The sequence below is a fragment of the Melanostigma gelatinosum genome (assembly GCF_949748355.1).
Source record: "Melanostigma gelatinosum genome assembly, chromosome: 21".
NCBI lineage: Eukaryota > Metazoa > Chordata > Actinopteri > Perciformes > Zoarcidae > Melanostigma > Melanostigma gelatinosum.
Window position 1 is genome coordinate 16,582,706 of NC_136654.1, and position 141,249 is coordinate 16,723,954.

Sequence of the window (141,249 nt, forward strand, 5' to 3'; positions counted from 1 at the left end):
TAAATTAAAATTACATTTTTTTTAAATATTTAATATTATTACACCATCAGACCGGCATTACACTTTTCCTCTCGTGCACCCCCTAGAGGCAGCTGTGGTTGCTGTGGTTGCGCGAGAGTGGGGGCTGCTCTCAGGGGATATTCACTGACAGTCTCCTCTGTTTTTGCTTTGGGGGGCGGGCCATGGGACCGAAGGTAATGGTGGGGGGGAGTAGCTCTAGTCCCTGCCAGAAGGGGGGTGACTTTTCCGTGTAGTTTGCCCTCCACCTCATATGTTGACCGCTCCACCGGTGCTCCTTGGTTGCTGGACTCTCTGCCGCCGCCCATAATTGAGGTTAGAGTCTGTACTAGTTCTTCTGCCTCAGTTCGCACGACAGAGAGCTGCTCCAATGTAGTTGGTCCGCTTGAGTCTCTTCGTGATGGCTGTCTTTCAGCTGCAGGATTATGGTACAGGTTGTTTGTCACATAGGTATCTTCTGAGTGCATGGGGCGAGGTGATGTGTCAGCGAGTTTGTCGCGAAGTCGCTGAATGTACTCCTGATTGAAATCTCGCTGCCCCTTGTCGTCTCCTTCCTCCTCGTTGTACCACTGGCCTCCCGCTGCTCCTTGAAGATCCTCTTTGTGTTCCCCACTGGGGACTCCTGTCACAGCTCTTTCCAACATCTCCATCCTCTTCATCATGCCTTTCATTGCTCGCTCTGTTGGGGTGGAGCTCGTCTCGATGGTGTACCCATCATCTAGTGCCATCTTGAATGCTCCTGTGAGCATTCCTCCTTTCACTGTTCTCACTGGTGCTTGTATAAACTGATTGTTGGAGGAGTATGGGGGAGTAACTGGAGGGAGTGCTGGATACAGGCCAGTTGAGGGCGGGGGAGGGGCCGAGGCCAGAGATGCCTGGCCCGGTTCCTGTGCAGTCTTTTCCAGACCTACCGGGGCTTGTGTGGTAGGGGTGGTGTCGAGGGGGGTGATGTCGAAGGGGGTGATGTCGAGTAACTGATGGGGCCTGGTTTGTTCTTTTCCGGTCAGCATGTCCACCTGTATCCGATCTGTCATGGCCAATTCTAATGCTATCATCGCCACTCGATGTTCCTCTTCTCTGTCTTTGCGGGCTTGCTTCAGGGGGTTAACGAACACACGTCATTTGGTTTGACTATTCTCTGCTGTCTGTGCGTAGGCCACTCGTTTTGTCGAATCTTTGGCAAAGAATCGGAGGTTGTTGGCTGATGGAGGCAGTGGACTAGCCGCCTTCCACCATCCCTCCTCTGTCCATCGTTTCATGCAGTTATCCCAATGAATCTTGTCTCTTTTCCATGCAGTCTTGCCTCCTGTCTCTGTTACTGCTTTTTTCAGTTTTGCACGCAGTGCTTCTGAGTAGCCACCAGATGGAGCCACAGCTCCAGCCATGTCCTCTTGTGTTCTTCTTTTCTTTTCTTTTTTCTTCAGTTCAAGTTTTTTTTTTTTTTTTTCAATCAATCTTTTTTCAATTCCAATCCTTTTTTCCAGTTCCAATCCTTTTTTCCAGTTCCAATCCAAAATGTTTTGGATGCTGTACTCCCGAATGTCCAACAGAGGGAGCCAAAGCTCCTGTGAAATGTTCTTGTGCAGTTCCTCGAGTGCCAACAGAGGGAGCCAAAGCTCCTGTCAAATGTTCTTGTGCCCTCTGTCCTAGTTGTTATCTCTCCCTGCCTTGGCAGCAGCTGTCTTCCTTATCTAAGATGTTCACTCCCTTGCCTCTGTGCCTTTGCCTGCTTCGCTCCTAAATTTGTTCATGGTCCCTAAGGAACAAAATTCCCAATAAATCTGTAATCGTCCTAACTCTACCAGTAAAACTGACACGTATATTAACCCTCAGCTTCCCTCAGTCTATCCTAGTGTTTTGTGTTTCTGTGTTTGCGTGCAAAGTTTGTGTCTCATGCGTGTGTTCTGCTCCACTGACCGTCAATCTGTGAAAAGCACACGAACCTGTGCAACACTTCAACTCCAAATCTCAGCTGTCTCTCACACATGTACGCTTCACGCAATCCATACCAGATTGAAACCATACACTGCCGTCACTGAAATACGCACAAATCACATATAGATCTGTTCTTATAGCGTTTTCACGAGCACGGTCCCCGAAGGAAATGGATACCTCCCTGAGGCATTACTCAACACTCAATCGACCATACACAGCCGTGATTCCACAAATAATCGCACACAGACCTCGTCAGGAAAGATCTATTGATCTTTTTGTTTACAGTGTACGCCTTGTGCGAACACGGTCCCTAAGGAAATGGCGAATTCTTGTGCATTCTCTGAATTCTGACCTGTGTCTCCCTGAGACATTACCCAGCACTCAATCGACCACACACAGCCGTGATCCCACAAATAATCGCACACAGACCTCGTCAGGAAAGATCTATTGATCTTTTTGTTTACAGTGTACGCCTTGTGCGAGCACGGTTCCGAAGAAAGTGGCGATATCTTGTGCTATAATTGAATCGATGTCTCCCTGAGATCATCTATGCTGGATGCAAACCCATACACTGCCACTTCTGCAATACTGGTACACAAACCTCATCAATTGCCTCATCAATTTGACCTCATCAATTTATTTTTCTCAATTAAAATTCTCTGGATGGATCTTCGTTTTACAGTGTACAACATGCATGAACGTGGTCCCTTTAGGAAATGGCGTTTTGCAGTCTCCAGACACACTACTTTCACATCAGCGTATTTCAACAACAATTTCTATATACTTGATCCAAACCTCAGTTTGCAACTTCGCATAAATCAACAGTGTGGCCTGGAATTCAGTCTTTCAGACCGTCATTGGTCAGCGAACCGAAGCTTTCGCCACGGCTGTGTAACCTCCGAACAGTTATCAAGACTTACACGGTGAACACGATGCCAGTTTATAGAACTTACAATCCTTAATTTCTGTTAGATCCACTCACACACATGTACATTCTATGCTAAAAAAACCCCACTGCTGTCATAACAATCCTGTCACAATGCTCAGCAATTTATCTTTTAAAAATTTAGTCAATGCAATTCATTACTCACACCCGGTACTCCTGATCAATTCAATTTGGTTTTTTGTCCTACATACAATTCTGCAGATTTCATTTAAATAGGCTCTGCTTACCTTTTGATTCAGCGCTGTTTGATCAGTTTCCCGAGGTGATAAGAATCACTCCGGCAGGCCGCCGGAATCCCCAGCCTCTCGTGAAAACACCTGTTGTTTTGTCTGTGGACAGAAGAAAAAGTCTGTCACGAGATGTATCTCCTACTGATCGTTAAAGCCAAACTCTGCTACCATGTTGAGAATAAATCTCATGTTGAGGAGAAAACTCAGGTGAACAGACTTAGGTCGAGGCGTTTAGCTCAATTCAAGCAATAAGGTTTATTTGTGACAGAAGTATTATGTCCAGCAGTTAAACGTGCACGGACCTAGAAAGTTCACTCTGTAGGAGCGAATGAAAAGCTAAAAGGCGCTTAGACAGAGTGCGCATGCGTTCATATATTAGGTCCTCCTTTTGGAGCCTATTGGTCAAAGCAAAGTAGGAGGTGGATCTGTTTTTAGCATTCAGATGACCTGATGGAGCTCTGGGCATCTCCGCCCACACTGGCTCACGTCCGGGATCCGCCTTCTCTGGAACGTCAGTGTGTGTGAGATGTTGATTCAGCAGCATATTGTTATGTTCGGCCAACTAGATAAGCTAGGCGCTAGATATGCAAGGGCGCCTCTTTCTATCTCTAAGATGGAGCAGGCAGTTGAGACTGGTTCTCTGTAAGACTATGTGACATTTAACTGGGGCAAAAGCTATCCTTCAGAGTTCTAGTATTTTCCACTTTGTTCAGGCGAGTGCGAGAGTGCCCCACCTGGCGTTTTTGACCTTCGTGTACTAGAACTCACATATCCGCGTATAAACTGTGTTTAACATTGAATGAATGTATATTTTTATTTACACTGCTTGTGATTTCAGTTTGTACTGTACTTATTTTTTCTAACATTTGGACATTTATCAAGCATTGGGTAAGTTGTATTTACAACGAGTTAAGGTAAAAAGTCGGGATCTTATTTCTTAAACTGTTATCTGGTTAAGTATAGCTCATTATTTTACCACTGAAGTGTGTATCAGTACATTTCCAGGTACAGTACTATACATTAATTCACTTCAACCTGTGTCTTGCTAATACTTGTATTATTCATTATCTATTGCTCTTTTGTCAAATTTCCACATCAGATGGAGCACTTTCTCAGGACTAACCAGACAAGTAGATGAGGAAATGGTTTGGTCCGGAGAAGTAGAAGAAAACTTGACAAAATATCTGATTCCACAAAAACAAACGGGACAGAGGTAAAAAGTGATCAAACGAGACGCACTACACCTGGCGCTGTGCCCGAGACTCCCATGCCCGTCCTCTCCCGAAAATCCTTCAAGAAGGTTCCTCGGTGGGATTTTGATGATATTTACAACCAGGATGCTCCACCCAGGCAGACAGTAAGCATGTTCGGACAAGAAAGGACAGAAACATAGCAAATGTATTATCTTTGTTGCTACTGGGGTAATCCGCACAGTTATGTGTTCAGTTGTGTGTATTTGGCGTGAGCTGTATGGGTTTTGTGTTTGCTTTTCACTTAAAGTTTCAGAGCAATCAATGTCATTTTTAAATGTGTCGATCTGTTGGATTTGTTCCGCTTTTTTTCCTGATGTTTCCTCTGTAACAGCTTCATTAGATCAATGGTTTTAGACACATTGAAAAGGTGTTTTTTTCTATTTAATTTTACTTTATTTCATAGTTTAATATTTGATCTTACATTCTCAGACATGTGCCGAGTCTCTGCGAAACTCTGAGGATGAAGGCTTCAAGAAGGCTTTCCTCCCCAACGTCCGCATGTTTATGCACAGAACCAACATGAGCGAGTGGAACCGGCTTTCACATTTTAACAATCCTTTTGGTTTTATGGAGTTCAAACATGATGGTAGGTGTTAATATGTGTCACCAGATATTTGCTAAAATGTGCAAAAACTGTTGCGGGACTCACTGCCCTACGACCTATCATAACCTGAACCATTTGAGGTCATTGCAGATATCGCATAAAAATGGATTAAAAAATTGCTAAATTTGAATTTAGCAGAGAGTTCCCTCTGCATGACCAACAGTTTTAAATTAGATATTTTATAGGTGCAATGTGTAGGATTTGGGAGGCATCTAGTGGTGCGGTTGTGAGGTTGTAGAATGCAGCCAACTGGAAATTCTTCCGCGTGCCAAGCGTGTTGGACAATTAGGACAGAGGAGGAGATTCAGAGGAGGAGATTCAGGTTAAAACTGGTTCTTCCAGTTCATCACTATGAGCCAGACCTTTCAGTTCATGACACTGCACTTCTATGGTCACATGGCATTGTGTAACATTGGATCACCTGATACTGTGAAGTTTACATTTACCTGAGATCCTGAAAAGTTACTTTTGCACTCTGCCTCCCTTCTATTGTGCAATTGTGTAATTGTCTTCAGGGTGCAGCGTGAGCAGCTGGCCGCCATCTTCCAGCTGCTGAAAGACAACCAGGAAACGTTTGGGGAGGTGTCTGATGGAGAAATGGAGGAGCAGCTCAGACTCTACTCTATCTGAGACTCATCTTTGTGTTTTGGGATCCACCCGTGACGGCGCTCCTGTAACTTACTGAAAGACTACTCAAGCGCACAGAATGCTTGAATGCTTATTCACAGTATTCAAAACAAGATGCACAGTCCACCCAACTACTGCTCACACATTTCAATATGATGTACTTTGTTTGAATTGTGTTGTGTCTTTGCTGTTTCAATCCACCTGTCTCACATAACACATGAAGACAAAACCCAAAGCAGCTGGATCTCTTGCAGCATAGAGCAGGATTTCTAGCTACCCATATGCAAATAAAGGAGATAAAGGACTATTGTTTCTCATAGTTTTGTATCGTAATACAATAAATTAAATATCTTAATTTATTACACAACTTCTTTTTTTTTATGTTGTAATTAAATAACACTTACCTGGAATCCTGAAAAGTTACTTTTTCACTCTCCTTCTATTGTGCAATGTACCGTTGGGAAGGTGTGTGCATGATTGTGATTTCATGACAGACGTGCTGTCGTCCCAACCCCTTTATCTTTAGGCACATGATGCAATAAAGATAACTTGTTACCTGTCTAGAAATATCAGTGGAGAAAGCAAACACTCGTCAGTATTTAACCAAACATTAGTTCTCAGCTTTAGGGATGGCAATCCAAACCTTCAGGGTTTTTTTATTGCTGCTTGTGATTTCAGTTTGTACTGTACTTATTTTTCTAACATTTGGACATTTATCAAGCATTGGGTAAGTTGTATTTACGAGTTAAGGTAAAAAGTCGGGATCTTATTTCTTAAACTGTTATCTGGTTAAGTATAGCTCATTATTTTACCACTGAAGTGTGTATCAGTACATTTCCAGGTACAGTACTATACATTAATTCACTTCAACCTGTGTCTTGCTAATACTTGTATTATTCATTATCTATTGCTCTTTTGTCAAATTTCCACATCAGATGGAGCACTTTCTCAGGACTAACCAGACAAGTAGATGAGGAAATGGTTTGGTCCGGAGAAGTAGAAGAAAACTTGACAAAAATAGCTGATTCCACAAAAACAAACGGGACAGAGGTAAAAAGTGATCAAACGAGACGCACTACACCTGGCGCTGTGCCTGAGACTCCCATGCCCGTCCTCTCCCGAAAATCCTTCAAGAAGGTTCCTCGGTGGGATTTTGATGATATTTACAACCAGGATGCTCCACCCAGGCAGACAGTAAGCATGTTCGGACAAGAAAGGACAGAAACATAGCAAATGTATTATCTTTGTTGCTACTGGGGTAATCCGCACAGTTATGTGTTCAGTTGTGTGTATTTGGCGTGAGCTGTATGGGTTTTGTGTTTGCTTTTCACTTAAAGTTTCAGAGCAATCAACGTCATTTTTAAATGTGTCGATCTGTTGGATTTGTTCCGCTTTTTTTCCTGATGTTTCCTCTGTAACAGCTTCATTAGATCAATGGTTTTAGACACATTGAAAAGGAGTTTTTTTCTATTTAATTTTACTTTATTTCATAGTTTAATATTTGATCTTACATTCTCAGACATGTGCCGAGTCTCTGCGAAACTCTGAGGATGAAGGCTTCAAGAAGGCTTTCCTCCCCAACGTCCGCATGTTTATGCACAGAACCAACATGAGCGAGTGGAACCGGCTTTCACATTTTAACAATCCTTTTGGTTTTATGGAGTTCAAACATGATGGTAGGTGTTAATATGTGTCACCAGATATTTGCTAAAATGTGCAAAAACTGTTGCGGGACTCACTGCCCTACGACCTATCATAACCGGAACCATTTGAGGACATTGCAGATATCGCATAAAAATGGGTTTAAAAAATTGCTAAATTTGAATTTAGCAGAGAGTTCCCTCTGCATGACCAACAGTTTTAAATTAGATATTTTATAGGTGCAATGTGTAGGATTTGGGAGGCATCTAGTGGTGCGGTTGTGAGGTTGTAGAATGCAGCCAACTGGAAATTCTTCCGCGTGCCAAGCGTGTTGGACAATTAGGACAGAGGAGGAGATTCAGAGGAGGAGATTCAGGTTAAAACTGGTTCTTCCAGTTCATCACTATGAGCCAGACCTTTCACATTGTCATCAAAGACATTGTGACTGTAAAAAGCTATTGAAGAAACCACATCAACCCATCAGCAATATGCTTTTACGTTTTGCTTGCAGAAAATGTTGTGAACTATTTTGCATCTTAAAATGCATTTAATATGTTTTTTTGGGGGGGGGTATTTTTGCAGAAGTGATGCCTGCAGTGAATTTGATCCCAAAGCCAAACGAGCCACTACTCCCTCCAAAGACAGGCAGTGACAAGTGTCTGCGCTGTGCTGTGGTGGGCACTGGAGGAATCCTATATGGCTCTAAAATGGGGAAAGAGATTGATGCCCACGATTACGTTTTTCGGTAAGAAACCCTTTGATTTGTTCTGTTAGGCACCAATTAAGATAAGATTTAAAGCAATCTGATAGGTAAATAAATAAGGATAAATATCATAAAACCCTGTGACATCAGGAGCACACATGTTTTTCCAGTGGCGGCCGTGCATTTTATACCTGGGCCTTCACTGATGTCTTACCACCTAATAACCTCATGATGGCGCCACAGCTACGGTTATTTGTTTCTAGGGGTGTAACATCACGTATTTGTTTTAAACCGTTCGGTACAAGGCTTACAACCCGAACAATAATACTGGTGCATTTGGAAAATGCAGAAGCTTAAATTGTGGTAAATATAACGTTTTCGGTGGACACCGGTCTGTCTGTTTGTTTACTTTCCGGGTCAGCGTCTGACCCCGGAAGCAAAACAACGCGCACAAACTCACGCTACATTCTCCCCGCAGCGTTTCACTGTTCCCTACTGATTCAAACAGGGCTAAGCAATCGCCACACAATCCCCATTTCTCCAGACCATCATTCTTATTTGTGAAAGAAAACAGCCCAAACTGATTCAATTATCCGGATCCTAACCCCACGCAGGACGGGATGCTTCGTAATTAACGGACAATACATATGGTCAAAATCTATGTAATTAACACAATGACAAGAGCGAACTCACAAGAACCGTCACACATATTCACAACAAAGCATGACAAAACAACCCAGCAACGCTCACATTAAAGAGCAATGGCCATTCAAATAGTATTGACATCAGGGAACAATATATAATATACATATCTGATATATATAAACGACACGATAGTCAAAATTAACACACTGCAGAGATACAGAAAACAAAAGCAGTTTCACTTACCAAATGCTGTTCTATTTAAATACAAAGTCCAGCCTCCTCTTTCTTTACAAAGAGGTCAATAACTCGGCTGTGCAGTACATCCGTGCGTTTCAGTTCCAGCAAGAGGTCCTTTTCAGAATTGCGGCAGTGTATGGTTGATTGCGTGCAGCGTAATGTCTCAGGGAGACATCGATTATTGTTTCAATGTATGTTTTAAATCTCCTTTACTTTTGCCTTTATGCTTTTCATGGTTTCATGTGAAGCACTTTGAATTACCTTGTTGTTGAAATGTGCTATACAAATAAACTTGCCTTGCCTTCAGTATTTCCCTATTCTTCTTAACTTTTTCAATGTGGAGCTCCGTTTCCCTGCGAACTTGTTCGTTGATCTGGAGATCCACTCGGGTCCTTCCAAACGTTTTTAAGAGCACCGTAGCTTGCAAGTGTCCCGCCGTACTTTGGTGTCGTGTAGCGGCTTTGCTCAGGCAGCTTAATGTCCTTCTTGAGAAAGGCGTTCCAAGTAACTCCGCCACTAAATCAGCTTCTCGTCCTTCCGCCATTTGATGTTAAAAAAACAAAGCTAAGTAAAAAAAACTAAACATGCCATCATTTCTTCCATATCGTTCCACTTGAACTCTGACTGCTAACAAGCTCAGTTCTGCTAGCAAGCACAAGTTTCACTTTAGTCACGTGCTCGCCCACTGACCAATCACAGCACACTCTGCAGCGCGTGCACCTGGACATGAGCGGTACGTAATGCTGACGTCATTATAGGCCGCTAGCCGACGCTGACACGTCAAAGAATACGCCCAACATGTCAAACTAAAGATCTGATTGGTTGAACACTATGACAATCAACAATATCGTCCCCATGTACTTTAATCTGCACTGGCCGCAGAGCCGAGTCTGCAGGCATCTGGCATAGACACACAGAGGTGAGATCTGAGAGCAACTGAGAGCAACTGAGGAAGACAGTAGCCGTGCAATGAGAAAATAAGATAATGGGGAAAATATTTTTATAAATTATAATACATGTAGTGCATTTAAGAAAAATTATTAAATTATAAAATAAATTATTATTATTACTGTTTTTTAAAATATAAATAGCTTTGTGATTCTGTTTAGGCCAGCAGAGAAGGCCTTGCAGGCCCTGACGGCCCGCTACTGCTTGATGCATATGCACATTTAATGTGAATTGGTTTGATTCACGAACAGTGTACATGTATTCTTTTGACTTTATTGACAAAGTAGTGCAACACAGCGGTAGGTAGGTACATACCGTTGACTAACAGTGACACACCCCAGGGTTCAGTACCCAAGCCTGAAAAACAGTGGCACACCCCAGGTATCGGTACCTAACCCTGAACAACTGGCATACCATCGACCACTTTTCGATCTCGGCGTCACTCCCTCAGACACTGAATTAAAAGAGCATTAAGAGTGAAACGCTGACTTGAAATAGTATCAAGAACAGTGTAATAGAACTGCATCACAGTCTAGCTTGTCAACAAGTCTTATACACATGAATAGTTCATTTGAGCTGCATGAACTCACACATGAATGAAAACAATAAAGAGAAAGAACACCTTGGCTGTGCTCAGAAGGACGAACTGAAGCTGTTGTGTCCAAAGTCACGTTCAGGAGCAGTCGGTCACGTCTTGTCACTCAAAAATGACTTGTAGGCAATGAACAGTTTGAATAATAGTAAATATTCTATTGTCATTACAGATACATTAACCTGCAGTACGATGTAGATGGATCGTGATTCATTGAACTTGTACAGAGAAGCGTATTTCCACCACTTCACAGGAAATACTGTATTATGCTGATATATTACAGTAGTCTGCTGTTATGGTTAATTGACGACATTGACTGTTAATTTACATACGAGGGATGAACATTTAACTGTATGTTACCGTGATTATGAAATACTGTAAGATATCGTTGAAAATCCACCCTAAATTTACAGCAATTCATTACATTGATAACATTGAATGATTGTAAATATTAACGTTATTTTTGATATTTATGAAGTAATTCAGGCATTGAAAAGGGTCAAATATAAAGCGTAAGCTTGAATATTTTCTCGATTTAGTTTTAAGTGTTCAAACTTTAATAAAGAAGTATCACGCTCATCAACGGGCAGTCGTTGCTTCGTCTCAGACTCTATGTGAATATCATTCTGTTCAGACACGTCGAGCATATTATTGGAATTGTCATCTGTCCAAGTTCATGACACTGCACTTCTATGGTCACATGGCATTGTGTAACATTGGATCACCTGATACTGTGAAGTTTACATTTACCTGAGATCCTGAAAAGTTACTTTTGCACTCTGCCTCCCTTCTATTGTGCAATTGTGTAAATGCTCCGCTGTCTTCACCAGCCAGTCTCTCGCTGTCCTTTGATGCTGAGCAGGTGACGTACAGCTGCTGGATATCTTAGGAAAGAGGAGGAGATTCAGGTTAAAACTGGTTCTTCCAGTTCATCACTATGAGCCAGACCTTTCACATTGTCGTTAAAGACATTGTGACTGTAAAAAGCTATTAAAGAAACCACATCAACCCATTAGCAATATGCTTTTAAGTTTTGCTTGCAGAAAATGTTGTGAACTATTTTGCATCTTCAAATGCATTTAATATGTTTTTTTTTGGGGGGGGGGGGGGGTATTTTTGCAAGTGTCTGCGCTGTGCTGTGGTGGGCACTGGAGGAATCCTAAATGGCTCTAAAATGGGGAAAGAGATTGATGCCCACGATTACGTTTTTCTGAAAGAAACCCTTTGATTTGTTCTGTTTGGCACCAATTAAGATAAGATTTAAAGCAATCTGAGTCCTCAATAAGGATGAATATCATAAACCCCTGTGACATCAGGAGCACACATGTTTTTTCTACACCAAGTCAATATTTAGTTATGGTGTGGATCTCCTTGTATGCCGTGTAAGTCCATGTGCGCAGAGTTGTTGCTGTTGGCACTTATATTTATTTTTCCACATATTGTGCTGTTGCTTGAGTGAACGCAGTGCACAGACTGTAAAAGTGTTGAACCATTCTACCACTAGATGGCAGTATACGTATATATTTAAACCAAAGATGTAGTCATATTTACCTGTGCCTTTATTAATTATCTAGGTTATTGATAAAGATGTATTTAATGCTGATTATTTCATCTGATATTTAGGTCAGAATCCATAAATACAGACTTTAACTGGACAACAGCTGCTGGTAAAAACAACAAGGTCAGCAATACCTGTAATCAGTTGTCCGTGTTAAATGAACCTGGTAGATCGTAATGAAGACTGTTGTTGTTTGTGAGCTTCCGGGAACTGGTCACGTGATAGGCGCGTGACGAATCAGAGAAGGCAAGGCAAGTTTATTTGTATAGCACATTTCAACAACAAGGTAATTCAAAGTGATTCACATAACCATTAAAAGCATCAAAACATAAGGCAAAAGAAAAGGAGATTTAAAAACAATTAAGAACATTCATTAACACATTAAAAAACAGTGCAAGAAATAAAATACAGTAGTAAAATGCAGAAATGCAGGAAATTGATTAATATATGAATTGAATGTGGTTCAATTAAAGGCAGCAGCAAACAGAAAAGTCTTCAATCTTGATTTAAAGGAGCTGAGGGTCTCAGCAGACCTGCAGCTTTCTGGGACTTTGTTCCAGATATGTGGAGCAGAAAAACTGAACGCTGCTTCTCCATGTTTAGTTCTGACTCTGGGAACAGAAAGTAGACCGGTCCCAGACGACCTGAGGGGTCGGGATGGTTCATAAGGCAGCAGCAGATCAGAGATGTATTTTGGCCCTAAACCATTCAGTGCTTTGTAAACCAACAGCAGGATTTTAAAGTCAATTCTTTGTTGGACAGGAAGCCAGTGCAAAGACCTCAGAACTGGAGTGATGTGGTCCACCCTCCTGGTCTTAGTGAGGACTCGAGCTGCAGCGTTCTGAATCAGCTGCAGCTTTCTGACGGACTTTTTACAGAGACCTGTAAACACACCGTTACAGTAGTCCAGTCTACTAAAGATAAATGCGTGGACAAGTTTTTCCAAATCCTGTTGAGACATAAGTCCTCTAATCCTTGATATATTCTTCAGGTGATAGTAGGCTGATTTTGTTGGCTGATTCTGAGAAGAACATTTCATGACTGCTAATGCCGTGTTCACACCAAATGCGGCGCGAATTATTCGCGCGAGTAGATTACATATAAAGTCTATGCACAGACGCGATGAGACTGGAGTGACGCGAATTTGCGATGGCGCGGCGTGTTTGGCGCGGGCAAATTTGGGCAAAGTTGCGCGAATTCGCGTCAAACGGCAAAAACGCCCGAAACGCGTGAGTTGAAATTTTTCAACTTGTTTCTCCTGTCATCACTGACGTCCTGCCGTTGTTGACTCAGAAAACAAATCCTGTAGCCGTCTGTGTTCACCCAGAGCTCAACGGTACCTCATATCAGTAGAGACCGGACCAAACTATGTGAATAAATGTGTGTGTGTAAACCATATGGTACAAACAATGAAAAAGACGCTGCCGTATTTACGTTGATATTACGTTATGTTGAGTGTTGATGGAGCTGCTACAATGTTAGCAGAGCCTAGCACCGATCAATCCGAGCTCCATGGAGAAAACAAGTATTGTAAAAGTTATTTGCTTGTCGTCTTGCGGAGAGAACTAACTAAACATGAATTCAGACTTTTTACAAATCGGCATCATTATGTAGTTATTTCTGAGTCCCTTTTTGTCGGTTTATTGTAGTTAAATCACAGCCAAATCAGTTTATTTTGTGTTCATACAGCTGTAGTAAACAGTCAATTTTTGTGTTTGTGCGACAGGATGAACGGTGCAGCCATCAAAGGTTATGAGGAAGACGTGGGAAACAGGACATCGGTGTACGTTCACACCGCCCATTCTATCACTACGTCGCTGTATTTGTGGCGGAACTTCGGATACACATCTGCCCCTAAAGATGAGGTACTCAAACTCAAATTGAATATATGATATTGTATTGCTTCATATCCTACACATGCGCACTCATCTGTCATCCTCGTCCTTTTGGCAGGGTATAAAATATGTACTGATTCCTCAAGGGATGAGGGATTTCATTTGGATGGAGAGTCTTTTCAAAGGAGAAAGGGTCACTGCTGAGCAATATAAAAACATGAGGTGAATATCAACTCTTTCTGTTTTATTAGTCGAGGGTAACATGCACGCACAAACACAAAAACACATCCAGGGCTGGAACGTTTTTGATTGGACCTGGATCATCTATCAAGATGTCGTGGTACACAAATGACATGATCTTAATCGATCATGTCAAGCACACACTAATTCAAATTTCGTAGAAGATTCCCCAGTGTAGTTAAATCAAACTATTAACCAGTTTAATCATGCAGACATAGTAATGCGTATGGCTGGAAATTTAAAAATAATCTCACTAATTTCACTTGATACTGAGAAGAAGAAAAGAAAATCGGAACTTTTCATTTTTAAGTACTTAATTCACGCATTAAAAAATCAACTTTATGTGGTTATTTCATAGACCATGTATTTATTGAATTTCTGAAAAACATCAGCAAAATCAGGATACCTCCTCCTTGTTGATGCACCCATCAATGGAAGACTCGCATCTGAGGACATCTGAAGGCGACAGGAACAATGTCCAATGTCGCAATGTCCACATGCTCATGGAAACAGTCTAATATCTGATGCAAATGAACATTTTTCTTTTTTTTTTGTAATTTCACTCACAATTACTAAATTAGTGGAGGAAGGCAAGCAGGTATCATTAAGTACATTTTCTGGAGGTTACAGGTCATGTCAAACATACACTATGCTCCTTTGTGGCTCAAGCAGAAATTCAAAAATCTGGTAATTCAATCCTGCCATTCAAGAAGCAAAACTCATACACTGTAGTTCGAGAAACACTAAACCAGGGGTGTCCAAACTTTTTTCAAAGAGGGCCAGATTTGATAATGTGAAAATGTCACAGCAAATAGCTGTCATTGAAATAACTTCGGGGGGCGACCGTGGCTTACTGGGTAGAGAGGGTTGTCTGCCAAACGAAAGGTCACCGGTAAAAGGCTTGTCGTGTTTCGCAATTACCATGGCCACTTCGTAGCTTACTTTGATAATGTTTTCATGTGAAAAGGACCGCTGCTGTGTGACCAAGTTGTCTTGGAGTTGCTTCACTTTTCTAGCACGTTCGCTCTCTGACAGCTTGTTGTAGCATCAACATGTTTGGTCTCGTAGTGTCTCTTTACATTATATGCAACAGTCTCATGACAAATTAGGCAGACACAGTTGTTTTGGTTTTCGGTGAAACAAATATTGCGATCTCCACCTCTCCTGGAAGCGGCGGCCCTCGTTATCCACTTTCCTTTTTTTACTTGCCGTAGCCATGACAGTTCAAGGGTCAGAGCCAATTTCAACAGCCAGGCAGTTACAGGGTGGTGCTGCCACCATGAGGTAAAAAGAGGAATTGCATGTTGAATTTGTATGATTTATTCATTCCGTTTTGACTGTGCTGGTAGGCCATAAATTATTTATTTTAAGACAGAAGGCATATAAAATCTGACCTCGGGCCGTGATTGGCCGGACTTTGGACATGCCTGTACTAAACCCACATTGTCTTCTTGCAGCACTAAAAGTTAATCATCTGTTTTTTTTATGATACATGAAATAGTTTCCTGGCCATTCTCTACACTCTTAGGGAGTAGCATGTCATATGGAGTATGGAAAGTGCAACTGCAATATATATGTGAAAATTAAAATGATTTGTGTTGAGCTCTTGACTTTGTATTTCAACCCTGCAGGCCAAGGACCTACTATTCCGGACAGTACAATGAGACCCGCTTCTATGTTCTGCACCAGGATTTCCTCAGATACGTTCGAAACAGGTCACCCTCCTCTCACAATCCTACCCAAAACCTTTTACTTTACATGACACATTCATGGTCTATTTAGAGGCTGTAGTTTGTTTTGGTGTTTTTTTAATGTTTATTTAACACTTTTCATTGTCCACAGGTTCTTATATTCTCCTCATCTGAATTCTTCATACTGGTCGATGGTCAAACCAACCGCTGGGGCATTCACTGTCTTCCTGGCTCTGCAAACCTGTGACACTGTAAGTTAATATTACTGAAGCCACATGTCGTCCATACTGTAGATAACCACACCTCTAACATGAACTATGCATCCAAAAATGTACAGACATTAACTCTGAATATGTGTAGTTTATCACTTGATTAAGCTAATCATCGGCTGACTGTAGCCTCCAATTTTTCGGACAGACTCATTCATCTAACTTTCCACAAGAAATTGAATGAGCATATTTCTCAAAATGTCAAACTTTTCTTGAATCCAACCTTTTTTGCTGTGAATGATTCTCAACCGTCTCTGTTCTGTTCTTGACGTTGGCAGGTGAGTGCATATGGATTCATGACTGAGGACTTCAAGAAATACTCCAACTACTACGTTGAGAGGCTTCATAAAACCAATGTCATTTTCTACACCAACCACGACTATATCATGGAGAAGAATCTGTGGAAAAGACTACACGACAGCAAAATAATAAAGCTATATCAAACAACATTGCCAGAAACAGGATCGCCAAGTGTTACACCGAAGCACTGAGAATGCACCGGCTTCGAATGATGTCAGCCGACTGAGTGGGCGCTATCAGCAGAAACGACAGTCAACTCAGTATGGTTGAAAGTTGGTTTGACTCGGGGAGGCCAGAAGTGCCAATGGAAGTTTTGTGTGTGTGTTTACAAAGCGCTCAGGTAGAGCGCTGGGCTTTGAAGTGAATTTTTACATAATGGACAAACTGATTTCCGGGTCCTTCACGTTGTTACCATGGGTCCCAGAAGCATTTTTTCCCACAGACTTTTTAAAATATTCATATTGTTTAACCAAACCCTGCGAGACAATATATGAGAGTTTTGTTTTCCGATGGTGTTTCTTAGATATCCTAATATTCATTCGGCCCTCATACAACTCAAATGGAAGGAGTCCCTGTCTGGCCTTTATTTTCACAACAACCGATTGACTTCACACTTTAACGGTTTTGAACGGCACTCGTCGATGTGAATGGGTTGGGCAAAATACAAGTAGGGTCTCTCAAGGCGCAGTTTAACAGCACCACAAACTATTGTCTCCAATGTCAACAGAAAGTTTTAGCAATATCTGGTAGAACAGTTTTCAGAAAACAAAACTGGGCATCATAACCTACCTGCAGGACTTATCGTAGGGCTTTATAACAGTTATTAAGTTTCAGCTAATTTGAGCAGTTAGCTTGTTTTAAGTGAAGTAGCTTCTCAGTTGTTGAGTCATCATTTATAATAAGGTTCATTTTCGTAATTGTATTCAGTGTAAGAAACAAAAGTTCCTACAACAATGTCTCTCTACAACGTCAAATAGTTTGACACACATGCAACGCTGATTACCGTGTGTGGTATTTGTTATAAATGTACATTGGTGCAAAGAGGTGATAAGAAGCTGTACAGGGAGGGGCTTAGGACACAGGGGAATGTAGGTGAATGAAACAGGAAGAAACGGAAGACACAAACAGCAGTTTAGCCAATAAAATAAGGGTATTCTGATCCGTTCCCTGACTCCAGTGAGATGTACCCACACCGTGACACATGGGGAGAGACGAGGAACGACATCACAGAGCAGAGCTCTGATAATGTTAGATGTGAAAGTCAAGTATTTGTATTAACCACTAGAGGGCAGCAGTGTTACATAATTTAATGACTCATGAACATTACACGATTTAACCACTAGAGGGCAGCAGTGTTACATAATTTAATGAATTATAAACATTACACGATTTAACCACTAGAGGGCAGCAGTGTTAAATCATTTAATGAATCATAAACATTACACAATTTAACCACCAGAGAGCAGCAGTGTTACATAATTTAATGAATCATGAACATTACATGATTTAACCACTAGACGGCAGCTGTTACATCATTGAATGAATCATGAACATTACATGATTAATAATTGAATGAATCATAAACATTACACGATTGAACCACTAGAGGGCAGCAGTGTTAAATAATTTAATGAATCATAAAACATTACACGATTTAACCACTAGAGGGCAGCAGTGTTACATAATTGAATGAGTCATAAACATTACACGATTTAACCACTAGAGGGCAGCAGTGTTACATCATTGAATGAATCATAAAACATTACACGATTTAACCACTAGAGGGCAGCTGTGTTACTTCATTGAATGAATCATAAACATTACACGATTTAACCACTAGAGGGCAGCAGTGCTACATAATTTAATGAAACATAAAGCCCTGCCCATCTGTCAAATTTTAAAACTCAATGTGGCCCCCGAGCCAAAAAGTTTGCCCACCCCTGCTGTAGAGGCTGATGAAATACAAATTATGTTTATCGAGTTGTTAAATACAATAATTAAAAATGTGTTAAAGTCAATTTGCAGATCTCACTTAGACTTTTCAGCAAAACTCTCAACACATTCTCAGTCTCAAAACACATTCTGCACTCTAATGCACATGTCATCCATACTGGTAAACACAAGTGGCAACAATCAAATACAAATAGAGAACACATGTCATTGATTAAACACAATCACTCTAAATTGATTTCACTTGTATGAAATGATGTGACACAACCAATATAAGCCAGTTTAGAGAGCAAACAGGTGGTTGAAGGTGGGAAGGAGAAAGTCTGAGAATGGATAGAAGAAACAATGTGAGAGGACATTGCGCTTTCTATTTGTTACAGTAACAGTACTGACTGCTCAATAGATTTTGACTGGTTGCAGGTTCATATCAACAAAGAACAAGAATTACAGTATCACAGAGACCAAGGACACGTTTGTGAGATGCAGGGTATAGTACTGTAAAAATAGGGGTACAAGGAGGAGGAACAACAAAAGAAATTGCAAAGAGCAAAGCACAGTAGTCATTTCTGATCAATTTTGAGCTACTGTAATAGAACATGTTTTCGTTCATATGAAATGTGTTTTGAGATTAAAAATCTACTTCTCCCTGAGAACTATGTTTTGAACAATGTGTTTTCTATTTATTGGTGTATTGTTTACTGACTGCTTGATCGTGAATATTATTTTGATCACTTTGTTTATGATTTGAGAGCAGTGTTTGATTTTGAGCACAGGTAAACCTGTTTTGAGGCGAAAGTTTCATTTTGCAAGAGGATTCAGAGGTTTTGTAAATAGTGCTTGAAGATGAGGTTTTGTGTTTACAGTTTTGAGAGAATGGGTGACCGTTTCAAGAAATGTGTCTTAGCAATCGAGAAAAACAAACATTTTGAATTAGCAAAAACAGTTTAAAGCCAACAACTCCCCCGACTTGCAACACATTTGACTTTTTTTTAACTGTTGTCTCTTGTTTGATTTTTCTAGGCGATAAAGAACCTTATAAGTACAGATTTTTTTGGTTGTGCAAAAAGGATTCAAAGAAGTTCAACAGGTTTTGTGTGTTCTGTTACCACAGGGAGTCGTTGTTCTGCATGAAATCTGCAAGCTGTGGGAAGTCGTTTCACAGTACCTTTGTGCTTTATAAATGATCTGATGTGTGTGATTATTTTTAATACAAACAGTACGAAGAAGATTGCAAACCATTGCATGTGTTATGTATTTTTAATGCTTAGAATTCAAACAAAACGAGAAAGAAAACTGAAAATCAAACGAAAATGGCATGCTCCACTCCCAGCATGCCTTGCGTCACAATTTGAAAAATAGGGAAACAAATGTTACGTTTAAAGTGACACAGCTAATCACGTACAAAGTAGCAGCACAGTCAACAAACACTGCACTGAATGTGTGTATTATTTTGTTATTTTTATTTCATGATGTTTATGGTGCACCAGTGGTGAAACACGTGTCCCCACTAAACTGGTTCGCCTCTCTAACTACGGAAAACCAGATCACTCTTGGTTCTATTCAGATCGCATAAATCTTTCGCCTTTTACTAAAGATTTCCGTGGAGAGGACCAACAAGAGTATAACTCAATTTTTTGATGCCCTGCTTCTGCGGGGCTTCCTAACTGGTATAAGAATAAACGAGATATAAAAACTACAACGCCTGGAATCCTTCGTTCAGTGGTTTTAAATTGGGCTTCAACTGTGTGTGTCAGTGACTGTAGGTACGATCTTAGTTGCTGGTGATTTATTTTAGGCTTGATATTTTATATCAAGTCGGACAGTTTTCAGCCGCCCACAAAGAATAAACAGGAAGTCACAGAAACAGTTACTTACGGTTAGATCCGCTTTGTAGGCTACTTGTAGTTTGCAGACTTCGTTCGAGATTTATTCATGTTTAGTCATGTTTGTAAATTATATGAATGTGGAAATGTATCTGTATTGTAAACTATACTTTGTTCTTTTTATGTCTGTTAAACACGTTGCTGCTCGTTTTGATATGTGTTGTACATATAAGCGTTATTATTATTATTAACCACACAAGACATGTTTTTAGATTAAACCTTCGTCGCACAACATGACACTAATAGTCAACAACCCAGTGTTAAATATTACAAATACACACACAATTAGGATTTTCTACAAAACGTGTTTTTGTTGTCAAAACAAAGAGCCAATCAGCTCTTTGATCCGGAGACAGAGGGGCGTTTCCCATCATGCATTGGGGTCACGCAGTCGGTGGAGAGCAACTGCGGACGCCTGGCTCTAAAAACTGCACCAGTGGTGAAATACGTGTCCCCACTAAGGTGGTGCGCCTCTCTAACTCCGGGACAGCAGATCACTCTTGGTTCTCTTCAGATCGCATAAATCTTTCGCCTTTTACTAAAGATTTCCGTGGAGCGGACCAACAGGAGTATAACTCAATTTTTTGATGCCCTGCTTCTGCGGGGCTTCCTAACTGGTACAAAAATAAGCGAAAAGTGATATGTTGTTGTCATGATACTTTCCGATAAAAGCTTCAACACATAAAGACGTTCGTCAATTGTCCTCTTTTTTGGGCTGTAACTTTGTGTGTCACGTCTGTAAATAAGATCTCATTTGCTGGTGATTTGTTTTAGGCTCGTCTCGCCTGGAAAGTATACGAGAGCAGGCGACAGCAGCAGGAGGCGTTGACAAAAAACTGAGGTCAATTCGGACCGTTTTCAGCCGCCCACAAAGAATAAACAGGAAGTCACAGAAACAGTGACTTCCTGTTAGATCCGCAACATAAATTGTATTTATCAACATTTCCCTTGTGTAGTATTTCAAAAATGCATTACATTCACATGACAACTCTGTGTGATGTCATGCAACAGGAGGTGATCCTTGATCAAAGATGAAAGAGCTCGACTCAGAGAAGTTGAACGTCGTCACATGGAATGACTCCCTCATGTTTAAACGCTGTTCTTGTGTTGAGATTGAGAGGCTAGACACCCACGGTGCAACGAGTTTGTTTTTGAAATCCCAAAAGTTGTCACACAACTTGACTGTTCTTTATCTCTTAAACACATGTAATCCCGTTTGCAAATTCCATCAAAATACATTTTTGTTCTTAAATTACCAGAGTTTTGACATCGTTAAACCCTAAACAACATATATATTTTACTAAAGATTTCCGTGGAGAGGACCAACAAGAGTATAACTCAATTTTTTTTGATGCCCTGCTTCTGCGGGGCTTCCTAACTGGTTCAAAATAAATCTCAACGGGAATCATTGAAAACACGATAACGTGCTGTTAGTTCTTACTAGTAACAGTCAGACGCTACAATTTATGACTTCATTATTCATGTTACTGTACTTCCTGCAGCTCAACAGCATTTTTTCAGTTTCCTGGTTATCAACTATTACACATAATCAAAGATAAAACCAACTTAAGTGTGTATTTAGTTGGATGTCTTTACTTAATAGGCAGTATAGACCATTTACTCCCTCATTCCTCATCAAAAGATCCTGACTGTGTGTGTGTGCGTGCGTGTATGTGTGTGCGTGTGTGTGTGCGCGTGTGTGTGTGTGTGTGTGTGAGCGAGAGAGAGGGAGAAGGGGGCGGGTCCTTCCGAAACTTACGATAAGATTCATTTATAAAAATAGGAACATGTAAAACTGCTGAAAATAATCAACTTAACAGTGTAGTTGTGCCTTTGATTGTAAATTGATGTATTCATGTTTTAGATCAACTCAAATAACAAACAGAAGTCAAATATTTGACTTCTTCATTTACCGGAATCCCATCATGCATTGCGCCAGAGCAATGGCTCGCTAACCAACGTTAAATAAACGTGTGTTTTTTTCTTCTATTACATAATAATCCCGTCTTGTTGTCATTTCTCATCGTGTCTTTGTTTGTACGTCATGTAAATTGAGTTGTTGTGTACGTGACATTAACAGCAAACCATGACTGAGGAAGGTTTTGCCGCGATAGTGTTCGGTCTCAGTGACGGTCTGGAGGCAGATCACTCTTGGTTCTCTTCAGATCGCATAAATCTTTCGCCTTTTACTAAAGATTTCCGTGGAGAGGACCAATAAGAGTATAACTCAATTTTTTGATGCCCTGCGCAAGTGGGGCTTTTCTTTACATGTTCAAATAAAAAAAATGATGTGAAAGCATTAGAGAGCCACCTGCACGTGACATGGTGTAACATTTAGCGTATAATGTAGTTAAAACTAGCTACATTTCTTAATACCGACATGTAAATGCTTCAATAATAGTAATTAAAAAACATAATCTATATTAAATATTCTTCATGAGTACTTTTGATCATTTAAGTATATTTGTACTTCTGTACTTCAGTAAAACTCTGAGTTCAGGATGTGTACTTGTAGTTTAGAGTATTTCTACATTGTAGTATTTAAACCTTTATTTCGATAAAGGTAGTGATGAGTGTAAGTACATGTTTTGTGGTTCTTGTTCGTTACTGAAGTATTTCCATTTTTATTCATTTGTATTTTCCATATTTTTCTGTTGACTGACTATATTCTTCTCCAATTGTAAAATACATACTTTTATTTTAGATACTTGTGGAAGCAGTACTCAGATATTTTACTCTAGTAAAAGTAGCAATACTCGAGGATAAAAATACTCTGTTACAAGTCAACATCAAAATATACTTAACGCACGAGAAGTAGAAGTTATTATTCTGCAGGGTATGAATTCACCCACGAGGATCATTACAGTTTTATCTCATCCTTTGATAATAGATTGTAATTTATTTGTTGATTTATTCTTTGTATTTTTAATCTGAATTTAATAAGCGACCAACGTTTTCAAATAACTGAAGTGGAGTAAAAAGTACATTTGTAAAGTGTTTAAATACTTCTTTCAGCACCACTAGAATGAAATGTCATATTGTTTGTTTTGACTGTTTAAATGATAATTCGGAATTTCATTTTGTGTCCATTAAAGTGTAATACCACCTTCAGTCTCTAAAGGAAACATTAGTACACATATCAAATTTCCTGCAATACATATGCAGATACATGCATGCATGCATGCATGCAGTCAGTCAGTCAGTCAGTCAGTCAGTCAGTCAGTCAGTCAGTCAGTCAGTCAGTCAGTCGGACGGACGGCATTGCCCCAGAGCACCACTATGAGCGGACAGCCCGTTAATAAATGCAGTAAGCCTTTAAGTATGATTTCCTGCCCTTCCTCCCCGGTTCGTCCCACAGCTCCTCCCAGTTAAAACGTGACACACATCAGTTGTGTGACAGGTCACGTGACGGTAGCATTGATCCGGAAGGAGGGAGGGAGGAGGAATGAGGAGGAGGAGGAGGAGGAGGAGGAGGAGGAGGAGGAGGAGGAGGAGGAGGAGGAGGAGGAGGAGGAGGAGGGAGGGCGGAGGTGGGGGTGGCTGATGTTGCCGAGAAACTGCGTCAAGTCAGCCAGAGACAGACTGATTCATACCGGAAGCTCGGTGGTTCACCTTCAGAATAAAGCTCAAATATTGTAGCTTTTACGCAATCCCTGCTTATACATGTGATCCTTTTTGTATTTAGACATTAATAAGACACTATTTTCCTATAAATACAACACAAAAGCAAACGACCACAGAGTATTATCATCCAAATCTGCTGTTTTTAGCCTCTTTTACCTCCTTACTTTTGATGCCATGTGACATTTATGGTTCACTCCCAATGTCATCGGTCTCATCAACCTTGTTTTTAGCAAAAAGCTCTGGTTAACCGGCTGCTCAGCCTCAAACAGACAATCAAAGTTAGCAACTAGCTGGTGGAGAAAGTGGAACATCAAGCAACGAAAAGAAAAAGCGAAAATTAGAGTGATTATTGGTGACTTAGATGCATCAGGAACATGTTTATATCACAATACTGGGTGTGTGGCTAACATGTTAGCATAGGGCAATATTGTGTCTGGCGGGAGGTGGAGAGCTCAGCGCCCTGCAGCAGCGGCTCCTCCAACACCACGCTGCGGGAGAACCAGAACCTGCTGCAGTCAAATTACAGGTTATCTAAATTATTCTGGTGCTTGGAAACACAAAATGAAAGTTCCTTGTTTTAGCTTCAAGTTATATTTAAAATTAGAATCACCTCTCAGTAGGCCTACAACTCACGATAACTACAGCCTCTAAAATGACCATGACATTCAACATTGCCCCTCTAAAACAAACATTATTGGGAAACACTGCAGTCACACATGGGGTCCTTAGACCACCATGCCACTGTGAAGCCTGGTTAAGTTTTATTCTGAATGAAACAATGCATTGTTTGGTGTGGTTGAGATGTTCAAATATACATTTATTTTGCTGTTCTGGTGGATTGGCTTCATCTCCAGGTGACGTGGAGCTTTTTCTTCCTACATAATGTGTTAAGCTACTAATGGAGCATGTAAAGAAAATGCAGTGGAGGGAAAAGCCTCACAGCTGGAGAGGGTCCATAAAAGGCCCACAAGTAATTATATGAAATTACAAAAGCCTAAAATGACTAGCTGTTACCCCTGTGCCTACTTCTAAGGCTGGTGCATTTATTTAATTACTTGTTTGTACATTAAAATTCAACAACTACTAATATATGTTCACAAAGACACTAACATACATGTATACAGACATGTACATGCATTTACATGAAAGGTAAACGTTATAAAGCAATGAACGTACTGTGAAATTCATAGCTTACCGTTTTAAAATGTGCATATTAGGGTGCATTACACCCCATTTTGCTTCGAGGTGTGGACTAGAGATAAAACCCTGTCCATTAATAATCTGTCTAATAGAGATTAATGAACCACTCGCCATGTCCTGATTGAAGTCCAGCCTCCCAATTGACCACAATCCTTGAAAATATTTAAAAAACAGACTTCTCAACCTGGGATTGTTCACATAAACCAGTCGGATGCTTTCCTATCAGTTAAAATATTAAATTGAAGTAGAATGATGTGGCTTTATTCTATTAAATATAAAGTCCTTTCTCTCTTTCTCTCTTTCTGACATACCCTCATTACCATATGTTGATGGTCTCATCGTACCCCTTTTATAAATAAGGTTGGTATTGTTCGATGATTTTTCACTGCAGAGAAAACAGCTCTGTGGATATATATATTCATATATATATATATATATCTATAGATATATATATATATATATATCTACAGATATATATATATATATTCATCTATATATATATATATATATATATATATATATATATATCTATAGATCTATATATATATAGATCTATATATATATATCTATATATATATGTATATTTGCAGCGTCGCTGTCCTGTGAGAACCACGTATCTCTAAAAAAAATCTCAGAAAAAAAGCCCTGGTTTCAGCTTCGTGGTGATGCATTTATCAGCTGATGAGGAGGCTTTTATAGTTTATTCAGCTTAAGAAGTAGGAGATTTTTCGCAACACACAAAGGAACTTCCTTCTTCAGTTAGTCACAAACATTCAAAATCATCAAATTTGCAGATTCATGGTTCTTACTGGACAGGAGGGGGATAAAAATATGTAATCTGAAAAGTAGACAAATGTAGCGGAGTAGAGGTGTAAAGTTGCATAAAATGAAAACACTCCTAGCCTATTACCATTATTTGTAGTGTAGTAGTAGTCCCTCTGATTTAAGTAGCCTACAGTACCTGAGTAAATCCGTACTTACATCACCCCTGAAAACGATGTATTCAAACTATAAAATACATGTATAAAATATAGATGAAATGTATAATTGTATCTGATATATGAATGATTAATTGGCTTAACTCAGTTTGACCTCAGGTTTTGCTCGCAACCCCGAGGTTTTATTTTGAAAAACGTCACCGGAAGTGGTCCGTTCCACCGGTAGTCTTGACGCTGGTTCGAGACCAGTCCAGCTCGGCTGCATTCCTCCTCTCTCTAAAGCCTGACCGATAGAGACAGAGAAAGAAAAGAGGGGGGAGAGAGAAAACACCGATTATTATTCTCTACCGTGTTGGATTTTAAAGAACCAGTCGACTCACACCGGACAAGGCCACGAACGAATACCCTCGTCAATCCTGCTCCGGTTGGACCTACAAAAACGAGCCAGAAAAAGGCGTTTTTTTCCCTTTAATAACGACGGGACTTTATCGTTAACGTGCATGTGTAGCTCAGCTATCGAAAAGCAGCTTCTTCACGGCGGATATCTCCTTTTTTTCTTTTTTTTTAAAAAATGAGGATTTGCAAGATGGCTGATGACAGCTACCCCTAACAAGGACAGAAAAGCGACGTCCCCTTTAAGATTAGGAGGGTATTATTTATTTTTTTGGTTGTATTTCTAATTAGTTAAAAACATAAAAAAATATGGCTGCTTCACATAAATAATGACCGTCCTCTCCGGTTGATCTCGTGTTTATCTGTACCTGTGCTGTGGAAGAAAATGGTGAGGTGACGGCTGAAGGTAATTTACACCATTTAATCCAGATAAGGAAGTAGAATAAATATGTTGTTGTCTAAAGGCTGAGGTGCGTAAAGGTGTAGGCCAAAGAGGACACGAGCTGGATACATTGTAACAATAACCTGTGCGCGAGGAGATATTTGATAGATGTGCCTCTGCAACAGAAGCCAACATTCCTGCGGATCCTAAAAACCCTTTGTTTTGTGTCGCCACTATTAAAACGATTAATTATGCAGTAAACAGGCTCCAAACGATGGCTCCGGTATGATGCTTTATTTTATGTTTAATCAGATTATAAAGCCTTTTGTTGTCGACAGAAACCTGGTAGGGGAAGAAAAGGAAAAAAAGCCGAGAGGCCTTGTGTACAGATATGCGAGCGGAGCTCCACATAGCAGGCGGTATTCATCCGATAGAAATTTCGCTTCTATGTTAGATTAAAGGGTTAAACAGTCGTTAAACAGCATTTCGTGTCTACTGCCAAAGCGTCGCTGCTTGTATGTATAATTAAACCGCAGGTGGAGGCTCCTCGGATACTTATTTATGATTCAGCGGACAAAAGCATCGCGCTGCGCCGAGATTATTGACGGAATCAAGCGTCCTTGAGGTCCAGATAAATACAGATTCAGGGTTGTTGTTTTTAAAAGACTGTCTTTGTGTGAATAGTAATCAGGGGTGTGGACTGGACTGAAGCGGTCCCGTTTCTCGTGGTTTGTTGGTCTGAACCGGTCCTCATAGTCAATCATAATCCGACATTGGAGTGAAGGAAGCTCTCAAGGTAAAAGGGCCTGAGCAGGCAGCAGCAGCAAGAGAAAATAGAAGAAAAAGGATCAGGTGTCTTTTCATGTGCTACACAGAGATTGATTCGCCTCGTGATCATAGAAGTTATTATGTAGATGTTTAAGTTAGCTGTGCCTTGCTTGCTGAACCTGTAGCTGACAGGCTTTTAGCTTCCTGTAGGCCTATAAACACACATAAGGCCCTGTGCGCATGTGTGTGTGTGTGTGTGTGTGTGTGTGTGTGTGTATGTGTGTGTGATTTTTAGAGGAAAGGAAAGCACCGTTTACTGTAATCTGTATAACGTCAGATCCTGCTGTGTGTGTTGAAATCTCTGAGGTGTTGTCATCCTTTCCCTGAAGCCTTCTCTGGTCAATTTTCTGGATATTTGCCTTCATGCTGCAGCAATAAGCAATACTGGTCACCTGTCAGGGAGTCTCGTTTGATTTGGTCACAAAGGGTTGAAATATACAGACTTGATCGTTCAGGACGGCATCGAGGGGCGTTTTTTGCTTTTTTAAAATCTTTTCCCCCTCAAGGCTCGTTTTGAGAGTCTGCTTTCCTTCGAGGACAGAGAGGCCTCGAGGTCTGGTAGAAGCGGGGGAACCGTTAGTGTATGCCTGCCCGCACCATGATGGCCTCTGACATGGCTGAGACGTGGAGGAACTGTTTCGAGGAGGAGCTCATCTGCCCCATCTGCCTGCACGTGTTCTCAGATCCCATCCAGCTGCCCTGCAAGCACAACTTCTGCCGGGGCTGCATCAGCGAGGCCTGGGCCAAAGAGTCCCTGCTGGCCCGCTGCCCCGAGTGCAACCACGCGTACGCGCAGAAGCCCAGCCTGGAGAAGAACCACAAGCTGTCCAACATAGTGGAGAAGTACAACGCCCTGAGCGTGGAGAAGCCAGCCGCGCCGGCGCTGCAGTGCATCCTGTGCCGCCGAGGCCCGCCGCTGCCCGCCGTGAAGGTCTGCCTGCGCTGCAACGCCCCGTGCTGCCAGTCCCACGTCCAGACGCACCTGCAGCAGCCGTGCTCGGCCCTCGGGCACCTGTTGGTGGAGGCGGAGGCGGTGAAGGCCTGGACCTGCCTGCAGCACGACGAGTACAGGCTGTACCACTGCGAGGCCGAGCAGACGGCGGTGTGCCAGTACTGCTGCTTCGCCCGCTGCCACCCGAGCCACGGCCACGCGGTCACGGACGTGGAGCTGCGACGCAACGACATCAGAGTAAGAATCGTGTATCCTACACGTACACTAAACACATGCATGTTCACTTCAGGGTGTAGTCACACTATGACATCGTGACAGAAACTAAACGTACGGCCCGTGGTTTGACTTCATCTCTCTTTATGGAAGCGGCTGCCAGAGAAGAAAAGATGAAACGATTGGCCGCTGAATTGATTATTCGATAGATCAAAAATAAACCGATCTGTAATATTCTAAGAAAAAAACTGCAAAGATTCAACGGTTCCAGCTTCTAAGCTTCTCTGATAGTAAGCTAAATATCTTCTGTCGGTAAAAACATTTAAAGACCTCGCACTGCACTCTGGGAAACTCTGATGTACATTAGACTAATCCATTAATCGAGAAGGTAATCGATTAGTGTTTTTGCACCCTGCTCTCTGGCGGAAGATAACCGTCAGTTGTTGCCCTGCTTGCAAAAATTTGTCAATTCATCGGTGATCAATACGTGTTGGCTAAGTGCCCACTCAAGTACCAAAAGGGAGCCTCACACAAGCCAGTGAGGTCATTTTTTTTATCCAAGCAAATCCCACCAGAACAAAGGGAATATTATACTATTTTTATATTTAGCCAAATAAAAAACAACTAGGGGGGATTCTAGGAACCATCGCTCATGTTTTGCTTAAATCAATTCCCTCCATCAGAAGCAGAAATACCCATTTTTAAATAATGTTGCGTTTTAAATATATATGTGTGTGTGTGTATGTATGTATGTATGTATGTATGTATGTATGTATGTATGTATGTATGTATGTATGTATATATGTGTATATATGTGTATATATATATGTATATATATATGTATATATATATGTATGTATGTATATGTATGTATGTATATATATGTGTATATATGTATGTATGTGTATGTATGTATGTATGTATGTGTATGTATGTATGTATGTATATATATGTGTATATATGTATATATGTATATATGTATATATGTATATATGTATATATGTATGTATATATATATATTTTTTTTTAGCGCTTGTGTGAGAGCCTTGTGCATTTTTCCGTTGTGATCCACTCCGGCCTACGTTCTCATCTGTTGGAATGACAAACAATGCAGTCGAGGGTGGAACAATGAGGGGCCCTCAGAGGGCCTTATCTCCCCAGCACAGGTGCATCCTAGCTCAGGGATCGCCAGTTGTGAGGGAGGGGAAGGGGGATTAAAGTGATTCGTCGCCTGATTCTGCAGTCTCCTTTATTAACCTCTTCCCTTCCTGGGGGTTTGGTGCTGGCTGTCGTAGATTTTCGGGCAGAGGTGGGATTGGTTTTCCTCCCCCCTGTCTCCCCCTTCTCCCTTTTTTGAAGGTGGTGTGTGTGTGACTTAGTCAGATGGAGAGCCACGAGGCCTCACTGCTCACTGACTCATTTTGTTCACCCAACACCCTTATTTAGGTGTCAACTGTGTCATGCTAGGGTGTATTTCCTGCTGGTAATGCTATGACTCAGCTGTATGTGTAGTTAATCGGTTGCCTGAGGCACAGGAGGCTGGGACCTGTTCTGAATATAAAAACTGTTCAGAAAGCCGTCACACAGACATCTTTTTTTCCTACGTCCTCTTCAATCAGGACGGTAGGAACAGCACAGGTGAACTTGATAACGTTAACGATGCTTCAGTGTCGCAGTTAGCCAGCATCCACGATACCATGACCTCCCTTAAGTGGAGAGCAGCCATCTTTAATGTTTATTAAATACAAAGGCCCGCTGTGAGAAGATGCTGATATTAAACGGGTGTCATGTTTCCCGTGTTAACCATCCTGTAGTGTGTTCGCATGCCAGGGACAGCAGTGCCTTTAGAGCTAGCATGCTCACAATGACAAAGCTATTATGCTTCTTAGCATGCTAATTAGCACTAAAAGCACAGCAGCTGATGGGAATGGGATTAGTTTTTGCCGGTATTTTGTCATAAATTAAAAGAATGGCTTCAGCTCACAATTATTTCCTTTGTCTTAATCATCTTAATCTGATTAAATTGCCTCTAATACCAGAAAATTGTGAAAAATGCCCATTTTGATTTCCCACGGTCCAAGATGATGTCTTCAAATGTCTTGTTTTGTCCCACCAACAGACCAAAACTACAAAGATACTCTTACTATCGTATAGGACGAAGACAATTCGATTGGGCCTCCACTAAAATCAATGCAATTAAAGAGCAACAAATACTATATACTCTTTAATGAGTGGCTATTGTTCAGGCCTAAAATAAACATTGAGTTTAGCCATGTTAAACTCATGGTAGTGACTACTGTAACATCGTCCATGTTCAATGCAATATCAAGAAATGCAGAGTGGACACACACCACCCTACAGCGACTGCCCCCCCCTCCCCCCTCCCTTCTTTGCTCTTCAGATTCATCAGCCCCCCCAAACTAAATTCACCTCTCACACCACCCACCAGCCACTCCAGGCGAGTACCGACCTTCCCTCTGGCCCTGCTCTGATGGAAAAGACGCTGTGGTGAAATGACAGCTAAAGAGCATCCTCCCCTCTTTATTACTAAAGCTGGACAAATAAAGGCAAAGAATAGATGGGAATATTATGTACAAGTATGTGGGGAAAAAAAGCTGTATACAAGAATAAAATATATTGTATAAATATATCTAAAAAGCACCAATGACCAACAATAAAATTAAAATAAAGCGTCTTTTTACATCAATGTTTTTATACATCAAAGACTGCATTATAATAATGGGAGCAGTGGCGGTTGGGGATTATTTGTAAGAGGGTTATTTGTAAGCAAAAATGTCAAACATTTGCTGGTTTCAGCTTCTTAAATGTGAATATTTGCTGCTTTTGTTTATCTTATATGATAGTAAATTTAAAAAAAATAACCCCAGGGAAATTACATGGGGCTACTTTTCAAAAACAAATTTTCTACAGACTAAAAGCTAAGAATTAAACTAATCGATTCAACCGGGAATGAACCGCAGATTAATTGATAATAAACATTTTACTTTGTTTTGTGACTAAATACCTGCAAATCTTCTGACAATCTGCCTCGGCTAATTTTTAATTAGCAATCCTTAGCACGCTAACATGCTACACTAAGATGGTGACCATTAGCATTGTGAGCACGTTAGCATTGTGAGCACGTTAGCATTGTGAGCACGTTAGCATGCTGACATCAACATGAAGTACAGTCTCACAAAGACCGAACACTCTACTCTTTGTTTGAATCTAGATCGTGTTGGCGGTGCCACATCATTTAGCTCTGGACCGTCTTATCGTCTCACTTCTCGATCATTAAATGTTGATTGAGGATTATTCATATCTCTCATTAAATATTCATAACATGAAGGATTAGAAAATCTGTGTCAACGACATTGCTGCTCTCAGACTCGCTGTAGGGAGCGACGTAGAGAATCGGCGCTCTCATACGGAGCCGTTAATTACGTTTTTTAAATTTATTTTGACCTCAAGCTGAGCCGGATAGGCATCTTCAGTTTTAGCCTGTGCTCCTAGAAGTAAACGAGTGTCGTTGCCACAACACCGCCACAGCTTCCACCGCGTGAATGCAACTTTTAAACAAGTAGTGGGAGGAGAGCGGCTGGAGCCTTTTCTGCCTCAGTATGTCCATTTATCTGTCCAGCTCCCCCAACATTAGCCCTCCGCTCTCTCTAATGCAAACACAAAATAGCTGTTGGTTGCCATGTCAGCAGCCCCCCGCAGGGATTGTGTGTTGGGTTGGGGACTAAATTAGCCGGCTCCCGAATTCTAATATCTCAGGCATGGGGAGGGGATGCTAGCTGAGGTCACAACCTCCTGAAAGCTGAAGACTCTCTTTCTTTCTCACCTCACAGCAAAGCCTGTTGAGACAGCAGGAGCGCGTTGAGGAGCGAGTGCAGGAGATCGAAGAGCAGCTCTGCAAACTGGACTCTGACAAGTGTGTGGTGGAGGTGAGTTTTTTGTTTTTGTTTTTACACCCTGAATCTTTGGCCGTCAACGCAACTACACACATTTCCCGACACATCGTTGCATGATACAAAAGGGACATTTGAGTGGATTGATGTTTGTGTGTGTTTGTGTTTTTCTCTACAGGACCGGGTGTGTGAGCTGAAAGAGGAGGTGCGTCTGCAGTACCAGCGGATGCACCAGCTCCTGGAGGAGGATCTAGGTCGGACTCTGGAGGCTCTGGACCGGGCTCAGGCTCGGTTCTGCCAGGAGAACGCGGCCCAGGTTTTGGCTCTGGGCGAGCAGCGCCACGAGGCCCAGAAGCTGCTGAGCTCCATCCACACGGCCTTCAGTAAGGCGGAGGAGCTGAGCTTCATGAAGAACACCAAGCCGGTTAAAATCCTCACAGACAGGTGAGAGCAAAGTTTTCCTTTTTTGCCTGTGGGTCCAAGCTGACGTCTTATCTTGAATCTTGCGTGACTCTTGGCATTTTTTGCAGGTCTCAGGCATGTGTGGGCAGCAGTATACCTCCTTACAAAGTGGGGAATCTAAACTCTAAACTATTCCTATCTGAAATCTCAAAAAGAGAGAAGAGCTTGAAGAGAACGCTGGAAGGTAGGATCTAAAAAAAAACATTGGGTTTTAATCCAGGACATGAATGTGTTTTTATTTAAATGACCACTTTCCTCCTCTTATTTCACACCTCTTCTCCTCTTCAGTTCCCCTCACCCCTCCCTCGACCTTCCTGCAGTCCGTTCCTGCGTATCCCAGCGGTCAGAGCTCCGGAGCAGAGAAACGGAAACATTCCACTGCCTTCCCAGAGGGAAACGGGAGCGTCGGGAAGACCGCCACTCCGGGTTTCAAGGACTCCGCTTCCTCATCTTCCTCCTCGTCGTTAGCCAAACAGCCCTACCTGGGCTCCGGCTCCGCCTCTGGAGAAGGTCAGTCTACCAATCAGCAGCCTCTCGGGCCCTGCGGCCCGCCTCACATCAGCGAGGGCGGCGGGACGGGAAGCGGAAGCGGCTCTCTGACCAACCACCATTCAGGCTCCGTGTTCGCCTCCTCGCACTTTCCTCCCGGAGGCAGCGGCTCCTCGCACTCCTCCCAGCAGGCCGTGCTCCCGCAATATGGCGGCCGTAAGATCCTGGTGTGTACGATGGATAACTGCTACTGCTCCGGAGTGCCCTCGGTGTCGGGCCACCGCGGCCATCCCCCGTACCCACGCTCTGGCTCTTTCCCCTGGGTCAGCACCCAAGACTACCCCCCTCCTCCCGGCCTGGCCTCTGGAGGTCCGTCCATGCAGGGCCTGGCAGTGAGGGACTGGATAGACGCCTCGCAGACACACAGACATGCAGATTTTTACGGGCTGTATGGGCAGCCCTCTACAAAGCACTATGTCACCAGTTAACAAAGTAGACACACGCACACACTTGGATATAGAGACAGGCACCAAAATAGCACACCGTTACCGTCTTATTAACCGGAAAAGAAACCGTTATACTCTACACACAGTAAAATATTAAGATTTGTACACACACACACACACACTGATCTAGAACATGTACACACATTCGGGGGCAGGGTTGATCTCTTATGTGTTTTTATTTTCTTCTTTATTTTCAGTCGGTGTTTCATGTAGTATATTATACGTAAAAATGCCAAACCAACACGTTCACTCTGGCACAACCCAGCTCAGCGTTTTACACATAAACAAGAGAAGCCTAAGAGGAGAGATTGTGACATGCATCTTTTCTTTTTTATTTATAGAGCAGAAGATGGATAGAAAATTTACTTTTATTAGAAAACGCCTCTTCGTGGCTGCTCACTGACGCTAACGGGAAAAGAGATAAAAACGTGCAGTGTTGAGCTTTCCAGTTTAGCGCCTTGTGTTTCTCTTATATAATCACCCCTCTAGTTGTACTGAGATCAATTGCCTTATGTTATTATTAGCGTCTTATTTTTTGTTCTGCCCAGCTCTCATTGTTTAGTAGATCCTCTTTAAAGAGGGACTGCGCGGTCCCTTCGTGTCTCTCGTTTCCATCATCATGGCACCTCTTCCCTTCTTTGCTGAGTTCAGGGATGGACCGTACGGCTTGAACACAAAACGCTCTTCCATGGAACTCCCACACTGCACTTGTGGACGCCTTGTTATGCCTGGACTACAGATGCTGACCCGCAGAGGGACACTGGAGCTGCATCTGAAGGGCCGGTTGACCCTGGCCCAAAGAGTTTTGAGGATTTGGCCCTTATTCCTAGCACTCCCTTCCTGCTATCAGGCTTCCCACAGGACAGAAAATCTTCTTCTGACAAAGACTGTTTCCATATAGTAATTACTCTGACTTTGTGTTATTTGGTGCATCTGTAGGTTTCATGCTTGTCTAGAGAGACTCTTTGATTTTAGAGGAAAAGGCAAGACTGGACAGACCAAACCAATCAAGCATCTGGAGGATCTGATGATGCTGTAATTGTACTTCCTGCAGGGCAAAGATGTCACTTCCTCTTAATAAGCACACGAGCTCTTGGCTTCCTGTTTGCAGCTGAAATCATGCAAGGAAGAGTTTTTCTTTTTTTTTTCTTTCTTTTTTTTTTAAAGCACTCAAAAGAAGAACAATGGGGGGGGGGTAAAATGTATGCAGTTTTAAAAATGAGTGTCTGGAAGAAAAGAAGGGTGGGAGGAATTTTTTTTTTCATCTACTTTTTCTAAAAGAAGACTGGACTGCGAGATGTAAGCAATTGTCGTCATCCTAAAAAGGAGTCGTTACAACCGTCAACTGAAAGAAAAAACGACAACATAAAATATCTTTTTTTGTAAATATTTTGTGAAATGGAAACATTACAGACGTGATTTGGAGAAGGGTTCCAAATAAACAAACAAATTTAAACTGGTCTCTGTTGTCAACTCTGTATGTGCATTTTCTTTCATCTTCATTTAAAGAACAAGGGCGGTGATATTCAACATTTTGGTATTGTGCATTTTGCCACGAGCTCCAGCAGCAGGTTCAACTTTTGACAATAGAAACACTGCTGCGTGTTTGGTAGAGGAGAAGTTATTATCCTCGTGTTCTTTCATATTTTGAGTAATGATAATAAAAATAGCTTTATTTATATTGCACCTTTTTTTTTATTTTTTTTTATTTTTTTTATTATAATTTACAAAGTCAATAAAACAGAAAGCTTAACAGTGAGAAACTAAGGTAAGAGATAAACCCTGATAGAACAATACAATAGATAAAACAATAAAAACCAATTGATACGATGAAAATAAATTAAGAAATAAGAACTAATTTAGTAAAATAAAACATCAATAAAATAAAGCAGTAACGTGACCTCACATAAAAGCCAGTCTGTAAAAAATGGGGTTTAAGTGTCCTCCTGTGGATGTGTGTTTTTAAAGTTAAATAAATACACTAATACTGCAGACAGGCAGATTATTTGCATGTTTAAGAAAGGTCAACAGAGGATGGGCGGTTGTTTGAGTGGGCGGACATCGGTTTTATTTTTTAAAAGTCATGAAGAGTAAGCAGATGACTGTGTAGAGATGACTGTATGAAACCAACAGTGAGCACGAAACAAACGCTTAGATTCTGTGTTTGCACAAATGTGAGAAATATTAAATAAGGCTGGTGGTATTTCCATTTTTCTTATTTTCAACAAGTATTTTCTTAATAACAGAATCCTGTGTATCATAGAGCTTCATTCATGTCCAACAACAGCTGTGTGATGCTGTATTAATCCATGTAGTGATAGCACTATACAAACTTAAATCAAACATACTTACAATAAAGGTTCTCTACTCGACATCCATTAATATCCAGCTGCAGTCTGCAGACGACTGTTTGCCGTGTAAAGATAAAGTGGCGTAATGTTTACCTGAGCAGAGGAGGAAGTAGCTCTCCCTCTGTGCTTTGTTGCCGAGTGCACTGTTAGCACTGTTAGCACCGTTAGCTGCGAGCCGCCACCGCCGTGTTGAAAGCCCAAAATGTCGCAAAGCACCTTCAAAACAATAAACTTTAGTTGACACGTTTGTTTGGTTTCCAAGTCAGATACATGTTAAAAAAGTCACAAGTTTTTGAGTCGTAATTACAAATTTGATGACGACATGAACGCTGTAGACTCTAATACGACACGAATGCAGCATTAAGGTATGGTCACAACATTTTCACACTACAAGAATGACCCGAACTCTGCTGCAAAAAAAGAGCGTGGTTTCATAATTTGATGCCGGGTATTTAAAATATATATTTATCAGAGCATCAGACTGTAAACACTTGTGATAGTCTATAGTGTGGTAGTTTAAAAGACTACCGGTAGTAATCTCTTTTAAATCACTTCTTAAACAAACTTGAAACATTTCTTGTGTGTGCCTGGTACAGACAGAGCTCATGAGTATGTGTGTGGGTGGAGGCCTGCAGAGAGGCAACAGGATGAACAGAACAAGTTTTGAGATGAGTAGTTGTTTGTTAAACTCAGCCTGATTAAGATGTTGCATAATGCTCCCGCCTACCCTTCCGCCTCACTCCCCCTCAGACAGCAAAGACGGTCCACTTGTGTTTATGTGTTTTGAGTGAACAGGAAATGAAAATACAAAAATATGTCTTTTACTAGAGAAAAGTTAATGTATATGGATGAAGACTTTAGGGAATTACTCTTAATCGCTTTCTTACTGAGAGTTAAATGTGGAGATTGATACCAGTCTCATGTCTGTCCGGTAAATATGAAGCTACAGCTAGCAGCTGGTTAGCTTAGCTTAGCATAGAGACTGGTAACAAGGGGAAACAGCTAGCCTGCTGTGTCTAAAGGTAACTAAATACACCCACGTGTCGTTTTTGCAATCACATTGTTTTTGTACAGATTAAACAAACAAGATATGACATTTGTAACCTTTGGACAGAGCCAGGCTAACTGTTTCTACCTGCTTTCAGTCTTTATGCTAAGCTCAGCTAACTGTCTGTAGCTTTGTACTTAATGGACAGACATGAGTGACTCTCAGGAAAAAGATGAAGCGAATATTTCCCAAAATCAAAACTATTCTTTAATTTTCTTATTTTTTTTGTTATGTACCATTTCCAAGGGCAGTCGTTACCTTTTAATCTCAAACTTAAAGTTAACGTGCGTGGTGCAAAGTCCTTAAATTGCTCCAAAAATAGAAATCTACGAACTCCATGTGCTGAAGAAGATCATGTGACTACAACTGAAAGCTCGAGAAACCGCAGCTCAAGGAACCTCATGATGAAGTCGAGAATGAACTTTCAAGAGTTGAACATTCATTCAAAAATGTCACTTTGAGTTTCAGAACGCCGTTTCTTTCCTTCTAACGCCAATCAGCGGTTGATGTACAAGTAAAAACAAACATTTTAATCATATTGCTTCTTCTCGCTCCACCCTCGTCTTCCTCCCACCTCTTTCCCGTCTTGAGGCCTGATGTTTTTTTGTTTCCCACGTCAGCAAACCTCAGCAGAGACACAGGCAGCCAAGAGCTGTGGGGTCGGAGGTGCAGCATAAATTACAGCGCTGCTTTTCTATCTGTCACTCTCTGACACACACACACACACACACACACACACACACACACACACACACACACACACACACACACACTCCCTCTCCTTTTCTCTCTCTTTCTCTTGACACACACATTTTCTCACACTTGCGCACACAGCTGTTGCACAGCTGTCTGATCCATGAGGAGAAAGGCAGTAATCCGGTCACATACGTCTTCAATATATATCACTGACACACACACACACACACACACACACACACACAGTCTGACTATCTTAAATTACCCACAAACACACGTTTATACACTTATAAAATGACCACAGTCCCTTTTCTTCTCTCATTTGGAGATTTTAATGAAACAGAAGTTGTTAAAACACCAAATTTGCTTTTTTACAGTTTTTTGTTGTTGTGTCGCATAGCTGCTGGTTAGCTTTAGCTTAGCATAAATAATGAAAACAAGGAGTCTCTGTCAAAAGCAAAACAAAGCATACCAGCGTTAAACTCATTAATTTACATGTTTTATCTTTTTCAGTTGTCTTTTTTTATGTCTGTTTATGAGTATTTCTGTAAATAAACAGTGAACACGACATACAAATTACAAATACAGAACATAATGTACAAAGGCTACAGGGACACACATAAAGTGCAACAGGACACAGCAAATATACAGTTTTTAACTCCGGTGTACTTTGTCCAGAACAACAAGCTGTAACATGTTCAGCAGTGAGTTTTAGAGTTGCTGGTTGGCAGCCAGGCAGGCTAGCTGTTTCCATCTGTTTCCAGTCTTTATGCTAAGCTAAGCTATGTAGCTTCATATTTAATGTACATGCATGTCAGTGGGATCAGTCTTCTCATTGAATTCTACGTCAGAAAGCGAACAAGCATTTCCCCCAACTGTCTACCTGTTCCTTTAAATGTCTCTATGTTTCCACATGAAACTCCCAAGGTGCATCACTCTGTGTTTCCCTTGTGAGAATTGAATGTTACAGAGAGTAAAGAGCCAAAAATGAGGGAGAAGAGAGTCTTTGTGAGAAGAGAGGAAGCCTCGACAATGAGGATCTTTGTGAGCGAAGAAGAAGAGGCCGTTTGCAGGTCTCTGAGGTCCAGGGAATCAGTCACATACAATGCTACACAAAATAAAACACATGGCATACTGTTCCCATACCGTAGGAACACACTGTCAGACACGTAACAAGGATGAAAATTAAGTATTTTTCAGGACTTCTGGGATCTTCCTGTTAGTTTTTCTTGCAGGACTTGTAATTTATTATTCTTATTAGTGGCCTCTGTAGGTCTAATTAGCCACATAACTAGCAACACCTGTGTGGGTGTACAGGGCCTTTAAGCTACAATAATATGTCATATTAGATGATCATGTGTTTTCTATTTAAAATCAAAGTAACCATAGCAGTTAAATAAAATAAAAAGTACCTTTTCCCTCTGAAATGTAGTAGAATAGAAGTAGTGTCGAGGCTGAATCTCAACCCCCACAGAGAGAAGGCTGGAGCACACGTGTGTCCGCTGCTTTGTGCAGACGACACGCTGCAATAATAACGCTACCAAAACTGGTTTACAATTATAAGGAATTTAATTCCACTGATGCAAGTACGATTACAGTTAAACATTGGAGTACATACTCCTATGAAATATTAAAACAATAAAACCCCATTTGCAAAAAACTCAACTCAGCTCCTCAGGTGAAAAACACGTCTGTCGTCTGAGGGCCATCACTCGAGAGAGAAAAAGACTTTAATTCAAACCTCCCACACATTCGTTCGCGACTCCTCCCCTTCCGTCTATCTCAATTGCTATTGGCTAACTTCTCTATGCACTGCAACGCCTGTCTCCATGACTCTCTTTCCCTGAGTTTCTAACACATTCAATGATTGTCAGTTATTGTTTAATCCCGTCTATAATAATCCTTCAGTGTGAAAGTTAAACTTCTGCAACTTGGCAGAAGCTTCATGTCGTTTAGCTACTATTCCTACATCACTTTATGTTTATCTTAATTATGCATTCCCAAAACCCGTATGATTATGACTAATTATGAATTATTAATTATTAAACACTTTTATTATATCTACTAACTACAGTTTTTTGCTCAAATTTCTTACAGTAGAAAAGTCAGAATTTTTTTTTGTCTTATTTACTCCCCTGAAATTCACTGTACAGCCTCTTTGATTACACACTGGTTTGTGTTATCTACATGTGGAACTAATGGGCTACCTGTTCTGAGACAAAGTGGTCTTCACTTCAGTCAGCATCACTGAGAATCGGAGTGTATTTGAGACATTATTTTTGTGTGCAAGTAATATTTGTACAAGAGTATGATATCGTGCTATATCCCTTCCAGCACATTTCAACACTGAATTCAATGCACCACTTAATCCAGCTTGCTGTACTCTACCCCGGCTGCTGTCTCCCACAGAGGCTCTAACGCTGTCATGAACAGCTGACTTCACCTGCTGCTGGAGACATGTGAATGAACTGAAGTGTGTTAGTGAAGGGAGCAACATTAATCAATAAGTAGGAACGCAATGATTTCAGAATGTTTTGTCTTTTTATTCAGATACAGTACCTTCAATTCTAGACAGATTACATTCAAGAACATCAAAAGGAAATGCCAAAGGAGTGAATTCCCTCATAAAACCCAAAGAGTACAAAGAAATGCATTGGGACGTACAGTACACAAACCTAAAATCTGCATATGTTAGATATGCAAACATTATAGACTACAGCAGGGTAACATATACTCTATAACATGAGCGTAACGTAACATGACCACAGGGTCATATTTACACTTGATCCAAAAATGTAGTTCCTCTAAACCATTTAATCTCATCTTTTTGTTTTTTATACATATTAACATGTACAGTATCGTTCTTTAGTGGGAAGAGTTGGAACCGTTTCTCCAACATCCTTTAAGTCACACACACACGTCACACTGGTTGTTGTTTTAAAGCACTCTACACTCTACTTCACGATCAATAAAACAATTACAAAAATATACCTCACTTCAAACAGAGTCATTGTGGAATGATAAAAAACAAACAGCACAACCTGGAAGAATAAGATAGAGGAGAAGGTGGGGATGGAGATGGAGGGGGGGGGGGCTGGTTTCCAGGGCAGTGTGTGAAAGAGTTTAAAGAGCAAGCTGGAATTCCAATGAAAGACAGCAGTTTAATGGGAATGTTTGAGGTTGTGACAGGCTGTGGGTGGTGTCTGCGATTGGCTGGGACAGTGGTGGTGACACGGGTAGTCGGGGTGGAGGAGGTTGATTTCCCGGCATGGGTTCCCTTTGAAGTCGAACCGCCCTCCTCTGTGTGGAGCTCCAACGTAGCAAGATGTGCTGACATTAGTGAACCAGTGATGCGGAGATGCAGGGGGTTAAAAACTCCAGGTCCATGTTGTATTAGTAGTGTGTTTACATTCACGGGTATATCCCATCGTACTAAGGCTCAGGAGGGTGCAGTGTGTGTCAGTATATGTGTATGTGCTGCTGCTGCTGCTGCTGTTCCTCCTGAGAAGCAGAAGACTAGAAGCGAGGCTATTTTTTCTTGGAGTTGACGCTCTTGCAGACCCAATTCATGCCCTCCTGAAAGTGGGTTGAAGAAAAACAGCAGCGTGGTGAGAAGAAGAAAACAAAAGGCAAATAAAGATGAATGCTAAATCAGTAACGCTCAGCACGTAGGCTCACCTGAATCCCCTCACCAGTGAGGGCGGAGCAGGACTGGATCTGCCACATGCGATCCCGGATGGTGTGCAGATTGAGACCCTCTGCGATCTCGGAGGCCCGGGCGGCTGTTAGCAGGTCCTGCTTGTTTGCAAAGATCAGCACAGGAACGCCGCTCAACTTCTCCTCATCCAACAACTCAGCCAGCTCCTGCAACGCACACAAATGTCTGTCAATGATACGTAATCACACACGCAAATTCTGCCACAGAAAAATTCTGTTACTACAACACAGAGCTGTAGACTTGAGAGTGTACAAGAGGTTAAGACACCTGCGAAACATAATATCATAAAGACTTAAAGGTCAAAACAGCTAAATCTCCTGATTTGAGCTCCTAAAATGCTAAAACCATAAAAAGAAATTAGACAGATGCTAGTAAATGCAAAGTAAAATCACTGGTTTTAACAATTTTTGGTTTTCCTCACTAAACTGAATGTTTTTTTTACCTGACCCGTCTCCTCAAATCTCTTTCTGTCAGCACTGTCAATGACATAAATCTGAAAGAAAAGGGAAGTGCTCCTTGTTAGCATGTGTAGCTACTTCAACACATCAAAACAGTAATGTAGACTTTGATTAAAAAAACTAAAACAAAGCTTATTTGCTGTGTTCGATGCATCCAACTCCTCTCACCAGCACGTCTGTGTTTTCAAAGTAGTTTCTCCAGTACGGCCTGATCTTCCTCTGGCCTCCAATGTCCCAAACATTCAGTTTAAAACCCTGAGACTGGACGCTCTTTATGTTGAATCCCTGCATAGAACACACAACATAAAGCAAAAGGTTAGACAAGTCCCAAAAAAAGTGATACACCCTTGTTGTGTTATGTCTGTTTGCTCTCATATAGGTGGTGTTTCTGGAACTTTCCTCCATACCTGTGTGGGGGTGATGTGGCTGATGTCCTCAGATGCCAGCTGTTTGAGCAAGGTGGTCTTCCCACCATTGTCCAAACCCAGCAGCAGTATCCTAACCTCCTGGTCTGGTGTGCTCTTTAGCTTCCGCAGGATGGACAGCAATCCCTGCAACAACAACAAAACAGTGAAAATATCTATGTGATAATACTTTAACCAGGGGGGAGCACTGTTGCAGCTGACCACCATTGTAGACATGCACCTCTTCCTTCCATCCACCGGGATTCCTCACTTACAGGCCGTGCAAGTGCACGTCTAGTCCCCACTGTGGCTTGTGAAGATGTGCAAACACTCTCCTAACGGTACCACGGGTCCCGTGAGTAGCTCTTCACTTCAACGTCTTTGGTTTCACTGTGCCTTGTGGGCTACCTAGTTGTTTGAGCGCAGTGCTTTAGTTCAGGCTAGTTAAGGGCACGCAAACAGGAGCTAAAAGTAGCTAACGTGCTCAGCTAATCTCCCCTGATAACCGAACGATGCAATAACGGTTGCAGTTGAATGTTTTTTTTCTCGGCAAGTTGCAAAACAGCGGCAGTCATTAAACCCCAAATGTATTCAAATGAGCGTTTACTTAATGTGAATACGTTCACATTTAACAATGTGTTAACAGTTAACTGTTAATAGCCAATTAATACGACAGAATTAAACTCACCATCTTTGTTGCCTTCTCTCCTGGAGACGCCGCAGAGGGTTACTAAGGGGAGTGACGTCAGACGTACGGTTACGCACAAAGACCTCGGGCACGAGCTTAAACATGGAGGATGAGCTCAGTTAGCTGCCTCAAACGGGATTAGATCGTAGGATTTTTTTTCCTTCATTTTCCCCCCTCTTAAGTACTACTAGTATTATTTGTATTATTTCCATCCTTTAGAACAGTGATGAAACTTTTATTCTGAAAACTGCACTTCCGGTACAGTATGCACCTATTCAAGTTGCTTGCGATCCGCCAATCAAATTAGAGAAGAAGAAATTAGCTGCCTGCTAACTAGCTAAATGTTTCAAATGCACTGCCAAAAAATAGTTGCACGTGTTTCATTTTGTGTGCGGTTCTTGCCGTCAGACGTTGAAATAAGTCACTACACGTAAATGTGTTTCATTTATACACTAAACGCAGAATAAATCCCATTAAGAACGAGCTACTTAGCTAGTCAGTTAGCACAACAGCTAGCTAGGTAAGAGCCGGTAAACCGGAAGTTAGGTAAGAGTAAGAACAGTAGCCGTGAACCTGTTTTCAACCAACACCCTAACCGTGTCTCTAAACTCAAGGTTCTCATTCCACACAATAAAGCCTCAGGAATTTAGGGTTCACATAGGGAGCTGCCCCCTCCCTCGATTGGAGGACGGTGTGCCACGTGCACATAACCTCACAGTCCTACACGAGCACGTTTGACTAACTACCTGACAGGTTGCTCTGTGCGGGGCGAGAGAGGAGGAATCTCTCGAAGGTACGTGAACGTTAATGTTATTCAGTTTAGACTAACGCTTAGCAGCTCGTGAGTCGATGTCTCGTGATTTGTTAGTTTATTGCTGCCTGCAGAGAAGTCCGCTGGTAACTCGAGTTATGAGTTGCATCACTCCAAAGCTCCTGCTGACACGTTCTTACTCTTTCTGGACACTAGACTTAACAAAAGACGAACAACTCTGTGCAACCATCGAGTTCATGTCTTTGTATAAGTGTAATTCAACACATTTAATGCACGGACAAGCTACTCGTTGTGTTAACTGAGTCGTTGATAGTATCCATATGTATTATGCTCAGGCCTGCAGAGCCAGTTTCTCAAGACTCTGGTGAACTTCACCGTTGTCATGTAGCAGACACTAAACCCTGTTCATGTCCGAACTATCCCTTTAAATGCATGCAGGGCTGCAGCTACCTATTTCTCTCATGGTTGATCAATCTGCTCATTCATTCATACATTTCCATGAGCCAACTATTCAGTCTATTATTGGGGCTGCAACTAACTATTGTTTTCCATAATTTATCGATGGTCTATATTGAACAAATGCCATTTACAGTTTCTTAGAGCTCTACTCTGTACCTTCAATTTGCTTATTTTGTCCAACCAACAATCCAGAGCATTACAATATTCAATTGACTGTTAAATATGTCAGAAGAAAGACAGAAAATCCTCACATCTAAGAAGCGGTAACCAGAGAATGTTTGCCATTTCTGCTTGAAACTATTCATCAAGTATTCAAATAGATACAGACAACTTTCTGTTGATTGACAGTCGACATATCGTTGCAGCTTTAGTTATTCATTTAGGAATTATGCTTATTATGAGAGTAGAAACCAGCAAATATTCATATTTTAGGAGCTGGATTCAGTCAATGTTTGGTGTTTGTGCTTAAAGAAATCATTGAAAACTATTTATTGATTATCTGCATTGTTGCAGATTAATTCATCTTTCTTCTCATCTAATAATGTATGTATCTGTTCATTAGTTTATTGATCCAGCTTAAGTTGCAGATCTGTGAATAACAAGCCATCAAATATATCAGTGAAGATACGGTTTGTTTATTTAGTTATTTTTTTTAGGTATTTTGTTGTACTGAAACAGTTGGTCAGAAAATGTATCAACAACAATGTTTATTCTTTATCAAGCAAAAATGCCAAATATTCACTGCTTCCAGCTTTTTAAATGTGAGGAATGGATTCGCTGCTTTTCTCCATCCATTTCATTTGTAAACGTCAAATATTTTCATTTGGGATTGTTTGGTTGGACGAAACAAGCAACCTTGCAGCTGCAGCCTTGAACTCTGGGAAATTGTCATTTGCATTTTATTAGTATTTATTTACAAACATTTTATAGAGGAAATGATTAATCACGTTATAACTAGTTGTAGATGGAATGTAAAATGAATTGTTGTAACCCTAATATATTCTTTAGCTGTCGGTATCGGATCTCATTCTATGGCTTCCGGTCTTTGTTTATATGTTCTTATTATATGTTGTGGTATGTAGGGCCACGGTGACTTTTACCCTGCTTTCTAACTAACAGCTGCAGAAACAGTTCATGTCCAGCCAGACTGAGCCTTCAGAGAAGTGCACTGATATGCTCCTCTCCTCATTTGCCCTTTTCTTTGTAAAATATGAAACCACACAAGGCGTGTTTCTGTTGTGCGCTTTCACCGAATACCTACAGTAAATAATTGCTAATGTGATGGTGAAGATGCACAGTGGGACGGTTTGGATAGTTTGAGCTAGAGTCAGCAAACCCAAAATGGCAACCCATGGAAACATTTACCAGGAGGTGGTTGATGATTTCTAGTGGAAGTTTGACCTGTGGGAATTCTTTAGGGAAGAACATGAGTTTGTTTGTTCAGGGTCGTGTTGGGGTTTGAACTCGAGGGCGCATGTTGGTCAACAGCTTGGGAGAGAGCCGGCCACACTGGCCAAGGTTCAAAACCCAACGTGAGCACTTTAGGGCTGCAATAAATTTCATTATTGTTTGATCTAGCAATTGTAATATACCAGAACCCAGAGGGGAAGTCCTCAAAACGCTTGTTTTGACCAACTAACCCTCCAAAGCCTAAATATATTTCACTGACTATCACATAAGACGTACACGTCTTCTCATTCGAGAGGCTGTAACAGCAAATGTTGAGCTTCTTTTTTTTTTTTGCTGAAAAATACCCGAAACAATGAATTAATTATCAAAATAGTTGCCTTTTTTTGTCTCAATCAACTAATTGACAAATTGTTGCAGCTCTCCGTATGCACACAGAGCTTTGGGAATGTGAGTTCAAAGGTTAAACAGTCTGGCCCTCTCTGACACACCGAGTTAAATATTACAGTTAATGTTACATCGGCTCAAACCAGGTCAGTCTAGTGCGACGACAAACATGGAGCCAGGTTGTGATGAAGGAGAGATCCATGTCATTCATTCGTTAGCCGAGTGAGTCTCTTGTTTCTGTTCATCAACGGCACATTTAGATAATTGTATCATTATTCCTCTCTCTCTCTGCAGGTTTCGACCGCAGCTGCTGAGTAACTTCCTGCAGACTAAACCGAGGTGGCCATACACGTGGAACCTTTTTTGAATGCATTGAGTCGGGACTGCTGTTATTTAGCGACCACGATGACTCTGAGGTCATTCGACATTGACGCGCCGCGATGGGACCAGTCGACGTTTATGGGCCGACTGAAGCACTTCTTCAACATCACAGACTGGCGAACGGCGGCCCTACCTGACTCGCGCTTGGATGAAGCCAAAGCTTTAGTAGGATCCTGCAGGTAAGACAGTGACTGTAATAGCCGATCGTATGACGATCCGCATATCTACACATATCTTAACTCAGCAGTTTGAGCAAAGACGCAACCGAAAACAATAGTTTTAGACATTAAAGTCAATGTCTTCCTTCATGCATGAAGTTAAGTGACTTCTTAGTCCTGTACAGGTTTTTAAGGATAAAATAAGCTTAGTAGAGTGCAATATATCTGACAGAAGTACAGATCTAGCACATACTAAGATAACTCTATTTCTGGGTGGATTTTCCCTTTTGATATTTGGCTGATACGCTGGGGTCTACACTTTAACTGCCATCTGCAAGTTTCAACATGTAAAACCGCCCCCGCGTGTAGTTGATGGTATGACACTGTGCCGGTGTGTCTCTTTGCCCTCTTCAGGGCCGGATCGGTTCCTCCCGGCACCACAGAGGAGCAGCTCCACTATGCTAAGAAGCTGTACGACACGGCCTTCCACCCCGACACCGGAGACCGCATGAACCTTATCGGCCGCATGTCCTTCCAGGTGCCCGGAGGCATGGCCATCACCGGCTTCATGCTGCAGTTCTACAGGTACCGACCGAGGAGCTTCACTTCACCGCGTCGCGCTAGTGTCGCAGAGGAAACTCTTCTCATAACCGTCTGTTTTCTAGGACAGTTCCTGCTGTGGTGTTCTGGCAGTGGGTGAATCAGTCCTTTAACGCTCTGGTCAACTACACGAACCGTAACGCTGCCTCCCCCATCACTCCCAAGTAAGACTTTACTGCACGTGGATGTGGACTGTATTAAAGGAACAATAATCCTTCTGTGTTGTGTGTTCAGCCGCTTTCGGACCTCGTTATTTCAAGCTGCTGGTGATTAAACACGCTGGTCTCACTTCTAAATAAGTTCCCGAGTGATTTCATACTTTTGTGATGACTAAGGGTTCGTCAGCAGTCACGGCGCTCCCTTTGGCACCACATGCCTTGACCTTTATGTAACAGACACCGATGTCTGAACGTTGTGTGTTCTATGTGAGAAACGGGCTTTTGTTGTCACTGTCAGGCAGATTGGAGTAGCCTACGTCACAGCGACCAGCACTGCGTTAGCAACAGCGGTGGGACTCAACCTCTTCACAAAGGTACAGAACACAGGCAATTATTATCACCACTGTTTACTGTTGCTGCATGAAGTTCTCATTCTGCCTTAATGTGTCCTCAAACTCATCTGAATAACTTGAACCGATGAAGCAGTCTGAAGTGTTTCTTGACTCATTTTAGCAACGGGACGAGCGCACTTTTAAAAGAAGACATCTTTATCAAATTAAAGTTTGATTCATGAATTCTGAATTGTCCCTGTGGTACAGCTGCAGGTTCCCAATAACAATATCAAGTTGTGAGGACATCGATTTCTGCAGAGACGGCGCATGCTCTTTTCTGCATCTGCACATAGTTAGTCTCAAAAATGATTCCGCCTTCTGAAGATTATTGTCATCCAGCGTTCCATGAGCAGCTCTCCTCCTGCAGAACGTCTCTGCTTTAACGCCATCTCCTGGCAACTTCAGATAGAGAGATGGAGCAGGGACCCCCGACTATATATATATATATATATATATTGTATAAAATTGTGTTTTATATTAAATGGCCCTAGTGCCACGTATAAACATACCTCTTTATTGTGCATTCAATACTAAGTTATTCAAATAATACACAGGTTCATATATTCATGCTTTCATGCCAGGTACAGTGAGTAGGGGGGCCGTGCCACTGCCATTTAGAAACATACCTTGTCTGCTGACACCAATGCCAACATCAACATTGTCTGTCAACTGCATGATAATCATGCATACAAGCTCTTCAAATTGATGTTTTCATTTTAAACATAAATGTGGAAACGAAAAATGAGTGGTGGGCCATTAGTGCCACTGCCAAGCATAAACATACCTGTTATGTTGCATACAATACTGAACTATTAAAATAATGGACAGATTCATGTTTAGAGAACAACAAAAAAAAGATTTTTAAAATTGTTTTAATTGTCTTATCAACCAAAGATTTGGCAGACCCCCTGCAGTACCTCCGCGGACCCCCTGTTGAAGACCGCTGCTCTAGAGCTCTGCTGAATTTAGGGCGAGATGGGAGGGATTTCCGTAGTTATGAAAATTGATCAAATGTTTCTACTTCTAATCCTAAAAGTGTGACCTGTTGAGAGTGATTTTCTGCTTTTAATTTGCTTGATAACTACAGCGTGGGCCCAGAGGGCAGCTGAAGAGAGATAAAACACACAAGAACCAGATGAGGTTTAAATCTCAGGAACGAGCTCGTCAGGTTTTTCTTTTCTCTTGAGGGAGTCTTCATTCATTCTGGCTTTAAATGTTTCAGTACTATCCTGTGAAGTAAAATAAAGCTGACGATCATAAAGTGAAAGTCGTAGCACCTGATATTTTGTGTGTCTTTCTCCTGCAGAAAGCTCCGCCTCTCGTGGCTCGCTGGGTCCCCTTTGTAGCGGTGGCATCTGCCAACTGTGTTAACATTCCCATGATGAGACAACAGTGAGTCCTGACCCGTCACTCCTTCAACACCTTCAAAAATGCACGTGGTTGTGCAGGTTTCAATGCGCTGAAATCGAAAGTGCCTTTCTTGGAGCAGATATTCTGAGACGCTCAAATCACAGCGCTCTGTTGCATTTCCTGTGTGAGACCCTGAAAGATCTTGTTTTTGACCTTTGTCAAAAAATGCTGAAGCGCTTTAACCATGTTTGTGGAGGCCAAATGTTCATTTGAACAACCAAAAAAAGAACAAATCAATTGCTTTTACTGGCCGGTTTTTCACATTCCCAGACTGAAATATCTCAACAACTATTAGATAGAATAGCTTTATTGGCCATGAATGCGTACGCATACATGGCATTTGACTCCGGTTTAAACATTGCTCTCAACGTACATACATGGAATATACAAATATAAACAAGACAAATATAAAAACAAGGACATTAAAGACAAAGTAGAACAGAGAAACTAAGCTTCAACATTTCTCTGTTCTACTTTGTTGTCGTGAATGTCCTTGTTTTTAGTTTTCTATGAGATAACTATTCATGGTTCCCAGAGGATGGGTCCTAATGTCTCTGGTGATTCAGACTTTTCCTCTCGTCACCAAAACCTTTCATGATAATCGTGTCATATTGATAAGCATTTTGCTAACAGCCTGTACAACACAGCTGTCTTATCACACAGCTAAACGGCAGATTGTGTCTTTAAAGTAGAACAAATGTTCAGCAGCACGACACGATTAATACGGCAAGTTCAGCTGACTTGTATCATAAAGGTTGTTTGTTGACCCAGACGTGATATTCAGACTTTAAAGCAGATGTTTCTCCGGTGCGGTTTCTCTTCATTGATCCGTGTGTCTGATGGTGAAGACGAGAATCATTCGTTTTAATGTTGTCGATTATGTTTTCGGCGGTTGATGAGAGAACCTGTTTCACTTCACCTTCATTTAGTCTCTGTTTGTTTTTTTCAGGGAAATTCTGAATGGCATTGCTGTCACGGATGAAAATGGCAACAAACTGGGCCACTCTACGGTCGGCACTCTGGACACACTTTAAGACACTTTATTTCAAACTAAAGCACATTCGTCGTCCTTTACTGTTCGTGACGTGTCTTGAAATCTTGTTTGATCTCCGCCTGTAGAAAGCGGCAGTGAAAGGCATCACTCAGGTGGTCGTCTCTCGGATCACCATGGCTGCTCCAGGAATGAGTACGCAAAGGAGCCGCCTCGCATTACTATTGAGTTCTTGAAGTTATCCTCTTCCTCTCTTAACCTTCTTCTTCTTCTTCTTCTTCTTCTATCAGTCATCCTCCCCATCATCATGCAGAGAATGGAAAAATATAAGTTCATGCAGGTTAGACCTTTTTATTACCTTCACCAGCGTCCTCCGGCCATCAATGTGCATCCTTCATCAAACTCTTTGTCTTTTCACAGAGAATCACGTTTCTCCACGGACCAATTCAAGTGATGATGGTGGGAGCGTTGTAAGTAGAGAGCCTCGCAACGTGTTTTAATGAGCTCAGGAGTGTTTTTATTGTGGCTAAAAATAACTTTTATTTTACAGTTTGGTCTTCATGGTGCCTGCTGCCTGCTCCCTGTTCCCTCAGAGATGGTAATAAACCTGTTTCTGTACTTTCACCTGCTGACAAATGTATATTAGAGATTATAATTATGGGGATCCACAGATATTGGCATTGCATTCCTGTAACGTTGCCGGACTCAGCCAGACGGTTAAATTATCTAAATTGATGCAACAGAACCTGAGATGTCGGTTTTTATTCCACACGTCATTCCTTGTCAAAACCGGGTGCCTACATTACCCACAATGCTACAGTTTTCTAAATAATGTAGTAACTAAAACACAAATAAAAAAGCTGATCATCTAAAAAAGAGAATTTATGAAGTTGTAGAAAATGTACTTGTTGCAAATATATATAACTTATTTTCCTAATTAATAATCAAACTGTTTCTCCTTCCTCTTCTCCCTGTGCCCCCTCCCTTCTTCCTAAAATACCCCTCCGTGTGTCTTTATCAGCTCTATGGCCGTGTCCAAGCTGGAGCCCGAGCTGAGAGACTCCATTGTGTCTCAGTATGGAGACGCTGTACAACGTGTCTACTTCAACAAAGGCCTCTGAGGCTGTGAGAGCTGATTATCTACTCGCCACACAAGATCGAATACATATGCGTTTATTTAATGAGTCTTCATTTTGAAGTTGTTGTTTGATCAATCATGTCACTTATTTCTTTGGTTCAAACTAGGTCTGTTTGCTTATAGCAAACAGATACAAGGGGCACTGTGTACTCCTGTTGAGGAACCAAATGACCTCCTCTCAGGAACAGCACATTACGTTGTCAGATTAGAGCTCTTGTTAGTTTGTCCTTCATGACCGTAGTTGTTTTCATTGGCTTGTCTTGTTTTGTTAACTTGTCGTTCTCCTTTCTGTCTACCAAGCTTCCTTACAATCTGTGCCTTTTTGTCAAAGCGTCAGGAGCAACAACACTGCTGGATTTCTTTTTCTTTAAACCAGTTTTACTTTAAAACCAGATAATTACTTCTATGCGTGGGTCTAAACTCTGAAACGGTCATTCGGTGTGGTGTGGAAGTTCTGTGTGACGAAAGTTGAGGATACTGCCCTCTTCTGCCAGAACGGAGGCAGACGTACGACTTGTTTGTGTGATTTATCTGAAAGGTTTACCAGTCGGGTCGTGTCGCTGTGTCAACTCAGACTTGTGCTACAATCATCAGTATGAACTGGAATAAAACCACAAATATTAAGTGTAGAACCCTGTAGAGTTGTTTTTTTTACTAATCTGTATGTGATAAAGAGTTTACGCAACAAAAATTAGAAGTATAAAATTAAACTACTGTTGAGTAGAAGTATAAATTAGCATACAATGAAAATACTCAAGTACTACTACTGTGTACTAAACGTCTTCAGTGATTTTCATTAAATTGTCTTCCTTTTTCTTTACACATGTTCATGAACTATTAAAATAACAAATGTGCAAAACATGAATATTATTTGAAAAACTCAAGAATACCACAAACATTCAAAAATGAAAAACGAATATATTAGACTAATATATTTGGAGATATACGGCTAATACATTTTTTGAAGCAGCAGCAGCTCCGGTTGTTCCAGCCGGAGGAGGCAGCGCTCCCTGCCGGTTCATCCGGTACCACCGGGGGGAGGAGCCGCACGGGCTGCTTTATAAAACCGCCTTGATCTTGGAAACGAAAACAGTCCCTGAAGACAGACAGCTGCAGACTCCGTTACACCGGAGCTGAGCGAGCAGACCTCCCGGTGGTGTTTACCAGGTTTCTGTCGGTTCAAACAAGAAAAGGAAAAAAAGAAAGAAGCGGAAGGAGACGCAGCTGGATCTACACTGCAACGCATCTGCGCAGCACACAGCTACGAAGACGCTGAAAGAGAAAAACGTCGCATCCGTGTTTTGTGAAAATGCCGTTTTCCGTTAACGGCATCCTTTGCACGCTCGCGCTGCTGGTCCTGTGGCGGGCGGAGGAGCTCGCGGAAGCGTGCAGCTGCGCTCCGGTACATCCGCAACAGGCGTTCTGCAACGCAGATGTGGGTGAGTACCGTTACAGCACCGGGGACTGTTGTTGTTGTTTACCGAGCCCATGTTGCACCAGGCTCCTGCGCAGATACCGGGAGCTGCAGCCGCTCAGCCCGCCTCTGGAGCGTGGAGGGTCCTCGAGGCCATGGCCCGACAGATTGCATTCGCACACTATCACACACGCACGCAGATCCCATTGTCATATCTTGTCATGTCATTGTGACAACAATACACCACTATAATACCAAAGGAGGAATAAAAGGAGGAAGGAATAAATAAAACAAAAGATACATGTTGTTTAGGTGTCATGGAGACATGTTATGAAGGGACCCACAAACACATGCTCATTTAGAAGTAAAGTCTCCCAAATAAATGTATTTTAACATCACAACAAGGAGTTAAAAGTGCACCTGTTAATATAATAATGAACTGAATGGTATTCATCCACTCTGATTTCATTGTCATAGCGCACATATCTCAGTGCAGTGCTCTAGTAACCCACAGTAAGAGGACTATAGTGTCCCAGGATGTTTGGGCACATCAGAGTAGAACACAGGAAGGAGTCTGTGACCACCACTTTACATACTGTCTCAGGTAAAGTGTGGCTTCACCCTGCAGCTGCTCCAGGACGAGGCTTTTTTTGGGGCAACGTGGCACAAGAGAGGGACAGAGACGAGGAGGGAAAGAGCAGAGAGGAGGACAAGGGATGGAGAATGTGAAGAGACTTCTTTTTCTTTGGGGGGGTTGAATCTTAACTACAGAATATGTCACACCGCGAGCTTTCCTCTTCTTTTTTAATTTCCATTCCGGCCCTGTTTCTTCCTGTGAGGGGTGGTGCTGGGAGGAATTACAGGAATGCTGCTGGGGTTTTCCCAACTTTGCTCCGGTGTAATGCAGACACACACACACACACACACACACGCACACAACTGTAGGCCTGCTGCCATGGATGGTGGACGCTCACACACACACACACACACACTAGCGACAGATGACATCTGGCTGTCAGTTCAGGGTGAGGTTTTAGGAGGAAAAAGCAATAAAAGTCACGGTCCAAGTTAAAATATGCATGGTATCCTTGAGAATGGGGAAACTCCAAGACCGCACTACTTTGGCTTCGTCTTTTCGACCTTCTCTCGCGACTCCTTATTCACTTCCACACGCTGTGTGTTTGGGGAAGAGAGGTGTATCCGAGTAACTTCACATTGCAAAATGACATCTGTATTTTCAGGCGTGACTCAATGTCTCGCTGAGCTGGAAGGACCTGGCGACAGGGCGTCTCACAGGAGAGGTGTGTTTGTGTTCCATGTGCTCATGTTGTCTTTTTAAATGGTATATGAGGCAATACAGCTTTTGTCAGAGGAGGGAGGCTGCACGTTAAAAGGCACAAATGGTCGACGTCATTGTGTGGCGATGGTTTCCGGGTGGACCCGAGACGGAGACTGTAGTTTTCAGCGGGACTGAAAACCCCAATCTGTGGATGGAGGAGCAGCAGGGGTGAAATGGGCTTTTGCAGGCTCGCAGAGAATCAGAATACAGTTGGTTGCCCAGACTGTGCATGTAGGCAACAACAAAGTGACTTTGTCTACAGTCATGCGGTCTGACAATTTGATATTTGTTTTGGCGAAACTGGGATACTCGCGTGTGTCACCTTCTGTTTTTCATGCTAAATGATGCTCTAGGTTAAGACCACAAGCCATTCAAATCTAACAGTGTCATGTACCTACCGCACAATCACACACTCGCATACACACACATGCATGCGCAGAGACAAACACCTTCTTTTCATATAAATCTGTTGCCCACAAAGGGGAAGTTCCCCGGCAGCCCGGCCCAGTCAGACTGTCCGGAGGCTGGGCGTTGTGGAAGACCAGAGGCACCCTGCTGTCTGCAGGAGTGGACATGCAACAACACATGCACGTCTCTATTTATAGAAACGGAGACATGTTGCTTCATGAAATGTACAGTTGGATAACATTGTATCAGAGTATTTGTTTTTTTGTTTTGATTATTGTATTTTTGCAAGGATCCCTCAAATATGGTTCAGAAAGATCTGCACTGAGGCAAAATACTATAATAATAATACTTTAGCGGTAAAGTTAATCAACAGAAGGCCCACATAAGTCTGGAGCTGGACAAACCACATCAGGGATGATTTGGTGGTCACTGGAGTATGAAAAAAGAAATGGATAGTCATACGGTGGGATTGAATGGGGGGGGGGGCACTTAGGATGTGGTGTGTATTCGTGCGGGGTTTCGCATGGAAAACATTGCGTAGTGCAGCTGATACGCATGTATAAGTCATTAAACGTCGTCGGGACAGGGGAGCGGTAGAAATGTGGGTCAGCTGGTGGTTAATGGAGGGGGCCCTCCTGGCTGCTGATTGACTGCTTGGTGATCAGATGACTTCAGGATCAATCTGCGTTGATCCGGTAGTCGTGCTGTTTTAGTATCACGCTGGATAGTCTGCCGCCTCCGCAACACGCTGTTTAGACTGCACAAGATGATCCGCTCTGGCTTTATTGCAGGGGGGCTGAGAAGTAAACACATCTGCAACACCAAGGTAGACAGATAAGAGCCCATAACAGCAATCCGTTGTGAACAACAGGGTAGTTTCCCCTCAGTATTGTGTCCTGCTGCTGATTCTTCGCTCATTAGTTTGCGGCTCGGGAAATGAGAGCAGAAAAACTGAGAGGAATGCAGCAGAGAGTGCCAGCCAGGTACACTGGTGTGTGGGTGTGTTTATGTGTGTACTCTGGCTGCTGCTGCATATTTGCATAAACATCAGAGTGGAACTAAAAGAAGAAGTTTGCTTGTGAGGAGCAAGAATTTCGTTTTTCTCTGAAGCTCCTATTAATGACTTTATGAGGCCAGTTATCAGCTCCATTGTGGATTTGTTAATCGCAGAATCAACAAATCTTTTCATCTCCTCCGTCTGTGTTATTAGCAAATCAAACATCCGGGTCATTCATCCACACTGCGTATGCGTAAGTTAATGACAACCCTTGTTACATAAACGTGCATTCATTATTTGACTGTTTTTGGTCACTTGTGGGCCGCGAGACAAGCTTTAAACACAACCTTGACTTATTATCACTTTATAGGGTTGATGGTAGAAACAGTTGGAGTCGTGTTTGTGTCGACCACTCATACTCGAGTGTTAATAGTTCATAGACCGCCATAGATTCAATTAAGAATTTATCTTCAAAAGTGCATTCAGATTGAATAAAGATTCAGGCTTTTGTTTAGTAGAGGATGTGATCCCTGTTACCTTCCATGAAGACTACCTCCACTCACATTGTGCATTATTACACTCCCACATCAGGATGGGGATGAATTGTTGTTTCCTAATATTGCTCCCACACTTCCCCTCTCAGATAAAAGTTTTGAAACACAAATACCAAACATTAGTTCCCGGTTCTCAAATCTGAGGATTCACTTTTTTTCTCTTTGTCATGTCGCTGTAAAATGAATATTTCTCGGCTGTTTGTGGACAAAAATAAGAAAAAAAAGATGTCTCCTTCCACTCTGGAAACATTTGATTGATTTTTCACTTTTCGGACAGTTTATACACCAAACTAATAATCGTAGTGGTCGTAGTTGCATGTGCAGAAAAGCATGCATTGCACGCAAGGAGCAGAAGAGAGAGAGACGTTATAAACGCTGGGCGCCATGAACCCCCATATTTGCTTCTGCTCCAAGTCATAAACTGAACCCACGGGTGTACGAGCAACAGCAGTCAACTGTGTGTGTGTTTATCCATGTGTACGTGTCCACTGTTCCTGCTTATTTCATGTTTTTTTTTTTTTTTTTTTTGTCTCTATTGCTCATATTTTCCATTCTGAATGAATGCCCGAAGCATAGCTGCAGCTTGATGTAGTCAGTTCGGCCATTAAAACACACACACGCACGCACACACACACACACACACACACACACACACACACACACACACACACACACACACACACACACACGCGCACACACACTCACACAGTGAGAAACAAGCCTCTGTCCCATTCTCTCTCGCTCTCTCTCTCTCTCTCTCTCTCTCTCTCTCTCTCTCTCTTCCTCCCTCTCTGCATATCAGCTTTCAAGTTGTACTCTTATTTGTTAATTCTGCTCCTTTGCCGGTTTCCTGGTCATGTTTGGAAGCAGGGAGCTTGGTGCTGCAGGCCAAATCAGTTTATGTGTCTGGCCCTCATGCAGTTTTGGGCCTAATAGGAACCCTTAGTTGGGCTGCTCCCGACCTTAATGTGGTGTGTTGTGCACATGAGACTTCAGGCAGATGTGGACGTTGCTTTGGCCGTCAAAACTGCCTGTTTAAGCCATTTTTAAAGCAGAAAATATCAAATATGATCTGCTGTCAGTTTCTCCAATGTGATCATTTGCTGCTTTTCTCTGTTTCATATCCTTGTAAACTGAATTTCTTTGTTAGTCGGACAAAGTAACACCTTTGAAGATTGTGATTGCCATTTTTCACCATTGTCGATATTTTATAGACCAAACAATCAATTGATTTGTCGAGAAAATACACGTTAGATTAATCATGAAAATACTTACTTACCGTGCGTATGAATGGAATGGTAAAAATGGAAAAAAAAATGAGTCTCTGTATACACTTCCGTTAAAGATGAGCCGATTGATACAGATTTTTAAAAATGATTAATGGTTTAACACAATAAATACATAGAAATGTAAAGTATGTGTGAGGTTGTAGAAACCTGTAATATCTTATTAATACTTTTTTTTTTTAAACACCCAAAAGACATACAGTAGGTAAAATATTAACATTTTACATATTTAATATTATTAATATAAAAAAATGTTGAAACATAAGTACTGCGGTATAAACCACCGTTTCTAAAAAAAGATAGTTTTTATTCCAAATCAAAAGTCTCTTTTTGTGCACAGACAATAATAAAGAGGAATCCATTAAATTCACAGATAACAAAACTGACAACGGGATGTTTTGTACAAAGGAAGAGTAAAATATAATAATATAATATAGTAAAATTATAAAATAATAATAATTCTCTTTGGATTTCCCATTAAAAAGCATTTTTGATGAGGATCCCAAGAAATGCAATAAGCAGGACATTTTACAGTTAAAAACAAACAAACAAATAATAAACATGTACATCAATACCAATTCATCTGCAATGAGCTAATACCATGAGCAGACTTGGTCCACAACATAAGAACTCCTTCTTCACAAGTCTGCTCGCTCACAGCATGTAACGGCGTGTAATCTGACGCCATGTCCCGCTGTTTCCCCAACAGTGATTCGAGCAAAGGTGGTTGGAGAGAGAGAGGTGGATTCTGGGAACGATGTCTACGGGAACCCCATCAAGAGGATCCGGTATGAGATCAAACAGATCAAGGTAAGAATACACCGATTTGAGAATCCACCGGATGCCTGAGAGTGTTGTGACGCCTTTGTTCTGACCTTTGACGCCGCTCGCTGTGGTTTTGATCCAGATGTTCAAGGGACCTAACCAGGACATCGAGGCTATCTTCACCGCTCCTGTGTCCGCCGTCTGTGGCGTTACTCTGGATGTCATCGGCAAGAAGGAGTACTTGATCTCAGGTGTGTATCACTTACAGATTTATTAAGGCGATTTAAGAAGGCGCTTTTCAAAAATGATTGAACTGTTCCTTTAAGCTTACATTGTGTTAAGTGACTTTTATTTGTTTACTTTATTGCAGATTATATTTTAATAGTAGTAATTATTTAAGTTATTAATAAGTCACAATCTGTTTTATATCTTTGTAGAAAGTATTTGACAGTCAAACTAACTTGTTTTTTTGTGTTACTTTGGTCTCCGGTAACTATTAATAAACTATGACTCAAATCTACAAATAAATAGTGAAAGAATGAGAATGACAGGAAAGCAAACAGGAAACAGACAGATCAGAGATCGACCTCCATGTGTAAACAGTCGTGCAGACAAACAGGAGATGGGATAAAGACTAAACAGACCATTTTGTGTGTGGGAGGAGTAACTGTTTATGTTATTATGGGTAATGATATGCTGCTGACTAAACCCGGTGGAGACAGGGAGTGACCTTGTCTGTCGTGCTACAGCACGAGCTCCTGAGAGTTGTGAATGTACGGACTTTATATCTTGCTGCTCAAGGTGATGATGACGACAGTGAAATGAAAATAAAATATTTCCCTCGACAAGATAACAGCCATACGGGGAGCATCTTGTTGTTGGCTGGGTGTGTTGTGACTTAGTGACGGTCCACAACCTTCGCAGCTGAAAAAACAGATATTTCCCCTCTTGTGTTCACAGCAGGCTAAATATTGGACTTACATTCATCAACGCCAAATGAATGACAACGTTGCTCCTTGACTACTTGATGTGTAAATACTAAATAGGCAACTGTTTGCTAACAAGTTAGTCACATAATGATATGTCTGTGTTTCATGCAGAGAGTTAGACGAGAAGATTGATTCCAATCGCTCATGTCTGTTTAGCTGTGGCTCTTTACTACAGCCAGGAGATGTTAGCTTAGCTTAGCATAAAGACTGGAAACCGGGGGAAACAGTTAGCCTGGCGCTTTCTGAAGGTAACAGAAATCTGTGTACCAGCACCACTAAAGTTCACTAATTAACACTTTATGTCTGGTTAAGTTAATCTGGTCCAGACCTAACTGTAAAAACAGCAATTGTATCGTTTTACGGTGGGGTTATAACCAACCATAACATTTGTGAACAAATATGTGAACTAAAGAGCTTTGAGCGTGCTGGTAGGTTGATTTTGCCAGGCTAGCTGTTTCCCCCCCCCCCCTATCTCCAGTCTTTATGCTAAGCTAACTAGCTGCTAGCTGTAGCCTTATATTTAACAAACGGATACGAGAGTGGTATCAATCCTCTCGTCCAGCTCGCCACTAGAGAGTGAATAAGCATATTTTGCCAAGATGTCAAACTATTCCTTTTAATGTTTAGAAGGCTAAGTACTGGCTGGTATTGTGACTGAAAGCAGCAGAATGAGGCACACAGGATCATGATGTCATGCGTGCTCTGGTTTCCCCATCGCAGACAGAGATGCACCCGCAAACACGCGGCCCTAATTACAGAGTTGTAAGAGGAGGACAGTTAACTTTCTGCAGAGCGGGGCATTTTTCTTTAAAACAATTCATCCCTCCTCCAGTTGGAAGGGTTAACAGCTGGACGCGTTCCAGTGAAACGTGAGTCAGTCCCGTCTGCGAGGACGTGCTGTAAAGACTTCGACGTGTTGAGAGTTGCTCTGCAGACGAGATAGCGGCGAAGGCTGCAGGACTTCAGCAGATCTGCAAACTCCAGTTGAAATATCTTCTTGTTTTGACTGGTGCAAATCGTGCGTGAAACATAAACATTATAGCTTTTCACACAGAGGACGAAGGTCTGTGTTGATGCCTGCAGACACCAGTCTGATATGTAACAGATCAGTTTTACCTGTGATCATGTTGCCTGACGCTTACAGCTTTTGGCCTTTTGTCCAATGAGAGCATTAACGTCGATTCATGTATAATGGTGTTATGTAGCGTTTAACGCTGTCTCGTTCTCTTACAGGCAAAGCCGAGGCCGACGGGAGCATGCATGTGACCCTGTGTGACTACATCATGCCCTGGGACTCCTTGAGCAGCACCCAGAAGAAGGGCCTCACCCAGCGCTACGAGATGGGCTGCGAATGCAAGGTAAGACACAGGAGGACTGTCCGTGTATGTGTGGTTTATCTCCTACAGGTAACTCTCAGCAAGAGAGTGAATAAGTCTCTTTCTTAAAACTTTGCAAAAAGCTCTCTTCTGTTCAATGAAAAAAAAGTGTTTTATATGAGTATTCATGTCCTCCTGACACCTCTTTCTTAAAAATGAAAAAGAGGGTTCGTAATTTTGAAACGCAGCAGTTTGTCCCCACAGTAAATGGAGATTGTCCCGTGTGTTTCTGCAGATTGTGCGCTGTCCCTTTTTGCCCTGTGAGATCTCTGCTCCCGAGGAGTGTCTGTGGACGGACCTGATGATGGAGAAGCAGGTGCACGGACGCCAGGCCAACCACTACGCCTGCATCAAGAGGGGGGACGGCTCCTGCTCCTGGTACCGCGGCATCGCGTCGCCCAAGAAGGAGTTCCTGGACGCAGACGACCCTTAGTCACGTGGCTGACCTGACCGCCCACTGCACAGCCTGGCTGGGAAATAAATGTAAACGATTCCATTGAAATTATAGAAAACAACATCAGGCAAAGTGATTTTTGAGTTAAAAAAAAAAAGGTAAAGCTAGTGTGACTGAAATTACCTACTGGTCTGGAAACAACCTTCAGCCTCTCTTTGTATTTGTTGTCCGTTAGCTTGCTCGACTGTACTTGTAGGGGCTCAGAGGTTGTTCTCAGACAACGCCATCGTGAGACATAGACTGGTCAAGTGATGATGTCACTTCCTCCTGAGGCTGGCGTCAGGAGGACATAAATTCTCGGTGAGACGGAGCACTTCCTGCCCCGCAAAGCGCTTTAACGGCTCTGCTCTCCAGACCCCACCAATCAATCCCCGATCTGCTGACGGTCATTCGTTACCCATCGTGTTTCTACTTTTATTACCTCATTGTCCATTTTTATTCCGAAGCCAAATTCCAAGTTGCCTTTTTTTCTTTCTTTTTTTTTTTAATGATTGTGTCGCGCTCTCTCCGAATTAGTTACCGCTCCTCTCGTCTGGGAGCTGACGTCGGACGCCCACGACATGCTTAACTGTTTTCTTCAAAAAGAACACCAGTCCTCTCGCATGGCTGATCTTTCCCTGGTATCATTCGGGGGAAATCTTTTCTCGTGGTGATTTTTAACTGAAGCTGGACCAGTCTATGCTGTGTAAAGACGAGCGCTCTAAATTCAAACCTGCTCATGAGGTAAAAAGAAACCTGCTCGTCGCCCCCACAGGCCAATCAGAAATATCCCAAATTCAACTTCCTCATCTCGTCTTCACCCCTCTCCCTTGCTATCCCCTCTATGTAGCTGTACAGTACCTATACATATACTTTTGTTGTTCCTTGATGATTATTATTTACTGCATTAGAACTAGATTTGCACTTTTTGAGGATGAGTTCCAGTAAAGACAAGAGCCTGAACACTCTGATGTGACAGTTATTATAGTTCGCCGACAGATCCACCTCAGATGCAGATTTCTCCTACTTTGAGTGCTTTTGGTGATCCATATATTTACAGACTTATTCTTGCTATCTTTGTCATAACAGATAAAATAGTACTTACGATGGGAAAAAAAAAGTGGCGCGTGAGAGGTTAGGATATAAGGGATCTTTTTACAGGTTTTATGTGTGAAAGAGCTTTGTTGGATGTTCTTGCAGTGTCGTTGTATTATCTGTTGATTGTAAATGCCAACAGCAGTTTCATGATTTGCCAGTATATTCTCGCAGACAGTTCATTTCATGAGTAATAAGGTCTTTACGTGCTTAATGTTAGCTTTGACTGCTCCTTCCACTTATTCATGAAAGCTTTATCGCTGTCATAGAAAGCAAGTTACTCAATCCAAGTTTACAGTGCTGTTACAGCTACGTCAGCACAAAAAACGTATATATATGATGGAGTATTAGAGGCATAATTTAAAAGTAAACTTTCCATTTTCCATTACTTTTTATTTTTTCAGTGTTATAATTATACCTGTCATGATTTTTGTGTGTTTTCGCTGTCTTTGTCTACGATGTCTTTAGCTGTAGTGTCGAGGTGAGAAGGTCCTCTTGCGCTGGAGTAACGTGAGAGTGAGAGAGATTCATCCTTTTTGGAGAGGTGTAGAGAAATGAGAAATGGGTACCTTGTGTGAAGAGAGGACTGTGCATGTGTTTGATGCTTTGTGTAAGTCCGGGCGAAGGACAAAATATTCAGTATTATCAAATAAAAACCACACGTTTGAAAGAATAATTGCTGCCTGCGTGAGTCTTTTTGGGTGTTTGCTGTTTCGGTTAAGGGATGCCGGCTGGAGGCCCAAAGAGTTTTCAAAAATAAAGTTACAGTAAGGCATTATGAATCAGACTTGTGCTTTGAGCTCAATGCTGATGTTAGCATTTAGCATCACACGAGTATTACCAGATTGGACTGATTTCATCATAAGTCACTTGAAAGATCATACCAGAAATAAACAACAAATCTAACCTTGTTTTATAATTAGGCTATAAACTCTGTGAGATTGGCGCGTCGTGCTAAATGCTATCAGCGTGCTAACACACTCACAATGCCAATGCTGTCTGAAACAGCATTTCTTAATACTCTTAGTTTAAACATATTGAATTATTCCACATTTTCGGTGTGGGTATTTATCCGATTATGTAGTGAATGTCTTAAATCTGTAGAACTAGAATACCTTCTATAAATCTACACACGGAATTCTAAATTGAACCTCCAAACATTTGTAATGCTGGTATGCAAAGCACTCAAACTTTAGTTTCCCACTGAGGTTGTCTGTGTGTGGAGGACGTACTTCAGGGTGGAGAGGCCTTGCTGGGAGAAGGGCAGTCAGATACTCTTAAAGAGATGTGGTACTCGCCTCAACTAGGAAAATATTTGAGAAATGTGCAGGCAGAGCCCAGACCGGGCGTTTTTGTCATCTCTGTTCATTCTCTCCTGAAAACTGCAAACAGGATTGTAATAATCATCCGGTATTAGAGGGGATTTCCCTTCTCCCTACACTCAGATGTCACTGTGTCATCGGGAGGGTGTCAATTCAAGTACAAGTCTATTTAGGTGAAGCGGACTGATGCAGGGTGTGTACATGACCGCCTTCTGTCACTTCTCTTGAATCGACACTTTGTACTTTTCCCTTCGTGTTTGAAATCCAGTTGTGTAAGGTTGGTTCATTGTTGCCGCAACCTTTGAGTTGCAATCCTGGTTGCCTCAGACGGAGAGGACAGACAGGAAGAGACTCAGAATAAACACTTGCTTGGACTAGATGTTCTAGTCTATACAAGCACAAATGAATTTACTACAGAAAGTCTTTTGACCTTCCCACTTGCAAACAGTTTGCTTTTTAATCATTGTTTATCTGATGTATTGTGATTATTATGCATATTGGTGGTTTGATGGTTTAAAGACAAGACAACTTAAGATATCCATTTTATGTACTCCTACTTTACTTAACAAATCCAGTATAAGATACTTTATACTTTTTAATCCACTACATTTATTTGAGAGCTGGTTACTTTTCAGATTAAACGTTTACACAGAATATCAGTTTGTTATTATTATATATTGTTAAGGGATAAACTCATATAAAGTACCAAATGACCTCCATGCTGATCGGCTACAACTTTAAAACGAATGCTATAGTAATAAGAATCAGATAATGTAGTATTTGAACCGACTGTTACTTCAGTAAAATATCTGAATATAGGTCTGAAGGATAAGTGAGGGACGATGATCATTTTTTAGATTATCAGAAGGCCCCAATGACTTCACACTCCACCATGTAGTTATGCAAAGCTGCAGTTAGCTGGTGTAACTAATTCTACACAAACGTTATTCTTTGTGGTCGTGTTGCCACCCGGTGGCCACCGGAGGACACAACAGCCTCTTCATGCTCCACTGAAGACCTGAACCAGCCAATGTTACTACCTCTACTACTCTGCTCTATGTAGCTCTGTTACAAGAACATTTATATGTACATACATATATATATATATACTCATATACAGAAGAATATAATAGAAAACACCAGCCTCCCCACCAGACATAAACTAAAGACAGAGATGCACAGAGGTGGAAGAAGTATTTTCTTACTTAAGTAAAAGAAGCAAAACTACAGTGTAGAAATACTCTGTTACAAATGAAACTCAGAGAGTAAGAGTGCAAAAGTATTGGCATCAAAATATACCTAACGGACAAAAAAGTAGGCTAGTCATCATGCAAAATGGTCCAGAATGAAATTGAAATATCATTATTGATGCATTCATGTGTCCATCATTTTCTGCCATATTCTTTAATATTTTAAGGGATGCGTTTCTAAACCTTTTCTTCTGCTACATAGATAATAATAGAAGCAATAGTAGTAGTAATAATAATAAAAGTGCATTTTAACTGAGGTGAATGGAAGCTGCACCCCCACACAAGCCTTTTTGATTTAATCTATTTGAATCCCTGAAAGGCGGAGACATGTGGGCAGCAGTTGGAGCTAATCTGTTGCCTTGAACTTGATACAATTCAGATCATGTTCAACATTCTTTGAGAGTTTCCGTACTTTTCTTTTGACCTCGTCTTTTAACTCCTCATCGTCTCACCAGACTTCATGGCAGACATCTTCCCTCGTTATCTAATTTCACAAAAGCTAGCGACTAAATCTGACATTGACTTTTGTGGTTTTGAGTGAAATGTCCAAAGCTGTTAGAGCAGGGGTCTCAAAGTCCCGGCCCGCGGGCCGAATGCGGCCCGCCACGTCATTTTATGTGGCCCGCGAATCCGCCAGCAAAAAAAAGAATGCAGAGACAGTTATTTACCAATATGTTAGGAGTAGTTACATTTACACAGTCTTACATTTACAACTGGCCCTTTGAGGGCGACCGTGATGCTGATGTGGCCCGGAGTGAACATGAGTTTGAGACCCCTGTGTTAGAGGATTGACCGAGTTCAGCCTCTAGCCGTTAGCATGGCCGTAGATGGGATTGATTTCTTCTTGTTGCCCCTTTTCTCTCTGTTTATTGTTAATGTTATATTTATTTCAATATGTTGTAATATTTTAGGTTATTCAGTTTGCTGAGTAAATATTTAGTTTACGTATGCCAATAGACCTATAGCGTACTAGAGGGATAAACTAGAGCTGTGTTGTTGTTTTTGTTTTTTAGGAGGAAATTTGCTTTAATATTAAGTACAATAGCCTCATTAAATGGAAATATTTATGTTTAATATCGTCATAATACTAGTAGAGAGATAGAGAGACTGAATATAGCTCAGAATTCACAACACAGTCTAAACACAGTCAACACAGGGAAATGTCCCTTTTTTCCTGTGTCGTCCAGCAACGACTGTATTTCAGTTGGAATTGTTTAGTCAAATTAAAAAACACTTAAAAAAATAATGATTGAGGATTATTGTGATCCATCAAAGTGCAACCAGTGAGGGTACACACTTTTATTTTTTATAACATTTTCCTCATATTTTCTATCATTATTATAGCCTTAAATGTCATGTTAAATGATTTATTTCAGTTACGTTTTACTTGAATGAGCAGGAAGAAGGTAAATGATGTCCTTCCACGAGGAGGAAAGATGGTTATTACACTTTCTTCTTCTCCTCTTACATGCTGGGCTTTTGTTGTGGTTGCCATGCATTTAAGTGAGAAGAGCTGTTCTGAGAGAGGTCGTGAAAATAAGATTGAGCATTTCGGAGAGTGGTGGTACCATGTTTGATTAAAATTTTTCCCATCAGGAGAATCAGCGACAGAGAAAGATGTTTTTTAGGGTTTCGTCATCCAGACAGACAGACAGACAGACAGACAGACAGACAGGCAGACAGACAGACAGACAGGCAGACAGACAGACAGACAGACTCTATACTCTTATTGAGATTGATTATGTTTTCTTCACCTTCAGCATGTGGATTTTATATATCCTACCCATAAACAATCACCCAACATATGGATGAACTATTCTGCATCAGGAGGACTTTGCTTAGAATACGCCGGCCCTTTATTTATTGGTTTTGGTACTTTTACTGTCTTCATTTTGTGTTGTACATTAGTTTAAATATTTAAATGATGAGCAGCAGCAGGCAGTGCAACCCAACTGCATATATCATCTATTTATAGAAAGCTCCATATGTACGCAATTTGTGAGCATCGCTGAAGTGCTGTTGAAACAGACCAGCGCTCTCTTTTCCTGATTATTTTATCTGCAAATCCCATAACACTGGGACTACATACCTCCTCTACTCACCTACTATTTATGTGTGTGTGTGTGTGTGTGTGTGTGTGTGTGTGTGTGTGTGTGTGTGCGCGTGCGCGCGTGCGTGTGTGTAAAATAAAAGATAAATGACTAAAATAAACTTCATAATAAAGTTAATAAAACTTAACAAACACTGAGTCGTGAATCTTGTAAAGCCATGATGATCAAAGTTGAGCAGAGAAGATATTCCTGGTTATCAGGAGTGCGAGGTCAACAGAAAGAGGTCAGCTCTACAGAGAAAGGAGAAGAAATGAGATAATCAAAGACTCAAATAGATTTAATGAGTGGAAGAAATAAATGGAGTGATGCCAATAGGAAATGTAGTGCAAGTAAAAATTTAGTAAAAGTATTTCTTCCACTACAATAATGGCAACTTTAGACCTTTGCAGCCCTTTCTTATCTCATATACCAGTACTGTTACTTCTGCCATATACCTTTATTGTGTTACTTTATTATACACAGAGTAACATGTTATAATTTGTTTGGGAATTTTATATATATATAATATGTTAAAGGGGTATTTGTACACTGTAATATTGCTACTTTAATTTAAAGATAGGGAACTGTTATATCTTCCAGCACCGAAATGCAACATAAGGTTTATGTTTATGCATCTATGTGTGTTTGCTCAGCTCTGACCAAACTAGTCTGAGCTCTGAAGTGTGTGTGTGGGGGTGTGAAACAGCAGGATAGTGTGCATTTGTCACCACTTCCAAGAATACATCAACAATTGTTCAAAGGGACACCGCAGCAGGTGTGTTATCTATACACAGTATGTGTCCTTTTTATGTTAAGAATGTAGGCTATTATAACATGTGTTATAGAGCAGACGACTGTGTGTGTGTGTGTGTGTGTGTGTGTGTGTGTGTGTAGTAGTAGTGGAAGGGTGGAGAGTGTGAGGCTGAATCCAGGAGTGAGGTCAAGTGTGTGAGAAAGAGGGAGGAGGGAGGATAGAGAGAGAGAGAGAGAGAGAGAGAGAGAGAGAGAGAGTGAGAGAGAGAGAGAGTGAGAGAGGATAGTGTGTTTTTTCTCACAGTCTGTCAGAGTCTGGTGGCGGTCGGGAGGGAAAACGCTAAAAGACGCCTGATTGAGGCCGGAGCCTTTTAGTCTAGTATGATGCCGACTTAAGAGGGGAGTGAAGCCCAGAGATGCTGAGGGGATACCGTTAGCCTCCAATGCTGTTTTGTCCCAAACTCCTGAATACACACCGGGTCGTGATGGGGACTGTGAGTGAGCTGTGTGCCTCCAGCTTCCAGGCATTTCTCTGCCCTACGGTGCGACCGGGGGCACCTGCTGCAGCCACAGGTAAGTGTTTTTAATACACTTAAAAAATAGAAATATGTTACCTATTGTCTCTGAGCACTGTGTGCCTTGATAAGTAAACCCTAAATTGCATTATCTTATCATTTTCTTTCATTTTCTCAGTTTTAAAGTCCTTTATTGATATTATCACGTCTTTTCTGGTTAGACGTTGCTTTTGAGGGACTCTTGAAAGCCTATAAGAAACAAAACATGCAGAGCAAGACTGGCACTAAGTGCTATCAGTGTTCAGTTGCCTTGGTGATTTTCTGTTAGGTTATCAAGACACAGAGCACTCTGTATGTGTGTGTGTGTGTGTAGGTGTGTGTGTGTGTGTGTGTGTGTGTGAGCCATTCTGTGTTTCTGACATTTCTGTGTTCATCTACACACGAGTCAGACAAACTGTGAGTGTGTGCGTGTGTGTGTGTGCATGTGTGTGTGTGTGCATGTGTGTGTGTGTGTGTGATGGTGGGCTTGATTTGAGAACATGACGCACAGCCTCTGGTCCAGGATCCTGCTCTCCAGTGGGTGCTCGAGTGACATAATCTCCATGGCTGCCCACTGGTCTCCCTCTGTGGAGGTGCTTTCTCTCTGTGTCAATGTGTTCATTCAGAAGCCGTTCTTACTCAATGAAAGCAGCCCCGGTGACCACACAGGTTGTTTCCACACGCTGTATATCTTTTATGAGCTCTCTGGACTTTCCCTTCTATTTTTATTGTGATTTTTTTCTGCTTAATTATTTCTGTGTTACGTCTCAAGACCTCTGCAACCGTGATGAGTTCACACACACACCCTTCAACTGTGAAACAGATTTACTCAACAAGTTGTATTATATCTTCCTTTGTGTCTGTTATTTTATTAGTATTATTAGTATACTTGTATTTTAGCATCTCTCTTACTTTCTCTACTTTCCTCTTTTTATTCTTTCATTCATTTTGTCTTTTTTTATTCATTTTTTCCATATTTTATGTATTAATTTTCCTTTCCCCCCATACAATCATACACATAAACAAGTGTGTCATAACTTATGGATTTCCCCTAAAACATGATTTACATGTATAATCACTAAAGAGTTGGATCATTTTCTCACTCATCTTGCAGTTTGGGTTTAACTTCGTCCAAATTTTGTGAGATTTGTGTCTCCATCTCAAATTATCTTTCCATGAACAGCGTCCCTGTTACTCTGGATAATCCACAGACCTCACTGTCAACTGTTCAACTATTTTTACCAAAATAAAAAAACATGTCTGTTGTATTTGGGTGAGCTGACCCTTTAAAAGACTAAAATGCAGCAGTTCTTCTTCCCCGCCCGTCCTCAGCATATCCTGTTTTTGGTGTGTCCAAACTCTGAATAAAGCTCTGATTCAAGCGCACAGCTGCAATCCTTTCCTCTATCCTTCCCTACATCCTCTGCTCTCCCTTCCTCTTTCCCTCACACACAAGCCACCGATCGTCTGATATCAAATTCTTCCCTCTTCACACTCATTAATATAAATATGTCTGTCTTCTTCAGCAGGTGGGAAGTTGTTTTCTTTGTTACTTGTTGAGTCGTGTTTCCTCTTCCTGCTTCTAATGAATTCCTTTCACTACTTTGTACAGAACAGGGTGGAGTAATGCAACTGGATTAAAGTGGAGCATTACTTATCCTCAGGCAACGATACATTCAATCTGCTGTTGTGAGCATGCGGCTACACCCATATACAGATAGACAAACACAGATTCAAGCATGCAAACGCATTTAAATAGACAGGCAGATGGATGGATGGATAAATACGTGTACAGATGTCGGTTTGTGTCTATCCGCTCTCTGATTGGCTGCTGCCGTTGAAGCCCCGCCCACGACACCCTGCCCCAACACCGGCTGTCTCTCCACAGTTGTCATTGACTGCCAGTCTAACGATAACTGGGGAAATACAGACACATTTAGAGCTATAAAGTTACTGTAAAGTGTAATATTTAGCGCTGTTCTTCACACCAGCGTCGACCAACATCACAGATATGGTTTTAAAGTCGGAAGACGGAGTTGGTGAGTTGGCTTTAGTTAATTTAAACTAGCTAACCTACAAGCTAACCAGTTTAGCCAATTTACGTTAGCTAATGACGTAACGTTAATCTAACGCTGTGTGTAATTGAAGTGTATATACCTGCTAGTTTAACACTAATATGTTTTTGCCATTTAGTTTCCTCATCTGACTGTTAATGCTCTTCATAAACTGGCACAAGGGATCCATTATTATTACTCTAGATTGAGGCCAGAGCTCATGGGGGGTTGTGCTTATTGTGCAGCACTTTATATAGTTCATGTGTCTATAAATACAATCAATGCACCCATTTATCGGGTGGAAATTAGTTGGGCTACAGGCTCTTCTCTGCTCGTTTTGCCCACAACTTGTGACCAAAGTGATGGACACTCGCGGTTTGTGGAGAGACTGTAAAAAGGAACATAACTTTGATTATAAATCAGTTTCCTCACAGCTACACTGGTGTTTCCTTCTGGTAACTTGAGCCACTCTTACAGGATGTGCTTTATGGCGAGGGAAACCTGTCCAAACAGATCACCAAATGTCATTTAAATTAAGATGAAAAAGCTTTAAAAATGGACTTCCAATACCAGAAACTGTTCCAGTAAGGTAGCTGTCGTCAAGGGGGAAATATCAGAACTTCCACCAGCACAGGAAGCTTTTCTACACGGGTTTCCACTTAAAAAAGTAAATGGTACCTTATTTTGAAGCATGATAATACCGGTAGTCCATTTAGATTTTTCCTCACCTGACAGATACTTTACCACCCTGAGAGACCAGCTCAAGTTTTCATAACTGTCACTTACAAGGATGTTTTTTTTTCAAGGCACAGTTTGTTCTCCCCGTCTGCTTGGATTTGTTTCTGCATCCTTACTGAACTTTGGAGCCTTACGGCTGTGTGAATGCAAAATCAGTCACCAGAGGAGTTTACCACAACCACGGGATTATGGCACTTTGTTGAGCTTGTTATCCTCGGGGCCAGGGAACGTTGAAAAGCACAATTATCGCCTTGTGAACATTGAAATGGACATTTTTGGCCGTGTGAACTGCAAGAGGCCGATCATTGCCTCGGGTCCTGGGTCAGCTGCAGTCCTGTGGATGAAATAATGAGACCAACAAATGAGGGAGATGTTGTTGTTGTTGTTGGTGTTGTGTGATGTTTTCTATGAGCAACCACATGTGACAAGCAGAAGAGAATGACATATTTAATTCTACCAGAACAGAGAGCTCTTGTTTAGTGATTTGTTATTTCTTGCATTTTGGTTGTTGCTGGTGTCCAGATGTGTGCACCCTCTGTGGCGCTCTACCTTCTCTCTCTCTGGGACACCAGTGTCCACGTGGGGGAGCCTGTGGTTTGATACTGAGTGAAGGAGGAGTCAAGATGGACAGAGGGAGGTGGGGAGAGAGAGATGGGAGTTCAAGGGTTTTCCCCTCACACACACACTTGTCCTCATCTTCATTTAGCTGCCGGCCTGCTCTCCTCCTTTCCCCTCTGCTGGAATGAGGCTCTGAGGATTAAGAAGCAGGGAGCCTGGACTAGAGGACCAGGATTGTGATCATTGGAGGGCTCGGGCAGGACTGGATTATTTTTGAAAATACCAGATTGGACTGCAGGCTGTGTACAGTGTCCACAGGCTGTTTTGTACTGGGAATAGTGAATCTTTTTCTACTGGGACCATTGAGACCTGTGGTGAAGCTACTCAGCAGCAGATAGACGCTTTCTCTGGTAAGAACCTCAGGATTATGACACAAATGTGTAGGTGTTCAGTGAGTCATCATGACTTCTGCATCAGAGCTACTTTCAAGAAATCTGAATGAGTTTGTGCGTGCGTGCGTGTGTGTTGTCACGTCTTCCTCAGAAAGTCTCAAGAAACGGAACATACGTGTGGTTTGAGTTGTTTTTCACGTCATTGTGTCTTCAGAGGATGTGATGTGTTGCATAATTTAACAAACAATAGAGTGGAAGAAGAAGGAAAGAGAGTTGGCTTTAGTGCTGAATATGTTGTCCATAGCAGCTGGTCGTCAGCAGCATTGCTACTTCAAGGTGTCCCATTACTAGCCAACACAAACGGACACTCGCTGACCTCGCTGACCAGACTATGCAGAGCAGCTGGTGGAAGACACATGTTGTTATTTACGTCGGAGTGTGTGTGTGTGTGTGTGTGTTTGTTTGCTTGCTTGAGAGGAGGATGAATGACACGACAGAGTTTCGTTAGTCTTATTTCCTCTCTCTAAATTCAAAGCCATAGAGAGGAAGTGAGTGTGAATGTCAGTTTCACTGCCTCTCTCCGCTCACAATGCTGCGTTATTCTCGTCCTCCGGTTTATAATAAGAGAGCTGTGGGTTATGTGTACGTGATGAGCGAGTGCGTCACTGTCTGTGTGTGTCCAGTATGTAAATACTATCACTATCCGAGCCTGTGGCGCCTGTCACGCCACCTCTGACTTTAGGCCGACTTAATTTGCCTTTACAGTGAGAGGTGTCTGTCCTGACATGGAGTTTGAACGATATGAATCATTTCTACATTTGTACTGTACAACTGAAACTTGTGGTCGATTAATTTACTCGTTTATTGTTATTTATCTGCAACAGTTTATATGATCAGTTAAACCTTGGATAAACATTTGGGTTTTCTTCGGTGGAAAAACAAACATTTTGTCAACTTAGCCTATTTTATTACATTTTATAGACCAAATGATTATTAATTGATGAATCAAGAAATGAGCTAAGATAAGCCTTTATTGATGCCCAGCACAAGAATACCCTGTCTACTCCGTCTGCTGAAGAAGACTGTGACATGTGGTTGAAAGCTCTGTAGAAACCTAATAAGTTGACCTTGAGTCAGGATTTATTTTGTCCAACGTGCATCTTAAAGTTCCAAAATGCGATAATTAAGTGCCTCAAATGTCCCTGTCATTAAACAGACTTCTGTTTGTGAAGTTGTAAAAAACATATTAAAGTTTCTTGCAGTTATGTTTTTAATGGTTAGACATTGAAGGCCAATAACTCGACATGTCCTCTGCGGCTCCTTGTTACTCCGTAAATTCAGAACATCAGTTAAAGTTGACAGGGCAGAGGTGTGATGTGTGAAACATGCAATACGCCGATCAGCCCAATAACTCCACGTGCTGCATTCCCTCTTTTACTGCTGGAATGTCATCTTCTTCTTTCCTTTTTTTCTTCTTCAGAAAAGCCACCAGTCGGTGACTAACAGAGCCACGTTCACCTTATCGTTCCTCTGCAGATCTCATGCTCAGGAACTTCTGCTCTATCAGAGTACACACTTGTTCATGCACAGTTAAGGGTGTGTATGAGGCGGCATGGGCATTTGAGCTTAACAAGTACAGTAAGATGTCAAGTCTAATTTAGCCTTTTCAAACCATGCTTCTTCTGTTTAGTATATGTTTGCTAAACAGCCTGAACCAGGCTACATTCTGGTGTGTGTGTACAGTACATCTAGCCTCGTGTGTGTGTGTGTGTGTGTCTGTGTGTGTGTGATGGTTGTATTTGAGTGCTACCTGTCTGTCTCTCCTCAGTGCCCGATGACCTCAGTCCAGAGGAGAGACAGGAGCTGGAAAGCATCCGCTGCAGAAAACAAGAGCTGCTGCAGGACATACAAGTAATAACACACTCTCCACTCCCTCTACACCTTTCATTTATTTATTCAGTGTGTTCAACCCTCATCTGGAGTTCCAGGTTCGTGGCCGTGTTTCTGTTTTCTGCACCGCTTGGACAAAATGCTTTCTCAACAGGCCGGCCGTGAAAGGAGAGTTTGTTTTTGTCCCGTCTGTGAAACCCTGCGGCTGTCTGGACTGTTGAAGATCTCTTTTCTTTAAAGGATTAAAGGACAGGAACAGGGGATTTAGTTCCAAAAACACCCATTTTGGAAGAGATCTGACTGATTTGTCTGAAGCCTCTTATCGACCTCAGTTAAAAGTTTCAATACATTTTTTTAAGGCGTACTTGAAAAGTTGTAAATCATTTTTATTTCTTTGTCTGACCGTTGCATAGTTCAGTGTGTGTGTGTGTGTGTGTGTGTGTGTGTGTTCCAGCGCTCTGCCTGGAGGGACAGTTTGACCCGCTGCCTCAGTCCCTTTTCAACCTTAAATAAATTAGCGGGATTGTCTGTGTCAGCTCTTTATCTGGCAAATGTGTTTTTCCAGATTAGGGGGGAATTAGCTAGTTGTAGTTAGCTGAATGAAAGAACCGATAATTACCTTTCACCCAGCCAGCATCTCATAAGCATGTGACCCTTTGTCCAAGTCTCCTTCTCCAAGTGTTTGATTGAATCATCATAAATATCTGTCGATATATTTTCATTACAGCTGAGACAGTTTGACAATACAGGAAAATCAAACGTGAACTATTTTAATAAGTAATTAATAGCCAAGAAAATATGATGCGTGTTTGCTTGATACACGACTTACAGACAACGTTTTTATTTAAATTGTTGCTGGCTGAGTTTCATCTAATCAATTGGTTTACTGATCATGTCAGTACTAGCGCAGTTAATTCAGAGTATAATTAGTATTTTATCTCTGTGTTTTTACTTATGCAGCTGCACAGTGAGGGACATAAAGATATAAGATAAACATCTGTTTTATTTTTAAGTACCAGATGTCTTCATTCCCTCCCAAACAAAAAGATTCAATAAAGGATTTAGAACAGGATTCACATTCGGTAAAATTCTATAAAAACCTCATCACTGGTCTTCAGTCAGCAAGGTGAGCGTCTAAAACACACACAAAGACGAAAACACACACACACACACGGCCTTCGGGCAGCAACACTGTGCAACTAGATTGATGGAGTTTATTACAGAGGTCGACTCTCGTTCTCTCCTCTAAGCCCCTGCCTTGTGTTGCCCTAGGGGGGTAATGAGCCGTGAAATATTCCAGTAATGGAGACGGAGGATGCTGTAACCATAGAAACGCACATGTAGGAATCCAGGGGACACAGGGGAGAGGAGGAGCTGGGAGACGGAAACACTCTGACCCCAGAACAGGTGCTGCAGAGGGCGGTCTGTGAGAGAGTGCATCATGTCTGTCTTTCTGGGTTATCTCTTCTGTAAGAAGTGTCTGGATGTGTAGCCGGAACAGACAAAAGAAAAGTACCTCCAGAGGTTAATGTGAAACATCACACACACGCATCACATGTATCGTTGTGTCTGCTGTCTCATTCATCTCTCTCTCTCGCTCTCTCGCTCTCTGTCTGTGCTGTCAGAGGCTGAAGGATGAGATAGCAGACGTGACCAATGAGATTGAAAGCCTGGGTCTGACTGAAGAGAGGTAAAGTATCTCTCAACCATTCTCTCTTTGTGTGTGGGCAGCTGTGGTCCACTCGGCCTTTGTTTGAGTGGAAAGACAGAAAAATCTGCTTTACACTCGTATCACAGTCCACTGTTTTAAGGCTGCAACTAAGGATTGTTTACATTATTAAGTCTTCTGTCGAAAACTTTGCAGCATGATAGTTTAACGCCGTAAAATGTTAGAAAATAGGAAAATCTCTTTTCCCCAGAGCCAAATGTGAAGTCTTCAAATTGCTTATTTTGTCTGACCGACAGTTCAGAACCAAAAGATATTCAGTTGGAAATATTCCAAACACAAGGTCCACTTACCCAACTATTCTGGAAGCTTTCAACCGTATTAAAAGCTTCCCCTTCTTCAGCTGACGAGGGCTTTAGAAAAAGTGCCCCTGAGGTAGAGCATAAACATCCTCACTCAAAGATATTCAGTTTGCTATGATGAAAAGCAACAAAGCCTCACATGTGAGAAGCTGAAACTACTGAATGTTTGTCCTGATAAAGCCATGAACTATGTTTCTGTTCTTTTTAATTGGTTTCAGGAAAAGCATGCAGAGGAACAAACTGATGGCCATGGGCCGAAAGAAGTTCAACATGGACCCCAAGAAGGTGAGCACAAACGAGGCGCTTCCTTCTTCATGTAACACATAAGTGTTGAGCTGCAACTAACCATTATTTTCTTTTCCGTTAATGTCGGGGATTGTTTTTATTTGTTATTCGGATCTGAAGAAGTTAATATCCGGTGTGTTTGTCATTTTAGTGAATGATGTTCAGTTCAGAGTTGTTTCTGATTTTCAGGGGATTCGCTTCTTGATTGACAGCTCCCTGCTGAAAAACACCAGCGACGACATCGCCCAGTTTCTCTACAAGGGCGAAGGGCTCAATAAGACCGCTATCGGCGACTACTTAGGGGAGAGGTGAGCGAGACTAATGCCGCTCTCTCCAACTGGTCATTTCTCAGAGCAGACATTTTGATACGTCGGAGTCCAGAGGAGACGTGTTCAAAATGTCTTCTGATTAATGATAACGGACCCAGACGACCCATTCCTGTGTGTGTGTGCGTGCAGAGATGACTTCAACATCGAGGTTCTGCACGCCTTCCTGGTGTTGCACGAGTTTTCGGACCTGAACCTGGTTCAGGCTCTCAGGCAGTTCCTGTGGAGCTTCCGGCTGCCCGGTGAGGCTCAGAAGATCGACCGCATGATGGAGGCGTTCGCCCTGCGGTACTGTCGCTGTAACCCCGGAGTGTTTCAGAGCACAGGTGTGTTCAGAAGAGGGGGAGTCTATCGTGTCAACAATCGAAATGATTGAAATCAGCTAATAGTTCTGAGAATCATACAATTATTAAAGGTTTAGTGGTCGAGCCCTGAAAGAGTACACACACACACACTCTCACACACACACACACACTCTGTCTTCTTCTACAGATACCTGTTACGTGTTGTCGTTTGCTGTGATCATGTTGAACACCAGTCTACACAACCCCAACGTGAAGGACAAACCCTCCATTCAGAGGTTCACCGCGATGAACAGAGGCATCAACGACGGGGGAGACCTCCCGGAGGAGCTACTCAGAGTGAGATACGCTTATTGTCGTTACACACACAAAAGTTCTACCGCAGAAACACAGCGGTTTGATTTGCTTTGAGGAATTGTTCATGTCGCACTCTGATTTTAAGTCTAGTTCTGGTAAATAAAATGTCTGAAAGAACAATTTAACACGACAAATGTCGCATGAAAAAGTATCTTTATTAAAGAACTGTATTTAAATAACACCAAAGTATCAGCATTAAAATAAACGTAATGTTCTAAAAGTGTGAAGGCCGGGTACTGGTACTGCTGAGAGACTTAACACATCAAAACAGCATCATTAGTAACTGACTATATTTAGTATTCATAATCTGAAATTGCAAAGTAAGTAAAGCTGTAAATAATACATGAAGTGGAGTGAAAAGTACAATATCTGCCCCTGAAATTTAGTGGAGTAGATGTACAAAGTAGCACATGAAATGAAAAATACTCAAGGAAAGAACAAGTACTTGAGTAAATGTACTCTGTCTGTGTAGAACCTGTACGACAGCATCAAGAACGAACCCTTTAAGATCCCCGAGGACGACGGGAATGACCTCACGCACACCTTCTTCAACCCCGACAGAGAGGGATGGCTGCTGAAACTCGGTGCGTGCATCCAAGTGGTGTGACAGTCGCTGAACAGAAATATAAAGGCAACACCTTGATTACCGCCCCTGTGTTTCAGGAGGTGAATATAAAGATTGAAGATTTTCATCTATGCACATAAATGGTGTTTTTTCCTGAAATACTGTACACGGATGTGTTTAAATCGGTGTGAGTGAGCGCTGCTTCTTTGCCAAGAGAACCCGTCCACCTGACTCACGCGCTCACTCACACGGATTTAACCAGATTTGTGACCAAAATTTGAGAGAATTTAATGTCCGTTAACAGAATGGGAGCAAAAACAAGTGTTTCATTTGTGTTTTAGTTCATTTTTAACTCCTCCAGCATTGGTCCTGGTGTGTCAGTCACTGTGAGCTGGACGGCCCTCTAGTGGACTATGTTTGTAACAGCACCTTCAACATGAGGAGGAGAAACTGGTGTTGAAGTTTTGTTCAATTATTTTGTTGACGTTGTTCTTGTTTGTTTGTGTTTCATGGGTTGTGACTCCAGGAGGTATGTACCCCTAAACTCTGAGCTTTAATGCACTGCTTTGCTTCTGAACCCCCCCCCCCCCCCACACACACACACACTGGCCGTGTGTGCTCTCGCCCTCACATCACAACTTGATCATTCCCGGGCTGTGTGCTGTTCAGAAGTAGTTTCACATCTTTCTCTATCTGCTGGCACCTGACCCACGTTTTAACCTCCGCTTCCGTCTGCGCTCAGCAGCCTCCGTCTGTATGTAACCTGCTGATTTGTGCTTCAGATTCGTCAAATGACGTCCATCTTTGTGCTCGACCACGTAAGTCTGGTGTCCTTACTGAAGTCGTAGCTCACCCGTAGTCTCTCCTCAGGTGGACGGGTGAAGACCTGGAAGAGACGCTGGTTTATTCTCACAGATAACTGCCTCTACTACTTTGAATACACCACTGTAAGTTATAACAGAGCAGAGGTATCCGATAAATAATGCATGTTGCCTCAAGTCAGTACTTGGATGTATTGTGTCTCTCTGCTGTTTTCAAGGACAAAGAACCCAGAGGAATTATTCCGCTGGAAAATCTGAATATCAGAGAAGTCGATGACTCCAAGAAACCGGTAAACTCTTTATTCTCTCTTCTCTTTCTGACATGTAATTGTACAATTTATTTTTCTTATGTGAGAAAAGAGGGATGGAAATGGCAGATCTTGATGAATATAAGACTGAATGCAAAGATGCAAAAAATAGTGCGACTATAAACAAAAAGTTCAAATTAAGCAGTAAATTGTTGATGTCTTTAATATGTCGCCTCTATCCCCCACTAAATGCCGATACTCTATGTATCTTGCACCTATTGTGGTTGGATATCATTTGTTCTTTAATTATTTGTTTCCCTCTTTAAAACATGTCCAGTGTTAACCAAGCAGCATTTCACCAACAATTGTTTAAATATAAATATTTTAATGAGTTTCCTGTAAATCTCCTGACGCTTGTTGTGCTTCCCTCACAGAACTGCTTCGAGCTCTTCATCTCGGATCACAGAGATCGGGTGATCAAAGCCTGCAAGACGGAGGCAGACGGCCGCGTCGTCGAGGGAAATCACACTTTTTACAGAATCTCCGCCCCGACCGCCGAGGAGAAGGACGAGTGGATCAACAGCATCAAGTGAGCCACTTTTTAAACCCTCTCCTACAGGTGATCGGTGTGAAGTCTCCTTATCTAACCCTCCTCCTTCCTCCACCACCTGCAGAGCCGCCATCAGCAAAGACCCGTTCTACGAGATGCTGGCTGCTCGGAAGAAGAAGGTCTCGTCTCTGAAGGGTCTGTAGAGCCGCTGAGGATAAATCGGGGAAAGGTTTTGACTGAATGCAGCCGAGTGGAAGTGGACCCGATTCCTCAGTGACGCTTGGACCTGACGGAGGATTCGGCTCTTAAAGAAGCTCTTCCTTTGTCACATTTTGAACCGATGCACCTTCAGTACCGACTGCTCGTCCTCAGCAGGTTTTTCCCTTTTTGTTTAAAGTGTACTTACCACCGAGAGACCTTTATGAACACTCTACTTCCCTCTGGTTAGCACTCCCACTCCTCCTACAATCTGCTGTGTCCCATTCCCCTCAGAGCCACGTCATTCAGACCGTTTGCTCTGCTGTGGTACAAAGTCTCTACAGGAGACGTTTCCAGTCAGAATTAACTCCAACACGAGGTGAGAGAAAGGCCGCTGCTGATGTTTGATAAAAAAAACCTTTCTACACCTTTTTGAAAGATGCGTTACAACAGGAGGAGGATGGGAACAGCTGATGAATGAATCACATCGTACATTCATGTGATTCAGAAAACACTGAACATCCTGAACGCTGGACTTTATAGTTTGATTTTAAAAAAAGCTCTTTTCTAAGCCTGCTTTTACTGCTGTTGGTCTCTCGTCAAAGCGCTGTTCGTGAAAATGAAGGCGATGCCGAAATAACTAAATATTTATTTATCCAGATTTCTTGTAATTTATTGTTTTGTCTCATTAAGTTTGCAAACCAACATTTGACTCTGACTTTTATTCCAAACCAGGACTGGAAAATACTTTTACACTGTCAGTCATAGTCTTTCCTTTTCACTCAGACCTGTTTTTAAAATCAAATCTGGATTCTTATGCAACATTTTGAAGCGAGCTTCTATAAAGACTTGTAATCAGATATAAAAGTGCTCATCTAGTGTGACTGTGCAGCGACAGCAGCTCAACGATCATAAGATGCGGTTACTTCCCGCTTTGCTTATCTGATCGCCTCACATGTAGCGATCACCACGTCGTCAAAGGCAGCGCCGGCAGATTCCTGGCAAATATTTGACCTAGTCTACAACCTCAGAGGAACGCGGATGTATTTAATAAGCAGACGTGTCGCAACCCACATTTGTAAAAACATTCCTGAGATCAGAGAAAGTGTCACTCAAAAGATAAACTTATCCTTTAAGCCATTGCACCAAACAAAGGGTCACATATTTGACATCGCCGTAAAAACTCTCCACATCCTTTAATATACAAAGATAACAGACTGTACAGGTTAGCTCCAATTGCTGCTGTGAACTCTTATAAACGTATTAAGGCTCAACGGACTGAGATTCTTCACCACAGCTTCTATTACTATCGAATACAGGCAGCATGTACTTAGATGTCTGTGCAGTAGTAGAAGTAGTAGTTTTTGAAATGTTTGTAGATTGAAATGCAAAAACAACTAGAGTGTAATGACGTCAGGTGTTAAAATGAACAGTTGAACAGGTAAACCACAGAGTTAAACAAACATCCTGTGCGTGTGTGTGCACGTGTGTGTGTGTGTGTGTGTGAGAGAGAGAGAGAGGAAATCACTTCCTGGACACACGGAGGGTTAGAGGAGAGGCTGGAGACTCCCAGCATGCCGGTGGTGAAGTATCCCGTCAGCAGAAGCAGACCGACCTCCGACCCCCAACACCGAAGAAAACCAAAGACTCCCTCCTCCTGCTCAAAACACACACACAGAGAAACACTTTTTGTTACCTATATTATGACTTTTTATACTCTTGACTTTATATCAGTCACAACACCATAACTATATCACTGCTTGTCCAGTTAGGTAGTTCAATGTGAGAGAGCACAGTGGGAAACAGCAGCTTCACCACTAGAGGGCGGGCAGCTCCATCCGGACGAGGGTTCAACATCAGCTGCATCTGAACCCTACTGGACCGTCAAGAGACTGCTCAACGTTTCTGGAGCGACTCCAACCTGTTTGTTTGAGTTTCTAACAACCGACCGCCTGTGCTGCCGATAAGCACAGTGTGTTTGTTTAAATCCAGTTAACCGGCAAAGCTATTGTTGGAGGGCGGTTTGTTTTTTCCTTTGTCAAGAATACAAAACGAGATAAGCAGTAAACACACAGACGAGTAAACAGTCTGCTCTTCAAACCTAAAAGACAACATTCAGACAGTCACTGGTTATTTTGTTTTTCATAAATGTAACCAAAAGAGTGATCCAAAAATATAAGAATTAATGAAATTATCAGACAAAATAAAACATTTGTGTTCAATTATTTCCTTTCTAATTTAAAAGCCTGACCAGGAACGGGGGTTGCAATTCTTACTTCTTAAACATTTGTATCTGTATTTCACCTGCTAAGTCAATAAAAAGTAACGCTAAGGTGCTGTGTCAAATATTTTGTCCGTGAACTGGATTTACATTACAGACTAGTAATAGTTGTTTAAATGCTGTGCATGTGTTGTCAAATTGGTGAAAGATGTGCAACTTAATTTGCAATAAGTTGACCTCTCAGGGCCACCGTACAAGACTTTGAAATAGTGGATATACTCTGGTGCCCTGTAGGATGAAAATGAAGAATATTCAGAAGTTAAATTGAGCTTTAAAGAGAATCCCTGTGCTTCTACGTGATGAGTTGTTTCTTCGGTAACATTTGTGATCAAATGTCGCAGCAGTTTGTGTTTGAAACTCACCGTCTTTGTATCATTTGACCCTAAAAGGACATTTTTCTGTCGTCATCTAAAAATGTTTTTCCAGTTAAACAAGATTTTTTTTTTTAGCCCGAGGGTCACAAGGACGCTCGCAGGCCAAACCTCCGTGAGTTTGCGTCTTCCACGTCCTCCCAACATCTTTACAACAATAGGCGTGTTTGTGCGAGGAGGTGTTCTGAAAGATGATCTGTTATGATAGTTTCTTTCCGGCAGCAGATCACTCGAGCATTTGTTCCCCCCTCCCCCCTCCCTCGTCTTTATCCAGGTAGAGTTAGGACACCGCCCATTTACTGTAATAGTCCAGCATGTGACACTTCCTGTTCTCAGAAACCAACAAAAAAAACACCTCAATCTTCTGCTGTGATCTCGACAAGTTTCCTCTTGAGTTTATGAAATTAAATAACGTATCTTTCACCGTCTCCCTGCAGTTTTAACATCTCAACCCTTTTAAAATGCTGACTCAGTGTCAGGGTCGGAGAACCCTCCGACTTCCCCTCGCCAAGTCCTGACAGGACTCGGGGCAACACAGACCACACACCGTCAGATCGTCGCCATAACACGGCGCTGACTCACGTCTTGACGGGAGCGAAGCAGCCGACTCGCTGTCCCCGCTCCACCTTTGGTGATTTGGGCTGCTGGGAAGACGAGGACGGGACCTGCGAATTGGGACTCGTCACAATGACTGCAGGCATTTCTCAGAAGCCACAGCCTGTTTTACTGCGCGTGCGCTTCTGCACAGTATGTTCAGGGCTGTATTTTGTCCACTCGGCAAAAAACGGACAAACAATGCATGAAAGAAAAACCTAGTTTATTACAACTTGGCTCTTATTCTTAATGGATAACTCTGAACCCAGGAGAGGAAACTACATTAACACAAGCACTGTACCTCAAAATTATACTTGAGTATTTCCATTTCCTGCTACTGTATACTCTACTACACTGCAGGTCTGCTGAGACCCTCCGCTCATTTAAATCACGATTGAAGACCTTTCTGTTTGCTGCTGCCTTTAATTGAACCACATTCAATTAATATATTAATCAATTTCCTGCATTTCTGCATTTTACTACTGCATTTTATTTCTTACACTTATTAATTGCTGTTAAATCTCCTTTACTTTTGCCTTATGTTTTGATGCTTTCAATGGCTTTAAAAGGACTGCACAATATATCGCCATTTCCTCCGGGACCGAGTTCGTGCAAGGCGTACACTATAAAACGCAGATCGGCAGAGATCTTTTCCAGACGTGGTTTGTGTGCGAGTAATTGCAGAATTGCGGCAGTGTATGGTTGATTGCGCGCAGCGCAATGTCTCAGGGAGACACCGATTATTGTTTCAATGTATGTTTTAAATCTCCTTTACTTTTTACTACTGAATTTTATTTCTTACACTGTTTCTTTAATTGTTTTTAAATCTCCTTTTCTTTTGCCTTATGTTTTGATGCTTTTAATGGTTTTATGTGAAGCACTTTGAATTACCTTGTTGTTGAAATGTGCTATACAAATAAACTTGCCTTGCCTTGCCTTACATGTGAAATGTTGTCAATGTGCTGTTGGACCTGTAAATCGGTGGGATTAACTTAAAATACTCCAGTATGTTCACAGGCTAGATGCTAACTGTGCGTCTGCAGGTGGTGTACAGTTTTACGTCTTTTTCCACTGAAAACAGCTGCATGTGGAAACAAGGTTGGTGTGAGCGGTGAGGCCGAACAAGAAGAAAAGAAGAAACAGAGAGCTGAATGACCCGTTGAACGTTTCATGGAGCTGCAGAGTCGGGTGATGATTCCCTGTGGGTCGTTGATGTAAAATCGTTAATTAGTGCAGCTATAAGAGCTGATCTGAAATAAGTGAGTGCGTGATCACCTTGTGGGCGTCTTAGAAGAAGTTCTTGATGAGGGGCGTGACCAGCTTCACCCACAGCTTGACGTGGCGGTCCGGCCGCTCAAACGTAGAGCCGGACACCTCGTTGGACCGCTGGTACAGGATCTCCTGCTCCTGAGAGGCACACAGTTCAACACACAGGTGTGTAATCAGCACGGAGTCACACAGCCATCCGTCGTGCTTTCTGGCTGCGGTTAACTCACCTCCTGCAGCTGGCTCTGCAGCTCCTCGTTCACCGTAACGATGGCTATCTGGGCCTCCAGGTCACGGTGAACCGAGCGGTAACCGAAATTAGGGGAACCAATTAGAGTGAGGCAAGGCCGATCCTGCCCCTGGAGGTAATACCACAGACCTGTAGAAAGGGGGGGGGGGAAAGAGGAGTGAGCCAGCGAGGTGGGATTTCTGTAACGCCGAGACCACAACTAAGAGGAAGCACATGCAGAAATCCCCAGCGTCTATCCAAAACCTCAAAGTATGAGAGAGAGTGAGTGTGCATCCTTGGGACAAAATTACTGTACAAGCCATCTTCTCTCACGCTACATACCGCTGCGACCACAAGAAGAACGGTAGAGTAATGCGTTTTATTATTACCACCGAGCAGAACTACACTAGTCTGGATGCAGAGTCCTGGCTTAAGCCTCTTTTATGCACAGTTGCCGGTAAATTACTGGCACTGCTAGAGACGTTTCACACACACACGGCATGGCAATGCAGGAATAGACGGGGAAAGGGACAGTCCAGCTGATGACGCAACAATTATGGACGCTAACCATTATATCACCCGACAGAAGAAGAAGACGGGGCAAGGAGGAGGACAGCTTTTATTATTTTAAGGAACATTGTGGGCGAGGAGCAGTTGTTGTCCGGAGCTTATGCTCCTGTAATTTATCAAAGGTTTGAGAGACGAGACTAATCCCCCATGAAAGCACCGACGTACCAGCTTGACAGCATCTTTCATCAGACGGACTTAACACTTTACCTGCAACGTTTCCACTTTCACTCACAACACAGCCAAGCTCGCATCGTCCCTGAAATGCAACTCCTCCTACACTCTAAGGCCGTCTCAGATTCTCTTGAAAAACTTAAACTCATGTCAACAGCAACCACGACTGAAGAAGAAGAAGAAACATTCCTTCATTAGTCCCAGAGTGGGGAAATTATTCTCTGCATTTGACCCATCCCTGTACATATAGGGAGCAGGTGGCTGCCAATGACAGGCGCCCGGGGAGCAGTTAGGGGTGCAGTGTCTTGCTCAGGGACACGGTGCAGCCGAGGATCGAACCGGTGACCTTTCGGTTGGCGGACAACCCTCTCTACCCAGTAAGCCACGGTCGCCCCCAGACTGCAGCTTCTGTGTGATGAAACATCACTTCTGGTTGGTGAGGGCAAAACAAAAACACTGTCAAATATTCTGTTTCCTGCTTCTGAAATGTAAGAATTCACTGCTTTCTTTCTAACTGATACTACTGTATGTGTATGTATGATACTTCCTGCACATACAGATGACACATCGTCATGTGATCTGTATTTAATTGATCATAGACTATCACGAGATGCTTTAAAAGCACATCTCATGTGAGGACGTGACCACAATGTGAAACACAGCTTTAAATGTACGACGGAGCTAGTAAATCAAGACAAATCTAGAGATGTTTGTGTGCTTTTCTCTGTTTTATATGTCATTGTAAATTAAATATCTTTCGGTTTTCTGCTGTTGGTCTAACGAAACAAGCAATTTGAAGTCGTCACCGTGGATTCTGGGACGAACAGAAGAGAAGAATGTGGTCGTTGGCTGCGGCCCAAGTGGGAAACAGACAAGTGTGTGAGTGCGGCTGTTGTCTCATCTCACCTTTGGCGTGGAAGGTCCACTGTGATCTGTGGTACTCGTGCAGCTGAACTCTCTCCTGCTGGCCCAGCCGGCACACCTGGTTGTAAAACTGCCTGGCGATGTGGGTGTAAGCCGCCGGGATCGCGCCGGCGATGCCTTTGGCTCCGAAGAAGCCGTTGACCTCGGGGGAGGCGGTGAGGATGCGGTAGCGGGCTCCGGCCCCGAGCACCAGCCGCATGTACGCCCGCGTCAGGTTGAAGTAGCCCGACGTCAGGAACACAGTGGAGTCCGGACCGGCGTCTGTCAGCAGGCGCTGGAGTTTAATGACAGACGGGAAATGAAGAAAGACGGGAAATGAAGAAAGACGAGTTCATATTTCCTGTAACTGTGGAAAAATCAAACCTGTTTGGAAGCTATTAAAGTGCTAGTTAGGAGTGTTTTATTACTGCGGTTTACGTAAGCCTCATTAACGAGTACCTGCAGAAGAACCACATCACCACTCGTTAAACAAAAGCAACAAAAGATGAACAATGCATTGACATAAATCCAACTTGTTGCAACAAGTCCTCCCTTTGTGAAACTTGTTCCATGAAACATTGTTGATTCATGGAACCACAGAATGAGCCGTCGCATTGAATCGTTGTACCATCACTTTATTGTGTTCATTCCCACAATATGTGACTAATTAACCCAGAATACATGTTCAAATATGTATTCATGGTTTATCAGTAACATGGTTATCTATTAGTCATGTATTAATCTCATGGTCAAAACATCCCATAATGACAACAAAGAACCGCCGTCCAATTACATTTATGACTCGTGACTAAGGACAATGAACAAAAGGTCAACTTCCAAGCACTGAAGACACTAGCAGATAAAAACATGAATCATTTAACAGCAGGGCCAAAGTGTTTATATTAGTTTTAAATATCTTTTTTTGTGTATATTCTGGGGTTCAAGTGTCCCGATGTCAGGTGTGGAGCCTCACCTGTGTGACCTGCTCGTCCACCTGGATCCCCAGAGGCTTCATCTGGACCAGCGGGAACACCCAGGTGTCCCCCTCCCCCTCGTCCTCGTCCTCCGAGCCCTCAGACGCGTTGACCAGCTGCTGCCTCACGTGGGCCGTGTTCACCACCTCCATGATCCGCTTCCTCGCCGCCGCCGAGAAGTCCTGCCTGTTGCCTGGTTGACACGGAGACACAAAAACATGAGCGCGCAGGAGCGGGAGGCGGGTCAGACTGATCTCTGGGTCACAGTGATCGGGGGCCCGCGAGTGCGTTTGAGAGAATTTACGAGCATGAAGCAGAGAGGAGGATGTTGATGGGGAGGAAAGTACGACCTCGGCTAAAGAGCCGTTACTCTGGAACAATGCTCGTCTCCAATTGGCCGGCAAATTGCCATGACAATTGTATATCAGTTTAAAAAAAAAAAAGAAAATGGCCCACTCCATGTCGTCTTCCAGCAACACTGTGACATCACAACTCTATTCCTGTTCGTTACCACGGCGGTCCAGTCCTGCAGACATGATGTCATTCATCCCACAAACTAACATCCTGGCAGTCTGCGCTCCTGTTACGGACACACAGCACCAGTGCGTGTGTGTGTGTGTGTGTGTGTAGAGAAAATCCTGACATTTCCACATCCGGCTGCATGACTAGCCAACCGCAAGAGCTCTCATCATCTTTCTCTCACACACACACACACACACACACACACACACACACACACGCACAAAATCATCTAGTCGCCTGTCTAAGCTTTCAAGCTCCATTAGTGAAATCCATCGGCTCCTCCAGCAGAAGAACTGGGCCGCTGCCACCATAACCGAGCATGAAGTGTCAAACTGTGTCAAAACACGTTGGAGGGTAAACATGCGTCTGTGTACACACACACACACGCGTTTGGTGTCTACCATTGTACGGGTGCACCATGCCCTCCAGCATGGTGACCGAGTCGTCAGGCTGCAGCTGCAGGGAAACGTCTCCCACGGCTTCCACCAGGTCGGAGAAGAAGTCGGCGACCTCGCTGCAGTTGTCCAGCAGCACGTAGCGGTCCTGTCTGTTGGTGAAGTACGAGTCGCTCAGGTTGGCCCTGAACAATGACAGAGAGAGAGAGTGAGACCGGTTTTTGTGTTTTCTTACCACCGAGGAATTTCGTGACGAGTAAAAACGAAGTCCAAAGCATCTCCCAATGTCTTCAATGCAAAAACAATATGCACGGGATGAATCATCCGGCAGGGAGCAGAGAAGTTAACGCCGACACAGACGAAGAGGAGCCACGAAAGACGAACTGAGAATCATCAGAGTGTGTGACTCATAGACGAGCTGATCTTAAGTGGGATTTACATTCTGCTTTCATGCTTTTATTTGTTGTAAAGTTTCACTCTTACAAGAGGAACGGTTCCTGGATGAGGACTCTCTGTATCTCAGGGAAACATTCCCAACAGGACGGAAAAGTGTGAAAGTAAAGTATTTTTACACAAACAGATTGGAAAAGATGTGGTCAACACCGCTTACGTGTTTACTGTTCTACTCTCTATTATCAGAGACACAAAGTATTCTGTTTCCTTTCCCCTCCAGCCGTGGGTTCCGGTCAGTGCGAGCAGCGGGGGGCCAGGAACTCGAACAAACAAACTCGTACCGACACAAGCGCGGACATCCGGGAACCGACGTACCCGCTGATGATGAAGCTGTCGTCGAACAGGTAGACTTTGATGTGCTGCACTCCGATGGTCTCGTTGAAGCGCTGGGGGACCAGCAGCCGCAGCAGCCCCCTCAGGTCCGGAGTGTGGTACAGAGACACCCTCATCCGAGAGACGAAGCGCTGCAACAGCGGCAGCAGCATGGTCCTGGAGTTGGCCTGTCCTGCACGTAAAACACGGCCGAACATCAGGACGACGAGACAACAAGAGATCTCAAAGTGGAAAACGGACACGACCTCGTGAGCCGCGGGTGTAGTCCAGCAGTATGGAGACTTTCAGATCGGGAGCGTCGCTGTTCTCCTGAGAGCGTCGCAGAGCTTCTTCCATGCAGTCCACCTTAAAGACAAAGCAGAGGACCAAACGTCAACACATGCAGCAGAACCAGAGGCCTCGAGCAAGTGATCGGCCTTCAGCTAATCGGCATAAATTCCGAACATTTGTCGTCTGCAGCTTCTCAAACGTGAGGATTTACTGCTTTTCTTTGTTTCATACGATTGCAAATTGAATATCTTTTGAGTTTTGGACGTCGTGACATTGTCACAATTGTCTGTCATTTTGCAAACTCAACGATTCGTCAGGAAAATATGATATTATATTATAATAACCACGGCATTAGATGCAGCCATACCCGTTTTATTTTCTCTGAATTTGGGGAATTGGGCTTCAGCATCAAACTGCTCAGCTCGTTTCATTGCAGCAGAAAACTTCTCTCGAGGACATTTTACTGAGAAAAACATAGCAACAAAAACCGGTTCCTGTTTTCCTGTAGTCAGGTTTTCACTTCTCACTCCAAGTCACTGTTCTGCAAACCACAAACTGAGGTTTGTGTCCTTTTTGTTGTCAGCAGGTGCCATTTGTTGTTACTCCTGTGCTTTGACAGTCTTGGAGTTGGGTGTTATTATCTGTTAACCGAGCGTGGGAAAAGCATGACTAACTCCTCTGTGCACCAAGAGAAAATGGCTGCTCTTCAGAGGGCAGCACTGGTGGCGAGCAGAGGGTCTTTTTGTTCTTTACTTCAGCGGAATTGTGCATCTGGTGCCCAAACGCATTCGTTACACGTCGCTCCAGAGTGCCTGTTTGCGAGAGAGCTCTTTGGGGGGCGCATGCACCACCGACGCGTCCAGCTCGGCTCTGGAGAGAAATGTGTTTGTGAGTTGGAGCTGTAAGGAGCAGCATTTAAGTTACTCTGCAATGTCCAATCTGCTCAAACTCTCACCACACACCGTCCCAGAGGGAAAATGTTTGTTTCACTGTTGCATTGATACGATGTGATTCACTGCAGACAGGAAACCTTGACCCGGAGGACAGATGGAGGAAAGGTGGACATTTAACTATTATTTAAATGGAGTTTGATGGGACTGTATCACGTTTCATCTGGAAAGGAAAAAGCCGACGTTCTCGGGGAATACAACCTCAAGCAGCAGAGTGAAAATATATAGTTATATAAATGATTGTTTATACAGAGTACTCAAACAGCCCTCTAGGACAGAACTAAATGGTCAGGGGCTCCTCTGAAACCCCAGATGTAAACCATTAGCCACCGTTCCACATTCAGACGCACACTTTGTAGGATTTATTTTATATTGGCGAAGTTTTGTTTTAAATATACTTCTTATCAAGCTCTCTACAAGAATAGAAACTCCTCAGACTCCACAACAACCTGTTCCTCACATACGCAGTCGCAGTGCTCTCCACTTTCACAGGTGCGAGAGTCGGCATCGGTCGAGAAGCTTTTGTGCCGAGCCCGGGATGGAGATCCTTCACCACGCTCGTGTTTTGAGTTCAGGTCATTGTGTCCTATTAAAAAGCAAACCGGAGCTCGCCGAATAACACCGACTCACTGTTCCTTGACTCAACGTTTCTAGCAATCCATCGTCCTGTGAGGTGAGAGTTGGTTCAGATGCTTTTTACTGTAATTTAACATGTCTGACTTGTCCGTGTTCTGTGATTCACCCTCTCTGCTGCTCGAAACCAGTTACAAAAACAACAACAAATGAAAAACAGCTGAACGCGAGCCCAGACTGTGGTTTGTTCTGGTTTAATGTTGTTATGCTAGGCCTTCCAAGCATGAAAAACAGCAGGATATCACATGCCAACACTGCTCTCCTTATACCCATAAACCCGTGCATTTTAGAGACATTCCTTGTCGCGGGCCTGGAGTACATTTTCATTCTGTGGTTCTCCTGGAAGCGACTGACTCACATTTTCTGGCTTCTCCAACCACTTATTTGGCACACGCTTGTGTTTGGATGCCAGTGTTCTCACCTGCCCCAAAAGTAAGAGTCATTTAAAAATAAAACTGCTCTGACACACAAAAAAAAACTGCACTTTTCTCACCAGCTCCTGCTCCAGCTGACCTGTTCCTAGATACAACGAGGCCATCACCACTCGCCTCTTCGCCGTTTTGATCCGCGCCTGACGGGAAGAACAAAGAGAGAAACAAACAGCGATGGATGCGTGTGTGTGTGTGTGTGTGTGTGCGTTTGTGTGTGGGTGTGTGCGTTTGTGTGCGTGTGTGTGTGTGTGCGCGTTTGTGTGTGGGTGTGCGTTTGTGTGTGTGTGTGTGTGTGTGTGCGTTTGTGTGTGGGTGTGTGTGTGTGTGTGTATGGGTGTGTGTGTGTGTGTGTGTGTGGGTGTCAGGAATCTGGTCACAAATAACCGACACCAAGAGATAATAAAACATGCTGTCTAACCACATTTCACCAGAGTCATCAATCAGCAAATTTAAAAAAAATGAATGACATATTTTTGGCAGTTCTGTTTGTGTGGTTGTATGGAGGACGGGCAAATGGAAGTCTGAGGTAAGCAGAGGACTAACGATTCTAAAGAAGAGAAATAACGTCCTGGTTCCTCTGGATGACGCACTTATTGGGACAACTTCAACAGAAGGTAGTTCTGATTGTGAACGTGCAGGTCTGTGAATTATCAAGAGAAACCAGGACTTTGTGCAACAAACTATTATTAAGTTGATTATTTTCTTGATTCATCGTTTCTTCTATAACATGATAGAATGTAGGGAAAGAAGTGCGTCGCCATATTTAAAAGCCCAAAGCTGGAACGCTGTGAGGTTTTGTATTTTCTGTTGAAATTGACTTAAACTCTAAATGAACAATCAAAAAAAAAAGTTGCCGATTACTTTCCCATAAATCTGATTTAGTTTCTAAAAAGACACCACAAACTAAATTCCATGCCCAAATCTCAGCTTGAGAACACAAAAGGGTTCGTGAAAAGGTATAATCTTTTGTAATTAGGGTGAACTGGACCTTTAAGGGATTCAACTGTCATGTTTTCCATGAATGTGTTTTTTTACCCGATGGCACAAAATCATAAAGGCGTTGCTGCTTGAAAAAATATCAATGAAAAATGCCATTTCATCCTGTTCTTTGTGCCATTTCCTTCTTATTTGAATCAGGGCACTACAAATGTTGTGGCTGGCTCTGCAAACAAAAGTGTCAGATAGACTATAACAACAAACAAGGAAGTGTGTGTGAGTGTGTGTGTGTGTGAGAGCGCGTGTGAGAAAGAATGTGACAGAAAAATGCCGTCAAGCTGCTGTGTGGAGGGATTCACTACCAACAGAGTAAAGAACTACAAACTGAAGCCAAGATCCTGACTCTCAGTATATCGAACGTTACGCAACAAGCATTTTGTCCAAATGTCAGTTTTAGATCCCGTCTACACAGATATTTTGTTCACTAAAACGGATATTTTTGAAAACGTCTCCTGAGGTGTAGATTTTCAGAAACTGGGCTTAACTTTTATCCGGGGCGTTTGGGAAAACAATGACGTCATTTTCCCAATTCGCCCATTTCCCCACATTCAGAGTCTTCCTTGGCACGATACTTTTCCTAAAAGGCCGCCGAGATGTCTAAATATTTTACTCCCAATCTATTTTTTTGGGCTTTCATCACCTTATGACGTGACGCTAAGTAGCAAATCCACTTCCTCTTCGCCACAGCATCAAATATCAACTTTGTCAAAATAAATAAATAACTTGCTCTTCCTTCACTGTCGTTTACCGTTTGTTAACACTGCCAAAGGACGTTCAGCTCATGGAACATGCTCACAATCTTCTTCTCTGGTATTTGACGCAAAGGTGACGTCGTCTTCATCGGCGACTGTTTGGAGACGTTTATGAGGGAAGCTGCTGTAGATTCCTGTTTCTTTGTTCCCGGAGCGGCTAAATAGGCTAAAGTTAAGAGGAAACATAAAAGGGTTCCAATGTGGTGACACACAGCAGGTGTGGGACCACGTAAGGAAATAAAAAATAACGATCCAGTTTGTAACTCCGGAGGGTTTTAATTCAAAATGTAAATTATTTAAAAAACTATATGTGGTCGGCCATTTCTTGAGTAAAGTCCTCTGGCTTTTACATTTATCTATATAAAGCACAGATCAGCTGCTCCGTCGTTATGAAGCGCACGAAAGAGCTGAACAATTAACTCCTGGCTGCTGCAGCGTGCTTCTCTGCCAACTCAAAGAAATGCTTCCTCCTCGACCACCTCAGGCACTTTCTCAGGCCTCGTGCGTTACTTCACGATACATGACGACATGGAACATATCTCCAAAGTCAATATCTGCAGGTGTCGGCCGTCCTTTTTTGGAGTTCTAATCATTCCTTTGCAGTAAAATGTTTATTTACGCGGCGACACAGACCTTCATTGTCTGGTAGAACTGGTCGGGTGAGGTGAGGATGTGGATGCTGGTGCCTGGCACGCGGAAGGCGGGTACGTGCTCTGCCATCCATTGGAAGTGTCCGCAGAGGCCGTCTGTGCCCTGAGCCCCGGCGGGCCTGGAGACATGTCGGGGGGCCGGGTAGTCTTCAGCCAGCAGGGGGGCCAGCAGCAGCACCGAGGACCTGCAGGAAACAAACGTTTGTGTGTCGGTTCCGCCATAAATCTGCATTTTCAGTCCATAACAAGACATTAGAACAATTGTCGTGATGGCTTTAGTTATTTGGGTTAGGGGTTACAAACTGTAATCAAAAACAAACAGTTTGAGATAAGTGGAGAGTTTTGTCTTGTATTATGCTTCTCTGGAGCTTTCGATCATAATCACACATGATGATGAGTCGTTTACAAGGCAAGGCAAGTCAAGTTTATTTGTATAGCACATTTCAACAACAAGGTAATTCAAAGTGCTTCACATAAAACCATTAAAAGCATCAAAACATAAGGCAAAAGAAAAGGAGATTTAAAAACAATTAAGAACATTCATTAAAACATTAAAAAAACAGTACAAGAAATAAAATGCAGTAGTAAAATGCAGAAATGCAGGAAATTGATTAATATATGAATTGAATGTGGTTCAATTAAAGGCAGCAGCAAACAGAAAGGTCTTCAATCTTGATTTAAATGAGCTGAGGGTCTCAGCAGACCTGCAGCTTTCTGGGACTTTGTTCCAGATATGTGGAGCAGAAAAACTGAACGCTGCTTCTCCATGTTTAGTTCTGACTCTGGGAACAGAAAGTAGACCGGTCCCAGACGACCTGAGGTTATATATATATATATGAACTTTGATTGCTTTACACGCAAGTTTCCACGTACCATTTCATGACGGATGTACTGGAATGAGTAGGAGTATCAACATGCTGGTTTTGAGTTCAGCCATAGTATCTGTCAAGTTCATGCCCTTTTATATCAGTGTGGAAATCCAGCTGAAAGTGTGGGTTGATTGAAAAACGTCCAAAAATAAACGCATTGATGAGAAACGGCAGACCTCGTCAGTGGAAAATGAGACGTTTGCGTGAGGAGACGATGTCAGACGAAACGGGTCAGTTGTGTCATTTATCAGAAGAAAACAATAGTTTTCTGGGTATCGTCTTCTTTTTTTTTGTGCTGACGTCCACGGACTCTCAAGTGCCAGATGTCCCCGCCAGCACTTGAACGCACCACAATACCTCTGTGCTTGAAAAGGATCCGATATCATATTTGCCAACCTGTGGGAAACCCGGTGACAAAGGTGTCTAAGTGAACCAGATCCGGACACATGACAGGACCGGTAGCTCTGCAGTCTGACAAACGTTAGTTAGTATTTTTAGGCACATTCAAACTAGGGCTGTTTTAATCTGTGAGCACAAAGATCCAGGAGAAGATTGAACAGCGTGTCTGGATTTCCTTCTTCGGTGTCCTATAATTCACCCCAACACCACATCTCCGCCTTACAATCTCACCATCTGGTCTGACAATGGAGCCACATTACATGAAGACAGGGTGGAGTTTCATTCTCAGACATGACCGTGAACCTCAGATGCTGATTGTCAGAAGTCTACTGAAGTCCTTCATATTCATTACGACTGGCAGACACACACACAGGTTTTGGATTAAACCCACAAAATAAAAACGTCTTCAAGAAGTCGGAGGAAACAAAACACATCTAAAAACTAAAAGAAACACAGCTCGGGGCTTCTTTCCAAAGCCACTTCGCTGAGTTCGAACACAGAGCGGGGATTTCCCCGTTGTTTGGGATTAAAGTCCCATCATTCATTCAGACACACACACGCACACACACACAAAACAACTGTAGCACGTCAGAGGTCGTCCTCGTGTCCATGCAGCCTTTTCTTTTTACAGCGGTGAAAATTGCAAACGTTATCTGAAAGGAGCACATTGAGCTCGGTGATGGGGTCATGTAACGTAACGTAACGGATCGCCCAGCTGACCCCAAGGCTTTCACAGTTTACTGTAAGTGGTAAAAGATAAGGAGAGTGTGACAGCAGATAAGACACACTTTGAAATGAGGTTTTTGTATTTATGCATTTCAGGACTGAGCAGAACATAAAATCAACTATTACCTCAGTCAAACTATACAGCGAAATAAAAGCCTCCATGAAACTAATCCTTAAGAAGGGTGGAGTTTCTGCACACACACATTATCAACACACCGTCTCCTCAATCAAGGTGTAGCGCACTTAGAAGAACAGCGATTTCATGAAACTGAGATGAAGTTAACTCTTTCACTTTAATGAGATTAGTCGCTAAATCAATAATGCTAGACGTTTGCGCGTTACTGCAATGAATAGAGGAGCTGTTCACTTTAATATGCGACTGCACAACATCCCTCTTGATTTGAAGCATGCGACAGGAAACAATGATGTCCGTCTGTCGTCCCCATAATTACAAAAATTCCCCGAAAATCTCTTTGCGTCCTTCAATCGATTTAACCCCCATTTGTGTCAACAGATCAAAGTCTTTTTAATATCGTGATGAAACTCCGTATTCCGAGCATGTATTCTCAATGGCAAAAAACAAAAAGAAAAGTACGTTACACCGGACCTAAATCCAAAACCATGAGCATTAAACTGCTGCTACAACAGCTCCGTCTCGCCTGGGAAGACTTTGGGAAGAGTGTTTGTGAGGTCAACCACCGGCGGTGGGCGATAAAAGCCGAGCTCTCCAGTTGGGTCGAGGTCAAAACTCTCCTGCAAAACAAACTAAAATAAATAATTATAATGCAAATAGCTTCTTTACGGACCTGGCTTCGTACACGAGGGAATTGTCACGTTGAAACAGGAAAGGGCTGTCCCCAAAACTGTTGCCACAAGTTGGAAGAATCCTTAATAAGAGTGGAGTTCCTGTACACTCAGTATCAACATGCGGTGTCTGCGGATGCCATTTAGTGTGGCGCACTTCACTACTGTACTGATAACTTCACACTATTTCAGACAGTTAAATGATGGAGGGAATGCTGCAGGATTATAGTACGAGATAAAGACAATAAAGATATGTAGATGACGGATTATTATAGTGAGGCTCCAAACGACCTCCATGCCCAAACTTCCTTTTCGGTAACAGAGACACAAACAAGGAAACTGCAGCTCACACTAATTAACTGACATTGTGGAAATATGTCCACCCAAGGAAATGTCACAACAGGTGTGACATAACGAAATGATTGACAGCTGGATACCATTCAGCTGAGTCTGTTTCCTGGTGGTTTTTACATGCTGGCACACTTGAATGGAAAGCGAGATGCTACTGAACAATCGAAAGCTCGCTGACGGGGAAACCGCACCGAACACCACCCAACAGGCAAAACTGCAAAATGCGGTTCGATCGGCTGAAGGACATTCACACCAGGCGCTGCGAGAATAAGGCAAGTAGAACCATTGATGCCTAAGAGAGTACAATTGATTGAACGTCATCATTGAACTTGATGTCCATCTGCTCAGACATGTCGAAGTGTCTGCTGTGATCTCGTTCCACCCAGTCTGTCCATTTGAACAGAGTCCGTTCTGACTAATAATAATAACAACGCAGCAGGTGCGTTTTGCAAATGAGCGATATCACCTGTGTGAACATCGGCTGGAAAGTGTCACGTGATGCCGAGGCGGTCAGAGAGGTAATTAAGTACATTTACTTAAGTACTGTACTTGTACTCCATTATGAGCTGCTTTCTATTTCACTACATCTCAGAGGGATGTGCTGCTACTTTACAAATGAAGATTCTTGCATACAAAAAGTGAATTTAATTGAAAGTTTGATTTGACAACTTCAGTAAATAGTTACTTTGCAGATTTTCATTAATAACAATTATACACGATAATATAAAACAATATAGTAATATATATGACTTTGAAATGGACCAGTCTGCATGATGAGTACTTCTACTTTTGGTACTTTAAGTATATTTTGATGCCAAATACTTCTGTACAACTTTGAGTGCAGTACTTATACTGAGTATTACTACTTATACTTGAGTAAAAGATCGCAGTACTTCTTCCACCGGTGCAGATTTCAGCTGTGGTAGAATGACAAAGTTACAGAAAACAGAACAGCATGTACGAACCTCAACCTTCAGTTGTGGAAACACATACTTTCCCTGAAGGTTGCCTTCTGCTTGGAGGCTCATTACCGAGTGGAAATTTGCTAAATCTGACTTTAAACTAGTATATGTTTCACCCTAAATAAGCTAGATAACTTAACAGATCAAAATAGAGCATCACAAGTCAGAGAACTGACGCATTAGCAGTAACAACATTAGCAAAGCATCTCTTGTCTCTTCACGATCGGGTGAAAAACCTCGTGTTTATCCTCGTGTCTGTGTCTCCGTGGGTGGGCCGTGTCTCTTACCCTCCTCGTCTATCCCGTGCGCGGAAAATCCGGTCAGATATTCGGGTGAAAACCCCGGTGATGGCCGGTGAGTACACGGAGTAAACCAGCCTCCTCCAGGTCATGGGAGCCGCCATTGTTGCAGCAGAGAGACTTTGAATAAACTTTATTGACACCAAATTAACAGACACGGATGAGCACCAAGCATCGTGTTATTTATTATGGTTTATTATGGTTTACAACAACAAGTAAAGTGAAGTCAACCCCAGAAAATAATAAAAGTTGTTATTTATGTCTGTTTGTAGTTTTTGTGACGGTTAAAATGAATTTATATGCCCTCTAGTGGTCAACCTGTGAACTACATTTAAACTTCAGTGAAATGTTTTGATCCTCAACTTTAGCCTGAAGTTAACCTAAAAATATGAATATGATTCTGGTTATAATCATAACCATTACAATCATGATAATAATAAGTATTATTATTGTTCTTCATTTTATCATAATTTCGATACTGATTATCTGTATTCATATTGTTATTGTTCTTATTTTCATCATTATTATTTTATTTTTTATATATTATGAAGTGTGTTTTTTCTTTGTCTTTTATTATAACGGTTGTGTATATGGGAAAGAAGCGATGCCCTACCATGCTTTCAAAATGATGCTTCACAGGGAAAAACATTTGAGAAAGCTCTGATTTATGCGTTCATTGCTTCCAATGCATTTATGATAACACCACTTGATCTTTGTCATTCATATTACCTTTTAAAGGTGTGACCTCAAGCTGTCAACCCAGGTTTGTGGTCATGCAGTACAGAGTCCGGAGGTGTTTTTCCAAGAACCAGTCCTCCTTATAGCATACAATGGCTTTAAGCCCAGTCGATGCTCATTATGACACTGCCATTAAATATGTGCAGGCTAGTTATAGGAGTTAGCAGCATGGGGTGAGCATAAATTGCTGTGATTAATGGTGTTATTATAGTTTTAAAGTTGTTTATTGATGCCCACATACAGAAAGTGAGCAACATAGTCATTATCTTTGTTTACTTAGAAACGTAATGAGTAAAAATTGAAATTAAGAGGTACTTATGCCTCGCTTGAGTATTCCTATTATCTTACTTCCACCTACTACATTTCAGAGGGAAATATTGTACTTTGTACTGAAAAACATGTACTCTGTTTGACAGCTAAAGTAAAAAAACAACATTTTGTGAGCATATAAAAGGTATTTGTTGTGTACAGTTTATTACTACCACAATAGCCACTTAATAATATCTCACCGGACCAGATATAGCAATACTGCTTACACATAAATGTTCCAGTAACAATAATCAAACAATACAATAGATGACAATGTAACACATTCTGTACAATGAGTACATTTACTTTTGATACCTTCAGTGCCTTTTCAGATAATACCTTCATATTTTTAACTAAGTACGTTTTTTTTGCCAGTAATAGAGTATTTCAGGTCAGCAGTATAGCCGGTTGTTGCTCAAGAGCACTGACAGTAAGTCAGTTGCTTCCTGATACAACACGAGAGCCTGAGGGACAGCATTTAAACGCTAACCGGCTTGTAGCTCACATGAATGTTAAGCATAGGTTAGGTTGTGAACAAAGAAACATGAAAGGATTTTACGTCTCCCTGGTGTTAAGGTAAGCTCTATTTATTGATCCTCACTGGGAGAAATTATCACGTTACAGCAGCACAAAAGGAAATTAATTGACTATTTAAAATTAATAAAATAATTTAATCAAGAATATGACATCTAAAAGTACAAGAACGAATACATGATTGAGCAAATACTTGCAGTGGTGGAAAAGTACAATTTTGATATTTAACTTTTTACTCCATCATTTGACATACAAATCATATGATCGCTTTCATAATTTGATGCATTGTTTTAGATTATACCAAACAGTATATCAAGCAATATAGCAGCAGCCTAGTATAACAGCATAGTAGTATAATAGTGTCTCGTTTTGTCGTTACTATATAGTTTATGTGGAGTTATTCATGTTGCCCGACATTTAGACTGCCAGTAAAGTCTGTAACATAACAATGAAACCTAGTTCTTAACTTGTTCACCTCGTGCAGGAGGGAACCCATCAGTACCAGGAAACTGCCCGGCAAAAAGGTCACGCTGATAATTTATTGGCAATCTGCCAAGAACGAGCGCGGGCACGTTCATGTGTTCTCTGCGTGCACGAGCGTGATTCCTGGAAGAGAGTCCGAGCACCAGGAGGCGGAGCCTTACCACTCGCACAGGCTTTATTCCGAAACAACCTCCAGTAACCTTTACGCACACGGTCTCGCCTTCAGATATCACCGGCACCACATTCCTCCGCTTAGGAAAGGAACCCACACTTCTTTTTGGATAGTTTTTTTTTTTTTTTGGATTTTAATGCCTGAGTTAATAATTAATTTAGCACTACTCTCGGGTAGTTTGCATATCTTTTCTTTTGGCGAAGAGCGGCTGCGGTGCGGGGCTGAACATAAACGCAAGGTAAGTTAAAAAAAAAGAAAAAATAGACTGGAAAGACATCCTCGTTGTGCATCATTCAAGCAGACACAATGACAGAAAAGACACGGGTTATAATGCGGGTTTTAAGCACAGCTGCGGTTATTGGCTGCTTGGGGCTCCTGGTGCAGTGCAGCCGAGGAGCATGGAATTATAATTGTTGGGGTTGTTTCGCAATATTGTGAGAAATAGACCGATTTCCATACCAGCGGGCTCTGGAGCGGTTCTGAACCGTTATGGCGCCTCCTGTTTCCCTCAGTCCCGCACTATCCGGTGCAGCCGTCTTCAATTCTCAGAGCAAACCGGACCGGACGGGACACTTCTTTTTCTTTTTTAGTCACAGTGAAACCGGAGAATGGGGGCCTCTGTGGCGCGGCCGAGCAGGGAATAAAGAGTTAATTAGTGAAAAGTGGGGGTGAATAAAGCGCGCCGGACTCTTTCACAGTGACCCCGTTTCTGAAATCCCTTGTTGCGGTACGCCCGATCGAAGACAATTGAAAGCAATCAGGATCCAGTTGCTGTCTGGCTGCACGGTGCAGCAGCAGCAGCAGGCTCAGCGCGAGTAAGCGAGGATTCATTTAAACTAAATATAACCTGCCTGCCCAGTCTCGCCTCATGCATTTTGTCAGAATGGTCTTAACTGCATTTCATGAGGCTAAACTGAGAGCTCTAGTGTGGCACAGTGGTCGTTTATTTATGTCCGCGCTGCATGAATGGAGTTTCAGAGGAGACTGCAGCCTGGATGTGTGCATCAGTCTTCATTTAGGTGGATCATCTGTGCTCTCTGTCTCCAGCTGTGTTTAGGTGCTCTCTCCCAGCCCCTCTCTGGATGCATCAGACTCCTCTGCCCCGGGGCCCTGGACCCGGTGTGTGACCCAGCCACCCTCACCCCACTCCCTCTCTCTTTCCTCTCCCTCCGCCCCAAACTCCTTTCTATCTGTCTGCTTCGGCGCTCCTGTTCTGGGCCCCCTGCCTCTCGACCAGCGGGCAGAGGCAGGGGGCCATGGCGCCATGGTAGCCTTCAGTGGACGCAACCCCCTCGCCATGAGCGGCGTGACCCCTCCGGAGGGCAGGGTTCAGGGGTCAAACTCTACCCTGCATCACTACAAGCCCTTCAGCTCGCATGCACACTACCAGCAGGTCAGTCACACCTTTAGAGAAACATCTTTTTGCATGATTGAAGCCTAAAAATGGGTGATGACACATAATAATTGCCGTTTCCCCCCCCCCCCCCCCCCCCCCCCCCCCCCCACTCATTTCAGGTGATGCGTGCATTGCGTAAGCTGCAGGAGAGTGGGTTTTACTGGGGGGCTGTGGGGGGCCGGGAAGCCAGCGCCCTGCTGCGCTCTGAACCGCCCGGCACCTTTCTGATCCGTGACTCCTCGGACCACCACCACTTCTTCACCCTCTCCGTCCAGACGGCCCGAGGGACCAAGAACCTGCGCATCCACAGCGAGGGAGGCGGCTTCTTCTTGCAGCCGGACCCCCAAAACACCCAAGAGCCCCGGCAGTTTGATTGCGTGCTGAAGCTCATAGCGCACTACATGGGGAAAGGGCCGGATGCTGGAAGGGGCAGAGATGGGGCGTGTGGGGGTAACTCAAGAGAGGCGGAGAAGACGGGGTGCAGCGTGTATCTGATCCACACCAGCGGAGAGAAGATTCCCTTGGAACTGCGGCGGCCCCTCTCAAGTTCTCTCTCCTCCCTGCAGCACATGTGCAGGAGGACCCTGAACAATCTTGGGGGGTCGGAGCGAGCGGCGGAGGAGCTCCCGCACACACTTAGAGACTTCTTGGAGGAGTACGACGCTCCTATATGACTGACGGGAACTGCAGAAGTTCCACCACGTGGACCAGGAGGCCCGGAGGACGGCACAGACCAGGTCTCGGCGCAATACGTGAATAGGGGCGCCGTCAGATGCGAACCAGAGTTAGCCTCAGATAGCCAACGTGAGGTCAGTTTCTCATCGTGTCCCAAATCTGCTTCAACGCTGGCGGACACCATCTACCTCCAGTCTCCTGGGGGGTCCGGGGGGCCAGGAGTGTGATTTAGGTAACCCCACGATTACCTCGTCCGTCCTGCCTTTTGCAAAAAAAAAAAAAAAAAAAAAACACTGACCACTAGTGTGAGTGGCAAGTAAAGCCAGAGGTCAAAGGTCAATGTTTCCCCTGACTGACTCAGACGCAGAGCAGAGCCTCGTAGAAGACTAACCCGATTGGTCGATATTAACGACGACAGCGACGCCGTGATCGATGCACCACCAGTGATCCCCGTGGGTTTTATTGTGCTTAAGAAGAAACCCGCTCCTCTCTCAGCCTGACATTTACAACGCTTTGGATCAGCGGACTGAAAGAAGGACCACAAAGAACAGGAAGGTTCAGAGGGGGTGAATGAAGGACGAGAAAAGGCTAAGTCCAAATGGGGGGGGGGGGGGGGCAAAGCAGAGAACATACAGTATTTATTTGGCTGAGTGTGTGTGTGTGTGTGTTTGTATGTGTTGTGGTAGCGCACACATTTCCATTGCTGCTTCCCGCAAATGTTGCCTCATAGAGGAGGGGGGGGGGGGTGCTCATGCGCGCCAGCTCCACACACACACACAGGTACAGCCCAGCATGTAGGTTTTTTTTTTTTTTTGGAAGCGTGGGAACAAGAGAGGGAAAAAAAAAACATTACAAAGCATCTTCTCCTGTTTGTTTCCTGGTTCTCCTTCATTACCCTTTTCCCTGCAACCCTTTGAGTTGCATGTGCGCCTTGACAGTGACAGAAAGCAGACCGCTGTTGCCGAGACAAAAGCTTGTTACTGACACAAAAGCCTCGGCACAAAGCCAAACAAAACAGAGGAACTTATTTTTATCCAGACTGGCTGGGGGAAAAAAATGTCGCTGTTAAAGCTCCTTGGGGAGCGACGACGGTGATGATGATCCATAAGATTTGAGGAGTGTGGGGGGGGGGGTTGAACGAAGGAGAAAGAAGAGCGGGAAATGGGATTAGGAAAGGGAAATTGAAGAGGACAGAGAACTGGGGAGGGGGCTTGGGGAAGGGGGAGGAGACATACTGGTATACAGCTAAACATTGATGTGATTGATGTCCCCGACTTGGAGGAAATGATGGAGCTCAACAGGACGCCGCTCCTTTAAATGCAAAGCCACGTTTGCCAAGATGTGCAAAAAAAAAAAAAAAGAAGTTTTGGCTGAGTCTTAATTCTGTCTTTCAGACCCTCTCACATGATTTATTCTTTAACATTATCATCTCCAACGTATTTCTTTTTGTGCTCATGAAGGAGAGAATGAACTGTGTTATGTGGACGTTTTTTAACCCCATGTAACTTTAGAAAGGTTTCTCATCCCCCGTCTCACCTTCCACCGTTACCTCTGGAACAAGAGCTGGTTTTGTCTGTCTGAATGTCAAGGAAACACAAAACTGCCTGAAAGTAAAAAAAAAAAAAAAAGACCTTTTGTAAAACAAAGACTTTTGATTTGATCAGACCTGTTTTTGTCTGTTTGACCAGTGCTCATACTTACCTGTGATCCATATTGGAGTGGAAGCCTTTTCACATCACAACACTTTGTGATCTCATCTGGCCACTTGAGACAAGAGCGCTGAAATAGCACCACAGTTATACTCTTTATTATATTTTTTATAATTTTTTTGGGTCAAATCTCAGTCTAATTTCCTCACGTCAACACCAAGTTGTTTTTGTTATTTTTACATGTGTTGCACCAGTGGACCTCATGTGTATGTGAATCATTTTGTCTTTCATAAAGACTCTCGCTAAAGGCTGGCCACTAGTCTGGCAAAATACAAGCTGTAATATCTGAAATGACAAAGCATTACATAAAAAAGAAAAATAAATGAAAAGGAAACGTTGCACATATTTATATTTCTAAAATATTTCAATAATTTATATTAAAGAGCACTATTTTTACAAACGTCAATGTGTTTTCCGTGAGTGTTACTTCACTGTTTGTTTCTTTGCCTCCCTCTCTTTTCTCTCTCTTACTCCACCGAGTCAATATTGACATAACTTATCGTAACGCATTGTTAAGGCAGACTGTATTCCAGCAATGCCTGGCCTCGCAACCAGATTACTGCCTGACAAATAGGATTTCCTCATGAAACAAAGCAGTGTTTATTCAGTCGGCAGGCTTTTAAAGAGCCGGACCGTCCCTGTACGAGCACACACACACACAGACATATATTCATCATAGGGTTAAAATCACTGCAATCATCACTTCTTGTTTTTTTCTGCTGGAGCATTGTGGGTAAATTCCAAAGGCATCATAGAACATATAGGAAGGGGCGTGGGCACCAATTTGTCCGACATGGTGCCCTGTAGATGTACACAACACACAGCAACAAAGGGATTCCAAGAAGCGTGCAGTTATGTTAACACACACACACACTTTGACACAGCAGTTACTGTGTCGAGAACTCACTTTGGGCTGGACCTAACTGGAAAGGAATGCAGCCGGGCTTTATACATCCTGCCCGAGGGCCTGAGTGAGGATGATGTCCTCTAGAGAGAGAGAAAGTGTGTGTGTGTGTGTGTGTGTGTGTGTGTGTGTGTGTGTGTGTGTGTGTGTGTGTGTGTGTGTGTGTGTGTGTGTGTGTGTGTTTGAGGTCAAATAGGTGAAAGGGTCCACGTGGAAGAGATTCATGACGGTCTGTGGTTTTAGCGTGCAGCTAATGCAGAGTGTGTTTGTGTGTGTAGATCGTTGTTGGTAAAATTAAGCAGGAGGTGAGTTTCTTCACTGCAGTATTCCTCACACACACACACACACACACAGTTCCCATTCCCTGCATACCTTGTGTTCTATCTGAGGCTGGCTTCCAGGAAATGGGGCACTTTAATTGAGTTGAGTTTTTTACGGCTTGACTGGTGATGGTGGGTGTACGTACAAGAGAGTAAGAGCGAATGAGGTGTCTGTGTGTGTGTGTGTGTGTGTCTGTGAGAGAAAGCGAGAGACGGGGGATGCCACCTGAAGAGACTAGAATTGAAAAAGGAGGCAGAAAGAGCATCGATTTCAGCTCAGAAATTTGATGTGAAACTAAATTATATATATATATATATATACATTACATCATTCACCACACACACACACATATATACGTCAGCCACAGACCTCTTAGGAAGTGAATGAGAGGACAATGTTTAACAACTGTTTTTACAGCTGACCTCACAGTTCCAATAACTCAAAAGCCAAGTTTCCCTATTTTGCGATAACACTTACAGGAAAAAAAAAGTGTGTTGAAAGTTGCTGTTTGTACACTTTGTGTGTGTGTGTCTGACACTACTTCTTCATGGGAGGAGGACTGAGAGGGCCATTATAGACACAAAAACATGACGTCATTCAAACAGCAACGAGAGAGCCTTCTTCCCAAAATCCAACCAGAATAATCCAGTTTTACACACAAACACATTGTCTAAATAAGCCAGCTCGGCTCACTATGACTCACTGTGTTCCCCACAGTTGCCTGGTTAGCGGGGCTGGAATATTTTTTGCCTGCATCCTCCGCTCCTCTCGTGAATCTCACACACTCACAGAAAGTCTTTCCACCATGATTCATTTTTTTCCGGGTAATGACTTGCCGTGGTCCTGTGCTCGACGGTTTGTCAACAGTGTCCCCGGGGCCAAGCACAACACCCTGAAACAACTGAGCTCGGTTGGGTGTTTTTTTTTGTGGTTTTTAACAATCAAAACATTCAGTGTGGACACTGCCCTCTCGTGAACTTTCAACAATGTGTTTTAATGCAACACAAGGAAATGTGAAGCAAGTTGAGCATGCGAGGAAAATGTTTTCAAAGTGACTAAGATTCTTGCAGTCTGATTAAAATCTAAGCGTTGTTAACAGTTTATGTTTTCTTTTCATTTTTGACCTCATGCCAATGTCAACGGTGTCAAGCCTGAAAGGTGGAAAGAATATTAAAGGGTTAGGAGCATGCCCTGCAACGAGCAATCCACAGTGGTCTTCCAGGAAGGAGCTCCAGTTTGCTGATTATTTCTTCCAGGAAGGCCTTTTTTTTTTTTTTTTTTTTTTTTTTTTTTTTGTTTGGCTGATCTGCGCTTATAGGAAAGACGTTTGGTTGGCCCATCAGCTTGAGTATTGTCACAGCCGCTTCTGATAAAGCCAGATCAGCTTCCAGGAAACCAGAGAGTTACCCTCCAGCATTCCATCATTCCTCCGCCATCACTGCGCGGAGAGAAAGAGAGGGAGCAGGAGGGGTAAAACAGGGACACGGATCAATAAAAAACACATGAGAAGCATACAGATGCACTCAGGAATGTCTGCATGTATGCAGACATACATGCAGACATTGACCAGCTAAATGTGACAGATTAAAACCGCAATATGTTTCTAAGCTGACTGCACCACCATCCCCCCTACACACACACACACACACACACACGCGCACACACACACACACACTGCAGCATTTGAAACTAATTGCAGAGAACTAAAAAACATTTCCCGTAACACCTGGACAACCTGGCGGATGGGTGAGCCTCCGCTGTCGAGAACAAAAAGACCTGCGATGACCTGAAACGTACAAAGAGATGTTGCAAGAGGCGGTTGTGAGGCACGCTGTGGTAGACACAGTCGCATTGTTTTATAGGAGGTGGATTTTTTTGTTTTTTGCTGCTGTTTTTGCTCTCCATTCACAGCTGTGCGTATATAGCGGGAACGGCCAGATGCCAAATGGCTTACTGTAACGGCATGGACTCAGACCAAACCCTCCAACACTCTCAGGTGTCACTCTGTCCCCTCAGCCAGCAAACGGGGCTGCACCATATTTGAACTTGACACTGCAGCAGACACATGCACATGCTTAAGAGCACTGGCTTATGCACATACATATGTGGTGAGTATGGTTTTTTTTTTTTGGTCATGAGTCATTGTCAACGCCCATGAGTTACCTACCGTGGTGGAGGAAATATTCAAAGGCAACTTTAGGAAAATGCAAGTGTTAGAATGAGAAGATGCTGCATTCACAATTTAACTTTGGTAAAAGTTCTTAGCAGGAAAATCTACTCAAGTAACAAAAGTAAAAGTACTCATTGACAGAGAAGTTCAGTTTCAGTGTTGAATAAAATTGACACTTGCATCTCCAGTTTTGGGCAATTTTATTCTTCAGTTGATAAAAGAACAAAAAAAAAAAGAAGGTCTGCGCTCCCCGAGTCATATTTGTGACCAAGTTTGAAGTTCATTCTTAACTTTGGAAGTTTGTACTCAAGTTCCACTTACTATCTTTTTGTAGAGCTTTCAACCACGTCTGCAGGTCGTCCTAAGCAGATGGTGTTTATTAACTCCATACAGGTCTCACAGTCTTCTTAATGGAGTTAAACCCTCACACTGAGACAGTGAGATGCAGTTGAAAGCTCCAGGAAAAGGATATGAAGTGGATTCAAATGTGATTTACTAAATATGAAGCATCCGGCCAAGTTAGCTTAAAAAAACTCTTTATTTCAGTGTTCATATACACACACAGGTAAATACATGAAATTTAACCTCTGTATTTAACCCATCCAAAGCGCCGTAAAGTGCCTGAGCGGATCACATTCATCCTCTGAGGACCATAAATGTCTGAACAAAATGTTCAGGCAATCCATCGAATAGTTGATGAACTATTTTGCTAAAAAAACTAGATTTTCAGCCGCATGGTGCCGCTAGAGGAGAAGTCAGGGGATAATCAAAGTCTGTGAGATTCATCATGGGGACAATGAATATCTGTACGTAATTTCATGACAATTCACTGAATAGTTGTCGGGATATTTCAGTCTGAACCAAAGTGGTTTCCATCTGAAATGTTATTTAAAAAAGTAAAAGAAAACACCTGCATCTTTATACTTACATTGGTTACTTCCACTTCTGTTTAGCTGCCTTTCAACATGCGCATACACACACACACACACTCACACACACACACACACACACACACACACACACACACACACACACACACACACACACACACACACACACACACACAGAAACACACAGACCAAGTCAATATTACTAACAAGTGTATGAAAGCAGTAGGGAAAGTGTGGGAGGGTGTCCGTCTCTGGCTGTGAGTCACTTACATAAGAAGGAGGAGACTAACTTTAAAGAGGCTGCCGTGCTCTTGGCGTTTCTTTATCAATACTCTTCCATTGTGGCTTCCACATTTGATAAAATCATGAACTGACTCGTTCCCTCCCTGAAGCTACAGATGCAGCACCAGCTGAAGATCAGAGTCAGATAAAAACCTGGAATCTAAACAATCTCATGACTTAAAACCAAAACAGCTTCCTGGGTTTTGTTTCAAATCGTGCACTATTTGAAAAAGGTTTTCGCTGCAAATTAAAACCGACAGAGGTCTTCAATTTAAACTGGAGGTTTTGAATATGAACAGCGGCACTTTTCTGCCAATAACTGGCAGACTGCACTGTTTCGTCTCAACAAGAATCCGATTGGATTAAACCAGCCTCAATGCTGAGCCCCCTGCACCGAGTCCTTTCAGTCATTGACCTGCCACTGTACGAATCTCCCAATATAAAACAATTGGCCCTTCACAGGCTCAGTGTGTTTGTGTTTACTTAAAGGTGCAGTGTGTAGGATCTGGGGGCATCTAGCAGGGAGGATACAGTTTGAAATGAAACTTCTCCCGTGTGCTAAGCGTGTAGTAGAACTACACTGGCCGACACGAAAACGTGAAAACGTGAATGTCCCTAACTAGAGCCGGTGTTTGGTTTGTCCGTTATGGGCTACTGTAGAAACATGGCAGCCGGTTCCATGAACCCGCTTTGTATGTAGATACAAATGGCTCATTCTAAGATAACAGGAACAAAACAATTATTATTTTCAAATGAATACATGTTAAATAAACCATACTGACTCATATTATATTACATTTCCGCCAATAGATCCCCTTTAAATGCTTCACTCTGTTCCTTCAGGCTGGTCGCATTCAGCATTCATAGCTACACCTACGAAAATGTAGTAGGCCGTAATTCATAGATATCCCACAAAATGATTTCGTAAGTTATCCACGTAATCACAAACGAGGAAGTATAAAGATCGCGAAAATGAAAAGTCAACGTTGATTTATTCGTCACGTAATTTGTGCGATAGTTACGGCACTTCCATCTTAACACAAACAACAAACTTTTCCAAAACTTAACTAAGTTGTTTTGTTGTTAAAAAGACCATTTACATGTAACGAGCGTAAATTGACACGTGTTGCTGACTTTTGCAGGAAAACGCACTAAAAATGAGGAATAACTTTTCGGAAGATATCATCCTGAGAATTGGTTGGTTCCTTTCAGTGATTATCATAACATCCCTCATTAAAAACTAATAATTGCTCGAATTAAATACTCCATTCTCTGCAATAGGCGGCATTTAGACACATAAACACAAACCATCTCCCTATTTTTGAATGTGAAGGATCACATTTGTTCCAGAAAGAAGAAAACAGGGGGTCCGTTGTGTGTGTGTGTGTGTGTGTGTGTGTGTGTGTGTGTGTGTGTGTGTGTGTGTGTGTGTGTGCGTGCGCGCGCCAAGCAGTGAATGCAAGAGCCAATCAAAGAGCTGCATGGACACTGAGCCCCACAAGTACTGCTGGTTGTAGGGCTCAGCTTCAGAGAAGTCACATGACTTCCCAGAGAGAAAGAGAGCGAGAGAGAGAGAGAGAGAGAGAGAGAGAGAGAGAGAGAGAGAGAGAGAGAGAGAGAGAGAGAGAGAGAGAGAGAGAGTGAGAGGGAGGGAGAGGAGTGGGCAATGTGGGAAAGGAGGATGAAGAAGAGGAAGAGGGAAAAAAGGGTCAACAGGGTGACAGGATCGCTGCGAGGGGTGAACTGAAGGTCTGGTAAATGAATGGAGGAGAAAGGAGGTAAAAAAAAGAAAAAAAGAGAGATGCCACTGTTCTCGGAAGTGAAATCGTACAAACGGATGATGGTCTGTAATTACAGCTGAATGAAGAGAACGAGAACTGACTGAGTGAGAGAGGAGAAGTCAGCGAGTGGATGAATGAAGGACGAGATGAATGAGTGCACACAGGCAACAGTGGGTGCAGTTGATTACTGCAGCGGGTGATCTTGATGGTCTAGTTAACTCTGCCTCATACTGTCATGCAATAACCACATCGCTTCAAGGGACAGTTCACCCAAACATATGTAAGTGGTAGATGATTAATGCGCAGAGGCTCTGAATGTTAGGCTGCACTGGAAGTGATTTAAATTAAGTTTGAGCACTCAAAGCCTTTTACAATGGCAATTTTCTGAATACTATACTCTATAATTTTTTCATTGGGACTATTCATTTGGAAGATTAATGAGAAGTCAGTGATTTTACAGAAGTTATTTGTCAATACCCAGGATGACAAACGAAACTCCATTCTCTTCCATAGAATCGGGGCGGAGACAGGAGAATACCTTAAACCTTTGTCAACCCGTAGGCCCCTCAGGTCCAATGACGGGAAATCTTAAAACTACAGCATACAATGATACTTCAGAGTGTGCTTCCATCTTTGTTGCAACAGTTTGGGGGAAGGCACTTTCCTGTTTCAACATGACAATGCTCACATTGTACAAAGTGAGGTCCCATGATGGTTGTGGGAGAACTTGACTGACCTGCACAAAGCTCTCTGACCTCAAGCCCATCAAACACCTTTTAGATGAACTGGGACGATGTTGGCAAGCCTTGCGTTGTCACACTCACTGATGCTCGTGAGGCTTGAAACAACACATTTTGTTTTATAAGCATTTCCTTATATTCAATTCTGTAGCTGACAGGACCCCATGTGTAGTGACATAAACATCGGGGTGATGTGGTCTGACCGTTTGGTCCCTGTAAGATCTCTGGCAGCAGCATTTTGAATGGGCTGAAGCTTTTTGAAGGTCTTTTTTGGGAACCCTGTCAAGGGATCAGAAGATCAAACGATTGCAGCTGTCAATCCCGCGAGCAATAAAAGTGTGAATGAGCTTTTGGCACGGCCCCTGATATTATGGGAAAAGCTGATCTTGTAACAGCTTTTATGAGTCAACTATAACGCCAAGGGGCAGCCACGTCTCCTAAAAGTTATGTTCACGAAACTGCATTGTGAAATACGTTTCGAGGGGAAAGTATTTCGACATATCACCAATAATAATGAGTCACAAAACGCAGGGCTTTGACCCAGGACACTGCCGTTCATGTCAATATCAATTTAACCACATGTTTGATGGGTTTGAGGAAAGAGGGTGTTGCACTGTTTAGCTTGTAAAGCCCCTTGAGGCAATATTGTGATTTGTGATAATGGGCTAAAATTTACTTGGGATATGTGTGCAATGTTTAGTCATCCACATACTTTTGGCCGTAAAGTGGCAAAGAACTAATCAGATTCAGCTTCCCTTGCATCTTAAGCGCAATGTGTGTGTGTGTGTGTGTGTGTGTGTGTGTGTGTGTGTGTGTGTGTGTGTGTGTGTGTGTGTGTGTGTGTGTGTGTGTGTGTGTGAAATAAAGCTTGTCCACATGGTCCATGACATATGAACAGGGGGGGATTTAAATGTGAAACAGATGTTGCTCTTGTTTCGCAGGCACTGATGTCGACACCTTTGGACTGTGTGTGTGTGTGTGTGCGTGACAAACCTCATTTGAGGGAAGGCTTCCCATAAACACCTGTTTTGTTCCGGTTAATAGCTTTCGTCATGGTGAAGAAATGATGGCCTCAGTGAAAGAGAGAGAGAGAGAGAGAGAGAGAGAGAGAGAGAGAGAGAGAGAGAGAGAGAGAGAGAGAGAGAGAGAGAGAGAGAGAGAGAAGGGGGGGTCACCTCCATTCCCCTCCTTCTGTGAAAGAGAAGAGCTCGTGTGGGATGAACACATTCGTTTATTCATTCGGCCCGTCTATTTTCAGCCCAGTGGGTTTATGGTTATTGGAAAGGCGTTGCCGTCTCGTTCCTTCCCAGAAGGAGTCAATATTTCTCCCTCTCCTTCATTTCTCCCTCTCTGCTTCTTTTTTTTTTCCTCTCTCTAATTCAATATTTTCTCCAAAACACCAGTCTCCCGTCTCCACACAGAGGCGAGGAATGCTGGAAGGCATCTGAGAGAAACAAAACACGCAGGCGTACGCGCACACACACAGACAAGAGTGTGAGGTTACAGAAGCAAACCGGGATCCCGGAAAAAAACTCCTCCTCAGGTCGTCTCCCACTCTCAGCGCCCCCATCGCCGCTCCGCGTTGCTTACATCTTTATCTCTCTCCGTTCACGGCTCTTGTGGGGCTCTCGTGACCGACTGTGGCCTTTTTTTACGACGCTGATGTTTGCTAATGACTTTTAATGACGACTTGTTATGGCTCGTAAAACCCGGCTCTGTTACTGGCAATATCAGCTTTAACTACAGTGTGGTGCGGTCCTGATAACACACACTGGGACTTTTATCGAGTGATTAACATCGGACAAGACAGCATGAGTAGATGAGCGCGAGTGGGAAATGTGTGTGAAGGGAGATGGGAATGTAGTCGTAGCACTTGTGGGTCAGAAAGAAAAAAGTGAGTAGACGGAGGTGGGAGTCGTTTTGTAATGAGTGCAACTCCCTCGACGCTATGCTGCGTTCACACCGGTCGCGTTGATTTTTTGACGCGCGTCGAGATTACATACAAAGTCGATGCACAGACGCGATGAGACTGGCGCGCCGCGATTTTGCGGAGTCCCTTTTGTCGGTTTATTTTCCGTTGAATCACAGCCAAATCTGTTTATTTAGTGTTCCTACAGCCAGGGGCGGACTGGCCATCGGGGATACCGGGGGAATCCCCGGTAGGCCGACGGGGTTTGGGCCGGTCTCTGACATCGCCGGCCCCGACTATATTATATGCTTCACAGAACACGTTCAATTGACTCTAATACCGAAAGTCAATAATCAGTGAAAACTGTATCAACAGTATAGACTGACATTATACTACTCCTCGCGATCTGAGACGCCATAGCACGGCTGGACATTACGGTGCTTTTAAAAACTTTTCTCCATAACCGCGGTCTGCGCCGTGCGCTCGTGCCGGGCGACGGTCGGGGCGGGGCCGGCGAAATACAGGGGCGGCTCGACTGTCACGGCGTCCATGAATCGAGGACTTCTTACTGGAACTGGAACGATGTACTGGGATTAAATTCTTTGTCAACAAAGAATTTGGTAAGTGACAAACTGCGTTTGTTTTTTTACATCTGCAGTAACGTTTTTATGAATAATATTTGATGGCTCGTGCTCTTGTGTGGTGGAATGTGTGGATCCGCTGCAGGTCTGCTGGATTGATGTGCTTTGTTGTCATATGAATATATGTGACTGGTTCTTATGACTTTGTGGCTGTCATTGTGTTAATTACGTTGATTTGACCATGCGTTGTCAGTTATTGACGTAGCGTCCCGTCACGGATTCATGTATCTGCAGCTTGCGTCACTCGCTCAGAGACAAGCCGTTTTGAGTGCGAGCTAGCAGCATGGCACCGGTACCAAAACGTAAATCCTTTAAAGGTGGAGCTGAAAAGCTCAGGGAGAAAAAGAAGAGATATCTGGAGGAAGGTGCATCAAAATATTTAAAAATCTCTGACTTATTTGGGAAACCACCGACTGGTGACAGTGTTATGATGGTAAGTTGTGGCATTGACTTGGCCAATGTTAGCTTGCTTTTCACAGATGAGGTAGTGTTCGGCTACAAGCTAGCCTAGCTAACGTTAGCTAGATAAATGATAAATGTCCAAAATTGAGACCGTTATGATCTGGTCAAATAAGCAAGCTGGCGCTGTTCGCATCATCGAGATTATCTAATTTAACATGTTAGCCGTAGTTACTTGCTTACAATCGATGAGCAAGCTATCCATGGTGGTAGTTGTAAAGAGGGCAATCTTATCATTTCTAATCATTTATGTCAAATAATGTTTAAGTTAACCAGCTCTCAACAGCACCTGGAGGCTTTTATGTTGATGGCTACTCAGACAGATGTTTTGCAGATGCTGGACAGTGAGAAAATCATAGACGGTGTTGCAGAAAAGAGTGGGCTGCTGCAAAAACTACTCGTGTAGTGAGGTAATAATAACACATGAGTATACTGATATTGTTTTTTATTACTATGTGACTATAATGCACCTGGGCTGGCAGAGTTAGTTTAGGTTCTGTTACTTAACTTATTGTTTTGTTATGCACCTTCAACACCCCTACACACACACACACACACACAATCACACACCCAGCATGCAACACTACTGATACCACTGATGTTCACACCCCATCGTATGTTCTGTTCATTTCAATATAGTTCAAACTAATTCTACCCTCTGATTCCAGTTTCTTTATTGTGTGGTCTTTCTCTGCTGACATTCATTCCTTAAGGCTCTGTAGTTATACGTATAACCATCTGATACTAGCCCAAAGTTCAGCATATTCATCGAGCAAACTACTACCTTGGAGTATTATTTTATTCAATGTGTCCATCCAGGCAAATTGGTGGATCCAAATGTTATAAAAAAAAACATATATGATGTAATTTCTTTGTAATCATCGAAAATAATGTTAAGTGTATGGGTATTTTTCCAAGTAGGCCACTGACATCGATACGTGCGATGCATTGAGTGGGCCGGTCTGACAGTAAACTCCCGGGCCACTTTTTTCCCCCAGTCCGCCCCTGCCTACAGCTGTAGTAAACAGCGACCGGTGGCTTGCTAGACAGTGAATACAGCTCGATACAATCCACGGAGCTCCTCTGAACAATATTATGAACCAGACATGACGGCGTTTGGCATTCCGATGTTTGAGGGACTTCCACAACACGTACAAAGCAGCAATTGTCCTTATTCCTTTCACGGTTGACAGCGGAAAGAAATGGCGGCCAGGTGAACGGCTTCCATTCGATAAACCACGCCCCCTCTCCGGCGCTACGCGATTTTGCCGCGTTTGGTGTGAACACGACCGGCAGCGCGTTGGACGCGATTTTGGAGTGCGTCAAAAAATCAACCGGTGTGAACGCAGCATAAGGCCACGGTAGATACAATCCCACAAGCCTTCGCCTCCAAATATTGACTAGGACCCGGAGACACGAGGGAGCTGGGGCTTTATTGCCGATAAAAATAGAGTTAACTGCCGGATATAACCAGTTCAGTTTGGGCCCGAGCCCATGGCCCCAATCATTTCATGTGTGTGTGTGTGTATAGGGGAGGTGCTGATTTTGCGGACATGCTTTCACCTCCTTTCTCACTCTCTATTAATAAGGAAATGGATGATGGCTGACAGCGCGGGGATAAAGGTCAAGCCAAAAGCAGGTGTGCGACCCCTGAAGAATTTGAGGGTGTCTCAGTTATCTCAGCGCATTCGTGGTCACAACACAGTGTAAACACATCATACACACATCATACACACACTACACACTGGAGCTTGGAGATGACCTGATGAGAAGATACAAGGCTGTTGATGGTAAGACCCAAAGTAACTCACTTAGTTGAGAATTACAGGAACTAACATTACTTTTTAAGGCCCTGTTCCAGAACAAAAAGGAAATCCTCTCATTTTTGTCTTGATAGGATGAGCTAGCCCAGGCTAGTCTGACAGGATGACACTTCTTCTTATCCTGTGAGAATAGAGACTTTTACAACAATGTTTGTATGGAGACAGAAGTCTCAGTGCAGCGGTAGCTGATCTTTTTTTATTGTCTGATCGTCTGGTCTTAACGTCACATGTTCACCACCAAGCCATTTGCATTTGTTCCCAAATTCAGTGTTTTGTTTTAATCTAGCTGAATTCTGTTTTGTAAGATTCAAGCCCATTTGTCAAAAAGTGTCTCATCATGTGATAGATGAATACAAATTCAACATTTCACAATAAAATATTCAAAATGTTATGAATGTCAATGAATCTGACTACATTGCACCATTTTTCTATGATCAAAGGATCTACTTTAATAGTCTACAGTTAAGAAACAAAACATTCCATCCTTTTAAAAGATAAAGTGCTCTAAATTTAGCTGAAGATTCATGGTTGAAAGGGACAATTTTAACAATTAGTATGAACTCTGTTAGGATGGCCACGTAGCGGCTGGACTTTAGAAGCAGGAGGCTTGACACAGAGGTTAGGTGCAGACAAACCAGGTGTTTATTGCATTCCCTGAAAGAAAAGGAATTCAGTGATTTTATTGATAAACCGAACTCCAGAATTATATGTTAATGCCAACAGTTGACAGGAAGTTAACATGGACCCGAACTGTTGCCTTCCAACGGAATTCCAGTGAAACACACTAAAACAGAGCTTTTTGGTAAATACTGGTATATTAACATCTTATGAAGTACCAGGTTTCACTGCCCTCTGACTTTTTCCTCCAAGAACTGAGAAGCCACAAATTGCATTTTGTGGATGGCCAGCTGAGTATCTTCAGGGGAAACCCCAAGATGCCATACAGCCCGGACTGAATTTCCAAAATAGGGGTACATGAGAACTTGTATTCCTTGTCCCAGTGCTGCCTCCTCTCCCTCGCCAACCTGACCCATGCGGGCACAGAACTCAGAGGGGCTTAAACTGGGCTCCTGTAGATGGAAACGCACAATGTTTGTCTCCACAGCAGCCATGTCTACAGCGAATAGAGGAGGGTCACAGTCGAGCAGAGCTGGGAGAGGTGAAGAAAAGAGAAGGAGTTATGAGCAGTGTAGTGGCCATTTGTCGCCTAAATCAAACTTAAACAAATAATAATCAAACGCCACTGATGCACCGTGGTCGGTATCCTTACGCAGCCAGAAGAGAGTAAACTGTCCAAGCAGGATTCCATTTTTGTGTATTTATTAAATAAAGCAAATAAAACAAGCAAACAAACTAATTAACAAAACTTCTGTCGTGCTGTCTCTCCTGTCCTGTGCAGTGCAATGCTGCTGTGCAGCTGGTAAAAACTATACGCCCACCCCGGTGCATGCTGGTCCTATCTTTCTACTCGTTTAAATAGCAACAGGTGCCCACAATAATTACCCAAAAAAATAATAGAACGAAACAAATTACTATTAAAGAGAAACATAATCTTAACATATGAAACATCTACAACAATTAAACAATACTACTTATAAATGAAATAACAAAATACAATATCAAATAAATAGCTCCAACAATTATGAGCTGCTCACCTTCAGCAAAGGTCTTAGCATTACGATGATCCTCCTCCAGTCTTTCAACCATCTCCAGTAAAGACAGTTTTCCAGCTGCTGCCAGTATACCAGCCTGTCGCAACCCCCCACCCAGGACTTCACGACACCGCACTGCCTGGGATATGAAGTCTCGGGGTCCAGCCAGCATGCAACCCACGGGGGCACCCAAACCCTGTTACACACCGAGAAGTATGAATTTAAGCAGTTTTATTTTGTTTATTGGTTCACATCAATTAGTATGTTCTGGTTCATTCTGTGAGTGTGTTTGTGTTTTGCAGTCCCACCTTAGAGAGGCACAAACTGACGGTGTGTGTGTGCTTCAGTATGGTGGATGGAGGCACCCTCTGGGCCACAGCAGCATTCATCACCCTTGTTCCATCCATGTGAACTGACAGACCATATCTATCTGCCAAAGCACGAACCTTGGAGATGGAAACAAACCTGTGAGAGCTGCTGCATACTTTATTTTATTGTTGTAAGGCAAGTACATATAAGTAAAACAGATATCCACACACACACACACACACCTCCTGCAGGAAGGTCAGAGGCAGCACACGCCCTCCCTGTACATTGTGTGTGTTTTCCAGACATATGAGGCGTGAGCGGGGGAAGTAGGGTTTGGGGTAACCGTGGCGGATCTTTGATTCCAGCTGGTCCAAGTCAAATGTTCCATCAGGGAGATTGGTCACTGTGACAGAGTGGACCCCTGCTAGCTGTGTCAACACACATAAACACAGTGAATGAATCCAATGTAGACGATGAGGAAAGCGGTGCAGAGGTGCAGAGGGCCTGACCGCAGGTGTCTGCTGCTGTGGGACACTCACATGTGCACTCCCTCCTTGCTCATAAATGTGTATATGGGAACGATCGCCCACAATCATCTCGTCGCCCCGCTCCCTGCAGTGCACCATCACTACATAATGAAATGCGTGCACGTTAATCACCTTTCTGACCTCATAAATGTGTATTCAGACTCTGCCAATAAATGCACAGCTCACCTGCGATGAGATTGCCCATGGTTCCAGTGGGAACAAAAAGTGCAGCTTCCATTTGAAACATATCAGCTGTAATGTTCTCCAACTCTGCAGGAATTGGCAAGACATTAGTCAAATACTGCAAGATTTGTTGCATTTCACAAGTAAAGTTGCATGAATTCATATTTAACCATCACATAGAGAATAATTTATTTTCATGAAATTATTAATTTGAGTTTTTAAGGAGGCCCATTTCTACAAGGGTGATACATCATGTATTCACCCTCGGTTTAATATTTGGCACCCTCATTTTATGCCAATTATATTAATGTAATCAAAAAAAAAATGTCATGAAACATTAGTCCTATGCCTATTACATCACATCATAATAGCTCAACATTGTGGCGGACATGCTTAACTTTTTTGGTTGTGTCTGGTTATTCTTTTTTTGTGTCAGTAGGTGGTAGTATTTAGTTGTGATTTCTCAGGGAACAGGATTCATACCCGTATCCTCAAAAAGCAAACAGTTGCTGAAAAGGAATGACACACTGTGTTAATGGCTTTTGGCCAGATCTGGGCTTCTGTAGTTTTACTGAGGTGTATAGAATAGAAGTTGTGAAATATTTGCTCATCTGATCACTGTCATTGCTTGTGTGTGTGTGTGTGTGTGTGTGGATGATGACGTGGTAAAATGGATGATCCTGTTCTTTACACAGTGGCTTCTGTTTGTATAACCCTCTTAACTGCATTGTCTATTTGTCTTCCCACTTTGTATTGTAACTGCTGCACAGTCATTTTCCTCATATGAACAGCTTCTTGCTGTCCAAGAGCAATGTCCCACACTCGACAACAAAAGTTGCTCCTGCAGATATTTTAAGTTAGAGGCCGCTCCTCACCAACCTCGACCTTCTGAAACCAGCCAGGCTAAAGAGATTGCTCTACTTCTAAAACAAGCCCAGGTTGAGAGCATAGACTGTACATAAGAAGTGGACGTAGTAGTCACGGTGGCGTCTCCCATTGGTTTGTGGATTGCTTGGAAGCCTTGAGTTTGACACTTAGGCTGGTGCCATCTTGGTTTATCGCAACCAGAAGTGACAGGAGAGGGTGGAGCTAAGTACAACTAAGTACAGTCGACGCTGAACAGGACATGTCTATAGGCGACCAAAAAGTTTGCAATCAAAGAAGCTGTACTTAACATTCTGAACATAAATAAAGCAGCAAACAACTTTTTTCTATGCAATGATATAGTGGAGTAATATCTGCCTGATCAGAGAATGAAGTCACTCTCCCTCTATTTTACTCTAAATGGGACTAATGTACCAAATGAACATCATGCTGTAGTTTACTAAACACGACCGAATAGCTCTATGCTATGAGACAGATAAATGGAGAATGCAAACAGGTCACATTTTTCTGACTCAGAGGATTAGAAGGATGTCACACTTGTTGCCGTCTGTCGCAATCTGGCGGCTGTATTAAATATGGCGGCCTCTCTTCCCTCCCGGCCGAGCTCTACACTGTTAATGTTTATCATTGCTGCAGACATGTAAATAACTGAATCTGACGTTTGTAGTGGAAATATATGCCTTGGCGAAATATGTTCACGCCAGGATGCCGATTACAAGTATCAATGTATCAATATATGGATGTGGTGATTTATGTCATCTTACTAACATTTGTCAAGAATAACACATCACATGTGAGAGTTGCTGGATGGCACACATGCTGTATAAGGTCAAATAAAGATCAACTACCGTTACACTCAGACATCTGTCGCCATCTAATTTATGTTGTAAATGTGTTGTATAGGTTCTAGAATTAGCGGTACTCAAGAAGACACAACAGGTTAGACTAGTGACTCGTAACAGGATTGGATAACGTTGGCGAGGTAGCCTCAGAATGTCTAGCACTGTAGTGCACCCACACTAATTTCAGGTGCCTTAAAAAGTAATGTTGGTTCCTGTAATTCATAAATATGTTAGTTGCTTTGGCTCTAACCGTTAACCGCCTCCTCTCCTCTCATCATGTCATCTTCAAGCACGGCCTTCACCATGGCCTGCCTCATTGCCGGCACGGGCTGGGCCATCACGTCGCTGCGGAGGTCCACCACCCGGATGACGGCCGCCCTGCCCGGTCGTTGGTTCCTGGGTTTCCCGATGTTGTGATAGCCCCGCACAGAGCTCCATCCCACCACGGCAGCTGCTGCATCTCCTGCCCTGAGCGGTTTGCTCGAGGCCACGACACCATGGTTCAAGACTTTACACAAAACTCTGCTGGAAAATATTTTCAAAGACATGATGCTCCTCTTACGGCCGGTAAGGGTTTGATGGTGGTGAACCCTTACAAACAGGATGAAAGTCGGCAGGATTTAGATGTAAAGCAGCATGGAGAAATGAGCTGCAGCAGTATTTTTGCTAATGACCATCAGGTTACAAAAAGTTCCACAACTCTCACCAACATGCAGCTGAATGATTTATATCTAAAGCAGTGTCACAGGTGAGGTGAGGACGATTCCAGCCACGCCTCTGTCTCTGACACCCCCCCCCCCCCCCCCCCCGCTTTCCAACCTGATCACGAGCAGCACCATTACACAGTGAAGGGCACAAACCACTCCCACATTAAATTAAAGTCATGTAGGTACAACTTATTCTATCTAATATTTATATATACATGATATATTCCATATATAGAATAGATCAAATACATATTAAACTGAATAACTACCAAACAAAAGTAAAGTTAACGAAGAATCCTCTACGCACTCCCCTCAATCTTCCTTCACCTTTTGGTGCAGCTGAACAACATAACTGCATTCTCTGGTGTGGTGCCAATCTTGGGGGTGTGGGTCAGAGACAGAGGTGTGGCTGGAATCTTCCTTACCTGTGACACTGCTTTAGATATAAATCATGCAGCTGCATGTTGGTGAGAGTTGTGGAACGTTTTCTACCCTGTTTATGGTCACCAGTAAAAATACTGCTGCAGCTCATTTCTCCATGCTGCTTTACATCTAAATCCTGCTGCCTTTCATCCTGTTTGTAAGGGTTCACCACCATCAAACCCTTACCGGCCGTAAGAGGAGCATCGTGTCTTTGAAAATATATTCCAGCAGAGTTTTGTGTAAAGTCTTGAACCATGTTGTTCTTTATTTTACCTTCTAGCATGTGTGCCATCCAGCAAAAGTGTCAGTAAGATGACATAAATCACCACATCCACATATGGATACTTTTAATCGGTGTCCGGGAGATATTTAGTTTTGGTTACTTTGACCGTTTCTTATTAATGTTTTTTTCTCAAGGCTACAGCCATACCCCCCCCCCCCCCTTATATGTGTGGAAAACACACACAACGTACAGGGAGGGCGTGTTCTGACTCTGACCTTCCTGCAGGAGGTGTGTGTGTGTGTGTGTGTGTGGAGATCTATTTTACTTATATGTACTTAATGCCTTAATAAAATTATTTTTTGCTGATATGCGTCCATGAGAAGTAGGGGTGTAACGGTACGCGTATTCGTATTGAACCGTTCGGTACGAGGCTCACGGTTCGGTACGCATGACGAACCGAATATGTTTGAATAAAAAAAAATTAAAAATCTTTTTTTTTTAAAAACCTTTATTTAACCAGGTAGTCCCATTGAGATTAAAAATCTCTTTTGCAAGATGTAAGTAACAATACAAGATGTAAGTAACAACCAGGTGATTATTGCATTCAAAGGAATTCAGTGATTTTATTGATAAACCGAACTCCAGAATTATATGTTAATGCCAACAGTTGACAGGAAGTTAACATGGACCCGAACTGTTGCCTTCCAACGGAATTCCAGTGAAACACACTAAAACAGAGCTTTTTGGTAAATACTGGTATATTAACATCTTATGAAGTACCAGGTTTCACTGCCCTCTGACTTTTTCCTCCAAGAACTGAGAAGCCACAAATTGCATTTTGTGGATGGCCAGCTGAGTATCTTCAGGGGAAACCCCAAGATGCCATACAGCCCGGACTGAATTTCCAAAATAGGGGTACATGAGAACTTGTATTCCTTGTCCCAGTGCTGCCTCCTCTCCCTCGCCAACCTGACCCATGCAGGCACAGAACTCAGAGGGGCTTAAACTGGGCTCCTGTAGATGGAAACGCACAATGTTTGTCTCCACGGAAGTCATGTCTACAGCGAATAGAGGAGGGTCACAGTCGAGCAGAGCTGGGAGAGGTGAAGAAAAGAGAAGGAGTTATGAGCAGGGAGTTTATTATTTAATTTTCTGAATTATGAGCTGCTCACCTTCAGCAAAGGTCTTAGCATTACGATGATCCTCCTCCAGTCTTTCAACCATCTCCAGTAAAGACAGTTTTCCAGCTGCTGCCAGTATACCAGCCTGTCGCAACCACCCACCCAGGACTTTACGACAGCGCACTGCCTGGGATATGAAGTCTCGGGGTCCAGCCAGCATGCAACCCAGGGGGGCACCCAAACCCTGTTACACACCGAGAAGTATGAATTTAAGCAGTTTTATTTTGTTTATTGGTTCACATCAATTAGTATGTTCTGGTTCATTCTGAGTGTGTTTGTGTTTTGCAGTCCCACCTTAGAGAGGCACAAACTGACGGTGTGTGTGTGCTGCAGTATGGTGGATGGAGGCACCCTCTGGGCCACAGCAGCATTCATCACCCTGGCTCCATCCATGTGAACTGACAGACCATATCTATCTGCCAAAGCACGAACCTTGGAGATGGAAACAAACCTGTGAGAGCTGCTGCATACTTTATTTTATTGTTGTAAGGCAAGTACATATAAGTAAAACAGATATCCACACACACACACACACACACCTCCTGCAGGAAGGTCAGAGGCAGCACACGCCCTCCCTGTACATTGTGTGTGTTTTCCAGACATATGAGGCGTGAGCGGGGGAAGTAGGGTTTGGGGTAACCGTGGCGGATCTTTGATTCCAGCTGGTCCAAGTCAAATGTTCCATCAGGGAGATTGGTCACTGTGACAGAGTGGACCCCTGCTAGCTGTGTCAACACACATAAACACAGTGAATGAATCCAATGTAGACGATGAGGAAAGCAGTGCAGAGGTGCAGAGGGCCTGACCGCAGGTGTCTGCTGCTGTGGGACACTCACCTGTGCACTCCCTCCTTGCTCATAAATGTGTATATGGGAACGATCGCCCACAATCATCTCGTCGCCCCGCTCCCTGCAGTGCACCATCACTACATAATGAAATGCGTGCACGTTAATCACCTTTCTGACCTCATAAATGTGTATTCAGACTCTGCCAATAAATGCACAGCTCACCTGCGATGAGATTGCCCATGGTTCCAGTGGGAACAAAAAGTGCAGCTTCCATTTGAAACATATCAGCTGTAATGTTCTCCAACTCTGCAGGAATTGGCAAGACATTAGTCAAATACTGCAAGATTTGTTGCATTTCACAAGTAAATATGCATGAATTCATATTTAACCATCACATAGAGAATAATTTATTTTCATGAAATTATTAATTTGAGTTTTTAAGGAGGCCCATTTCCACAAGGGTGATACATCATGTATTCACCCTCGGTTTAATATTTGGCACCCTCATTTTATGCCAATTATATTAATGTAATCAAAAACAAAATGTCATGAAACATTAGTCCTATGCCTATTACATCACATCATAATAGCTCAACATTGTGGCGGACATGCTTAACTTTTTTGGTTGTGTCTGGTTATTCTTTTTTTGTGTCAGTAGGTGGTAGTATTTAGTTGTGATTTCTCAGGGAACAGGATTCATACCCGTATCCTCAAAAAGCAAACAGTTGCTGAAAAGGAATGACACACTGTGTTAATGGCTTTTGGCCAGATCTGGGCTTCGCGTACTCATCGACCTTGATGAGAGAGTGCAGTCACTTTGATGCTTGCTCTTGGCCTCTGCTTGCATTTTCTTGCATTTTCTTGCTTCAATTTGCCAGATATATCACATATATCTTGCCAGATATATCACATATATCACTCTTCAACATTTGAGTGAAGACAAATCCAGAAAGTCGTCGAGCTATTTGGATTGTTGGCTAATGCTAACTAGCAGCTACGTTAAAGCTAAGTAGCAGCAAGATGCCTCCCTTCTCCACGGATGACTACTACAAACTCCTACAGCAGATTGCAGTCTTGGAAACAAAAATCTACCGACTAGAAGTAAACGTGGAAGTAAATGGACTGTGTGGGAATGATACCACTCTACCATGGACTCAAAACACTGGACAAATGCAAGCTAAGACACAGCTAACTAGCATAACCAGGCCTACCAAGCAACAGGAGGAGAGAGCAGATAATGAATCTTATGCGACTGACTGGCCTGCACTAGCACACGGGCAGAACTCCTCCTCAACCCCTGCACCCAGACGGACAAAGCCAAGGATAGCTAAGGAAAGTAAAACCTGCAAAACACCTCCACAACAACCAAGCCTACAACTTCAAAACAGATTTGCTCCATTGTCGCAGGATCATAAATCTCCATCTGATGACCTGGATAAGCAGCTATCTCCTCAAAGCGGGGTAAGAACTGAGAGTAAATGTGAGAAAAGGCCGCAGGCAAAGCTAGTGACTGGGCCTGAGACTCTGATTGTTGGTGACTATGCTGTAAAAGATGTCAGAAAACTGTACAGCAAGAACACCAAAATACTCTGCTTTCCGAAAGATATGGTCTCTGACATGAGAGACAAATTCCTGGACATCGTGGCTGACTATCCCACAGCGAAAAACATCATCGTGCATACAGGAAGCTGTGATATTGTGAAACAACAGTCTGAAGTTCTAAAGCGAGACTTTATTGATCTGTTAAACACAGTCAGCTCTGTCAAGGCTGAGGTGTTTATCAGTGGCCCTCTTCCACCAGTCAGAGGAGGAGATGAAGGATTCAGCAGGCTGTTTGCACTGAACAGATGGCTGTCAACTGCATGTGCTGACCATTCCGTACATTTTATCAACAATTTCTACCTTTTCTGGGAGCGCAGATCTTTTTGCAGCGCATGGAATTTGCCTGAACAAGTCAGGGGTAAAACTGTTTACCTCGAACCTGTTTTTCTCCCTGCGTCACCCGTCTGTCCCTACTGCCAAGGACAAGATACAAGAGGAGTCTATACACAAGATAACCACACAGCATCGCCATGGAGACCTTACGGGAAGGATACCCCCGCCTAACGACAGCCAAAAGGAGGAGTCTCCATCCTCATCATCAGGGACCGCCTCCGATCTCCCACTTTCCACACCCTTCCCAGACGCGGAGTCTTTACCTCCCTCCCCAGCACCTACTAAATGTCCATACTTTGGACTGCAAAGTATGGACTTCCTAGACGAGGAGTCTTTACCTCCCTCCCCAGCACCTACTTCTATTTCGGGTCCATACTTTGGATCGCAATCCTCTCTCACACTCTCCCCATCCTCCCCCCACCTGGAGTTCACTGACCACATGGAAAAGCTGGTCATTGCTGGAACCAAACACACTCCTCTCCCCACTCCTCAACGGTACCACAATTGATATCTTCTGGGTCCAGGCTACAAGGCTAATGACACCAATGACTCTCCAGGAAATGTCGGGGCCCTGTATGCAGCTAGCCGTTTCAATTCCTGTCCTGCAAGTTTATAGAAAAAGAAAGGTGAGGCTGCGAAGAAACAATAGTAAACATGCTAACTTATCAAACTTAGCATACATTCCTCGTCAGCCTGTCCAAATAAATTGGGCAAAGAAAGCTTTAACCACATTAAACCTAGCTTTATTCAATGTCAGGTCTCTGTCAGGAAAAACATTTTTAATCAATGATTTTATTGTTGGGCACAAACTGGACATTTCGTTTTTAACTGAAACTTGGTTAAATCAAGATAACAGTGCAGCTGTTCTTATTGAATCAACACCTCCCAACTTCAGTTTCATGAGCGAAACAAGAGCACATAAGAAAGGAGATGGAGTTGCTGTTTTATTTAATGATTCTCTTCAATGCAAGCAGATGCCCTTTGGTCATTTTAGTTATTTTGAATATGTGGCTCTTAATTCCACTCAAGCTTTATTCCTAAACATTTACAGACCGCCTAAATACTGTGCAACCTTCTTTGATGAGTTTACTGAACTGCTGTCTGTAATCTGTATTGATTTTGACTGTGTTGTTATTGTTGGTGATTTTAATATCCATGTTGATAATCCCCAGGACAGAGAGTCTATAGAACTATGTGGTGTCCTTGATAACTATGATCTGACTCAGCATGTGACAGGACCCACCCACAACAGGGGGTACACTCTGGACCTAATCATCACCAAAGGTGTAAACATTTCCAAGGTTGCTGTGACTGATGTTGCACTCTCTGACCATTTCTGTGTTTTCTTTGAGAGTGCAATCTCCTTGCACACAAATGTCCAAACCAAGGTTGTGACAAAGCGTTACATCTCTGAAAACACCAGTGAACTATTTATTCAGAAGTTCTCCTCCACACCAGCCCTCTCTTGCCTCTCAGTCAATGAGCTTGTAGATGGCTTCAATTTTAAAGTTAAAAATATTATTGATGCCATTGCACCCACTAAAGTGAAGGTTGTCTCGGGTAAGCAAAGATCTCCTTGGAGAAATGCTACGTTGGTCAAAATGGAGAAACGAGAGTGTCGGAAAGCTGAGCGCAGGTGGCGAAAAACGAATCTCCAGGTTCACTGTGACATCTATAAAGAGAGACTTCGCAAATATAATTTGGAACTTAGAAATGCAAGGCAGTCATTCTTCTCTGACATCATAACCAAAAACAAGAACAATACACGCGGCTTATTTGCTACCGTCGACAGGCTAACAAACCCTCCAGTGTCGGTAGCTGCTGAACTCCAATCCACCTGGGCATGCAATCAATTTGCCTCCTTTTTTACTGACAAAATTCAGAAAATTAGACAAGCAGTCAGTGCCTCCACATCAACCACAGGATATGTGTTGTCCCGATCTCTGAATAACATCCATTCAAATATCATGACACAATTTCATTCAATCGACCGTAGAAGCCTAGAAGACATTATACAACATCTGAAGTCATCCTCCTGCTGCTTGGATATTTTACCAACACAATTTTTCAAAAATATTTCAAACTGCATGACCACTGATCTTTTACAAATTGTAAACACATCCCTCCTCTCAGGTGTCTTCCCACAAGCCATAAAAACTGCAGTTATTAAACCACTCCTAAAGAAGGTTAGTTTAGACTCCGCAACGATGAAAAATTATAGGCCAATATCAAACCTCCCATTTTTGAGTAAAATAATTGAAAAAGCGGTTTTCCAACAGCTGACCAACTTCTTGACCATAAATAACTGCTTTGATCTCAGATCTCAGTGCTGCATTCGACACGGTCGACCATGCCATACTCCTAGAAAGACTAAAAATCTGGGTGGGACTCTCTGGCACAGCACTTAACTGGTTTGAATCCTACTTGAAGGGCCGAGAATACTTTGTGTCTGTGGCTCATTACACATCGGAGCTGACTAAAATGACATGTGGTGTTCCCCAAGGTTCAATACTGGGGCCTCTTCTGTTCAACATCTACATGCTTCCACTAGCTCAGATTATGGAAAACAACAAAGTGTGTTATCATAATTATGCAGACGACACACAAATCTACATAACTATGTCACCAGGGGACTATAATCCCATACAAGGGCTGGGTAACTGCATTGAACAAATCAACAACTGGATGTGCCAGAATTTTCTTCAATTAAACAAAGATAAAACAGAAGTAATCGTTTTCGGTACCAAGGACGAACAATTGAAAATCACCGCTCAGCTTCAGTCACTGATGTTAAAACCCACAAACCAAGCCAGAAATCTAGGTGTAGTTATGGATTCAGATCTCAACCTGAACAGCCATATCAAAACAATTACAAAATCAGCCTACTATCACCTGAAGAATATATCAAGGATTAGAGGATTTATGTCTCAACAGGATTTGGAAAAACTTGTCCACGCATTTATCTTCAGCAGACTGGACTACTGTAACGGTGTGTTTACAGGTCTCTGTAAAAAGTCCGTCAGACTTTACCACTCGTCCTCACTAAGACCAGGAGGGTGGATCACATCACTCCAGTTCTGAGGTCTTTGCACTGGCTTCCTGTCCAACAAAGAATTGACTTTAAAATCCTGCTGTTGGTTTACAAAGCACTGAATGGTTTAGGGCCAAAATACATCTCTGATCTGCTGCTACCTTATGAACCATCCCGACCCCTCAGGTCGTCTGGGACCGGTCTACTATCTGTTCCCAGAGTCAGAACTAAACATGGAGAAGCAGCGTTCAGTTTTTCTGCTCCACATATCTGGAACAAAGTCCCAGAAAGCTGCAGGTCTGCTGAGACCCTCAGCTCCTTTAAATCAAGATTGAAGACTTTTCTGTTTGCTGCTGCCTTTAATTGAACCACATTCAATTCATATATTAATCAATTTCCTGCATTTCTGCATTTTACTACTGCATTTTATTTCTTGCACTGTTTTTTAATGTTTTAATGAATGTTCTTAATTGTTTTTAAATCTCCTTTTCTTTTGCCTTATGTTTTGATGCTTTTAATGGTTTTATGTGAAGCACTTTGAATTACCTTGTTGTTGAAATGTGCTATACAAATAAACTTGCCTTGCCTTGCCTTGTCTTCTGTAGTTTTACTGAGGTGTATAGAATAGAAGTTGTGAAATATTTGCTCATCTGATCACTGTCATTGCTTGTGTGTGTGTGTGTGTGTGTGTGTGCGTGTGTGTGTGTGTGTGTGTGTGTGTGTGTGTGTGTGTGTGGATGATGACGTGGTAAAATGGATGATCCTGTTCTTTACACAGTGGCTTCTGTTTGTATAACCCTCTTAACTGCATTGTCTATTTGTCTTCCCACTTTGTATTGTAACTGCTGCACAGTCATTTTCCTCATATCAACAGCTTCTTGCTGTCCAAGAGCAATGTCCCACACTCGACAACAAAAGTTGCTCCTGCAAATATTTTAAGTTAGAGGCCGCTCCTCACCAACCTCGACCTTCTGAAACCAGCCAGGCTAAAGAGATTGCTCTACTTCTAAAACAAGCCCAGGTTGAGAGCATAGACTGTACATAAGAAGTGGACGTAGTAGTCACGGTGGCGTCTCCCATTGGTTTGTGGATTGCTTGGAAGCCTTGAGTTTGACACTTAGGCTGGTGCCATCTTGGTTTATCGCAACCAGAAGTGACAGGAGAGGGTGGAGCTAAGTACAACTAAGTACAGTCGACGCTGAACAGGACATGTCTATAGGCGACCAAAAAGTTTGCAATCAAAGAAGCTGTACTTAACATTCTGAACATAAATAAAGCAGCAAACAACTTTTTTCTATGCAATGATATAGTGGAGTAATATCTGCCTGATCAGAGAATGAAGTCACTCTCCCTCTATTTTACTCTAAATGGGACTAATGTACCAAATGAACATCATGCTGTAGTTTACTAAACACGACCGAATAGCTCTATGCTATGAGACAGATAAATGGAGAATGCAAACAGGTCACATTTTTCTGACTCAGAGGATTAGAAGGATGTCACACTTGTTGCCGTCTGTCGCAATCTGGCGGCTGTATTAAATATGGCGGCCTCTCTTCCCTCCCGGCCGAGCTCTACACTGTTAATGTTTATCATTGCTGCAGACATGTAAATAACTGAATCTGACGTTTGTAGTGGAAATATATGCCTTGGCGAAATACGTTCACGCCAGGATGCCGATTACAAGTATCAATGTATCAATATATGGATGTGGTGATTTATGTCATCTTACTAACATTTGTCAAGAATAACACATCACATGTGAGAGTTGCTGGATGGCACACATGCTGTATGAGGTCAAATAAAGATCAACTACCGTTACACTCAGACATTTCCAATCCATTTGAAACATATCAGCTGTAATGTTCTCCAACTCTGCAGGAATTGCAAGACATTAGTCAAATACTGCAAGATTTGTTGCATTTCACAAGTAAAGATGCATGAATTCATATTTAACCATCACATAGAGAATAATTTATTTTTATGAAATTATTAATTTGAGTTTTTAAGGAGGCCCATTTCTACAAGGGTGATACATCATGTATTGCACCCTCGGTTTAATATTTGGCACCCTCATTTTATGCCAATTATATTAATGTAATCAAAAAAATGTCATGAAACATTAGTCCTATGCCTATTACATCACATCATAATAGCTCAACATTGTGGCGGACATGCTTAACTTTTTTGGTTGTGTCTGGTTATTCTTTTTTTGTGTCAGTAGGTGGTAGTATTTAGTTGTGATTTCTCAGGGAACAGGATTCATACCCGTATCCTCAAAAAGCAAACAGTTGCTGAAAAGGAATGACACACTGTGTTAATGGCTTTTGGCCAGATCTGGGCTTCTCGTACTCATCGACCTTGATGAGAGAGTGCAGTCGCTTTGCTGCTTGCTCTTGCCTCTGCTTGCCTCTGCTTGCATTTTCTTGCATTTTCTTGCTTCAATTTGCTGTATAAGGTCAAATAAAGATCAACTACCGTTACACTCAGACATCTGTCGCCATCTAATTTATGTTGTAAATGTGTTGTATAGGTTCTAGAATTAGCGGTACTCAAGAAGACACAACAGGTTAGACTAGTGACTCGTGACAGGATTGGATAACGTTGGCGAGGTAGCCTCAGAATGTCTAGCACTGTAGTGCACCCACACTAATTTCAGGTGCCTTAAAAAGTAATGTTGGTTCCTGTAATTCATAAATATGTTAGTTGCTTTGGCTCTAACCGTTAACCGCCTCCTCTCCTCTCATCATGTCATCTTCAAGCACGGCCTTCACCATGGCCTGCCTCATTGCCGGCACGGGCTGGGCCATCACGTCGCTGCGGAGGTCCACCACCCGGATGACGGCCGCCCTGCCCGGTCGTTGGTTCCTGGGTTTCCCGATGTTGTGATAGCCCCGCACAGAGCTCCATCCCACCACGGCAGCTGCTGCATCTCCTGCCCTGAGCGGTTTGCTCGAGGCCACGACACCATGGTTCAAGACTTTACACAAAACTCTGCTGGAAAATATTTTCAAAGACATGATGCTCCTCTTACGGCCGGTAAGGGTTTGATGGTGGTGAACCCTTACAAACAGGATGAAAGTCGGCAGGATTTAGATGTAAAGCAGTATGGAGAAATGAGCTGCAGCAGTATTTTTGCTAATGACCATCAGGTTACAAAAAGTTCCACAACTCTCACCAACTCCAGCCACACCTCTGTCTCTGACACGCCCCCCCCCCCCAGCTTTCCAACCTGATCACGAGCAGCACCATTACACGGTGAAGGGCACAAACCACTCCCACATTAAATTAAAGTCATGTAGGTACAACTTATTCTATCTAATATTTATATATACATGATATATTATATATATAGAATAGATCAAATACATATTAAACTGAATAACTACCAAACAAAAGTCAATTTAACGAAGAATCCTCTACGCACTCCCCTCAATCTTCCTTCACCTTATGGTGCAGCTGAACAACATAACTGCATTCTCTGGTGTGGTGCCAATCTTAGGGGGGGGGGGGGGGTGTCAGAGACAGAGGTGTGTCACAGGTAAGGACGATTCTTCCATACCTGTGACACTGCTTTAGATATAAATCATGCAGCTGCATGTTGGTGAGAGTTGTGGAACGTTTTCTACCCTGTTTATGGTCACCAGTAAAAATACTGCTGCAGCTCATTTCTCCATGCTGCTTTACATCTAAATCCTGCTGCCTTTCATCCTGTTTGTAAGGGTTCACCACCATCAAACCCTTACCGGCCGTAAGAGGAGCATCGTGTCTTTGAAAATATATTCCAGCAGAGTTTTGTGTAAAGTCTTGAACCATGTTGTTCTTTATTTTACCTTCTACAGCATGTGTGCCATCCAGCAAAAGTGTCAGTAAGATGACATAAATCACCACATCCACATATGGATACTTTTAATCGGTGTCCGGGAGATATTTAGTTTTGGTTACTTTGACCGTTTCTTATTAATGTTTTTTTCTCAAGGCTACAGCCATACCCCCCCCCCCCCCCTTATATGTGTGGAAAACACACACAACGTACAGGGAGGGCGTGTGCTGACTCTGACCTTCCTGCAGGAGGTGTGTGTGTGTGTGTGTGTGTGGAGATCTATTTTACTTATATGTACTTAATGCCTTAATAAAATTATTTTTTGCTGATATGCGTCCATGAGAAGTAGGGGTGTAACGGTACGCGTATTCGTATTGAACCGTTCGGTACGAGGCTCACGGTTCGGTACGCATGACGAACCGAATATGTTTGAATAAAAAAAATTTAAAAAATCTTTTTTTTTTAAAACCTTTATTTAACCAGGTAGTCCCATTGAGATTAAAAATCTCTTTTGCAAGAGGTAAGTAACAATACAAGATGTAAGTAACAACCAGGTGTTTATTGCATTCAATGGAATTCAGTGATTTTATTGATAAACCGAACTCCAGAATTATATGTTAATGCCAACAGTTGACAGGAAGTTAACATGGACCCGAACTGTTGCCTTCCAACGGAATTCCAGTGAAACACACTAAAACAGAGCTTTTTGGTAAATACTGGTATATTAACATCTTATGAAGTACCAGGTTTCACTGCCCTCTGACTTTTTCCTCCAAGAACTGAGAAGCCACAAATTGCATTTTGTGGATGGCCAGCTGAGTATCTTCAGGGGAAACCCCAAGATGCCATACAGCCCGGACTGAATTTCCAAAATAGGGGTACATGAGAACTTGTATTCCTTGTCCCAGTGCTGCCTCCTCTCCCTCGCCAACCTGACCCATGCGGGCACAGAACTCAGAGGGGCTTAAACTGGGCTCCTGTAGATGGAAACGCACAATGTTTGTCTCCACGGAAGTCATGTCTACAGCGAATAGAGGAGGGTCACAGTCGAGCAGAGCTGGGAGAGGTGAAGAAAAGAGAAGGAGTTATGAGCAGGGAGTTTATTATTTAATTTTCTGAATTATGAGCTGCTCACCTTCAGCAAAGGTCTTAGCATTACGATGATCCTCCTCCAGTCTTTCAACCATCTCCAGTAAAGACAGTTTTCCAGCTGCTGCCAGTATACCAGCCTGTCGCAACCACCCACCCAGGACTTTACGACAGCGCACTGCCTGGGATATGAAGTCTCGGGGTCCAGCCAGCATGCAACCCAGGGGGGCACCCAAACCCTGTTACACACCGAGAAGTATGAATTTAAGCAGTTTTATTTTGTTTATTGGTTCACATCAATTAGTATGTTCTGGTTCATTCTGAGTGTGTTTGTGTTTTGCAGTCCCACCTTAGAGAGGCACAAACTGACGGTGTGTGTGTGCTGCAGTATGGTGGATGGAGGCACCCTCTGGGCCACAGCAGCATTCATCACCCTGGCTCCATCCATGTGAACTGACAGACCATATCTATCTGCCAAAGCACGAACCTTGGAGATGGAAACAAACCTGTGAGAGCTACTACATACTTTATTTTATTGTTGTAAGGCAAGTACATATAAGTAAAACAGATATCCACACACACACACACACACACACACACACACACACACACACACACACACACACACACACACACACACACACACCTCCTGCAGGAAGGTCAGAGGCAGCACACGCCCTCCCTGTACATTGTGTGTGTTTTCCAGACATATGAGGCGTGAGCGGGGGAAGTAGGGTTTGGGGTAACCGTGGCGGATCTTTGATTCCAGCTGGTCCAAGTCAAATGTTCCATCAGGGAGATTGGTCACTGTGACAGAGTGGACCCCTGCTAGCTGTGTCAACACACATAAACACAGTGAATGAATCCAATGTAGACGATGAGGAAAGCGGTGCAGAGGTGCAGAGGGCCTGACCGCAGGTGTCTGCTGCTGTGGGACACTCACCTGTGCACTCCCTCCTTGCTCATAAATGTGTATATGGGAACGATCGCCCACAATCATCTCGTCTCCCCGTTCCCTGCAGTGCACCATCACTACATAATGAAATGTGTGCACGTTAATCACCTTTTTGACCTCATAAATGTGTATTCAGACTCTGCCAATAAATGCACAGCTCACCTGCGATGAGATTGCCCATGGTTCCAGTGGGAACAAAAAGTGCAGCTTCCATTTGAAACATATCAGCTGTAATGTTCTCCAACTCTGCAGGAATTGGCAAGACATTAGTCAAATACTGCAAGATTTGTTGCATTTCACAAGTAAAGATGCATGAATTCATATTTAACCATCACATAGAGAATAATTTATTTTCATGAAATTATTAATTTGAGTTTTTAAGGAGGCCCATTTCCACAAGGGTGATACATCATGTATTCACCCTCGGTTTAATATTTGGCACCCTCATTTTATGCCAATTATATTAATGTAATCAAAAAAAAAAATGTCATGAAACATTAGTCCTATGCCTATTACATCACATCATAATAGCTCAACATTGTGGCGGACATGCTTAACTTTTTTGGTTGTGTCTGGTTATTCTTTTTTTGTGTCAGTAGGTGGTAGTATTTAGTTGTGATTTCTCAGGGAACAGGATTCATACCCGTATCCTCAAAAAGCAAACAGTTGCTGAAAAGGAATGACACACTGTGTTAATGGCTTTTGGCTAGATCTGGGCTTCTCGTACTCATCGACCTTGATGAGAGAGTGCAGTCACTTTGCTGCTTGCTCTTGCCTCTGCTTGCATTTTCTTGCTTCAATTTGCCAGATATATCACATATATCTTGCCAGATATATCACATATATCACTCTTCAACGTTTGAGTGAAGACAAATCCAGAAAGTCGTCGAGCTATTTGGATTGTTGGCTAATGCTAACTAGCAGCTAAGTTAAAGCTAAGTAGCAGCAAGATGCCTCCCTTCTCCACGGATGACTACTACAAACTCCTACAGCAGATTGCAGTCTTGGAAACAAAAATCTACCGACTAGAAGTAAACGCGGAAGTAAATGGACTGTGTGGGAATGATACCACTCTACCATGGACTCAAAACACTGGACAAATGCAAGCTAAGACACAGCTAACTAGCATAACCAGGCCTACCAAGAAACAGGAGGAGAGAGCAGATAATGAATCTTATGCGACTGACTGGCAGTGGTGTATAAAGTACTCAAAAGCCATACTTGAGTAAAAGTAAAGATACCTTACTGGAAAACTACTCCAGTAAAAGTAAAAAGTCACCTATTAGAATACTACTTGAGTAAAAGTCTTAAAGTATCTTATATTTATTGTACTTAAGTACAAAAGTACTTAAGTATCAAAAGTAATTTTCTGATATTAAATGTACATCACAACCTGTTCATTGAAAGTAAAAGTACAAGTAAATGCTGTTAATAAAAAAGCAAAGGGTCAGAATTGTGAGAATGATGAAGTTTATTCTTTTAAGTTCTGTGGCACCATGACCAAGGACATGGAGCTGTGTTGAACATAATTGGGTTGGCTGTGATCCATCCAGGAGCAACAATGTTCAACATAATATATTGTACATAAGTATACTTTTGCATCTACTATGAACTTATCATCATAATTCTCCGAAAAGCAATATGACACTATGAAGGAGTTGTAACAGTGCGTTTATAAGTCTGCTCATTAGACTAGAGGATGTAGAGGCCAATGCATAATATTATGTTCAGCAAAAAATATCCACTTGATGCATCAGGTCAGTGTTTAGAGAAAGGACACCTGCCTTGTAAACTCATATGGGCCTGATTTGAACACAATAGGCAAAGGTTTTGCTCAAGCTGAATCTGCAATTGGGCGACTGCTACCATCATAACTCCATCTGATCATCCACAACATGACTCAAATATCAAAACATGATCAATACTAAAGCAGCACCCCAGTCATTACTTGAAACATGTCCTGTTAATCTTCAAAAAAAGTTAGTTTTCAAAATTGTGAGAATTCAGTCTCGCTCTTCTTGGGCTGAAGACTAGTCCTGCGATGCTAAATAGCCTTTCACAGGCCGCTGAGGCAGGTAGAGGTGTGTTCAGCATCACAGACAGCTTGCACACTGCTGCGAAGGATTTCCCTAATGCTAACGCTAATGCTAACGCTAATGCTGCGCTCTCTCGGCTCCCATCAATCCTATGGTGTGGTGGCTAGCTACAGCTAACGTTAGCCAACTAGTGCTGCACAACTGTCAACACTTCCTCAGCTCACTAACTCGCTAGCGATCCACTGGTGTTGGTCTTCGTCACCACCGTTGTTTGTTGCGGGAGTAGCAGGTGCTTCCATTTCTGCTTCCATCGTGAAATCAGTCATCGTAGAGTGGAATTCTACTCATGTACCGGTAGTCGCTCGCTAGCTATAGCATATAGCATCCTGGGCATCACTGGGAATCAAAACACCGCGGCTTTGAGAGCACTTGTTTGCAATTGCGCATTAACGTGATTAACCAATGATTTAACTTGCTGCTAGGACCACTGATTCACCAAACCTGCTTGCTTGCAGTCTGTGTTCCACCACAGTCCCCGACGCTGCTCTCATGATTCATTTGTTTCTAAAGATAGATTTGATTTTGTAGCGAGTAACGAAGGTTTCAGGGGAAATGTATCGGAGTAAAAGTATCAGTTTTCTTTGCAAAATGTATTGAAGTAAAAGTAAAAGTAAACAGAAATATAAGTAGTAAAGTAAAGTACAGATACCCAAAAAAACCTACTTAAGTACAGTAACGAAGTATTTCTACTTCGTTACTATACACCACTGCTGACTGGCCTGCACTAGCACACGGGCAGAACTCCTCCTCAACCCCTGCACCCAGACGGACAAAGCCAAGGACAGCTAAGGAAAGTAAAACCTGCAAAATACCTCCACAACAACCAAGCCTACAACTTCAAAACAGATTTTCTCCATTGTCGCAGGATCATAAATCTCCATCTGATGACCTGGATAAGCAGCTATCTCCTCAAAGCGGGGTAAGAACTGAGAGTCAATGTGAGAAAAGGCCGCAGGCAAAGCTAGTGACTGGGCCTGAGACTCTGATTGTTGGTGACTATGCTGTAAAAGATGTCAGAAAATTGTGCAGCAAGAACACCAAAATACTCTGCTTTCCGAAAGATATGGTCTCTGACATGAGAGACAAATTCCTGGACATCGTGGCTGACTATCCCACAGCGAAAAACATCATCGTGCATACAGGAAGCTGTGATATTGTGAAACAACAGTCTGAAGTTCTAAAGCGAGACTTTATTGATCTGTTAAACACAGTCAGCTCTGTCAAGGCTGAGGTGTTCATCAGTGGCCCTCTTCCACCAGTCAGAGGAGGAGATGAAGGATTCAGCAGGCTGTTTGCACTGAACAGATGGCTGTCAACTGCATGTGCTGACCATTCAGTACATTTTATCAACAATTTCTACCTTTTCTGGGAGCGCAGACATCTTTTTGCAGCGCATGGAATTTGCCTGAACAAGTCAGGGGTAAAACTGTTTACCTCGAACCTGTTTTTCTCCCTGCGTCACCCGTCTGTCCCTACTGTCAAGGACAAGATACAAGAGGAGTCTAAACACAAGATAACCACACAGCATCGCCATGGAGACCTTACGGGAAGGATACCCCCGCCTAACGACAGCCAAAAGGAGGAGTCTCCATCCTCATCATCAGGGACCGCCTCCGATCTCCCACTTTCCACACCCTTCCCAGACGCGGACTCTTTACCTCCCTCCCCAGCACCTACTTCTATTTCAGGTCCATACTTTGGATCGCAATCCTCTCTCACACTCTCCCCATCCTCCCCCCACCTGGAGTTCACTGACCACATGGAAAAGCTGGTCATTGCTGGAACCAAACACACTCCTCTCCCCACTCCTCAACGGTACCACAATTGATATCTTCTGGGTCCAGGCTACAAGGCTAATGACACCAATGACTCTCTCCAGGAAAAGTCGGGGCCCTGTATGCAGCTAGCCGTTTCAATTCCTGTCCTGCAACTTAGAAATGCAAGGCAATCATTCTTCTCTGACATCGTAACCAAAAACAAGAACAATACACGCGCCTTATTTGCTACTGTCGACAGGCTAACAAACCCTCCAGTGTCGGTAGCTGCTGAACTCCAATCCACCTGGGCATGCAATCAATTTGCCTCCTTTTTTACTGACAAAATTCAGAAAATTAGACAAGCAGTCAGTGCCTCCACACCAACCACAGGATATGTGTTGTCCCGATCTCTGAATAACATCCATTCAAATATCATGACACAATTTCATTCAATCGACCGTAGAAGCCTAGAAGACATTATACAACATCTGAAGTCATCCTCCTGCTGCTTGGATATTCTACCAACACACTTTTTCAAAAATATTTCAAACTGCATGACCACTGATCTTTTACAAATTGTAAACACATCCCTTCTCTCAGGTGTCTTCCCACAAGCCATAAAAACTGCAGTTATTAAACCACTCCTAAAGAAGGTTAGTTTAGACTCCGCAACGATGAAAAATTATAGGCCAATATCAAACCTCCCATTTTTGAGTAAAATAATTGAAAAAGCGGTTTTCCAACAGCTGACCAACTTCTTGACCTTAAATAACTGCTTTGATGTTTTCCAGTCAGGCTTTCGACAGCACCACAGCACTGAAACTGCTCTTGTTAAGGTTTTCAACGACATCCACTTAAACATAGACAATGGCAGAAGTTCAGTCTTAGTCTTACTAGATCTCAGTGCTGCATTCGACACGGTCGACCATGCCATACTCCTAGAAAGACTAAAAATCTAGGTGGGACTCTCTGGCACAGCACTTAACTGGTTTGAATCCTACTTGAAGGGCCGAGAATACTTTGTGTCTGTGGCTCATTACACATCGGAGCTGACTAAAATGACATGTGGTGTTCCCCAAGGTTCAATACTGGGGCCTCTTCTGTTCAACATCTACATGCTTCCACTAGCTCAGATTATGGAAAGCAACAAAGTGTGTTATCATAATTATGCAGACGACACACAAATCTACATAACTATGTCACCAGGGGACTATAATCCCATACAAGGGCTGGGTAACTGCATTGAACAAATCAACAACTGGATGTGCCAGAATTTTCTTCAATTAAACAAAGATAAAACAGAAGTAATCGTTTTCGGTACCAAGGACGAACAATTGAAAATCACCGCTCAGCTTCAGTCACTGATGTTAAAACCCACAAACCAAGCCAGAAATCTAGGTGTAGTTATGGATTCAGATCTCAACCTGAACAGCCATATCAAGACAATTACAAAATCAGCCTACTATCACTTGAAGAATATATCAAGGATTAGAGGATTTATGTCTCAACAGGATTTGGAAAAACTTGTCCACGCATTTATCTTTAGCAGACTGGACTACTGTAACGGTGTGTTTACAGGTCTCTGTAAAAAGTCCGTCAGAAAGCTGCAGCTGATTCAGAACGCTGCAGCTCGAGTCCTCACTAAGACCAGGAGGGTGGATCACATCACTCCAGTTCTGAGGTCTTTGCACTGGCTTCCTGTCCAACAAAGAATTGACTTTAAAATCCTGCTGTTGGTTTACAAAGCACTGAATGGTTTAGGGCCAAAATACATCTCTGATCTGCTGCTACCTTATGAACCATCCCGACCCCTCAGGTCGTCTGGGACCGGTCTACTATCTGTTCCCAGAGTCAGAACTAAACATGGAGAAGCAGCGTTCAGTTTTTCTGCTCCACATATCTGGAACAAAGTCCCAGAAAGCTGCAGGTCTGCTGAGACCCTCAGCTCCTTTAAATCAAGATTGAAGACTTTTCTGTTTGCTGCTGCCTTTAATTGAACCACATTCAATTCATATATTAATAAATTTCCTGCATTTCTGCATTTTACTACTGCATTTTATTTCTTGCACTGTTTTTTAATGTTTTAATGAATGCTCTTAATTGTTTTTAAATCTCCTTTTCTTTTGCCTTATGTTTTGATGCTTTTAATGGTTTTATGTGAAGCACTTTGAATTACCTTGTTGTTGAAATGTGCTATACAAATAAACTTGCCTTGCCTTGCCTTGTCTTCTGTAGTTTTACTGAGGTGTATAGAATAGAAGTTGTGAAATATTTGCTCATCTGATCACTGTCATTGCTTGTGTGTGTGTGTGTGTGTGTGTGTGTGTGTGTGTGTGTGTGTGTGTGTGTGTGTGTGTGTGTGTGTGTGTGTGTGTGTGTGGATGATGACGTGGTAAAATGGATGATCCTGTTCTTTACACAGTGGCTTCTGTTTGTATAACCCTCTTAACTGCATTTTCTATTTGTCTTCCCACTTTGTATTGTAACTGCTGCACAGTCATTTTCCTCATATGAACAGCTTCTTGCTGTCCAAGAGCAATGTCCCACACTCGACAACAAAAGTTGCTCCTGCAGATATTTTAAGTTAGAGGCCGCTCCTCACCAACCTCGACCTTCTGAAACCAGCCAGGCTAAAGAGATTGCTCTACTTCTAAAACAAGCCCAGGTTGAGAGCATAGACTGTACATAAGAAGTGGACGTAGTAGTCACGGTGGCGTCTCCCATTGGTTTGTGGATTGCTTGGAAGCCTTGAATTTGGCACTTAGGCCGGTGCCATCTTGGTTTATCGCAACCAGAAGTGCCAGGAGAGGGTGGAGCTAAGTACAACTAAGTACAGTCGACGCTGAACAGGACATGTCTATAGGCGACCAAAAAGTTTGCAATCAAAGAAGCTGTACTTAACATTCTGAACATAAATAAAGCAGCAAACAACTTTTTTCTATGCAATGATATAGTGGAGTAATATCTGCCTGATCAGAGAATGAAGTCACTCTCCCTCTATTTTACTCTAAATGGGACTAATGTACCAAATGAACATCATGCTGTAGTTTACTAAACACGACCGAATAGCTCTATGCTATGAGACAGATAAATGGAGAATGCAAACAGGTCACTTTTTTCTGACTCAGAGGATTAGAAGGATGTCACACTTGTTGCCGTCTGTCGCAATCTGGCAGCTGTATTAAATATGGCGGCCT

General features: G+C 42.6%; 11 protein-coding genes across 15 annotated transcripts in view; 6 read left to right on the forward strand and 5 right to left on the reverse strand.

The window, feature by feature from the left end:
* Positions 1-6,228: 6,228 nt before the first annotated feature.
* Positions 6,229-17,262, forward strand: LOC306795041 (alpha-N-acetylgalactosaminide alpha-2,6-sialyltransferase 1-like). Its single transcript, XM_079293372.1, has 9 exons — positions 6,229-6,340; positions 6,549-6,807; positions 7,133-7,289; positions 7,837-7,999; positions 13,664-13,802; positions 13,891-13,994; positions 15,644-15,727; positions 15,855-15,954; positions 16,251-17,262. The coding sequence occupies exons 1-9, from the start codon at positions 6,243-6,245 to the stop codon at positions 16,461-16,463; spliced, it is 1,317 nt and encodes a 438-aa protein (XP_079149498.1). The 5' UTR covers positions 6,229-6,242; the 3' UTR covers positions 16,464-17,262.
* An 8,904-nt stretch (positions 17,263-26,166) lies between these two features.
* On the forward strand, positions 26,167-35,448 carry trim8b (tripartite motif containing 8b). Its single transcript, XM_079292918.1, has 5 exons — positions 26,167-28,659; positions 32,487-32,582; positions 32,725-32,990; positions 33,077-33,192; positions 33,297-35,448. The coding sequence occupies exons 1-5, from the start codon at positions 28,054-28,056 to the stop codon at positions 33,983-33,985; spliced, it is 1,773 nt and encodes a 590-aa protein (XP_079149044.1). The 5' UTR covers positions 26,167-28,053; the 3' UTR covers positions 33,986-35,448.
* A 5,311-nt stretch (positions 35,449-40,759) lies between these two features.
* Positions 40,760-43,475, reverse strand: arl3b (ADP ribosylation factor like GTPase 3b). Its single transcript, XM_079293541.1, has 6 exons — positions 43,367-43,475; positions 42,682-42,825; positions 42,443-42,559; positions 42,259-42,309; positions 41,777-41,962; positions 40,760-41,674 (listed from the first exon to the last, which is right to left on the reverse strand). The coding sequence occupies exons 1-6, from the start codon at positions 43,367-43,369 to the stop codon at positions 41,627-41,629; spliced, it is 549 nt and encodes a 182-aa protein (XP_079149667.1). The 5' UTR covers positions 43,370-43,475; the 3' UTR covers positions 40,760-41,626.
* sfxn2 (sideroflexin 2) lies at positions 43,464-52,350 on the forward strand. Its single transcript, XM_079293540.1, has 12 exons — positions 43,464-44,159; positions 46,686-46,951; positions 47,345-47,515; positions 47,596-47,694; positions 47,987-48,062; positions 49,387-49,472; positions 50,440-50,500; positions 50,610-50,676; positions 50,772-50,821; positions 50,902-50,951; positions 51,032-51,079; positions 51,503-52,350. The coding sequence occupies exons 2-12, from the start codon at positions 46,797-46,799 to the stop codon at positions 51,600-51,602; spliced, it is 963 nt and encodes a 320-aa protein (XP_079149666.1). The 5' UTR covers positions 43,464-44,159; positions 46,686-46,796; the 3' UTR covers positions 51,603-52,350.
* A 371-nt stretch (positions 52,351-52,721) lies between these two features.
* Positions 52,722-62,951, forward strand: timp2a (TIMP metallopeptidase inhibitor 2a). The gene is made up of 5 exons (XM_079293828.1): positions 52,722-53,058; positions 58,327-58,427; positions 58,525-58,633; positions 60,605-60,729; positions 60,983-62,951. Exons 1-5 carry the CDS (start codon positions 52,929-52,931, stop codon positions 61,178-61,180), a joined length of 663 nt encoding a protein of 220 aa, XP_079149954.1. The 5' UTR covers positions 52,722-52,928; the 3' UTR covers positions 61,181-62,951.
* Positions 62,952-70,144: 7,193 nt separating this feature from the next.
* Positions 70,145-79,618, forward strand: LOC306794645 (cytohesin-1-like). 2 transcript variants are annotated; one of them, XM_079292778.1, is made up of 12 exons: positions 70,145-70,283; positions 73,815-73,897; positions 75,502-75,566; positions 76,123-76,189; positions 76,379-76,497; positions 76,648-76,841; positions 77,008-77,156; positions 77,647-77,759; positions 78,608-78,686; positions 78,779-78,850; positions 79,243-79,397; positions 79,483-79,618. In XM_079292778.1, exons 1-12 carry the CDS (start codon positions 70,256-70,258, stop codon positions 79,559-79,561), a joined length of 1,203 nt encoding a protein of 400 aa, XP_079148904.1. In that variant the 5' UTR covers positions 70,145-70,255; the 3' UTR covers positions 79,562-79,618. The 2 variants fall into 2 exon arrangements, with proteins under 2 accessions (XP_079148904.1, XP_079148905.1); XM_079292779.1 differs by lacking the exon at positions 70,145-70,283 and adding an exon at positions 71,896-72,004.
* Positions 79,619-81,075: 1,457 nt separating this feature from the next.
* Positions 81,076-100,570, reverse strand: pgs1 (phosphatidylglycerophosphate synthase 1; the record flags this gene model as incomplete). 2 transcript variants are annotated; one of them, XM_079292775.1, is made up of 11 exons in its annotated part: positions 81,076-81,213; positions 84,078-84,209; positions 84,299-84,447; positions 85,945-86,236; positions 86,915-87,108; positions 87,839-88,017; positions 88,601-88,790; positions 88,864-88,963; positions 90,965-91,042; positions 93,284-93,485; positions 100,406-100,570. In XM_079292775.1, the coding sequence occupies 9 exons, from the start codon at positions 93,368-93,370 to the stop codon at positions 84,090-84,092; spliced, it is 1,389 nt and encodes a 462-aa protein (XP_079148901.1). In that variant the 3' UTR covers positions 81,076-81,213; positions 84,078-84,089. The 2 variants fall into 2 exon arrangements, with proteins under 2 accessions (XP_079148901.1, XP_079148900.1); XM_079292774.1 differs by lacking the exon at positions 100,406-100,570 and adding an exon at positions 97,699-97,814.
* Positions 100,012-102,600, forward strand: socs3b (suppressor of cytokine signaling 3b). 2 transcript variants are annotated; one of them, XM_079292780.1, is made up of 3 exons: positions 100,012-100,184; positions 100,994-101,339; positions 101,462-102,600. In XM_079292780.1, exons 2-3 carry the CDS (start codon positions 101,211-101,213, stop codon positions 102,014-102,016), a joined length of 684 nt encoding a protein of 227 aa, XP_079148906.1. In that variant the 5' UTR covers positions 100,012-100,184; positions 100,994-101,210; the 3' UTR covers positions 102,017-102,600. The 2 variants fall into 2 exon arrangements, with proteins under 2 accessions (XP_079148906.1, XP_079148907.1); XM_079292781.1 differs by lacking the exon at positions 100,012-100,184 and adding an exon at positions 100,740-100,761.
* A 13,580-nt stretch (positions 102,601-116,180) lies between these two features.
* On the reverse strand, positions 116,181-120,765 carry LOC306794644 (uncharacterized protein). Of its 2 annotated transcripts, XM_079292776.1 has the most exons (7): positions 120,295-120,765; positions 118,321-118,404; positions 118,147-118,235; positions 117,850-118,035; positions 117,607-117,744; positions 117,302-117,494; positions 116,182-116,796 (listed from the first exon to the last, which is right to left on the reverse strand). In XM_079292776.1, exons 1-7 carry the CDS (start codon positions 120,590-120,592, stop codon positions 116,489-116,491), a joined length of 1,296 nt encoding a protein of 431 aa, XP_079148902.1. In that variant the 5' UTR covers positions 120,593-120,765; the 3' UTR covers positions 116,182-116,488. The 2 variants fall into 2 exon arrangements, with proteins under 2 accessions (XP_079148903.1, XP_079148902.1); XM_079292777.1 differs by lacking the exons at positions 118,147-118,235; positions 118,321-118,404 and having other exon boundaries at positions 116,181-116,796; positions 117,850-118,028.
* A 1,154-nt stretch (positions 120,766-121,919) lies between these two features.
* On the reverse strand, positions 121,920-131,484 carry LOC306794622 (uncharacterized protein). Its single transcript, XM_079292742.1, has 7 exons — positions 131,055-131,484; positions 123,589-123,672; positions 123,415-123,503; positions 123,118-123,303; positions 122,873-123,010; positions 122,570-122,762; positions 121,920-122,491 (listed from the first exon to the last, which is right to left on the reverse strand). Exons 1-7 carry the CDS (start codon positions 131,350-131,352, stop codon positions 122,184-122,186), a joined length of 1,296 nt encoding a protein of 431 aa, XP_079148868.1. The 5' UTR covers positions 131,353-131,484; the 3' UTR covers positions 121,920-122,183.
* A 1,211-nt stretch (positions 131,485-132,695) lies between these two features.
* The window catches only part of LOC306794927 (uncharacterized protein), a 9,532-nt gene continuing 978 nt past the window's right edge, over positions 132,696-141,249 (reverse strand). The window contains exons 2-7 of the mRNA XM_079293187.1: positions 134,362-134,445; positions 134,188-134,276; positions 133,891-134,076; positions 133,594-133,731; positions 133,291-133,483; positions 132,696-133,212 (exon numbers count right to left, since the gene is read on the reverse strand). Coding sequence (XP_079149313.1) covers positions 132,905-133,212; positions 133,291-133,483; positions 133,594-133,731; positions 133,891-134,076; positions 134,188-134,276; positions 134,362-134,445 — 998 coding nt within the window. The 3' untranslated portion in view covers positions 132,696-132,904. The remainder of the gene's footprint in view (positions 133,213-133,290; positions 133,484-133,593; positions 133,732-133,890; positions 134,077-134,187; positions 134,277-134,361; positions 134,446-141,249) is intronic.

Bases quoted from the DNA above. Each gene is read 5' to 3' on its own strand.
- sfxn2 (XM_079293540.1), top strand. From the start codon at position 46,797: ATGACTCTGAGGTCATTCGACATTGACGCGCCGCGATGGGACCAGTCG. The intron at 50,952-51,031 runs GTAAGTAGAGAG...TTTATTTTACAG, and splicing joins GTGATGATGGTGGGAGCGTT to TTTGGTCTTCATGGTGCCTG. The intron at 51,080-51,502 runs GTAATAAACCTG...TGTCTTTATCAG, and splicing joins TCCCTGTTCCCTCAGAGATG to CTCTATGGCCGTGTCCAAGC.
- LOC306794645 (XM_079292778.1), top strand. From the start codon at position 70,256: ATGGTTTTAAAGTCGGAAGACGGAGTTG. The intron at 73,898-75,501 runs GTAATAACACAC...CTGTGCTGTCAG, and splicing joins AGCTGCTGCAGGACATACAA to AGGCTGAAGGATGAGATAGC. The intron at 78,687-78,778 runs GTAAGTTATAAC...GCTGTTTTCAAG, and splicing joins ACTACTTTGAATACACCACT to GACAAAGAACCCAGAGGAAT.
- socs3b (XM_079292780.1), top strand. From the start codon at position 101,211: ATGGTAGCCTTCAGTGGACGCAACCCCCTCGCCATGAGCGGCGTGACC. The intron at 101,340-101,461 runs GTCAGTCACACC...CACTCATTTCAG, and splicing joins CGCATGCACACTACCAGCAG to GTGATGCGTGCATTGCGTAA.
- timp2a (XM_079293828.1), top strand. From the start codon at position 52,929: ATGCCGTTTTCCGTTAACGGCATCCTTTGCACGCTCGCGCTGCTGGTC. The intron at 53,059-58,326 runs GTGAGTACCGTT...TTTCCCCAACAG, and splicing joins GTTCTGCAACGCAGATGTGG to TGATTCGAGCAAAGGTGGTT. The intron at 60,730-60,982 runs GTAAGACACAGG...GTGTTTCTGCAG, and splicing joins AGATGGGCTGCGAATGCAAG to ATTGTGCGCTGTCCCTTTTT.
- arl3b (XM_079293541.1), bottom strand. The intron at 42,310-42,442 runs GTGAGAGGAGTT...CTTTTCTTTCAG, and splicing joins TTGAAAACACAGACGTGCTG to ATTTATGTCATTGACAGTGC. The intron at 41,963-42,258 runs GTAAAAAAAACA...TGTGCGTTGCAG, and splicing joins GATTTGAGGAGACGGGTCAG to GAGCTGGCTGAGTTGTTGGA.
- LOC306794644 (XM_079292776.1), bottom strand. From the start codon at position 120,592: ATGTCTTTGAAAATATTTTCCAGCAGAGTTTTGTGTAAAGTCTTGAAC. The intron at 118,236-118,320 runs GTGAGCTGTGCA...TTCATTATGTAG, and splicing joins CATGGGCAATCTCATCGCAG to TGATGGTGCACTGCAGGGAG. The intron at 117,495-117,606 runs GTGGGACTGCAA...GGTGTGTAACAG, and splicing joins TCAGTTTGTGCCTCTCTAAG to GGTTTGGGTGCCCCCGTGGG.
- LOC306795041 (XM_079293372.1), top strand. From the start codon at position 6,243: ATGGCAATCCAAACCTTCAGGGTTTTTTTATTGCTGCTTGTGATTTCA. The intron at 6,808-7,132 runs GTAAGCATGTTC...TTACATTCTCAG, and splicing joins ATGCTCCACCCAGGCAGACA to ACATGTGCCGAGTCTCTGCG. The intron at 15,955-16,250 runs GTAAGTTAATAT...TGACGTTGGCAG, and splicing joins CTCTGCAAACCTGTGACACT to GTGAGTGCATATGGATTCAT.
- LOC306794622 (XM_079292742.1), bottom strand. From the start codon at position 131,352: ATGTCTTTGAAAATATTTTCCAGCAGAGTTTTGTGTAAAGTCTTGAAC. The intron at 123,504-123,588 runs GTGAGCTGTGCA...TTCATTATGTAG, and splicing joins CATGGGCAATCTCATCGCAG to TGATGGTGCACTGCAGGGAG. The intron at 122,492-122,569 runs GTGAGCAGCTCA...CACCTCTCCCAG, and splicing joins TGCTAAGACCTTTGCTGAAG to CTCTGCTCGACTGTGACCCT.
- trim8b (XM_079292918.1), top strand. From the start codon at position 28,054: ATGCCTGCCCGCACCATGATGGCCTCTGACATGGCTGAGACGTGGAGG. The intron at 28,660-32,486 runs GTAAGAATCGTG...CTCACCTCACAG, and splicing joins TGCGACGCAACGACATCAGA to CAAAGCCTGTTGAGACAGCA. The intron at 33,193-33,296 runs GTAGGATCTAAA...TCTCCTCTTCAG, and splicing joins CTTGAAGAGAACGCTGGAAG to TTCCCCTCACCCCTCCCTCG.